Source organism: Ochotona curzoniae, unplaced genomic scaffold (genome assembly GCF_017591425.1).
Source record: "Ochotona curzoniae isolate NIBS_2020 unplaced genomic scaffold, NIBS_Ocur_1.0 contig_4558, whole genome shotgun sequence".
Taxonomy (NCBI): Eukaryota; Metazoa; Chordata; class Mammalia; order Lagomorpha; family Ochotonidae; genus Ochotona; species Ochotona curzoniae.
This window is the reverse complement of record NW_024466327.1, coordinates 1,087,236-1,231,414: the sequence shown is the minus strand read 5'-3', so window position 1 is coordinate 1,231,414 and position 144,179 is coordinate 1,087,236. Positions and strand designations below refer to the sequence as shown.

At 42.1% G+C, this 144,179-nt stretch overlaps 1 protein-coding gene across 2 annotated transcripts; it reads right to left on the bottom strand.

Annotated features, from left to right (window-relative positions):
• Positions 1-56,439: 56,439 nt before the first annotated feature.
• Positions 56,440-127,154, bottom strand: PRRX1 (paired related homeobox 1). 2 transcript variants are annotated; one of them, XM_040986786.1, is made up of 4 exons: positions 126,778-127,154; positions 71,518-71,693; positions 67,369-67,550; positions 56,440-56,696 (listed from the first exon to the last, which is right to left on the bottom strand). In XM_040986786.1, the coding sequence occupies exons 1-4, from the start codon at positions 127,016-127,018 to the stop codon at positions 56,558-56,560; spliced, it is 738 nt and encodes a 245-aa protein (XP_040842720.1). In that variant the 5' UTR covers positions 127,019-127,154; the 3' UTR covers positions 56,440-56,557. The 2 variants fall into 2 exon arrangements, with proteins under 2 accessions (XP_040842720.1, XP_040842721.1); XM_040986787.1 differs by lacking the exon at positions 56,440-56,696 and adding an exon at positions 63,236-63,301 and having other exon boundaries at positions 126,778-127,018.
• Positions 127,155-144,179: the final 17,025 nt, after the last annotated feature.

The window sequence follows — 144,179 nt, the reverse complement described above, 5'->3', positions numbered from 1 at the left end:
TGATCCGGAGCCAGGAACCTCTTCTGGGTCTCCCATGCAGGTGCAAGGTCCCAAGGCTTTGGGCAGTCCTCTACTGCTTTCCCAGGCCACAGGCAAGGAGCTGGATGGGAACTGGGGCTGCTGGGATTAGAACTAATGACCATATGGGATCCCAGCAGCGCGTGCAAGGCGAGGACTCTAACCACTCAGCCATCGCGCCGGGCCCATAATCATCTTCATAAGGCCCAACTTCATAGCAATGTTACAGTAATCATCAGAATTTGCCTGAATTTGAGAGGGGAGGATAACTCAACCCATAGCAAAAGGGTCGTATCAGCCGGCTTCTTGTAAGCTGAAGCGAATATTTTTTTAGATATCTTTGGAAGACAATAGGCATTGGGCATTTAATACTATTTACACTTTTAAAGAGTACTCTGATTTGTGCAATGTGACTTACATACCTGCAGAAGACAAGGTGAAATCGGTCAAAAAAAATGGAGCAATCGGGATAATTAATGCTTACTGAAAGGCAGATACTTAGAAGGAGAGATAAAAACCAAAAATAATTTAAGAATGTGGATCATGGTAAACAGACCTTATAGAGTCCGGGAAGGCTAGAGTCATGAAATTGGACAGAGTGAGTATTTTCAGGGTGATAAAAAAAATTAGTTGGGTCTTATTAACAAATTTGGTGATGAAATCTATATTCGCAGAAATCTGGATGACACAAGACAAAAACTAATAAAATCAAGGAAAGGTTCATTGTGACAGATAGGATGATAAAAATAGGGAAGTACAGCATATAAAGGGAAGAGAAAATGCGATGGCCTTAAGAACACCCTTACATCATTCAACAAAGAACATGAACTTAGACTTGGCATCAGTTTCCTGTCTTGCACAGATGAAGGCTGCCGACCTTGAGAATGCTACCCCTCATTAGTTAGTTGCCTACTCATTCTCTTATCTTTACCCGAAACAATAGGATCTTCTTCTTTTACATTTTAAAGTATTTTATTTTGTTTTATGATATAGATCCCTAGGCTTTGGGGTCGCCTGTGACCTTCCCCAAGTCCTTCCCTCCCCATCCCCATTGAGTTCCCCTCTAGTTTGACCATCAATGTCCTTCAGGAACAATCACAAGTCCATCATGCTGTTATTGAAGTGTGAAGCAATAGGCTCTTACAACTCCCCAGCTTACTCTAAGAATGTCATTTGCCCATCGTCCTTTCCCCGAGATGTTCAGTTTTTATTGTCCATAGTTTGGTTTCATTCATGTTCAGATGCTCTCTGCTGTTTTGACCAGAGCCTTACATTTAAGATCAAGCAAAATTAGCATAGCTGTTTGCTCCCGTTACCCTGTAAGAGCGAGTCTCCCATTTCCCACTTCCCCAAAGCATTTTGATTCATACCACTCATTCTCATGCTGGGTATTGTTGCAAACTTGGTTATTTTTTTTAAACAAGTTTTCATGGCTGTAACATTTGCATTAAAAATCCATTAACGAAGACTCAGGTGCAGAAATTCTGAATAGTGAGCTTGGATTAGACAGAAAATAAATGTAAATACCATGCCAAGATAGGTCATACCGGTAACCTATGTTTTTGTCACATAGGGCATAAAGCAAAAAACCAAAGATGCTGTAACAAAGGACACTCCAAGAGACTCTAAATGCAGATTTAGATTCTTTGTGACTTCTGTTAGGCTAAAAGAAATCCTAAGCAACGCTCAGAATTCTGTCTCCTGATATTTAGGAGTGCCACCTGGCAAAGGATGCAAACTAAGACATTAAAAAGAGACAAACACCACACCCATGAAAATGCAGAAGAAACCCAAGTTACTAATGGAAGTGGCCAACAGAAAACCTTCAAGTTAAAAACGACCAAAACTCCTCAGCCTCCAAGGAGGTTCTGCTTCGTCTGTAGATACCTTCAACTTCGATCTCTGTTGACTCCTAACTCAGGCTTCCCGTGATGAGGTAGGGAATGGTCCACTCGTGCCTCATGGCAGACATGATCTCAGCAGAAATGATACTGCATCTGACTCAACTTGTTAAACTAGATAATGCCCAAGGCTGCTTGGGAAAAGCAAACAATAAATCAGGTTTCCATAGCCATGTCTCTGCCATCAAATGGTGCATTAGACATCACACTCTTATCCTATTATAAAAATTATGTCCTTTACTGGGTATTTGCCTGCCTCTCGCTCTGACTCCCCTCCAGGAACAATTTGTCTTCATATAAAGCAGATAACATTGTCAAAAAATTTATCCTAATAATTAGCTTCAATTTATTGCCCTAAAAACATGAAATCTTTCTCCTTCACAAACATGGGAAATGTTAAAGCATGCGTATAGCATTACCTACATCCCTCCTGAATTGTGTCTTAACTGGGCAGAGTTGAATCTCTCATTATTCAAATCATTCTCATCTTTACTTGGATTCTCCATCAATCACAAGTATCTCTGATGCATTGGGAACTAAATCCCAACATTTAAATTTTACGATACAATGCTGCTTGGAAGTCTCCTGTTTGAAAAAAAAAAAAAACAGCAATCCTTTTACTGATATATGAAGTATTGACTTAATTTTCCAATTTCTATAATCCATGGATGATTTTCAGAACTCAATGACGAAAGGAAAGTCTGTGATTCAGGTTTACTTTCGAGAAGAAATGCCTTTGAACAAACCCACCTACAATACTTTTTCAACTCTTCTATGCTCATTTTTTTTTTCCCAGTGAAGTTCCTACCTAATTTTATGTGTGGCTTAGAAATATTCCTAACACTCTTAACTGAGCAATGACGTTGATGTGCTTTGGTTTTGTTCTAATTTCAGGCTGCAACATGAAATACAGCCAAGCTGAACTTCAAGTAAGACTAAGCTATGCCAATCGGGACCGACAAGTGATAGAGCTTATCAATTCACCATGATTTTTGTGATCCTGCTAATTTTTCCCACTCAGATCTCATCCCTTGCTGCTTGGCACTCCTTCAGCTGATTGGCCAACTCCCCGTTGAGACATTATCTCTGAGTTTTGCTTTGCTTGGCAGAAGCTCTGGCGCTCTTTGACACCATATGACCACTGAGTCAAAAATTACAGTCAGAAATGACGCAGGACTTGAATTCTGTGGTTATGACTGTGTTCATTAGTAAGATCTTTGGTTTGTTTATCTTGGAACTTCTCTATTTCTAAATATTCTGATCCAAAACTTAAAAATAAAAGTATTCTCTTCAGCCTTCTGTGATTACCAACCAGATAAATTTTTAAAAGTAAAAGTTGAATAATAGCTATCAAGCCAGCAGGGGAATGTAATCTAAACACTCCAAGGAAAGTAAACTCCACATAGGGCTAGCTTGTTATTAGACTGTGAGAACATAGATGGTGCTAAATGTGAGACTCTCATAACCCTTACCACATACCTGACATCAGAATAAGTCACTCAGAAAGAGTTTAGCCAACACCATGACTTTCTCTAAACATTTCCCCCAAGCGTCCTTTAGTGGAAGTTTAAATTTCACATCTTCAGGCTAAAATGAGATTCCTGAAGTCTTTCCTTGCATGACTTGTTTTGAAACCGAATAAGCTTTCTCCTGATTGACCAAAATAATTATGCCTGTGTGCAGTTTCCAAGGTTTAAATTGGGAATAAATCTTCACTGGATAAAAAGGCTGTCCCTGTTTTTCACTGGATATAAAGAAATACAGGGTGGGAAATGTATTCTTAGAAGTGCTTAACGAGAAGGCAGTGTCTTGGGCCAAGGCATGTGGCACCACCTCCTGAATACCCAGTTACCTCCACTTGCAAATTACAAAATCTTAGGCAATGCCTGAGCATTCCTCTGTCCTAACCATCAGGGACATTTCATTGCCTTTATGCATTACAAGATTTTTCCCATTGCCATTTATTTCCCCTCTTTTCTCCCAAGATCCTCTCTTCTGGCAGTTCCTACATTGAAAAGTATTTTTCAATGCATTTAAAATCTGTTTCACTTTTTGATTTAAAGTGAGAATCGAATTTTTTTATGAAAATCCTGTTCTATCCTTTAATAAAAATAGATTTTATAGATACCAGTATTAAAATATATTAGATGGGAGGTAGGCATCTCAGTACAGTATATTTTTTAAAGATTTATTTATTTTTATTGGAAATTTAGATATACACAGAGGAGGAGAGACAGACAGAAAGATCTGCCATCCAATGATTCATTCCCCAAGCGGCCTCAATGGCTGATGCTGAGCCAATCCAAAACCTGGAGTCAGGAGCCTCCTTCAGATCTCCCACGTGGTGCAGGGTCCCAAGATTCTGGGCTGTCTTTGATTGCTTTCCCAGGCCACAAGCAGGGAGCTGGATGGAAAGCAAGGCTGCAGGGATTAGAACTGGCGCCCATTTGGGATCCCAGCACGTGTGAGGCAAGGACTTCAGCCACTAAACTATCATGCCAGGCCCTGCAGTACAGTATTTTTATAAAGATTTATTTTGTTATTATTGGAAAAGCTGATCAAATGTATTGCGAGGAGAGACAGTAAGATCTTACATCTAATAGCTCACTTATCAAAATAGCCAGAGCTGAACAGATCCAAAACCAGGATCCCGGGGCTCCCTCCAGGTCTCCCACACTGGTGCAGGGTCCCAAGGCTTTGGGCCATCCTCGACTGCTTTCCCAGGCCATAAGCACAGACCTGGATTCGAAGTGGAGCAGCTGGGACACGAACTGGCGCCCATACGCAATCACAGCACTTACAAGATGAGGATTTAGACTTTGAGCCATCATGCCTGTTCCTTAAGCACCAGCATCCTGTGTGGAGTGCCAGTGAGTCCCAGCTGTTCCATGCTTCTGACCCAGCTTCCTTGTACCTGGGAGGTGACGCACGCTGTCTGAAGCCCTTGAACCTGTGACAAGCGTTCATGGCTTCTTGCTAGAGGTTCAGCCCAGGCTGTGATACACGTGACTCGGCAAATGGAAGTATATCCCTCTGTGTCTCTTCCTCTCTCTGTCACCGTGCCCTCCAAACAAAGTAAATAAGTCTTCAAAGCAATTAAACAGCTGAATAATCAGGTATCTAATTGACCTTCTAACTTACACAAATCAAAGCCTTTTATGATAAACTGATCAAGCCATCTACCTATTTACACAAAGATTTCACAATATTCATTGCCAATCAGCTTTTGGCACAAAGACGATTGAGGGGCCAGTCATCAGCGAATATAACGTTACTGGGAAATGGCTTTAGAAATAGGAATGTTTGATTCATTCTCATCTGTTAAACAGAAGACTCTCTCATTACCTACTCATATTTCTACAACTCTAAACTTTCCACCTCTGCCTTCCATGGCCTAAAACGCTCCTTCCGAGCTCTGTTTTCATGGCTGACATCTTTTATTCCTGTTAAAATTCTCCAAGGAGAGATTTAGATTATGTTTTTCCAACCCTCCAGTGACAGGAAAGGAAGAAAAAAAATTTCAGAGTCAGACAAACCGGGATTCATTCTTTGATGTGACTGATTGCTTTGGATAAAGCAAGCAGCTACTTCCATCTCATTTTTTGCATCACCCTGCTGGAGAATCTCTGGGCCATACGATCAGGAATAATGTGACTACACCGATTATAACAGAAGGCTATGGATTTCGTCATTGTGTGATCTCTCTTTACCCTGAGTTTTCGAACTCGTGAGACAAGTGGACAATGTTACTCAGAATCTCTAGACTTGGAGGTGGTCAGATTTTTTGATTACCCTTGTTTGGAGAGAAACACGAATATATTTACATTAGGCCAAAACATTATAGAAGTTTATGTGTAGAAATAAACATGGGGATATTTTGATAGCCAAATACTTCGGGCATATGCATATTCACCATTGTATCCTGTAATCACAAGCCTCTCTCCTTCCTCTAACAAGGCTCTCCCACCCAAATGCTGTGTTCCCCACCAGCTAAAAGACAAGCGAAGAAACCAAACTAGGCTTATGCAAATCAAAAGTGCCTGGAAAATATCCATCTTCAGTACAATGTGAAATCTTTTTCTCAAGCTAGCGATAGGCAGTTTCTATAACGTGTGATCAAAGAAGCCGGAGTAATGGTGATCACTTTCGAGTCGTGCAAAGTGAAGCTGCTGAAGCGAAGTAACTTGCACAAAGTTGCCCATCTACTATATAGAGGTGCCAGAGTAGAAGCAGGTAATTCAGTTTTAGAAACTTGACTCCTTTGTATTGCTGACTCTTGCCAACCATACTGCTGGCTTGCTTGTTTGTTCGATTTTAATCTCCCAAGATTATTGTTCTTCAAGGAAATATAGTGGTGCAAAAGTTCAGAAAAATAACAAGAATGTCAATGAGAAGCAAATAATATTAGAAAGCCCTCTCCTTAGATGTCTTTTACCTGCCTGTCGTATATTTTTTAATATTTTCACACTATTTTCAATGGCCTTTGGCCACAGTGGGTGGCTATTTTTTCCTGGCTTAAGAATGTTCTGAAGTCTGAAAGTAAATGTCTTTAGAGAAAGCCAAACGGATCCACCAATAGCTGTACCTCTTAACTTCACTTTCCCAACTGTCACTGAAAAAAACCTACCTTTTTCCTCAGCTGCTTTCTATACACTACATCTAAATGTCTTCTCTTTTATTAGTTAATTCATTCATTTAGTAACTCCTGGACATATTTTCTGTGCCAACCACCTTACTGTTTATCTAATTACCATCTGCTTTGGGGGAATACACATTTTTTTTCTCTGTTGCTCCATTTTTATCAGAGTTTTCCTGAAATTGTGTTTCTTTAACACTGAAAAAGAAAATCCCACAAATCTCCCAACTTAGTTTCTCTTCCAACTGTTAGATGTTTCTTTCATCCTTTCACAAAGTTGTTAGCATGTGGGTTCTGACCTACCTAGAATTGATTCTTGTAGAAGGTTGGAGAGTATGCTCCAAGTTGACTCTTTTGCCCTGTGAAGTATAACTGTTCTAGTTTCAACTATGAATGGTTTCCTTTTCCTCAGTAACTGCCAGATGCTCCATATCATGTATCAAAATCACATTTACATATACCTTGTTTGCAAGTTTTCTGTTGCTCTATATAAGTCAATTGTCTATCTATATACCACACTTTCTTAACTCAAAAATAGTCTTTATCATCTCTGCATTTAAAAAAAAGAAAACATATATTCCTTGTGATTGGCATTGTGGTACAGCAGCTAAACCACCTCCTGCAATGTCATATTTACCAGATTTAGTTCCAGCTGCTCTACTTTCTGGCCTGGAAAAAGAAGTGGAGGATGACACAAGTGCTTATTCTCCTTCCACCCATTGGGAGACCAGGATCAAGTTACTGGCTTCTAACTTCAACTTGACTCTTGCTGACTGTGGCATCCATCTAGGAAGTGAATCACCTGACTGAATACCTTTCTCTCTCTCTCATTCTCTTTCTCCTTTCTCTTTCTGTGGTCCTTTAGTTTGAAAGGCAGGGCTACAAAGGGAAGCAGAGACATAAAGAAATCATTCATCCACAGGTTCACTTCACAAATGACCACAATGGACAGGACTGGGCCAAGAAAAAGCCAGAAACCAACAGCTAAATCTTCATCTCCCGCTTGGATGGCATGGACCCAGGTACCAATGCCACCTCCTACTGCTTTTACCAAGCTCATTGCCACAGAGCTGGAAAGGGAATGGAGCATCTGGGATACCCATCAGCACCACAGGTGGCGGTTTAACCTGCTGTGATACAATGCTGGCCCTGGTTGCTGAATCTGAAATGACAAGTCTTTTACCTTGTCTTTCCTTTTCATAAATAAATTGTTTATTCTTTTTGCTGATGGTTCAAAATTTTGCCAGACTCATCAGTAATTCCTTGTTGCAAAATTTTCTAGGTAATAAAGTGTTAAAGTATTAGAGCAACATAAAAGATATTGTTCCTACCACCTAACGATGCATTAATGAAAAAAAAGGTTTTATGCACAGAAAAGATTGATATAATAATGAAATAATCCCAGATAACAAAGATCTGGATAGAATAAGTTAGCATTTTGCCATTTCAGGTAAGGTGTAGACATCACAACACTCCTAAAACTAAAGATATTTGTACATTTCTTAAGAATGAGAACATTTTCTTATGTCACTACAGTATTATTACTGTCCTGGGGGAAATTGAATATAAATCGCTAATATAACATAATGACAGGCTATATTTAAATGTCTCCCAATGGCCCACGTAATATCCAATCTTTTTTCTTGAATAAAAATCCAATTAAGATTTGCTCATTGTGTTTGATTTTGAAATCTTATTGGTTTCTCTTAATTGAGAACAGTCCTGTATCTTTTCCCTTTTTAACAATGTTGACATTTTGAAGATAAAGGACCAGTTATCTTGCAGAACTCCTACAATCTGATTTATTGGATGGGTTATATCCATCTGGATACCATTTATCTTATTTCTTTTATCTCCTACATTTCTATGCAGGGGGAGTTTGGTTTGAAGGAATAATTAGCTTCAAGTTAAATGTTCAATACCAAAACTTTACAGAGAATGCAGTGTACTTTGTAATGTATCAAACATGGTAGCAGATACAGTCTGTCATTTTATGGGTGATACCAAGTTTGAGCATGGATTAGAAGAATCAGTTCTTTCCATAGCAATACTTTTATTCTTAGAAAGTGAACTCTCTGGCTACATGTGAGTATGAGTGCTTCATTCCTCATTCACATTTCATCTAACAGTTTTAGTACATTTACTAGTCTTTATTACACTCAATAATTTCAGTACATAGTTGCAAAATACATGTCAGAAGCATTTATTGGGGTCTGGCATTGTAGCATAGCAAGTAAAATCACCAAGCGCAATACCAGCAGTGCCAGCATCCCATGTTGATACCACACCTGTGCCAGCTGATCCAGTTCTGATCCAATTTCCTGATGGTGGCCTGAGCGAAGCAGCAGAGGATGCCCCAAGTACCCGGGCTCCTATAATCCCTGTGAGAGACCCAGAAAATTCTCCTGGCTCCTGGCTTCACTCTGACCTATCCCTGGCCATCTGAGGAGTGGATTAGCCAACAGAAGATTCTTTTTGTCATTACACCTCTCTATACATAATTCTGACTTTCAAACAAATCAATCAGTAAAACAAGAAGAAGCAATTATAAGTTCTAGTCATTTTTTAGGCAAAAGATTTTTTTTAAATGGAAGAAATATGTTGAATGGCCTATATACAATCATTTTTAAGAGCCTGAATATAAGCAACAAAGACCAGTGTTCCTGAAGAGATAGAAAACAAACAAGGCAAAAACTGTGCCCATCTACATATATTCCCTAAGAGCATTTCCAGCTTCCTGTTCAGGAATTGGGAGCCCAAGCAGAGTCCAGCAGATTCCGTGAGTGAGGACAAGTTGAAAACCCAAGGATATCCTGACAACCTCTTAATAGGAGGTCATACACAGAGAGCGGGGGGGGGGGGGACCCCAGAGTGGAGCAGGGGGACAGGAGGAGGCTTGTATCCCAACCCTGGAGACTCCTGGATCCTCACCAAGGACTATCAGCATGGGCACCAAGGACTACATCCCAACTGCCAAGGAGACCACGGGGAATTGAAGTGCCTTTGGAGGCCAAGAACTCTGATGTCACCCACTCCCTTTTGGAGCTACTACATGGGATGGAAGAAGCTTAAATCCTTCCTCCCAGGGTCCAGTGTCATTGGAATAACAGCCAGGAACCCTGAGTGGTCCGCAGAAAGAGAAGAACAGGAAACTCCCTTCGGGACTAGGGAGAGGAGCTTTCTCTGGTCCTTACTTAGTTCCTACTTTGGATCCCCACCCTCTCCTGCAATGACCATCAAGGTCGCCCCAGAGACCCCCCCCCGAAAAAAAAGCACACAAAAAAAATTAGTATAGATAAAAAGAGGTCAACAAGGAAAGCTTAAAACCAGACAGGAAAAGGTCAGCTTGGTCTCACATATACTTTTCTAAGTAGGACACAAAAGTAAGTTACTCCTCAGTAGGGTATTGAAGATTTCTCTGCACACCCCTCCTAAAATTGTTCTGTACCTCAATTGTTGACATATGCCTTGTTAGAGTTAAAAGCCAGGTTAGACTATCCTAAAATCTGCCAAGTTCAGCAAAATTATGCTTCAACACTATAAACAGCTAAATACTAAAATGAAAATAGACATGAGACAGCTGAATAGTACCCTATAGCCATTGAAGGTGTATAGAAGCCAGTTGTATTTATAAAATTGAAATGTCAATGAAGTAGTCACAGGATGTGGTCAAGAACTTGCATTTTTAACATATCCATTACTCAATACTATGTCAATTAACCCCATAATGTTGTAAATTGTTATTGATGTCATGTTGGGGCTTTTAATTGATCAGGATGATATTCTGCCAGCTCTGCCTTCAGACCAGAGATGGTCTCCCCAAGAAACTGTTGAATTTACCTGGACAATAAGATGCTGGACTCTATGCTTGGTATATGTTTGCAATGAAAAAAATCTCAACTGAACTTGAACTGTGGTTATGCAACAAGGTGGAGGAATCCACCATGAGGGGAGGGTTGTGGGAGGGGTGGGAGGAATACCAGAACCTATAAAACAGCATCACATCATGCAATGTGTGTAAATAATAATAATAACAACAACAATAATAATAATAGCAATAAAAGAAAATCCAGGGAGGACACCTGGCACCTCTAGGTTAGAACACTGGAAAGAAAAAAAACGCATCCAAAAAAAATCCTTCCTTTAAGTATACAACAAGGACAAGGATACTAAGACAGCACCTGTGGGAACTCACCCAAAGGACAAAAGGCAGTAGCTAGCATCTGACTCTACACATAGAAGGCCAGAAGCAGTCTCTCTCCGATAGGTGACTGTGGAAACCTCATAATTCATGAGTCACAGAGCAAGCTACTCAGAGGGATGTGTGCCCATTCCAGAGAATTGTGAGTCCTAGACCAAGCCTGGTAACATTCTCATCTGACATGTCGAATAAACAATACCTTACTATCAGACTGCTTCCATGTCACTTAGAATAAGCTTCTAGGCTATCTCTAGGAATGTAAAAAATCTAGCATCCAGTAAGTTAAAAATCACAATATATGTAGTCTACCAATAATAACAGTCTAAAATTTTCCTAGAAAAGCAGAGTGAACAAAAAAATATGATTTGTAATGAGGATAGACATGAATCAACTGAAAAATGATCCAGAATAGACACACAAGAAGATGTTGAAAAGACATTAATGTGACTATGTAACAACATTCCATTAATCAAATATGCTAAATACATATTTGGGAGGTATGATATAGACAAGAATCAAACTCTCCGAAATTTAATTTATGTTATCTAAAATAAAAATGTGAGGAATCTTCAATAATTCATGAGAAACGCACATTCCCTTCCAATTTCACTTCTCGACCAATTTTAGAAAGTACCCTCATATATTATTAGAATGGGTCGATGCAAATCAGACACCACAGACAAATCAATTAGTGAACTTGAGGACATAATAATGAAATTAATCAAAATCAAATACAGATGAAAAATGATTTTCAGTGGTCAAGTGAGACAATTTTAAGTGGCCTCGTGTATGTACAGTGAAAATAACAAAAGGAGAAGGAGTCCCACCAAAAAAAAAAAAAATACTGGCCAATTGGTTTCAAATTTGATTTACTGCATAGAAATCTACAAATCTTAGGATCTCCAAAACTGAGTTCAATCCATAACTTACAAACCTAGTAAAGAACCTATAGTGAAAATTGTTACCAGTGAACATTATAATTCAAATGCTCAAAACCAATGGAGGAAAGAAACATATAAGGAAACATAGAACAAAACATATGGTGTTTGAGAACAAAGGTTAAAATTTTTGACAAGTTCTAGTCAGAAAACTTCAAGTGAAAAGGCAGTGGACCATCCTCAGAATATTGAAATAAAACAATTTTCGGGTCCAGAAGGATGGCTCAGTGGCTAAATCCTCACCTTGCAAGTGCCAGGCTCCATACAGGCATCAGTTTGTGCCCTAGCTGCTCCATCTCCTTGCAGCTCTCTGCTTACGGCATGAGAAAACAGTGGAGGATGCCCTAAAGCCTTGGAACCCTGCACCTGCATTGGAGACCCGGAAGAAGCTCCTGGCTCTCGGCTTTGGATTGGCTCAGCTCCTGTCACTGCAGCCATTTGGGGAATGAACCAACAGAGGACCATCTTCCTCTCTGTCTCTCCTTCTCTTTGAAAATCGCATCAACCTTCCCAATAAATACAAATAAATCTAAATTTTTCAGAAAACTCTGGAATTTTATACATAGAAATACTGAGCCTCAAAAATGAAAGACACTTGTTTTTAATGAAAGTGGATTCTCAGACATGCACCCCCACCACATTCACTTCCAACAAGGTTAAAGCAGTTCCTTCAGACAGAAAGAAAATGGTACCAATGGGAGAGGGGATGATCACCGGAAACTATCCCTCTGGGAGCGACTCTACTGGAGTCCAATAATCATTTTAACTTTAAGCCAAAGTAAAAATAAAAATAATACCAATGTAGGAGGGATTTTAAAAATCTATAAAAATAAAATGTATTATAATTGTGACAGGCAAGAAAAAACAGATGTGCATTACTGTATTGTTGCAGTGCAGATGAAGTGATATAATCATATCCTAAGATTTTTCATGATATGCTAAAGATATGAACCATAAACCCTACAGACACTGCTAAAATAAAAAAAAGATGCTGAGCCAGCAATGAAGCTCAAACCGTTTTAAATTAATCAGAAAGAAATCAGAGCAAAAAAAGTTTTGAAGATAATTAGCATGATACTTCCACAAAACCCCTTCAGTTTATAATCTTTTGATTTTCTTTTTATTTTATAATTTAGCCTCCAAACGAAGGTCCATCTCTGCAAAAGTCTTTCTTGCAAAGCCTGCTCTTGCACGAATTCCAAGTTCTTCCCATTCGACTCCCACGTACCGCCCCAGGCTCGGACTCAGCATGCCTTCTGCTTTGCTCTTGGTATCTCTCCCTCCAGCTGCCCTCTGCAGCGATGCTAGTTAATTAACCTCGTCCCACTATACGACCCCTGCCCTCCGCACCTTCGCTCAATCCCTGACTCAGTTCAAGTTCCATGGTTAGATACGCCACTGGTCCTGAGTGTTCATTTGCCCGCTCTTACGTTAACTGGAATTCTCCCCTCTCCATTTCCTTATTTTATGATAGCCATGAACTATGGGTAATTTTACTTTTCCTCTCATTTGATTTCCATTTCTGTTTGTTTGATGTATAGGTGGGTTTGAGTTTAGTCATCCAACATTGTAGGAGTGTTTGCTGTCTTCCTCTTTCCAAATGTGATTGTAATGCTATGTATATAGAGGTCTATCCCATCACGATTTCTTACCAAGCTCAATAGTGTGCATATTTCAGACTTCACTGGGCAATGTGTCTTGTCTCCATACTTGACCTACTTCATATGCCTGTATAGTTTGATAAACTTCTCTGTTCCCATTGCTTGAAACATTTTTCTTGGCTCACGTTCTTTGACATAATACTAACCTGATTTCCCTTGTACCTTCTTGCTGCTCCTTGGTCTTTATATTCTCTTTCTTCTGTATGTATACTCTGGGGTCCTATAAAAAATTCTTACCTCTTTTCCCTTTATTCAACCTCTGTTCCTTCCATAACTTCACCTTTCATCTTCCAACTTCTTTTGCCCAGACCTCAAACTATATACCTACCTGCCTACTAAACATGTTTTCATTTTATGTTCCAAAAGCATCTCAAATCAGTAATGCTCCAAACTTCACTCGTTCCTAGCTGCGTTTTCACCCATCCTAATCCTATCACGCCTCGCCAGTGCTGACATCGTTGTTTTACCATCAACCTGCTGCAAGCCTGAAACCCAGCACTTCTTTTCCGTTGTTCTGATGATTCTCTCTTCCTGGTGTCACACCTGTCCATCCGTGACAATTACTCCTGTCACTATCTTATTTCATCCTGGAATTTCACACACTTCTGTTTTCTTTCCTATCATCTTCCTTTTTAAATCAACTGTGTATTCCGAAGTCAGAGTAAATTTTTGAAACTCCATCTTAATCATGTCTTACAATTTCTTGAAACTACATGACTACATGACTGTGCCCTCCGAAGAAGGTCTAAACACCTTCAGATGGTTTACTAGGTCAATAATTTAGCTCGGCTCTAACTGATTCAGTCTTTCCTCTCACTACTCTTTTCCATCACATTCCACACTCCAGTCACACTGACCTTGAACAGCCTTTGTGAGTGGCCATAGAACTTGGTTCGTATTGCCCCTGCCTCTTCTCTTGGTGACGTCTGATGGTCGCTTGGATCGCATCTTACATCTTCTCCTACGATCCTGCTTCAAGAATCAGGACGTTACCCTCTGACCCCATTAAATTTTGTAATTAGTCCTCTCTTGCATCTTGCCATAATGTAATTGCAGTGTCTTGATTGGAAGTCTGTAACTTCCTCTATTATATGAAATATATATAAAACTACATATAACTATAACTATATACATAACTATATATATATAATACACACACACACATATATATATAATACACACACACACACACATAAAATGGAAGCATCTTCACAAAGTTAACACCGGCATCCAGCACAGAACCCATGTATAATGATGGGTCTGAATTGGTTGTTACATTACTTAATGTATACAAATGTAAATGAAAGATTCACATTTAAATAATTAAGCCAATAACTGAATTTAACCATTGATGATTCTCTTCATAGAATTTTTAAAAGTATTAACATGATTCTCATTTGGATATGTCAATACAATCATTATGTTTATTATTTAAGATTGAAAAGTTTCCAGATCCTCAAAAGTAGCCGGTGTATATCATTTCCAAGTGAAAGTGGAACTTTGCTGTCCTACTTCATAGAGGACAGTAGTAGACTTATCCTTATTGAGCATTCATTTTGTGTCAAACAGTGGTTTGAGTATTGCATGTGGTAGATGATTAAATTTTCATAGCAGCCTAATGAGATTGCTATTACCCCATTTTATAGGTGATAAATTGAGGCATAATTGAGTTTAGCAATTCCTCAGACAATTTAACTGCAGAATTTTGTTAACAATCAAGAATCACTGATTCTTAGTTGTTTTTGTTTTGTTTTACTGATAAAAGATAATGGGGAAAAGAGGTATCTTTAAATCTACTGGTTCATGTCCTACACACTTGCAATGACCTGGGTTAGCCCAGACCAAAGCAGGAAATTGTCCAACCTGCTTTGCTTTCCATTGTCTGACAAGGCAGTTGGTGTTCCCTGCTGACCTAGATGAGTTGGCCATCACGTTCTCCATGTGTATCAGGACAGGGTATCCACTGCACAAGCATCATAGAAGTTTTTAAAGTATTAACATTATTCTTGATTGGATATGCCAATAAAATTATTTTTATTATTTTAGACTGACAGATTTTCAAATCCTCAAAAGTAGCACTTACCAGTGGATATAGCTTCCTGATCCATACCCTAGTCCCATATATCACGGAGAACCAACAGCCGCAGCCTAGCCCAGCACAGACCACATGCCAACTGACTCTCATGCATACCCTAAGTTCAGGCCACCCAACCCTTGGCCTGGTCCTCACATTTGCCCACAGATGCCTCCACCTTGTCTAGCCTGCTCTGCCCTGAGCCCTGGTTTTTGTGTTCACCAACCATACATACTGCTTAGCAGGGAGCTGCCCACAATTCTTCTACCAGACATGTTCCCAACCCCAGATCTTGGACCTGCTAGGGTGTATTGCAGTCCAGCCAGGCATGGCTTGCATCCAAGTAGTATCTTATCCACTGCACAGAATACCTATCCATTAATTTGGTTTGAGGGTCTGTATGGGTATGCTGGGGCGATCCTTTGATTACCTCCCAATCTTCATTATTTAAATTTCTGTGTCAGCCAGTGGGTTCTGGAGAGATTTCATCATGTTCTTAATGGTGAGATTGGCAGCAATTCAGAACTGTTGAATTGCTGAAACCATGTGAGCAGTACCCCATGACCGGGACCCTGGGATGGGGTGGGATTCGGATGGGGCTTCTTCCTTTATCTCCCTCCTTACTCCAGATACACACACACACACACACACACACACACACACAAATGTAGAAACAATGGTCTTACCCACTTTCCTGTAACCCTTGTGCCCTAATCAACTATGTAAAGATTATCAAAATAAAAGAAAAAACAATATTCCATCCTAAAAAAAAAACACAGATTCCAATCTGAAGATCCAACTTAGAATTCATTTTATCTTTTGAAGCCAAAAGTACAAATGATAATACATTTTGGTATTGTAAGATAGAGTAATGCCTACACATGCGTGCATTTTTTTTTCACCATAAATTGGAGCAAACCAGCATAGAGCAAGAAATTTCCTTCCTAAAACGCAAGGTCCAGCTACATCATCTGCAGTGTTCAGTGCTAAATGAAAGCTCAGTTCAAAATTCCTAAGACTTTCAAGGTGTTGACAGCAGAGCACTAAACCAAACATCAAATTTTTCTAAACACAGGGCTGTTTGCGACTGCCTAGGAAGTACATGCCTGAGACTCACCCGGTTGGCTTTCACATCAAAGAAGCCCTGGAAAATGAATGCTTTGTCTGTAGCTGACACTCACTGGAGGACAACGCTGCTCAGCTTTTCCATGAGACTAAGGATTGTATCTCAATGTAAAGGTAGTAGCTTCAAATGATTTAAGGTACAGTCTTACCCAACGCAGATCCTCCATCACCAAAGGACAGACAGAGCTATGTGCTTAACTCACCATCTGTCTTTCAAATCTGTGGAATAAGAAATGTGTTTTTATTTTATAGATAAATAAACAAACATGAAGCTATCAAATGACTTCCGTAAAGCCACTTGACTGGCACATTGAGGAATGACTCATTAAGCCAGGAACCACCTGCCTCCAAGGCCCATGGTTTTTCCATTATGCCATGTGGCTTCTTTTATGGCAAAGGAAAAAAGTATAATCAGTCATGGACTAACAAGTTGATTTGTGACACTTTTTTTTTTTTTTTGCCTCAGCAAACAAAAGCTTACTCTGTGTTCTCTGTGTATCAGTTGTGCTCATCTCAGATTCTTCAGTCACAGGCACAAAGGTATAGATCAGGCAATGGATGGTTTTTTAAAAACGAAACAAGAAGAGAGCATCTACGTGTCTTGGTGAGATTCTTATTAGGAATGCTGTAGTGGTCATTCTCAAATATCAGGGGCAGATGCAGTCTATTAGGAATTACAAGGCCAGCTGTTGTTTTACATCAGTCGACTTTTGCAATCAACTGGGAAAAAACTACTTCTGCCAAGTCAAGTCTTCAGGCTCTGCAATGAATATCAATTCCAATTTGGTTGAGGCTATACAGGTTTTTTTTTCTTATGTTTCTCGTCGTTCCAGAAGTGATTCCCTGTACATTAGTTGGAGCTCAATCTGAGTGTGTCACATTTTCCATCTAGATTGAAGAAGATGTGCATTCAGCAATTCTCCTAACCCTGAGCAAGCGCGTAAAACTTGTCTGGACTTTCAGATAAGAACAGTACATGACTTACAGAACCAATCATATTGCCTTGGATAAAAAAGAGAGAGAGAAATTACAATTTGTTATTCCCTTGTGAGCAGTTGTATTGTCCAATCAAGGTTATTAGCCATCCAGCAATTTGCAAGTGAACTCTCCTTGGCAAAATTTGATTTTGAGTTTGACAGCAACTCTGATGACTTTAGAGCATTTTGAAATCATGAAATGTTAGCATTGGAAGAGACCCCCCAGGATCACACTCTAAATGCCTCATCTTCCCGACGAGGACACTGATGTTCAGAGAAATTTCAAGGTGGCTGAACTAAGAAAGCCAGTACACAAGTTGGTCTTGGAAATCAGAGTTCCTCTTTCCATTACTCCTCAGCTGCCTCATTTTGCTTAGCTGACATGCCAGATTCCATCCGCTGTTGCTCTGTCAGCAGTTTCCAGCTCAGCAAGAAAACTCTTTGAAATGGGGACACTTAAATAGATTAAGTTCTAACGAGCATGTACTTTGAAAAGAGAGAGAGAGAGGAAGAGAGAGAGAGAGATAGCACTTATTTATTTGAAAGACAGAATGACCAAGAGAGAAGGATAGGGAGAAGCAGAGAGATTCCACCTGTTGGTTCATTCCCCAAATATAGGTTGGTGCTGGGGCTTGGACAGGCTGCAGCCAGGAGCCCAGAAGTCCATCCAGGTCTCCAACTTACATAGCAGGAATCACAGCATTTGAGCCATCATCTGCTACTTCCAAAGTACAATAATGGGAAGCTGGATCAGAAACAGAGGAGCCAGAACTCAAATCAAACACTCTGATATGGCATGCAATCATCCCAAGCAGTGGCTAAGCAACCTCCAAACAAGTGAGGAGAATATGGAGGTGGAAGTTCCAAAAGCGATAGAACAACGTGCAAGCAATTGAACATTGGGGAGATTATCGTGTAAGCACTATTAGGCTAAGAGACAGCTCAAGCTGTGTGTTTGGGGGCAGTGTAAAAGTTGCACTGGAAAAGATCATCGGTGCCTGATGGCAGTTTGACCTCGGTGCCAGTGAGATCAGCGTTTGCTCAAGATGTTTACTCTTTCAGGATTCTCAGAATAGCACCTTGCTGCTGCCAGTCTTTTCACTTCTAAAACCCTCAGCCTTGGCATCCAAACTCAGCCTGTGCCAAACTGAACTCTGAAGTTGATGACCTACTCAAATTAGTCCCCCTCATAAACTACGTACCTCTGTTAGTGGCAACAATATCCTTCCATCCGCTCAGGTCAAAACTTTTGAATCGGTTTTAACTCCTCTCTTTTACTCATATTTTTTTCTTGTACTTTAAAATCGTTTTTGCCAAGTGGTTCTCACCTGTGGAAACTTTGCATTTCTCCCAAGACATAATTGGTAATATCTGGAAACATTTTTTTTATTGTAACTAATGGAAGCATCTGGTAGAAGATCAATGCTAAAATCAATCTGCAATGCTCAGGAAAGCCATCAAGAATTGCCTGATGATGGGTCTGGTGGCGTGGCCTAGTGGCTAAGGTCCTCGCTTTGAACACCCCGGGATCCCATATGGGCGCCGGTTCCAATCCCGGCAGCTCCACTTCCCATCCAGCTCCCTGCTTGTGGCCTGGGAAAGCAGTCGAGGATGGCCCAAAGCTTTGGGACCCTGCTCCCTTGTGGGATACCCAGAAGAAGTTCCTGGATCCTGGCTTCGGATCGGCATAGCATTGTCCGTTGCACTCACTTGGGGAGTGAATCATCGGATGGAAGATCTTCCTTTCTGTCTCTCCTTCTCTCTGTGTATCTGACTTTCCAATAAATAAATAAATAAACTAAGAATTATCTGATGCAAAATATCAACAATGCTGAGGTTTAGAAATTCTGATCTCCCTTCATCAGCAACTCTCCAGTTCTTCATGAAATACATATTACTGTGTGCTATAGCCCACCTAATGGTTATGTGGAATGCTACAACTTTTTCCATCTGTTGAAATGTGTTTTGATGTCTGTTATCCAACCTCCATCTGTTCTTCTTACCCCCACTTTGCCCAGCCACTAGTCAGTACTACGACCTGGGTGAATCAACTTCTTTCTGACTTCCACATAGGAGAACTAACATATCATTTAATATCATGTCCTCCAGTTCCATCCCTTTCCTAAAAATGTCACAATCCCACTGATTTTAATGGCTAAACACTATTCCATTGTGTATATATACATTTTGCTTATCTCTTCCTTCATCTATCTGTGAACATCTTGAATGACACCATGATTATTGTGAATAATTGGGGAAAACATGAAAGTGCATATATCTTTTTGATATATTTATTGCATTTATTTTTCTTTTATGTGCCCTGAAATGAGATAGCTTGGTCATACTGTGGCTATATTTTTTAGTTTTTTTTTTTTTTAGGAAGCACTATACTGCTTTTTGAATTAATTTACACTTCTATCCCCTGTGTGTAAGCCTTTGCTTTTATCTGCGTTTTCATCAACATTTTTTTTTGTTTTTACATCCATCTGATTGCTAATAGAAATTCTGACATGAGACAGAATCTCATTGTAATTTCGGTCTGTCCTTCCCTATGGTTAATGGTATTGAACATTTTTTTTTCTTGTGTTTTTGGCTATTTTTTCCTTTGGCAAAAATGCCTATTGATCTCCTTTTGTCATTTTCCACAGAAATGATTACTCTTGAGTATACTATAAAACTTTATTATGCACATTTTTAAAAATCTTTGTACATAGATGTCTCTGGAGCATAAGCCCTATTGTGGCAGGTATCTCTCTAGTCAGTGCATCTGCACACACACAACTGTGCTTGAGCTAAACATCTGTAAGATTTTTCCATCCAGTCTACCAGGCGGACAAGCTGAAATGATTTGCCTAAGGCCACATAATGAACAGGGAAGCCAGGATATAAACCTGAAAAGTTAAGTCTAAACCCTCTCTTCTTTAAGCAGTGAAACGATATCTCAGTGACTGCTATGAGATTCCTGTATGACTGGAAGAGGGTAGCCTTACATTGCTTTTCCCCAGGAAGTTAGATAAACATACTAAGGACACAAAAAGAGAACACATAAGAAAGGCTTTGAAAGAACAGACATAATGAGAATAAGAGGAATAACAAGAGAAGGAAAAATTTAGCCTTCTCAAGGAATCACGGAGCTGGCACCAACTCAGCAGTCACGCATTCCTCATTTAACAGAGAGGATGTGGAGGCCCAGGGGGTAGGACCACTTATTTCAAAAATAGCTCTTTTATGGCAGTGCCAGAATAGAAACCAGAACATCTAGCAGTAATCTAGTGCCACTTTTATCATATCTGCCTCATCTTTCTGTAGAAAATACGATCACTCTTACAAATGAAACTAGACAACAACGTGAGAAAACAGCAAAAACTCGAGTAACCCGATTGAACTTGAGGATGGGGGAATTGATCACTTAAAAATTTTGTATGTCAATACATTATTTTCAAACTTTTGTGTCAATGGAAAGTCAGTTTTCAAAAAATGCGGTCGTGGTCTAAGATGCTCACATCTTGTAACAGAGTACCTAGATTTGAGTCCTGACCACAGTTCTGTGTTGATGTGGACACTGCAGGGGACGGGCAGGGAGTAATATGGCAGCTGGATTCCTGTGATTCACATAGGAAACCTGGATTGAGCTCAGGGCTGCCTGGCTTTGGCATTGGTGTGGTCTGAGTCCTCTGCATCTTAGGCATTTGGGAAATGAACTAGTGGAGGGCCTTCTCTTGCTCTCTCTTGCTCTCAAACTCTCTCTTAGTGTCTCTATGCCTCTTAAATAAGTAAGTTTCAAAAAACAGGATAGCTATTCAAGTGTCAGTGCTCTGTCTTAACTAGCAGACCACTGTTTACGTATTATTTATAGATGAACAGATAAACTAATATATTGCTAACATATATTCTCTTCAAAGTAATTCCAACTTTTCTCACTTCAACTACTAAGCATTTCCAATAGTTGTGCTCCACAGACTGTAGCTAGCAGACAGCCATTACACATACACATGTATTTGTTTACCCCCTTGACTCTGAGCCTGCCAGAAGCACTCACTCACTTGTCAGATGTCTCCCTCCCCATGTGTACTTACAGACAGCAGAGCTGTGCGAAGCCACTTATAGCAGCAGCTCACTGCCTCTTCTCATGGATTAGCATATCTCAGGCATCAGGCAAACCATCACGCTAGCACACACAATGTAAGCAACAAAAGGTATGGGCTGGATTCTGAGGGACCTACCCAGGGTTTCAGGCTTTTGTACTGAATTACTGACAGACCTTTAAGGAACACAAATATTTCTTCCATTAATTCCGTGAGCCTCTAGGGGCAGAGTGTCTGGCTGGGCTTGGGTCACCTGGGCCAGGTCCCTGGACCCACCTGCACGATAGATGCTGGGGCCATGAGCCTCAGGGGCAAGGGGTCTGGCAGGTCCTTGGTCATCTGGTCTGGGTTCTTATGCACCACCCCCACCTGCAAGCACTGGTCCTCCTCTGTGGAAAAGATGGACCAGCAGACGTCAGATCCTGATGCACATGGAGGTTATGCCAGCACTTTGGGGTCTTGAAGAGGACATCTGGTACCATACTAGAGGAAATAGAACAGAGCAAATTGAACAACTACCCCAGGATAGTGATGACAGCAAAGATCTGGGCAAATAGAGACTCTAAAACTGAGTATGTCAGCCAATAGACATTGAAAGGCTTTCCCCATCTTTGGATCAGTGTTATTGACAGCTTTTCAGAATTATCAAAACCACCTAGGCAGAACCGTTGGAGCGTGTGCTACACTGGGACCCGGGGTTGATACTGGGTGGCTGTTTCCCATCCAAGGGAACTAGGGTGGTTAGGAGGCTGGGTATGGCTTCTCCCCTCAGATCCCCTCTCTCCCCAGAAACAGGAAGGCAAAACAGAACATTTTGAAATAATAATCACACCCACTTTTCCCTAACCCTCTATCCTTCCGGTTGTGCTCAACTATGTAAATATCATCTAAAATAAAAATTAAAAATAGACAACATTTTTAAAATAAAAATCTTTAAAGATTATTTTTATGTATTTGAAAGGTGTATTTACAGAGAGAAGAGGAGAGACAGAGAGACAATTTATCACCTACTGATTCATTCTGCAAATGGCTGTCACAGCAGGAGCTGGACCAAACCAAAGCTGGGAACCAAATCTTATTGCAGGTCTCCCACAAGGTGCAGAGACCCAAGCACTGGGGCCATCTTCTAACTGCTTTACTAGGTGCATTAGCACAGAGCTGGATTAGAAGTGGAACAGCCAGGACTCAACCCCAACCCTTAGATAGTATGCCAGTATTGCGGGTAGATGTTTAATGCACTATGCCACTACACATGTCTTTCACACACAGCTAGAACATTCTTGGGATCATTTGCAATATGATGTAAGTGATGCAATACAATGATAGAGTGATGTGCCACTACCCTTCATGTTGTATCTACCTGCTTAAGAGGACTTCTGACACTCACACTTTCAGCTATGTCTGAAACTCTCCAAAAGGTGAGAGACGTGTTCACAGAATAGTCTCCCTGGTGCGGCCATCATCACATATCAGCCTTGCTTTGGCCTTCATGGCTTTTATCTTCCGTGGTCCTTCATGCCCACCTGAGAGGAAGCCTTCTCACAAACCCAGGGCACGGTGCCCTCAGCTGGTGTCCTGCTGTCCATGGTACTGTCTGCCTATCATCAAGATTCCAGAGCTATCCACATTCTAAGAAAAGTAAAATGCCTTTCTCCTCCACCTAGGTCTCTACCTAGCTATAAAATTTACTGTGATAATTGCTGGCATCAGATTGCTCTCTAACTAACACGTTATTTTGTTTAGGAAAGTGTTCTGATGACTTGGGGTTGAGGCAAGAGTTTACAGGCATGGCTGTTGGCTGAATAACAGGTGGCTAAATTCCTCTGCATGAGCCTGTTTTATTCTAACAGGAGAAGGATTGAAAAGAGATAACATAAACAGAAAGTTGATGTTACGCTGTAGTTCAAATAAACCTTAGAATCAGAAAAAAGTTTCTCAGAGATGTCGACATTTTAAGAGTGAGAAAGCCCAACAAATAATTAAACACTGCTTCCATTAGTGCAATACAAAATCCTTCACTGTCTCCTGGTTATCTGAATACTAATCTATACATAGGCTGCATAAAAATGGAATCTTCGAGATGCTTTGTTTAATGTCTGGATCAGTGTGGTGTATAATTTGAACAAGAGCAGATGTTACCAGCAGAATATCAGTCCATCTATCCATTCCAAATTGGGCAAAAATTTTCAGAAATCTTAGATATCGTTGATTTCCACAAGCAGAATTGCGTCATGGTTAAATTACCTTTGAAACAAAACTATAACATTTGCACAGCTCCTATTCATTGTGAACATTTTTAATGTAGTGTCTCACTAAAGCTTCATACACAACGTACATTCAAACTCTGCCTCTAGCCCTGTCCTATTTGAAACAAAAACTCAGCCTCCCTTTTGGGACATCCAAAAATGTCTCCAGATATTTCCAAATGTTTCCTAGAACAAGCAAAGAGTAAAATTGCCCACAATGAAGGAAATGGGAAGAGAGATAAATTATAATTAAAATGTAATTTGAGAAAGACTATGAAAATGTCTAAGCACCAATGATCTTTGCAGCCATTCTAAAACTTCCCTTGTGAGAAATGAGAGCAATTGGTAATGTTTCAGATCACAGATCTTGTTATTATCCAGAATCTTCCTCTGCTGTATCATGTGTGCCTGGAACTACCTTCATGCTCTGGGATTAGGTACTGTTTGAATTCTTTGTAATGAACTAGTGTTTTTATCATTGTCATTCTTAATTCCCCTACAGAGAGTAATCAATGAATATCTCCTGCTCATTGCCCACACAAACCTGCTCACCCTATTCTAAGTTTTCCCAGAAAATGACTCATATTGAGTCTCTTGGCACTCATCTTTCTATTTGCATACTATCATGCATAAGGCCTTCCATGAACAGTGGACAGGAGGTTCGCAGAGCCTGTTCTGCTTTGCTGATTAATATTATGTCCCTGATAGAAGCAGTAATAACGTAATCTTTTTAAAGATTTATTTATTTTTATTGAAAAGGCAGATATACAGAGAGGAGGAGAGACAGAGAGGAAGAGCCTCCCTCCGATGATTCACTCCCCAAGCAGCCAAATGGTTGGAGCTGAGCCAATCCAAAACCAGGAGCCCAGAGCTTCTTTCGGGTCTCCCATGTGGGTGCGGGGTCCCAAGGCGTTGGGCCATCCTCGACTGCTTTCCCAGGCCACAAGCAAGCAGGGAGCTGGTTGGGAAGTGAGTCTGCCAGGATTAGAACCGGCGACCATATGGGATCCCAGTGCATTCAAGGCAAGGAGTTTAGCCTTGGTCCCCATATGGTAGCCTAGTGGCTAAAATCCTCACCTTGCAGATACCAGCTGTGTTTTCTGCTATACTAGCCTTTTTTTCAGAGATAAAAACCACAAGAAACGTTCCTGTCCTTCAGGAATTTACCACTTTCCTGAGGAGAAAGACAAGCCAAGTGGGCAATTGCCACAAACACTGAGTGCTGTGGGTCTAATACCTGCCCAGGGGACCATCGGAGAAGACTTCATAAAATACAGTGACTTAAAATTCTTTGTTATTTTTTAATTAACATATTCACACTGGTATTTGAAAGACAAAGTGACAGAAAGAAGAGCGATCATCCATCTGTTATTTCAATCTCAAAATACAATGGTCAAGGCAAGAGAGATCAAAACCAGGAGCAAAGACTCAGTCTGGGTCTCCTGCATGAGTTGCAGTTATCCAAATACTCAATGCACCTGTTGCCTCGTGGGTACCCATCAGCAAGAAGCCATTCTGTGTGATGACTTCACAGCTTCCCTGTACCGCTGCTCTCTAAAATGCTCCTTTGAAACACGTCAGAACTACTTCTTGTATTCAGCAAAATTTCCATCTTTCAACATGCCTGTTTTTAGGATATTCGCTCAGTCATTTAGATAAGGCCTTGAACTGGCTTTAGACACTTCAGACTCAGTGCAGTTCTTTCTGGAGCCACCATGTGGTATTGTTGTACAATTAAAATCATTTCCTCTGAGCAACCTGGCCTTCTACTTGACTAATCTTCATCTAAGTATCTTTTACTCTTATTTTGTTAATTCCGTAAATAGGTGCTCATATTGTCCCTTTAAGTGAAACTTTTTCTTTGCGTAGGTTGCAAATTTCTCCAGAAGCAAAGGGAAATGATAGGCCAAATATGCTTCGTTTAAGAAAAAAAAAAAGTCAAAAGTCCATCTCATGCCACCCCAGATTCAGGAAAGAGGAACAATTCTATAATTGTTGGCCATTCATCTTTTAGTACAGCACCACAGGGAATTGCAATGGTGAACCCATAGGCCCCTGTCCAGAGAGATCCCAAGCCTTAAACTTGGGATTGGCACCACTTGGACCCACCAACTTAACCAATTCTTTGTGATTTTCAGCCCTTTTATCCTAACAGTCACGGAAAAGTACATGGAAAACAGCCTCACGTTGTCACTCTGCAGCACAGAGCCTTCACTGGCAAGGGCAAGGCAGTTCTCAGGCGCATGCAAAGCTTTGGCATTTGCATCTGGTGTTCTGGAATCTGCCTGGACGCCTCTAAGAAGTTAAAAGCACACGACTATGTTCTCCTTCATCAAAATATCCATCTTTTGCACTTCTTAAACTTTTGCTAATTTTTCGACATCTTTCTGTTCTATCTGGACATCCTGAAAGATGGTTCCTAAAACGCTAACTGAGACTGGTAGAAGGAAGACAGTATTTCACACCACACCTACAGAAACACTTAAGGCAAACTGTAATAACCCCTTGTATATTTGTGTGACTTGGGGATTTGCAAAGTTCTTTCTTACGTGTTTCTTAATTCATCCTTAGAACAACTCTGCAGGGCAAATATCAATAGTTAAGAATCAAGAAACAGCTTCTGAGCTACTAAACGACTTTCCTTAAAACACCAGGTATCAGAGGCAAGGAGGAAGTCAGGTTGCAGATTCTCAAAGCGTGGTTTTGACTACTCAAGGCAAGTGGCAGAACACTATGACCCTACCAGTACAATACTAGATGAAAGGCAAGGACGAGGGAAATCAAAGAATGGGAAATTGTGGAAATACAAGACTTCCATTAAGTGAATGAGATTTTAATAATTAAAATGTAGTACATACTTTGTCTGAGGGCTGAATTCTTATAGGAGAGATTGGTAATGGGTGGAAAGGTTGATTCCAAAGTTTAAAAAAAAACCTCTCATCAGTTAACATTTGTCATGATGTCTTTCATTAAAAAATATGCTTTGCACATGTGAATGCCTAATAAATCTGGTTGATAATGACAATGAGGATTGATGAACTGAAATCACCTTTGGCACTGAATTTGTCAGCTTTCACATTTGTAGCACATCAAGAAGGAAGTGGCATCCATTAACAACTTGCTGAGCATTTTGGTCTGCAATGGTAACATTTTGAACCCGCTGTGGTAGGGATACGAGGGCAGATAACACAAGGCTGTATACATATGATGTCAATCACTCTGATGAAAACTGAAAAATTCAGTCAATCATCTGGAGGTTTATCCACATGATGCTAAACATCTGGATGATCGAGTGTTTCCAGTTTCCACTAGAACGGTGCCTTGCAGATGTTTACAACCACTCTTAGGGATCAGTAATACTCCAAGAGAAATAAACTTTAGCGTAGTGTGGCATGTTTGAGAACACATTCATTCATTCCCTAGGAAATATGTTTGCCAGAGGAAACACCATGTGTCACTAATTACCCTTTTGGTACAGGATGGGAGATAGAGCAATGCAAGGTAGGGGAGGTTATCACAGAGCAAGAAACATAATGCCAAAGAATGCAAAGCAAAAATGAACTCTACGCCCAAGAAAGTGCACAAATCTTTAAAAATAAGTAGGCATCTGAACAAGGTCTTGTGATACTTGAGCAAAGTGTGGGTAATCTATGTGAAAAGGCAATAGATGGAGTAATATACGCAAAGATAAATAGATACCCCAAACAATATTTTCAAGGAAAAGGAAAAACTTGGAGGAAGGCAAAATATAGGGTACACTGGCAATCTCAGTCCTAGGTTCTCTGTGTCAAAGGGCCAGATGCAAGCCTCCTAAAGTTGTATGGCATTATGGCATGCCAGATAAAGTTACTTCCCACAACACTGATACCCCATCTGGGCTCTGGCTCACAGCCTAGCTGTTTGTTCCATTTCCGATCCAGTTCTTTGCTTGTGCCCTAGGAAAAGCAGTAAAAGATAACCCAAATGTTTTAACCAGTGCCACCTATGTGGGGCACACAGAAGAGGCTTTTGGCTTCACCCTAGCCCTGTATCATTAGGGGAGCGAAGTCAATGGGTGGAAGATTCTCTCTCTCCTCTCTTTCATTTTCAAAATAAATAAATTAAACAAAAAATTAAAAAGAGGTCTGCGAGCAAGAATACTGGCTCAGTAGAGCCAGCCACTGCCTCCAGCATCACTTTTTGTTGACTACATTTGATGTCCCTGTGCACACCAACTTTACACCTACCAAAAGCCCTGCAAGGAACTTTTCTCAGTATCTGTGCTCCAGAAGGGGATGCTGCTGTGAGCATTCATACACTGGCTGGGCAGCATCCTGTGCATGGACCAACGTGCCTGGAAACCACCTAGAATGAATGAGCTTCATTATATGGAACATGGAGCCGACTATAGGAAGAGAAGGAGAGCAGGGTGCAAGGATGGAGGATAGTGGGCCGATCATTCCTGTCCCAACCTACGGACCTCAAAGGAGTCACTGCCATCCACTCTAAACTTGATCCCAGCCTCCCACATGCATCTAAAGGTGGGCCCATCCATATAGAATATGTAGGGGTTTTGTTCACACTTTTTTACCTTGCTTCCTAACTTTTAAATTTCTAAATATCTGGTCTATAAGTTTCCGCTGACACATTGTGTTAGTGTATCCTGAGTTTGGGGAGGCTGGTCTGAAAGAAGGCTGGAAGGAGAGCTTGGAACTACTCTATGTAAAAATATGTAGGTGCACTCTTACAGAGTTCAGTCTTCTACTTATTCTGCAACTGTTCCTGCCTCAGAGATTTTTCCTTTGTAAACTGTTATTACAATGACAGACAACATACAGCTTCACTCATCTCCAGAATACTTAATTGTTTGATGAATATCACTCAATCACATTTCCTCCCTAACTTAGCAATTTTCTAATACTTAATTTTTATCTTCATGGACGCCTTACAACAGTTTAAAAGTGCTGATTTTCCTTGGGGCCAGTGTTGTCCTCTGATGAGTAAAGCCATTGCCTGTGACACCAGCATCCCATCCGGGTGAGATTCGGGTCCAGCTTTTCCACTTTCGATCCAGCTGCAAACCAATGGCCTGAGATGAGTATTGCAAGATGGGCCAAGTGCTTGGGCTCCTGTCACCCGACTTGGAGATGTCAACGAAGCTCCTGTCACCTGACTTGGCATTGGCCTGGTGCTGTTTCTTGTGACTGTCTGGAAAGTCAACCAGTGAAAGAAATATACCTGCCTTTCTCTCTGTGGGTCTGACTTTCAAAATAAATAGATCTAAAAAAAAAAAAAGTAAAAGTGATAATTTTCCCAAGAGTTATTTAAAGATTCATTGCAAGGAAATTGTCAATGAAAAATAAATTTTAGCACCTTCACTGAGCCATGTTCAGATGGAGGAGTTTTTGCTTGCTCCTTTAGCATTGGTTTTCTAATTTGCAAGACCTGGTAAACAACTGAAATGTAGGGCTCTTAGTCAAAAACTTTTGAAACTTGAGCAAGGTGATAGCAGAATATTAAGCAATTGTAAGACCTTTCTGAGTGCAGGGCCCTGTTGGCTTCCCTTTGCCAATTTAGATTAAAAGACATTTCTTTCAGTCTCTGTTGGCAAATTCAATGAGAATGGCCTATTGAAAGCTCCTCAAACTGTAGACCGGCAGTAAATGAGATAATTTGAGATGGCACACAGATGGACATTTGTTTAGTGTTATGGTTATATGCCAATGTGTTATGATATATGTAATTGTTATGTAAATGTGCTTTAGGGAAATCTATTTTGCACATCAATCAATAACTCCATGTTTATTATTGTTCGGAACAAGGCCCAGTTTAAAAATGGGATAAATTAAATAAAAATATTAAGTAAATAAGAGTACAAGTGGTAAGCAGATGTTGCTATAAAGCGGTACTTACATGACTGAAGTTTGGAAACAGTGGATAAAGTCTATGGATAAGGAGTCCTAATGGCCCTAATTATTTTGTAGAATTCTTGGGCTATATTTTACCTTTGTTTTTCTGTGTTCAAATTGATTGCTTTTTTTTTGTAGTTTTCTTTTTAATGTAGACCAAAGAAGAGTCATTGAACTCAAAGCATGCTTGGAGGTAATCTTCAATAGCTCTGGGAAACTGAACTCCATCAACCACTTACCACACCCTTTCCTGATTCTATTTTGTAGACAAGCACAATTTTGTATTAGAAAGAGGATATCAGGGGGAGCTAGCCACAAAATCAATTCTATCAATTTTAGCAATTTATTTTCTTTATTAATTATTGCATGAAACTAAAAAGAGGAATATTTATTATTAACTCTAATTATTGTCTATCCCAAATTTTATACTACCACACAAAATATAGCAATGACCATTTGAGATAATTGGTCTGAATGTATGCCCAGTAATTTGCTTAAGTGCCTTAATGGGTACAAACAATAATTCTTAACCATTTTGACCTTATCCTACAAACTATTCTAGTAGGTATTAGTATTTCCATATGGTAATTTGGCTTCCAGAGGCCAACTGGCTGCCCCAAGGTCAAGTCTTGGAAGGAGGGCTTATTTTTAGTCCTTCAAATTGGCGAGTTTAAAGTATTCTTGCCATTCTTTGCTTTGGCCGTTAATACCAGAGTCCCAGGATTCCGTTCTACCTTCTTAAATTTGCCTAGGATAATCCTCCAAATTCTGAATGATGTTTATCTTAGGAATTTAGGAAATAAGACAACAGAATTTCTGGAAATGTTTTAGAATTCCAAAAGTAGTAAATTATTCTTACAGTGCTTCCAACATTCTTTATGTATTCCTGGTTAATTATTAGTTATTTTTAAAGTACTTGCTTAATGAATTATAATGATTATCAATATTTACTAGAAATAAATATGTATTATTTAGTAGTATTATAAAGAACCATAGCAATTGTTCTTTTCATCCTATCAATCATTCATTTTTCAAGCATTAAAAAAAAGGGGGGTAGCATATAAATAAATGTAACAGACCACTAAAAAAGTTTAACAGCAATACCCAGACGCCCATGAAAATATTATCAATTTATGGACTTACTTTACTTCCAAATCTTTTTATTTTTTAAATATTACACAAATATTCAACTTGTGCAAAATATTCCGTGTAAATGAGTTCTTTTAATTTATAAGAAAGACCTTTAGAAACACACATGGCTACCATAGTAGCAGCCACAGCCAAGATTGGCTGACTGGTCTGTTATTTCTCTGACATGCTTCTGAACTTTTATCTAAAATACCAACCTTAAACTTCCCCTCTAAAAGCCCCACTACCTGAGAACCCTTTGGCTCCCTTACTTTACTGAGATGTTTATAAACATTCCTCTTTTAAGAAGAGAAAGCTCTCATATTTTCCCTATTTGTCAGGTTATCTTCCTTGAAATTTGGGATTGAAAGCAACTTATTAATGTGAAAAATAAAAAAGCTACATTGTATAGGCAACATTTTTGTGGCACATTATGCATCCCACTGAGTTTACAGTTGGACTCCTTATTAATGCACCTGAAGGAAGGTTCAACTGTTCAGGTCTCCATCCCCGCAGGTGGAAGACTCAGGTGCAGTCCTAGGATGCTGGCATCAGCCTGGCCTAGCACTGGCTCAGCACTGGCAATTGTGAATACTTGAGGAGTGAACCAACAGATGTATCTTCTCTCTCTCTCTCTCTCTCTTTTTCTCTCTCTCTCTTTTTTTCTCTCTCTCTCTCCCTCCCTCCCTTACTGCCTTCCCCCTTTCCCTGTTCCCTTTCTCTGTAACTCTTCTTTTTAAATAATAAATTGATCTTTGAAAAAATATCTACCTGGCCGCAGTACCTAAGACAGGGAGCATTCGTGGACCTTGAGAATTTGAATGGAGTCATTAAGTGAAATGATTTGTATTCCTTAAAAAAAAGAAAGAAAGAAAAAGAAAAGGCCAAAGACTATGTAAGCTTTTTCATAGCACTTTCTCCTTTTTAAAATAAAGAGCCTTTTCAAGTTGGGTTAGATAGAGTGTCCACATGGCATAAAAAAAAATACACTATCTTCCCAGGAAGAACTCTTATTTAGAAGTTAATTGCTACTAGCTTGTTTAGTCTTTGTGTGGATGTCAGATTATTGTTGAGTGGGGGCCTCGTAAACAAGCAGCTTTCCAGCACGTCCTTCTCAGACCAAGTGGACATGTGTTTCCCATTTAAACATTTCATTGCCCCAACTGAAAACAAATCCGCTGTGTCTTTGGGATCTTACGGGGAGAAGGTTCGGACTTAACTCTTGGACGAGCCCGAGGAAAACATTACTCTAATAGATGAAATATGTTGGGTCCAAAGACTTTTTACAAGTGTTGAATTGATCTTTCCCAAGTTGATCTCCCCTTCCTCCAAAAGAGAGAAAATGCAGGAAAGTCCATTAGCAAGAGCCTAGCTCTGCTCTTAAGTAAGAAGTAATGGAGAAACCTTGCGTTGGTTTACTTAAGCATCAAAAAGGAATGGCCGGTGCCTCCAGAGGTTATCCATACACCTTTCACAATGTGCTCCGCAATTCTCATCCTCACTTGGCCTCATGCAGCAACAGAAACCCACTTCCTGTTTTCTCAAGCCAAATTCCACCACTGGTTCAATTTTTTCCAAGAAGGCTCCCACTGATTTCTCAACGCTCAATGTGGTCAGAAAGAAAATTGGTTCTGGAAAAAAATATTTAACTTTCTGCTTAGAAAATAACGGTCTCCCTGCGATTGCAAGCCCACTGTGGAGGAATTTTGGCTTATTTTATGTTTTGTACCCTGATGAAGCACAGGAAGTAGGAAAGGAAAAGGTTTTTCTTGGCAAACCTGAGCTATGTTTGGGTCAGCAATTGGACAATTTCTTCAGTTGAAGCTAGACAGCATGACCCAAGGCTATTCTCAAAAGTGTATGTCAGGTTCTCGAGCCGAAGAAGCAAGCACCATCAGCATTAATGGTTCTACTCTGAAATCTACTCTGAAATAGAACAGGCCAATAAGCAGAATATGTTGTGTTTTTCTTTTCATTGTCCTTTTTAATTTGGGTTTTGCTATAAAAAGAATTTAGAAGCTCAGAGAGAACTTAGAGTAAGTAATCCATTGTGTATCCAAAGAACAGCACTGAACTAAGCTGACCAGAAGCTGGCTGCCCACTGCTCTGATACTACTAAGACGTGGAAAGTGTATAAACACTGTTCTGTAGCCTAGCAGCTGAAGTCTTCGCCTTGCATGCGCAGGGATCCCATGTGGGAGTGGGTTCTAATCCAGGCAGCTTTGCTTCCCATCCAGCTCCCTGCTTGTGGCCTGGGAAAGTAGTTGCTGACAGCCCAAAGCCTTAGGACCCTGCACCCATGTGGGATACCCCAAGGAAGTTCCTGGCTCCTGGCTTTGGATCAGCGCAGCTTTGGCCATTGCGGCCGCTTAGAGAGTGAAATCAGCAGATGGAAGATCTTCCTCTCTGGCTCTACTCTTCTTGACTTTCCAATAAAAACAAAACATTTTTTCAAAAGAAAGTATATCAACACACCGTACAACTAGTGCTTAAAAATGATCTCCATATAGATATGCAATTCAAAATTAAATTAAATATATACATCACTTTTTCATATACTGAAACCAGGAAGATTCCAATATATAATTCTTACTTTGGGCTTAACAGAAAAAATTTTAACACAGTCAACACAGGTGATTCTGTGATTTTTATCTAAATTATATTCTGAATTTTATTTCCCATGATGACAATGACTTTTAAATATTAAAAGATTTGTGATAAAGAGTGAGACCTTATTTGGCAGAACAATTCGCATTCATGTGAAATATAAACATTATCTCATGTAAGCAAATCATACTATTTTTTTCTATTTGGTGTCACCACTGTTGTTTTCCATAAGAAACCATGTATATGAAATTTTAACGTGGACATATAAATGTATTGTTTGTCAAGAATCATCAAATATGATAACTTCAAAATAATTATTACTGTCATTCCTACTACAGGGGATATCCTTTATGCCTTAAGAGTAATGTTGAATATCTGATATTCTCTGAAGTGATGATGGAAATTTAGTTTTTGGTGTGAATATCCAATTCTTTACATTTTTCACATTAATTGACATAGATCAAGATTTTTCATTGCTCTTCAGCTCAGATCATTATTCAACAACTTGTTTCTAGACCTGCCAGCAACTGAAACTCTTCATCACAATAACATTGGTAGAGCTTCCATTTTAATCATTACATATTTTATTGGATTGTTTTTTACTTTTCCTAGAGGTCTACAATGACACATTTTAAACACTTTGAATTGTTTTCCACAATACAACTCTCCCCTCCTTTTCCTCTCTATCTCCCCTTCCACCATTTTCTCCATATTATCATGATAGTACATTCCCTTAATACAAGTGATGAGTTTAACTGTCTGACATTTAAATGTATCATGGCATGGTAAGTACAGGCAATGGTAGGAAATCTAGGATCAAATTTTAGAGATCTATTTAAAAGTTTCATTGGGAGTCTTAATTTTTTTTTTGGATGTCTTAATTTTATTCAAAGGTGCAGGATAGGATCATAGAATCGATTATATTAAGGGTTGAATCTATATACAATAGACCATGTATATTTCACAAGTATAGAATGTGAGCTTTGACAAACATATCCAGACTGTAATTTCTATCATAGTCAAAACAGAGAAAAATACTAAGAACTCACAAAGATCTCTTAAGACTTCAGCAGTCAGTCCCCCCAAGTCAGCTGCAAGCAACCCCTGAACTTCTCTCTTTCATGAATTAGTTTTGTCTTGCCTAGAGTCATATATAGTGGAACTGAACACATAAAATCCTGTGTCTCTCTCTTCCTGAACTCATCATGCTTTTGAAACTTTATCATGTCACATGAATCAATGTTTTTTTCTCTTTTTTGTTGCCAAGGAGTATTTCACTTTATGCACATAACAAAAGTAGATTTTTCATCAACTTGCTTTGACATTTAGGCATTTGGGAATGTGATGAATAAAACCACTATAAAATGTTTATATAAATATTATATAGAGAAATGTTTCATTTCTCTTGTAGAATACTTAGTGGAATCCTCTGTCCTGTAACAGTTATGACTACCAGTAGGTATGGATCTGAGAAGTGCTCAGTGATGTTACAGTTTCTCATTCTTACCAGCAATTTATAACTTTTTAAATTGTTACATATCCTCGCCGAGAATTGGTATGGACAGTATTTTTACGTTTAGGCATAGTCATGGATAAGACTGAAAATCTGAGTAGGAAAGTTTCAGCCAGTTTTTGTTTTTCTTGGAATTAATACTCTACTAACACTCACGTGCTTTGGAATAAGGGCCATTGAATGAATCCGATGCTCCAAGTACATTAGATATTTCTTTTCAAGTCTCACATCATCTGAAATTTTCATAAGCATAGGGTATTTTACCCTTATACAAATGATTGAAAATAGTTTAAGACATTGAGCAAATGTGGAGCTAAGAAAAAACCTGGTTACCCAACCAATCAAAATTCCTACCCAATTGTATTAAGTTCTATCTACTTCATATTTCTCTACTTTTCCAATTGAGAGATGAGAAAGTCACTCAAAGATTCTATTCAAAAATGTCAAGTTTCTAACTGCCAACCTGAGAAGAAAAATAAATTTCATCATTTTTTAAAAATTAATTACATTGCATTACGTGACACAGTTTCATAGGTTCTGGGATTCCTCCCACCCCTCCCCAAACCCTGCCCCGCATGGTGGATTGCTCCACCTTGTTGCATAACCACAGTTCAAGTTCAGTTGAGATTCTTTCATTGCAAGCATATACCAAGCATAGAGTCCAGCATCTTATTGTGCAGATAAGTTCAACGGTTTCTTGGGTAGACCATCTCTGGTGTCAAGGTAGAGCCCACAGAGTATCATCCCGATCAATTAAAAGCCCCGACATAATATCAGCAACAATTTATAATGTTATGGAATTAATTGATATAGTATTGAGTAACCAATATGTTTTTTTTTTTTTAAAGATTTATTTTCTTTATTGGAAAGGCGGATATACAGAGAGGAGAGACAGAGAGGAAGATCTTCCGTCCGATGAGTCACTCCCCAAGTGAGCGCAACGGCTGATGCTATGCCGATCCGAAGCCAGGAGCCTCTTCCGGGTCTCCCACGCGGGTGCAGGGTCCCAAAGCTTTGGGCCGTCCTCGACTGCTTTCCCGGGCCACAGGCAGGGAGCTGGAAGGGAAGCGGGGCTGCCGGGATTAGAACCGGCGCCCATATGGGATCCCAGGCGTGCAAGGCGAGGACTTAACCACTTGCGCCACCGCGCCGGGCCCGAGTAACCAATATGTTTTAAGAAAATGCAAGTTCTTAACCACATCCTGTGGCTACTTCATTGACATTTCAATTTTAGTTTATATACAACCGGGTTCTATACATCTCAGGATCGCTCCGGACACCCCTCAAAACAAACAAATAACCAAACAAACAAAAAATTCTGGAATAGATAGAGAACAACAAGGAGAGCTTAGAATCAGACAGGAAACGGTCAGTGTGGATTCACTTATACCTTGCTAGGTGGCACACAAAGATTAGTTACTCCTCACTTGGGTATTAAGGATTTCTCTGCACACCTCTCCTAAAACTGTTCTACACCTAAACTATTGACATATGTCTTGTTAGAGTTATAAGCCAGTCTAGACTACCCCCAAAAAAAGCCAGGTTCAACAAAATTATGCTTCAACGCTATAAAATGCTAAATATTATAGTGAAAATAAACATGAGACAGCTGAACAGTAATTTCATCATTTTTAAAGAACAATTTCTTTAGAATCTCAAAATGCAACCAGTCTAGTACGTCTATTGATTTACAACATTATACTGAAAGTACCCTATCCTTTTGTCCCATAGACTCAATTTATTTTGCCTCAAAAGACATCATCTCAATAGTCTTCTGGGAAACAAAATAAAACATGACAACACATTTTTGTGGGTATCTGGATGAAATAAAAGACTGAACACAAACTTTGCTTCAGTAAACTGAGCTAGACTCACAAGAGGAGTCTTAAAGAGTTAGTACTCTTAGAACCAGAACTAATGGATGAGCAAGATTCCACAGTCGAAGAATTGTGTGGTTGTAAATGATAATATCAGAGAGAATTGGTCACATCAGTCTTCAAGGAACCCAGATGCTACACCCTCATGCTGTCGTACATAATTCTTAATGGGTCCGGGAGTGGGCTGCCATGACAATGGGCAAAGATCATTCAACTTAATTAAAAAAAAAAAAATTCAAGTCACTAGCAGGAAAAGGAAATTAAAAGTACAATATTTAAAAATATAATGTTCATGTCTCAACATAAACTCCATCAATTCCAAGATAATTTTGTGAGTAATGTCAGAGCGAGTCTATTCCTAAAGACTCAAGCATCCCGGAAATGTAATGATGTATATGCGGTCTTAGATTATCAACTAAAGGAAAAAAATGTGTTGTATGTAAAGGTTTATTAAGCTTAGAATGAAAAAAGAAGTCAAAAGGAACCAAAGCAAGACTGCAATGATTTTTCACTGAAATTCTTACAACATTACCACTGTTTTATAAGAATCAGTAAGAGCACCATCACATGGAGAAGGACTCTGTGGCAGAGGTTTCTCAAACCTATCTCTGCTAAACCCTTGGGCCACGTTTTCTCACAACACTTTCCCAATAAGCAGAAGTTATCACCACTTCATCCTTCGACCTTTCAGAAAGTTAATAAGCAAAACCCCTGCATATTCCATGATACTTGGACATCAACCCCTGGTCTTGACAAGTTTGCCTTGGCTTTATCTGGACCATTTTCACCCCTTGGTAGTCATTGCTTCAGTTGTTTTGTCTTCAGAATCTTACTGGTGAAGTCATATTTTAACTCTTGTTCCATTTCTTTGAAGAAATGCTTTGGTATCTTCCCCCCCCACCTCTTCAATGTTTCCATTGAAAGTTCTGTTCTTGTCTACAACTGGTCTGTCAGCAACCATTGAAAAACAACAAAAAATTACTCCACTTTAATTTTCCTGTGGGAATTCAGCAAGCTGAATCAGCTAAGGTGTCTGTGGTGTTGACTATCATGATCCGCTTCAGTTAAGACTTGAGCAAGAGAATTTTTTCTCTTGATATCAATGATCTTCCACTGCAGGCTTAATTTTCAACATTACCTCATTCCGTTAAGATGAGTTATCCACCTGTGAACTGCTGATTCCTTTAGGGCATTGTCCTCATGCCTTTATCATAAAGCATCAATGACCTCACTGTTGCTTCATAAACTTGATGGGTGCTCCTGATCCAATTTCAGCCTAATTTGTAATGCTCTACATGTTACCTTCCTTAGTTATTGAAAGTAGATTATGTTATGATATAACAAGAATTAATTTATTTTGGTGTGAAAATGTATATATCTATACACAATATTTTCATAATAAACACTTTCCATTACCTTTCTGAACACCCCCCTAAATAATATTTGAATATTGGGTTATTGTCAGCCTACAAAATGTAGGCAGCCTTTGCAGATGCTGTATGCCAGCATGAGACCAATCCAATATCATGTTTGACTCAATACACTGGGACTAGTAAAGGGTTAACTGCTCTACTATCTTAAGAAACCATATGATCATCAAAAAATGCAGCAAAGGCATTTGGTAAATTCCAACACCACTTCATGCTAAAAAAAAAAAAAAACCTAAGCATGATAGGAACAGAAGGATCATTCTACAATACGATCCATACAATATACAAAATAATAATAATAGTAATAATAATAATAATACAGTGCCATCATCATACTGCAAGGGGAAAGACTGAACTTTTCCTCCTAAGATCTGGTACTAGACAAGGATGTCCACTTACACCTCTGCAATTCCACATAATATTGGAAGTCCTCACTAGAGCTATTATACAGGAAAAAGAAATTAAAGGAATTCAAATTGGAAATGATAAACATGATTTTATATATAGGAGAACCAAAAACAAGACAATTGGAACACATAAGAGAATTTGGCAGGGTAGCAGGGTACAAAATCAACACGAACAACTCAAGAACATGCAATGTAACGTAATGTAAGAACATGTAATGTTCTAAGAAAGAATATGTAAATACATTCTGCTTTAAAATAGCAGAGAAGGACCTTAAATACTCTGCAATACACTTAACCAAAGATGTAGAAGACCTCTATGATGAAAATTAAAAACATTAGAAAAAGTAGAAGACATTGAAAGATGGAGAAATTTACCCTGTTCCTAGATTGAAAAACACATAGGAAGCACTTTGTAGAATGTAGGAATTGGGAAAGACTTCCAAGAAAAGTCACCAAAAGCATAGGCAATCAATTCAAAATAAATGGGACTACATCAAACTAGGAGTCTTCTGTACAGCAAAGAAAATGATCAACAAAGTGAAAAAGCAGCCAACAGGATGGGAGAAAATTTTAGCACACTGCACAGCAGATAGGGGACTAATATCCAGAATTTACAAAGAGCTTCAGAAACTAAGCAACAGCAAAACAACACTGTGAAAAAAGAGGCCAAGGAAATGAGCAGGCAGTTTTTCAAAAGAACAAATTCAAAAAGCCAATAGACACATGAAAGATACTCAGTCTCCCTAAGTATTTGGGAACTGCAACAAAAAACCACATTGCTGTTCCAGCTAACTCCTTGATACTGGCCCACATTTAGAAACCTACTACCAACATCTCCTGGTGTTGACTGGGGAAAAAGGAATCCTACTCCACTGTTGGTGAAAGTGCAGGCTTGAGAGTCAGTATGGAGGGTACTAAGATGACTGAAAATGGATCTGTCATATGACTCAGCTATTGTACTTCTGGGAATATACCCAGATGAAGAGAGACATGGGTATGAGGAAGTGACCTGTAACCCTATATTTATAGCAGCACAATCCACAATAGGAAAGACATGCAAACAACCCAGACGTTTTTCAAAAGAAAAATGCATAAAAACACTGTGACATTTTCTCCGTTGAATGCTACTAAGTCATTAAAAAGAATGAATTCTACTATTCTGCAACAAAATGGTTTCATCTGTAGACCACTTTTACAAAGTGAAACACGGCAATCAGGCAATCACGAAAGAACAAAGGTATGTTCTTTCTTACATAAGGCAACATTAATGCAAAATACAAAGCAGATACATACATAAATATGCATATACTTATTTATACATATATTTTTATAAATGAATTGCATAATGGAGACTAGCATGCTGTGAAATGAAAATACATTGCAGTGTGCATCTCTACTCCCAAATAAAAGGACTCCCATTGAAACAGTTACCTTGACAATAGGATACTAGATTTTCTACCATCGCCCATACCTCTAAGGCCATGATATACTTAAACAGCAGAACTGTGGACATGTGATCATTGCTGAATCACTATACTACTGTATTAATATGGGAAAAAAATAGTGGAATGGAGAAGGGAGGATAGAAGGGTAGGTGGAGGGGCAAATAATTATACCTATCAAACCTTATCATGAAAAATATTATTAATAAAAATATTAAATATAAAAGATAAAGCAATAGTGCTTGCATCCATATGGTTCATGTCCTGGCAGCACTTACAATCCAGCTCCTGGCTAACGACCTGAAAGGGAAACAGAGGATGATCTACCATTCCTTGGGCCCTTGCACTGCTGTGGGAAACTGGGAGGAAGCTCCTGGATCCTGGCTTCAGACCAGTCCAGCTGCAACCATTGTGACCATTTAGGGAGTGAACTAAGAAATGAAACCTCTCCCTCCTCTCTCTCTCTCTCTCTCTCTCTCTGTCTCTCTCTCTTTCACTCTCACTTTCGCCCTTTTCTCCCTCCCTCCTCCTGTCTCTCCTTCTGTCTAAAACTCTTCCTTTTAAATAAGAATAAATAAGTGTTTTTTAAAAAAAAATGGAAATCAGGGCCCCGGCATGGTGGCCTAATGGCTAAAGTCCTCGCCTTGAACGTGCCGGGATCCCATATGGGTGCAGGTTTTAATCCCGGCTGCTCCAGTTCCAATCCTTGCTTATGGCCTGGGAAAGCAGTCAAGGATGGCCCAAAGCCTTGGGATCCTGCACCTGTGTGGGAGACCTGGAAGAAGTTCCTGGCTCCTGGCTTCAGATCAGCGCAGCATCGGTTGTTGCAGTCACTTGGAAAGTGAATCATTGGATGGAAGATCTTCCTCTCTGTCTCTCCTCCTCTCTATATATCTGACTTTACAATACAAATAAATAAATAAATCTTTTAAAAATGGAAATCAAGATAGAATTTCTATAGCTTCATGTCGAATTATTCTTTTTGCTGCTGTTGCACAGTGATTGTCCTCATCTTCAGTTTTTTTTTTTTTTTTTTTTTTTTTGGCCTTGAAGTCTGTATTATCTGTCAGTAATGTAAATGAGCCTGGCTTTATCTGCCTGTATTCTTGAAGGAATATTTTCCCACACTTTCATCTAAAAAATTCTGTCCTGATGCTTTATGCATCTCCTGTCAACAGCCTATTTTGCAAGAAATTTGTAATGCCACTGGATCATCATCAATCTCCTGGGTGTTGGCCTGAGGTTGGGAAGGCATTCTTTCCTTTAGAGCACAAGGACTGAGTTATATATTTTGCGACACAGAGAGTAGGAGTTTAGGGAAGTCAGCCCAGATATTGACATACTGACTTCCTGAGGTGTGGAGGAGGACAGTTCTACACTCACTCAATATGTCTATATTGTGACTGGCGCTTTTTTCTGTTTTTTTCTATTTTTTTTCCCCTCACTGACAGGCACATCATTCGTTTCCAGCAGACTCTTGACAACTCACCTGGATCCAGAAAGGAGGGGTTGAATCAAGAAGCGGTAAGGGCTACTCTCTCAGATAAGGAGAGTTCTCCAGAGCTTACCAACTCCGAACATTCCAGCCCTAACCACAAGCAGCTCTGCTCAGACGAGAAACAACAAGGAGAGGGGATTCGAACTGGAAACCGTCCAGGGATCTATCTTCGTTCAGAAATGATCTTTGAGTTCAGCTGTCTTGGGGGCAGATGGTTTTGCTACTAAAGTGAAAAAAAGAAGTTGTTTAGAAGTCTCCTGTGTAACTGTTCTGTAGGATTTCCATCAGCTTGGGAAAAGTGGCTTCTAAACTTTTTAACCTCTGATTTTGCACTGAAAGAGAAAAGAGGAAAAAGAAACTTCCATTTAAGAGTAGCTAAGCAACCAGGAAAACATCCTGTATGTGTTTCTGGGAAGAGTATAGCATCACACACATTGCATACACTCCTTCTGTTCCTCTGTCCATTTTTCTTCCTCTTCTTGTGGCTGTAGCTCCCTTACCTTTGATTTTCATCTGCTGTGAAGCTATACAGAGAACCTGGATCCTCATCAAAAGCCAAGGATGCTTGCTGATGGATCTGAGCCATGTTTGGTGTTACAGAAGAAGCACCCAGCGTGAGTGTGTGAACGCTTTTCGTATGTTGTCTCACTCAATACCCTACCAATTAATCTGATAGCTATCATCTTACAAAAGAATTCAAGGGTTCAGCAACTTGCTCAGGATGACTCTGAAAATCAGGAAATAAGTAAGGACTGGAACCAAGGATCACATTTTTCCCATTACATCATTATGTCCACTGAAATTCCCCTCTTCAGTTCCCGTTAATGTTTATTACTCTGCAACACAGCTTCACACTCTACATGCTTGCTTCTCTTGTGCAGCTTGCTTCTCCCTGCAGCAAATTGCCCCTATCCCTTTAAGATCTTCAAACTGTGAAATCCACTAATAATCTCTCAGTACATTGATTCAGTCCCTGCCTGTCTGGGAGCACAGGTCATGGGAGATACCTGAGAATTCCTGCTGCAGGGAACTTGGAAACTAGAAAACTATAGGAGATATCATTTTATTTAAAAATAAGAAAAGAGAAACTTTCAGAAACACTCTTCTCTGCCTGAATTCTCACAGGGTGAGAAGGAAAGACAGGTAGGATTTCTTTCAGTCTGTTTAAAAATGTATAATAATTGGTTATGTTATGGATTGTTCCTTTTATGTAACAAGTACTGCTGATGTAATTCATTAATTAGCCATCACAAGAGGTGGATTGTTTATAACCACCTGAGATGGTCAGCGTCCACTTATAACTGTTCTTGGTACAGCCCATAAACAATGAAGGCCTAATCCTAACTGTACCTACATTAGGGCCGCAGAATACAGGAATTAACCTACACAAAACGTTATTCTCCTACACGGCTGGGAGACACTCCAGAGGAAGCATGATGGATTTAGAAAAATCCATGATGGACACACATTATGAACCTAGATGGGAGAACAGAGGGACAGGGAGGGAACTTGGGGGAGGGGGAGGCGAGAACCCAGTGCCAACTGAATTGTATGCAAAAAACAATTAAAAATGTTATTTCAAAAAAAAATGTATGATGATATCCGTTGGCTAGAGAAAAGTTGGGCATTGCACAAATACACCCAGGCCGTCTTGCATCTCTTCCTATGGGGGCTGTAAGATATACTTATGTGTTCTTTTTCTTATACTTCACAAATTTTGAAATATAAAGAGCACAGAATAGTCTAATGATTAATACCACGAACACATTGTACTTACCCTAACTTTTGTCAAACGTCAAGTTTAGTCAGATTTGATTCTCATATTTCCCCCCTGGCCTCTTTGGTTAGATGTTGCTTTTCCCAAAACTCTTTTTGAAACAAATCCGAGTTTTTCTGAAATGATCTCTCATCCTTGTTTAGCTTTTATATTTTTACTATGTGATGATCCTGTATGATGATCGCGCATATGGGTCAGCCTTTTGCGTCATGTCACGCATCCTCCTTCCGCATGTTGTCTCCTGCAAAGTGCAATTTCGGAGAGGTGTCCTAGAGAACACAGGTAATCGTAGCTCATTTATTGCCTTATTTCTGAGTAGGATTCCATTGTAAAGTATCTCACAGCTTGTTTATGTTACCCACTGATGCACAGCCTGCTTTGATGTTTTGGTATTGTGAATCACGCTGCCGTGGACACCGTATCTCCCTGTGCCCAGTGAGCATTTCTCCGGCATTACAGTATCACAAGTCTTAGTATCTCACCTCTGTTGCACAGGCTGACACTATGCAAATAAAATGCAAATCTAAAATCCATTTTAAGATGCCTTCGATTTGCAGATGGCTTAACTGTCAGTCTCCTAGCAATGCTGTCTTTTTAATGACTAGAGTAATATTTGGAGGCGTTTACTCCATAGTTGTTGGGCATTAATTTCTTTTATTTTTGTAAGATTTGTTTATTTTTATTACAAAGTCAGATATACAGAGAGGAGGACAGACAGAGAGGAAGATCTTCCACCCGATGATTCACTCCCCAAGTGAGCACAAAGGGCCGGTGCTGCGCCAACCCAAAACCAGGAGCCAAGAGCTTCTTCCAGGTCTCCCATACAGGTGCAGGATCCCAAGGCTTTGGGCCGTCCTGGACTGCTTTCCCAGGCCACAAGCAGGGAGCTGGAGGGGAAGTAGAGCAGCCGGGATTAAAACCTGCACCCATATGGGATCCCAGCACATTCAAGCTGAGGACTTTAGCTGCTAGGCCACCATGTCGGACACAGGCATTAATTTCTTAAAAGTGTAATTTAGTGTTTTTGTTTAACACACACAGTGTATTCTCTTACCATTCATTTAATGTTAACAGTCATTTACTTTGTTAGGTTATAAACCAAAGTGGGAAATACAACATTATATCCATGTGTATTTGAATGTCAAATCTATGTGTAAGGGGAATTTTGAAATACTAGTACTATAGAAGGAAGAAAGGAAGGGATGAAATAGAAAGAAAAGAGAAGGAAAGATGGGAGGAAGGAAGAAAGGCAGTGATAAAGGAAGGTGTGGGGGAAATGAAAGAAGTGAGGGAGTTAAAAGGAAGGGAAGGAAGGAGTGAAAAGTGAGAGGAAGAGAGGTAGGCAGGAGAGAGAAAGGGAAGAAGCTGAAGCAGGTGTGCTATGTGGACTGAGATCCAATAACAAGCAGGTCCTGACATGCAATGACTCAGTAGAAATTGCACACCACTCCAGCATGGTTTCTGGATGATGGAGCCTGCAGCTTCTCTTGATGCAGTAACTGTTTGTGTCCCAAGCTGGTTACCACTTTGTCCTATCTCAGAAATGGATCCAAAGATGGTCAAGGCTGTCATCTCAGCCAGATACAAAAAGACCAAGCGAGAATGCAAATGGGAGGTAGGAGCTAGGATATGTATTTCAAAGACCACTTCTGCTCATTCCATTGGGTAGAAATTAGTCACAACACCACACCTAACTGCAAGAGACGCTAAGAAAAATCCACCAGTGTGGCCAGAAAGAGTAAACAGACTTTGTGAAAGTGCTAGTTTGATGTTTCACAAGAAGAAGACAAGTTGGCATGGCTTTGATAAAAAATACATGCTGCAAATATCTGCCAATATTAATTAAAATGAATTAATTCAAATTGAGCTGCTGAGTAGCAATTTACAGTCAAAAAATGTGCTGTTTTTTCTTTTTTCCTTGGTGAATCCAAGTTGTTTATGTTTACCTATATTCTCATTCCCTTCAGTGGAGTCCCACTCCTAAGTCCAGTCTTGGTGGGAACGGCCCTGGCAAAAAAGAACATGGTCTGTATCTTGGCCTGAATACCCAAAAAATGGAGTTAGAGGTAGTGGCTGAAATTGTGTGAAGACTCCCTGAAACAGAAACAAAGGGATGGAAGGGTACATACATAGAACCCTATTCTCTAGGAGTCAACACTGCTAGAGGGTGATGCACAACTGTGTGTCCACGCCCATACAAGAGAGTGGGAGCATTTACTTGTTGATTCGCCTGGGATTATGATTTCTAGGTTGATGAAATTAACCTGAGAACCAGGTGCTGCCAACTGGGCGGCAGGTAGAGGCAAGGGGACTTGGGTTGGCACTCAAGTTCTAGCTGATGATACAGACAGCCCTGGATCTGCCTACTTTAAACTCTTTCTTCTCTAGGGAGGCTATGCACAAAGCCAAGGCAACAAATCTTCTGAATTTTTCTTTTTTTTAACATTGGCTTGTTTCTAAAGAGCCTTCTTCCAAAGCTGGTTGGATGTAAGTCTGCAAGTTCCAGAAGCCACTTTCCCTACCACACATAGAAAATTTGCCTAAAGAAATGAGAGACAGAGTCCTAATGACATTGAGGCTCAGTTCTAGAACCGATACTCTTACAGCTACCATGATTCTTATAACCTGTCCTTAATTATGTGACCACTACTCCCCATCCATCTAAGGAAATCTTTTACTAAACAATTTAAGCATAATGTAAGTTGCAACTAAAGTATACCTGAACTGAAATGTAAAAACTGATGAATCAAAAGGAATATCACTAAGTGAACATTTTCAAATCTGGAGACAGGTGGTTTATGGCAGTTTGGAGGACCTGGAGAATTACAGTTGAGCACCGAATCTCTATAGCTCCTAGCCAAAGGTTAGAATATGGAACATTGGTTGAGGTACGCATAATCGGGGGCAGTCAATTATATTATTGTCCAGGCAGTGAGTGTATGAATAAACACCGTAGGTATTTTATTCTTCCCTTTCCTGTACATAGGAATGTTACTGTCCTTAGCCTTGCTTCTTCATAGCCATTAGGGATAGTTGAAATAATAATTTAGTTACAGACTATAGAATCTTCAGAAACCATCTGCGGGTCTTTTTGGAAAACATATTTGTTCAAAGTTTCCAGGTAGGTGCTCTATGGAGCTTTTGGCACTGTGGTAGCGTTGGCATCATGAATGAGAAGACAGTTTGTTGGATTTGTGATGTCATTTGTTATTGTTCTCCTCCGGAGATAACAGTTTCCTTTCTGAAGAGAGGCTGCTCCTACTCCACGGCCATTTTCATGTGCTGACAGTGTGTTTGTCTCTGAAAGCATCCTGTACAAGACAATGGACCGTAGCTAATCAGAGGACACTACTTACCTGATCATGGTGCTGCTCCAGAAAAGCCACATACCTGTCCAAGTGAGGCTGGTCATCAAACTCTTTCCCCTGGTTTGTTCTTCGTAGGACCAACACAGAGGAGCCATTGTCCTTTACAAGGCTATGAGTCTGAAGTTAAACATGTTTTTTAACCTGCTTAAAGACTAGGCAGTGGGAAAGAATGAAGATAAGGGATAAAAAACAAACAGCAAAGACATGTGGAAAAAGGGAAAGAGTGAAAATTGAAGGGCTTTGTGATTATGTCTGAATATTTATCTTATAAATCAAGATAACTGTCAAACAAAGTATGCTTCTACTCTACTACTTTAATACATTTTTTAAAGATTTATTATTTATTTATTTATGATTAGGAAGTCAGATTTAGGAGAGGAAAGACAGAGAGGAAGATCTTCTGGTTCAATCCTCAAGCAGATGCAAAAGCCAGAGGTGAGCCAATCTGAAGCCAGGAGCCAGGAGCTTCTTCCGTGTCTCCCATACAGGTCGCAGGGTCCCAAGACTTTGGGCCATCCTAGATTGCTTTCCCAGGCCACAAGCAGGGAGCTGGATGGGAAGTGGAGCAATAAGAGTAAGAACTAGCAACCATATAGGATCTCAGCACATGCAAAGTGAGGACTTCAGCCACTAGGCTACCATGCCGGGACCAGCAAATATTTTTATACTGTTCTGGATCGTAAGTTTTGCTGTCAGAATTCCCAGGCCATTTGCAGAACAGACTAACATAAAGAAGATTGGATTTCGCCTTCCAGCTTATGACCTCCCCTTTTTCCTTTCCACCTAGCACCACCCTGCTTAAAAATAGGCAAGTATATATAAATGCAACTGTAGCATACATATTCCAAATACATCTCCACATTCCCACCCTCATAAACATTGCCAACTTGGCTATCACTTAATATTATGAATGCTATGCTGGCTTTGAAATGCACTTGGGATTATTGGTCCGGTCATTTCAAATCCCAAGCCCTTGAACTTTTATCTTGAACTGGGGAGCAGGCTCCATGTGAGCACCTTCAGGTGGCCCGGCAAGATTCTTTGCTCAGAGAAGCATCAGTAGGGATTAGCAAATGTATACCATTTGCTTCAATCCATTCTAAGACTGGAACCCTGACTCCCAAAATATGGTTCTAAGAGGTGCTGAGGTATTAGTTGATGTAAGAGGTCCATTCCTTAGAGGTGTCAGCAGTGATCAGTTTTAGTTGGGGCCCAGCGGCGTGGCCTAACGGCTAAGGTCCTCACCTTGAACGGACCCGGGATCCCATATGGGCACCGGTTCTAATCCCGGCAGCTCCACTTCCCATCCAGCTCCCTGCTTGTGGCCTGGGAAAGCAGTCCAGGACGGCCCAAAGCTTTGGGACCCTGCACCGGTGTAGGAGACCCGGAAGAGGCTCCTGGCTTCGGATCAGCATAGCATCAGCCGTTGCGCTCACTTGGGTAGTGAATCATTGGACGGAAGATCTTCCTTTCTGTCTCTCCTCCTCTCTGTATATCTGATGTTCCAATAAATAAATAAATTTTTTAAAAATAATAATCAATTTTAATGACAGTTGCTCGAGGATTTACTTACAAGTAAAGGAGAGTAGGAAGGAACAGTTCCCTAAGGAAATTGACTACCTGAGAAAAGGTTTGCCAGATTTTCACAGAAAGGGTTAGGAGAGTGTACAGGTGTCACAAAGGAATGATGGGGATGACCCATCCTACTCAAGCAAGCTGCATCTTCATACACTGTATGTCTCATACATAATCTTACACTGGCTTCTTGCAGCTACCCTGCTTTGCAGTAGTCTGGACTCTCTGAGAAACATGCTGTAAAACACTTTTCTGGAATATGCTCTGAAACATAAACCCTAGTAGGCAATCCTTGATGTTCTCTGCCCTTGTTGCCATGTCCCCTACTTGTTTTTTTTTTATTATTATCATTTTTATTATTTTTTTTATTGGAAAGGTGGATATACAGAGAGGAGAGACAGAGAGGAAGATCTTCCATCTGATGATTCACTCCCCAAGTGAGCTCAACGGCCAGATGCTATGCCAATCCGAAGCCAGGAGCCTCTTCCGGGTCTCCCACGCGGGTGCAGGGTCCCAAAGTTTTGGGCCATCCTTGACTGCTTTCCCAGGCCACAGGCAGTGAGCTGGAAGGGAAGCGGGGCTGCCGGGACTAGAACCGGCGCCCATATGTGATCCCGGGCGGGCTAGGCAAGGACCTTTAACCACTGCGCCACCGCGCCGAGCCTGTGTCCCCTACTTGTCTAAAACCTACACTCTTGGTTCCGTGGCGAGGACCTTGGGGAGGTAAGCAGAGATGGGGTCATAAGAGCGGAGCCTCCAAGATGACATTATTTCCTTACAGGAAATGCAAAGAGACTGAAGCTTGCTCTCAAGAGAAAATGGTCACCACAGGGGAAAAACAGAATCTTCCCCAAACCCTAAATCTGTAGATTCTCCGATCTGCAACATCCAAGATTCTAAAACTGTGAGGAATATATGGCTGTTGTTCAAGCCACCCAGCCTACAGCACACTGTTACAACAGTCCAAGCTGAGACAAGGCATGGGCTTTGTGGCAGTGACGAGTGTAAGATTGGAGTTCATGGTCAGAACCGGGAATCCACACAGAATATAGTTCAACCTAAAACAAGCTCTATCGAGAGCGCTCCTAGGCAAGGTTCACTGGTCTGGTACAGACAGCAGACCAGAGAAACTGTGCCCAGGGAACATGAGGGGATGTTTTTTGTCAGGGGCTGTACAGGTGGGGTTGGGGACAAAGGAATGTGCCTGCTAGAGTGCTATAGGCTCCCTTTGGTCTTGGCAGATCCGTATATTACTGCTGGCCGAGGAGGAAGCTGCCTTCTCCTGATGTGGTCTTATCTCCTCAGCCTCCTCCTAGTCCACCCCTCACCCAACCTGAGTGGGCCTTGCAATAGGATCTCTGGCACTACTCCGAATGGGCAGCACTTCCCTGGACTGGGGGAGCTATTCCTTACACACAGCCTCTCTGGATGCCAGCATGGTGACATAGCCAGATAATACTATGCCCGCAGTGCCAGTAGCCGATATGGTTCATGTCCTGCTGCTCCACTTCTCACCCAGCATCCTGCTAATAACCTGTGAAAGCAGCAGAAGATTGTCCAAAGGCTTGCCCCACAGCCCTGACTCAAGACCCAGAAGAAACTCTTGGCTCCCAGCTTTGGACTGACTCAGCTCTGGATGTGGTAGCCCTTTGGCGGGGTGAACGAATGGATGGAAGATCTAACTCTGTGTAATTCTGGCTTTCAAGCAAAATATTTTTTTGATGGCTTCTCTTCAGTTTTAGCTGGTTTGTTAATTTTCTGCTATCTACAATGTAAAGAATCCTCATTAATAGATTACATTGTCAAGTAGGCAGTCTATGGACACTCTTTTCTTTTTTAAAACAGAGCTTATTCTTACGGAAACTTGCGGAATCAGTCCACTTTCTCCAACACTCTAGTAAAGAATACCCTGGGAAGTTATTAATCCCATGGTCTTTCTGGTATTCCCAAGTAGCCAAGCTACTCCAGCATTTAAGTCTCAGATATTCCTTCCTTTTTTGAACATCTTAACTCCAGGATAATAAGCAAATTTGATTCTCTATTTCTTATACAAATTTTAAAATTAAAAATTATTAGTGATGTAGTTAACTCATTAACTTATTTTTGACGGCAGGAGAGTGTGGGCTCCCATGTACTGGTTCACTCTACAGATGGCTGTGACAATCAGGCTGAGCCAAAGCTAAGCTGGAACGTCAACCCAGCCATCCCACACAGATGGCAGCAAGAGCCGCTTGCGCCATCACTGCAACCTTACAGGGTCCACATCACTAACAGCAATCAGTTGCTGAAGGCTGCTTTCAAGTCCAAACACTCTGATATGGAACATCAGAGTCTAATTGCTAGTCCAAATTCTGTCCTTGTCTTAAAAAAAATAAAGGAACCCAGCTCGGAGGCCTAGTAGCTAAAATCCTTGCCTTGCACACAACAGGATCCCATATGGGTGCCACATCCCATCCCATCCAGCTCCCTGCTTGTGGCCTGGGAAAGCAATCAAGGATGACCCAATGCCTTGGGATCCTGCACCCATGTGGGAGACCCAGAAGAGGTTCCTGGCTTTGGATTGGATTGACGCAGCTCCAGTCACTGTGGTCACTTGAAAAGTCAATCATCAGATGGAAGGTCTTCCTCTCTGTCTCTCCTCCTCTTGTATATCTGGCTTTCCAATAAAAATAAATATAAGTAATCTTTAAAATAATAATAATAACAATAATGATAATAAATGTTCATCTTCACCTACCTGTAAAAGAGAGAGAGAAGCTTCCATCTGCTGCTTCACTCTCTAAATGCCACAGCTGGAATATGCTGAAGCCTAGAACTCAAGCTCAGCCAGGTCTCCCACATGAGCAGCCAAGTACCCGAGAACCCACCTGCTCCCTTTCAAAGTGCAGTAGCAAGAAGCTAGGTTGGAAACAGTGCAGCTTGGCTGAAACTGACATGCTGATGGAGGCTGTGTCTCAGGAGCTAGGTTAAAGTGCTGTGAAACAAAAGCCACATCCTACAGCCTTGGAAATTCACTTGTGGAAATTAACTCAAGAGATTCTCTAGAGCCCCGTCTTCCTCCTTGGACGGAAACTACTGCACAAACCATTCATTAGAAATGATCGATTCACAAAGACAGTTTCTCATCTGCAAGAACCCATTCATTCTCTTCATATTGTCATCTCCTTAAAGACTCATCCTGGGCAAGCTTTAGAGCGTAATGAGTTGGGCCACTGCTTTGGAGCTGGTATCCTACATGGGTGCTTGCTCAAGTCCAAACTGCCCCCACTTCCTGTCCGGCATCCTGCTAATGTGCCCGGAGAAGCAGCATGAGACAGACAAGTCCCTGGGTCCCTGAACTCATGTGGAAAACCCTGATGAATGTCCCGGTTTCTGGATTCAGCTTGGTGTCTGCCCAGTTGTTGTGGTCATTTGAGGAGTGAATCCGCAGATGGAAGATTTTCTCTCTTTTTCTCTCTTTCTCTCTCTGCTTTTTGAATAAATAAAAACACTAAAGATTTATTTCAACCTTTTGTCTCCACTCTTACCATTTATAACAAATCCTACTTTCTTGTCTTCACCTAAGGGGTCTGATATTTTGGTTTTCAGAGTCAATAATACACCTTAAACTTTAACTATCCTCTGTAGCCTGGTCTCTCCTATTTCTGATTTGTCATTTTTAAGTGTTCCATTTGCTTAGTCACCAGGTTTCAAGCCAGTGTTTTCTTGAACCCCAGCCTCTCATTTCTTGCTATGAAGTCTTCTTAGGTTTTTGGCAAGCCCTTTCCCACTCCTTGGCTGCTCTGTACTTGCCCCAATGGCAATCTTGACTGATCTGCTTCCAATTCCTCTTTATCAAATACAGAACAGCCAATGAGTGGGAGGCCATTTTGATGACATTTTTGTCTCCTTTACAAATGCTCCGTGGCCTGAGGAAAAGGCTAAGCTCTGTTGGCATTCATCTGTTAGATTATTGGTCAGCTTCAGTCTCCAGTGTTCTCTTCCACTCTGCTTGAAGAGAAATTCTAGCAGGAATTTGCTGACAGTGGCTAAGATTCCACTTAGGGTGCTGAGCGCATACCATAGTCAGGTGCCTCAGAGTCCAGATCTGTTTCTGGATGCAGCTTGCAGTTGATGTGCACACTGGAGGCAGCCACTGATGGTTCAAGTACTTGGGTCCCTGTAACACACATGAGAGACCCTACCTGCATTCCAAGGTCCTGGTTACAGCCTGGCCCAACCTTAGCTCTTGCAGGTGTATGAGGAGTGAACCAGTAGGTCGTGAACCAGTCAAGTGAACCACTATATTTTTTAAATATAACCAACTCTCTGTCTTATCCAGGTCTATCCTGCCATTGTTCCCTGAACATAAATCCCTCATTCTTGTATCCCTACGTCTAAGCCTTTTGATTTCCTGCTTCATTCCCTCTTCTTCATTTGAACCAAACTTTGATGGTGGAATTGAAATTCTGATTACTGTGTAAAATCATCCTGCCACTCTAACTCATAGTGGCTTTCTGTTTATTTCTTCTTCTGGACTTCTGTTTGCTCTATTCATTAGATACATTTGCTGTGGCTAGAATTAGTTTTCAAACGGATGTTCATTGGTGTGAAAGGGAACCTGTGTCTCACCATTTGTTCTCTTCATTACCATACACCCCACTGTATAAACAACACATGCCTAAGAAATACAGTTAAATTATTTCAAAATCAAAGCCTGTGTCTTACAGGCAGTTTTTTTTTTTTTAATACGTTCTCTGATGCATACGAAAGATGAACAGAGAAAGTTGTTCAACTCTCTCAAAGTTCCACTGTACATTTACCCATTATGCCCAGAAGTGACCCCCTTTTATTTCCCACAATTGTCTTTATTTCTAAAGAACAATAGATTGTCGTCCTCTTTTACAGGAATTAGAATTGCAGTCGGATGTAAACAAACGCCCTGGTTTAACAGCCCTACTTACCTTCACTCCTCTGAATGTAATCCACTCAGAGAACAGCAGATGTTTCTGAAGCTCGAAGGTTGAAGAAGCTGCAGATCCAAATGTACATAACCACACACAGCAGTATCCTTCTTTCTTTTTATTGAAAGGAATTATTTCTATTCTAGCGCAATCAATGTATATTTTACATCATAAAGCAAGATATAATTTACATATTACATTTCTTACGAGATCTTTATACCCTACATGTCATTCCCTTTTTTTTTAGGTTACTTCTTCTGGCTTAATTTAACCTACACATGTGCATCTCAGGTGTGTTTCTCTGTACCTGGGTAGGAGGCTAAGGAACCGCAATATGCCGTGAAGTTGTGGCCCTGCCACCCTATCCGACAACTGACATGAGAACCACAAGGCTACTGCTCCATATCACATATCAAACTTACACTTCAAAAAAAATCATCAAAAGATGAATAAAACTGAAGAATGCTTTTACTACGTATGTGTTTCTTGATCAAACGCTTAGATGACAGATGCTTATAGAATTGGCTCACCAGCAAGGAACATCCATATGACTGATCAGCTCTAGTTACTCTATGAGATTCCCAGATGCCACTGGCCCAAGCATTAGATGACTCCATGTAGGTGACTCTCATTGGGGTATGGGTTCTGGCTTTCCTGTATGCCACAGTAAAGGGATACCCAGTTGAAGATATTCTACCTCATCACCTCTTTTTCTAGGAGTGGCCTCCTCTTGGCCAAATCTTTTCATTTATGACTTCTGTTTCCTGAAAATAACCCAAGTATCCAGCTGTTTTCCCCATACTCCAAACCCCCAAAATCCAATTTCTTGGATTGCACTCACTTCATACAGACACACACAAAGAACATTTCGGTTTGTTAGGATACTGTTCTTTGGAAACTTGGTGATCCACAGAAACTTATGGGACAAAACAATGAGTCAAGGGACTCTTCGGGAAGCAAGTAATGTGTTGTTCAGCCACCCTATGTGAACAAATCACTAAGAACTGTTTTAGTCGTGGACTAAAGAGGAGGAAATCAACTGGTGAATGCAACATGGTTGTGATGGTCTTCCTTATTATTTGAAAAAGCAACCAATCAATAGACATTTTCTGATTGGTGTCTCTTAGATTGAAGAAAACATCACCTTAGCTAATTTGGCATACCAAGGGAGATCCAAATGTGTGGCCAAAAGTGCATATTAAACACAAATTTCCTTGCTTGTCACTCACATTGCAAAAGTTGGCGTATTTCACCAAAATAAACCTACAAGCTTCTTCATCAGTGATGACTAAGGTTATCCTAGAACCAAGCTGGCCAAGATAAGACTCTAAGTTAAAAATATGTGTATTGTGCACATCTTAAACTATTCTTTGGTCAAGTGATGTGATTTTGAGAGATTTGAAAATATAGACCTCCTTCCAAATACAAGGGCATAAGTAGGTGCAGCAAGACAGCATTTCCTTGCCACAAAACGAGGCTTCCAGGAACCATATAATTCCATCAGCATTGTATACTGTTAGCATTTCTTTCCTCCCATGGCTACAAAGTGCTGGACATACAGAGAATACAGGAAAAAATGAAGGAGCCAATGAATAGAGCCTCACAACACCCCTGTGAGGTAGGTAAGTACTGTAAAAAAAAAAAAAGAACACTTTAAAAACAAGCAACTGAGGCAAAGCATAGTGATGTGGTTTGGTCAAACTCACATGGCAAGTTACAAAAGCATGACTGGAAACAAAGAGAAATAGATTCAAGAAGATCAGCCCTGGTTCCCAGCCCTAGATGCTATGCTATATTTCAAAATACTACAATGTTTGAAAATAGCCCATGATCACTTTTTTAATTGTTGGGACTTAGACAATTCTTACAGTTGCTGTACCTAAAATATCTTTCAGACTAATGTTAAATGAAGGAAGACCAGACGACTGAATGACTTTCACCCTCTCACTGTAATTCCCGAGAAAGAGCAGTACGTGCTAGCATTCCCACAGAGCTCAGGCTCCAAACTCAAAGAGAGCTTTTTGGTAGCTTCACCTCATTTCAAAATCATTTGACGTCCTAGTGTGAGAATAAGGTAGAGTCTCAACCAACTGCACTACCAAGTGCTCTGTGGTCTTCATCGGGAATTTTGTGTAGAAAAAGAAGAGAGATTCTTTAAACATGTCTCATCAAAGTAGAGATGATGGCAGTAGTGATGGTGTGAACTTGGCTCTTTGTATTCTTTGAGAAACTGAAAACTCAAGCTTGCAATATTTTATATATATATAAAATATATAAGTATATACAGTATATATATATAGAGAAGTGTGCATCTGACTATCCTTAAGGCACTGAAGACATGTGGGCCATGCCTTTCACTAATCAGTTTTTGGTTTTTGAAAGAAATTGCTCTCCATCTCTCAAGTGAAAAATATTTCTTCTCTCAGATAACCTATGACAGCAAATGATTCAACCTAGAAATAACCTAAGAAGGCTGCATATTTGGATGAAGATGAGGAGTGGCATTCGTGCTGATTACAATTGATAGCTTGGAGCTTAAATCTACAGTTTATATCTTAGATGATGTAGAGCTAACCAGACACAGCCAATCAAGTTTGATCAGACAGGCCTGTGTGACTAGACGTTGCACACAGTGTTATTTTCCCTAGTAACTGATGGAAAAAAAATCTTCCCATGACCAAAAGTTATAGAGACAACAAAAAAGGGAGTCATGTCTGGCAAAGCTTCTTTGGCAAAACTCAGGGTTTGCAAAACCTCTTAGAGCTTTCAAAGAGCCGGGAAGAAGAAAGAGTAAGGCATGGAGGTTGAAACAGGTTGAAGAAGAGACTGCAGGCAATCCTTCAGCAGTCACATGCATGTCATTTCTTTGGCTGCTGTAGAGTTTTGTGTGGTTTTTTTTTTTTTTTTGAACTTCATACAGTCATAGGGGTGGGTAGGCTGAAGCTAACTGAAGAAGCTCAGAATATATCAAGCAAAGCATGAATAGAAGGAAAAACAAAATGAACATACAGAAACAAGTGATGGTGTTATCCTGGAGCGAGGAGGAACATTTGTTAATTAATTTTCATTATGCTCCTCTCCTGCGTTTCTCTGCCATGGTCCCAATATTTAGTTCTGTGCTTTGTTGTTTTGTTTTGTTTTATTTTACTTTTTTTTTCCAGCAGATGAAGAAATGATAGAGCAGGATAGGTCTCTTATGGTTTTTGATTTCTTCTTAGACCTGTTTAATTAATTTTTATTCCTCAGTTGACTGTTGGCACCTGGTTCCTCTGTAAACTATATTCCTTGGCCTTCAGTCTCAGGTTGGCAATGCTGTTGGCCATGTTGATGCCCTGTGCAGGGCTATTGTTGGCACATGTGGCAGAATAAGTAGCCATGGCGCTGTAGGGACAAAGGAGAGAGCAGGGAGAATAACAGGCGTTAGTTTCATGAATCTGCAAGTCTGTGCCCCAGTTGGATGTAGTCTCATTTTGGGGGCAGGCAAGGCATGTGCATTGAACTAGATGACCTCTGTGGTCCCTTATAGTTCCGGCTTTCTGTTCATCTTCAGCATTTGAGAAGGGTGGCCATGTTGTAAAGGGTAGTGTAAAGCAGAGGAGATTGAAACTAGGGGGATAGAAACAGATTGACTATGTTGGAAACAATAAGTAATGATTTATTTCTGGCCAGGCTGAATAGCAAGTGTTTCATCAGCTAATGGAAGCATTGCTTATTCTCTCTTCCTGCTCATAAGGCCAATCTATAGGAGCAGTTAGGAAGAGAAGCCGGTATTTAACACAAACTAAAGGAAATGTTGTTCTTCATCCTGGGTAGCTGCTCTGAACGTTTCACATATTTTAACCAATAGATACCATTAAAAAAAAAACACATTGGGCTTGGAGATTCAGGTTAGTAGCTTCTCTGCCACTCTTGATTCCCTGGAGGATAGTACCAAGCCAACCAAGAGACCCTTGTTCCAACTGTTATGAGAAGGCTGTCCTGAGAAGTATTTGAGTAACACACAAGACTTTTGGGATGGGTTATTTTGAACGTTTTCAGCTTCAGATACGGAGGTCAAAGGCTAGAGTTGTGTCATTCCTGTTTTCACTGTCCTGAACGATTGAGGAAAACCTCAGTCGGTTCTTCCTGCCAGAGATTATATTAAGATCTAAGAGCACCACTGAGAAATGTGTCATTGATGAGTGTCTGTTTCTTTCATCTGTGTATCTCTCTTAAAGAAATAGCTTTGTAGGTATCAATGCAAATTTTCCTCAAACAGTTAGAAGAGATTCTTGTTAAAAGAAAGAGTTTCTAGACATTTTTAAGATTGGCAATACCCTTTGTAGCTGAAGGTTGGAACCAGATAGACTTATAAGTGGAATGACATGTGCACTTCTGTTGCCTGCATTCCACTGGGATTGTGTCAACCACATAGGCGTTTATGGTTCTTTGGATCAAGTAACAAGATCAGAAAGAGAGAAGTGAAGTTACTCTTCCAAAGGAGAGAACATATCATTGGTACGGAGTTAGGACATCATATAGTCAAGGCTCATAAAACCTATTTTAGTGCAATTACTAGCAATTAACCCTGGAAAAATAAGAAATAGTAACCCCAGATCACTCAGTCTGTCCAGAAATATACATCATTTAGTTCAAAATCTTAATAGTAATGGTGTGTGTGTGAGAGAGAGAGAGAGAAAAAAAAAGAGAAAAAAAAGAGAGAGAGAGAGAGAGTGTGTGTGTGGGGGGGGGTGGAAGAAGAAAAGCTCAGAAGAGTTAAAACTAAAAAGCTAGTGCATTTCTCCATTTCATTTATTACTACTATCCTTTCACTCATGACTTCTGGGTAAATGATCATATCCCTACAGATAAAACTCAGCACCCTACACATTTGTTTTTAGCACTTAATCCAAGTTTATTTGATGTTTTCTTCATTATACCTTGCCTGCTTACCTATTAGCTTCACATCTGCCTTATTTGCAACTGAAACTTACTTGCTAGATGTATTGGCACAACACTCGGCACAGATCTGTATCCATTAAGTATTAAATAGGGGCCACTGCTATAGCATAGTGGGTCAAGCTTCCCATATGGACACTTGCTTGGATCCCAGCTGCCTCCCCTTCCAATACAGCTTCCTGTTTCTCTGTGGGAAAGCAGCAGACTGGCTCAAATGCTTGGGCCCTTGCAACCAAATGGAAAACCCAAAGCCAGGAATCTGAAGCTCCTGGCTTCAGATCAGCCCAGCTCTTGCTGAGGCAGATGTTTGAAAAGTGAACCAGCAAATATAATCTCTCTCTCTCTCTCTTAGTCTTCCATTCAAATAAAATAAATGTATGTATGTATGTTAAAGGTATCAAACAAATAGTCAAGTAACTGAAGTATCTAGATACAGTGTGTTTAGTCTCATCCTTGCTTCGTGGTTAATTTCTTATCATGCAACTGTGAGTAATGATTTCTCTAAAAATTTGACAAATACACTTTGATTTTTTAAACTAATATTTCCATTAATTTTGCTATCTTAATAAAAATAGCAAAATCAGGAGGACATGACCAAAGATGGCTCGATGATTTCATATTCTTAGATCGATCAAAAATGTCTAGTCACAGGGCTGGAGTTGGAAGATTAAGTGGGCATCTACAACACCAGCATCCCCTGTGGACTCAGCTGCTCCACTTAAGATCCAGTTCCCTGCTACTATGCCTGGAAAAGCAGCAGCAAGCGACCCAAGTCCTGGGGCCCCTGCTAACCCTTGTAGGACGTCTGTCTGGAGTGATAGGCTCCTGATTTCTGCTGGCCTACTCCTGGCCCTTGGGTCCATTTTGGGTGCTTACCAGTAGACAGAAGATTTGTGTGTGTGTGTCTCTCTCACTCTTTTTCTCTCTGCAATTCTGCTTTTTTTTTAATAAACAAAATATGTATTTTAAAAAGATACCATTACAGTAGAAAATGGACAAATATCATCACATTTAAAATTTATGCAGCAGACTGTCACTTCTACCCTTGTCCACAACTAATGTACATTTCATTTAGGAGTCAGATGTATGATCAGAACAACTCACTAAAATGCAGAAAATACTCTTAGGATGTACAAATAAATGGCCTTTGTTTTCAAAACCCATGTAATATGCCACAATTTAGTTCCTAGAGGAAATACAGGCTTTCATTAATATCCTACCAGAAATACAAACCCATAAAGATTATACTTGGGAAATTTCTGATAAATCAAGCACCCACTGGCTGGCACAATGGTTCGATTAGTTAATCCTTTGTATGCAAGTGCTGGCATCCTATATAGGCACCAGTTCAAATCCCAGCTGTTCCACCTCCCGTCTAGTTCCCGGCTTGTTGTCTGGCAAAGCAGTGGAAGATGACCTAAAGTTTTGGGACCTTGCACCTGTGTGTGGCAGACCTGGAGGGGCTCTCCTGGTTCCTGGTTTCAGACTAGTTCAGCTCCAGCCTCTGTGGCCATTTGGGGAGTAAACCAGTGGAAGAAAAATTAGGAAAAAAATCAAGTGTTTAAACAAGAGACAGTTGGATTTGGAATAGGCACCTAAGATATAGATATAGATATAGATATAGATATAGATATAGATATAGATATAGATATAATTATGATATTAACTAAATCATTTTCTCAACCTAGTTGAGAAACCAGGTTTCCTGTGAGACAATTGGTAAAAGCGGTCTGTAGTTAAGTGCCAATTTGAACACATAGAAAAGAAGCTGCAATTCTGAGTTATCTGTATTCTGTGTCACATACTGAGAATGAAATTACTCCTGAAAACAGAAACCGAAACCTTTACAAACAAAACATTGAGAAAAAGTTACCTGATGGTAAATTTTAGGTTACCAGGCAGCAAAGACTTTTAGGTACTTGGCCTGATTTGCTGAGGAATGTATTTTCCAGTCTTTGAGATTTTGAAGAGTAAAATCCTATTAAATCGAAATTAACCACTTTGTTTTCCAATAATCAACATGTGTACCATCTCTTGGAGACAAAGGGAACTGGGATCTTGGAGGACTTTTTGTATTTACTGAAAATACTGTCCCCATTCTGAGAAATATTTGCCAGAGTAGTGGATGCAATGTGTTCAGTTTTGCTAAAATTATTTCATAAGATTCCTAACTTTAGCATCTGCTAGTCTAAGGATTTAGTTGGTAATGTATTTTCTTGAAAATGGTATTTTTCTCTCTGATACAGGTCTCAAAGAAGATGAATGCCGATCGAGTTTCTAAATCCAAAACAAATCCATGAGAATGAGAATCCTGCTCTGTAGGGAAAGTCAGGTATTCTACAGGTTTTTGATTTCTATGGCAGCCTGCGTTTCCAGGTAGGGAGCAGAGCTCTCATCCAGCTGCATGGTGGATGCTATCTTAGGAATACCGTTATAACCAGCGAGCCTGTAATGATGCCTTGTACTTTTCCCTTAACGTAGTGACATATAACACTATACAAGGCAGTTCACATTAATGAATAAAATTTTCAATTCCCCAGAAGCTGAGTAAGTGATAATATGTGATGAAATTTCTAAAATTAATCTTTTTCAAGCACTTCAAAGCCACAAGATGCAGGATAAAATAGCCATCATCTTAACTCACTGCCTCTTAAGAAACATTTAGAATATATAATAGTACCAAATGGTATTCCAGCAATAGTTGGGCATGAGCTAATGATTTCAGTCCCTTTTTTCCTTCAGTAGTTTTACCCGGGTCTAGTTTTTCAACTTCTCTTGAAAGTGTTACATAGACAACGTCAGAACAGTTGTCTGACGCGCGAGTGACAAGCAAGACTTGTTATAGATCAGAAAAGGTAGAGTGAATGAGTGAACACTCCGAGACTAGCTGGGTCATGCTTTAAAAATGGCATCAGCCGTAAGTTGCAGAGGACTTTCTTCTTCAAGTGCCAACAGATGCAAGAGATTCTTGAACAGCTGCCAATCTGAAAGACTATTCATGACCACCTGTTTTCCATGTCATGGAAACTTCTAAAGCTCTACTTTAGGAAAGGAAACAACAAAACCTTAAACTGTTTTCTCACAAGACAAAAAAACAATAAGGCTAATGAGCCGTTTTCAACCAGGTTATAGAGCTATTCAAATGATATAGAGTAATGACTCCTTCCTACACAGCATTAAGATCCCTAGGATTTAAAAAAAAAAACTATGGCTGAAACTATGTGATCCATATAAATGAAACACAATGACAACCAACAGCCTGCTAATCAACGAAAGAGTCCGGGTATGGGTCTTGCCTTCTGGGAAGAATTGCTCATTCCTGCAAGCAGGATGCTGGCCTGAGCTGACTTGTAGCATTGAGTTCACAGGAGTTGATTAAACCACCATTTGTATTTGGCTTTTTGGTAAAGCTTTTTTGTATCCGTGACCAAGAAACTACACTGCCAAACAAAATGCACTCAGAAATTAGAGATGAAAAAAAAAATATGTTTATATCCTGTCTATTGACTCAGCAAGTCTGCCTGAACCTCCACAGAGCTTGGAATTAAGCAAGCTTGAAATTTTTCCATCTCCTTATTTGGAGATTCCTAGCGGATGCCGCTCAGTCATCACCACCAGCAGGATTCCAGTCATTTCGCACTGGAGACAAACCGTGGTTGATCACGCCAGCCTATCTTGAAAGATTTGCATGAGGAACACGGTACTGCCCAGCACCAGGCAAGTATAGACAAATCTCACTCATGATCTGATCACTAAGTCAGGCCATCTACAGACAGCTATCCCCTGGCTCTGATCACCCACAGCGTAAGTGTTACAAATCATGAAAAGATGGAGGATAGCTTGGGGTGGGAGGGAACGCCACCTGACTCAATCTTCAGTTCTAACTTGGCATTTTCGAAGAAATGATGAAAGCCATGTAACATTTCTCCCCACTAGCAAATATGTTACTCCAAGAAATCTTGGTCTCCCCGCGACCCTAGGGCTTCACCGGCTTGGGAGGATTTCGAGGTTGTGGAGGGTCTTTGATGCCTGGAACTGGGAGACCATCTGTGAGGCTTGTCTATTAGAAAGGGAAGAACATGGAGGAATACTTTCTTCACGTACAAAAACTGAAAATCATTTTTGCTAGACAATTTACTTTTCAAAGTGAGTTTCTGTAAGTTCTTTGGAAGTGATCTTGTGTAATATAAATACTCATATAGAACTTCCGCGTTTGAAATTGAGAAGATGATTCTTAAGGTATTCTTGGGTTTCATGTGGACACGTTTGGGACCACATATTATCAATAAACCTTCAGCTTGCATTACCTGACCAATGACTCTTCTGTTATGTTTAACTTTTCTTTCTGGAAATATTCTTTTTTTAAAATTTATTTTTATTAATTGCATTGCATTATGTGACACAGTGTTATGGGAAATATTTTTAAATACAAAACCTCTTGTATCTTTTCTGGTGTTGATCTGTTTCAATACATATCACTTTCTTTCCAAATGTCCCTATGATATACCTGCAAACTATTCCCGGTGCAGTGTTCCCACTAGCCTGAAAAGCACGAGGAAGCCAGACAAAAAGAGCGTTCTTCTTGTATCTCCTAAAATGCAGTCATCTAAAACCTCGCTGCTCAACGTGTATGCCAAAATCAAACAGCAGCAGCGTCCCCATGATCAGGGAACAAGGCGAAGCCTCAGAGCCGCAGCCCACTTTAAGTACGCTTAGTGAATCAGAGTCTGCTTGGCGAACGTGACCCTGAGGAATCCGTGTGTGAAGCAATCAGAGGAATCCTACTCCTGCCTAACACACCGCTCTTCATTTTATGGATATCTTTTGTTGTAGCTCCGGTTTCCAACAGAATTCCCCACTCAAGGACCTCACTGCTTACATTTCTAGAACTGCAACCCCACTTTCTTAAACACACTTAAATTCCCACTTAAACCCTACCCCCAGCAGCCACCCTCTTCCCCCTCTGACAAGTTTACCTTTTCAGTGTCTTCCGTTAGAATCCGTTATGAAGCCCCTCGTGTAAACAACATCTTGGGAGGGACGAGGATCTATTTTTGAAAGTGTGAAAGGGAGAAATGAGCCAAATGCGTTCAGCAGATGTCAGGCAGCACCGTGTCCACGATCAAACGAAGTGGGGGGAAGGAGAAGAATGGGGGAGGGAAACTGTGCAAGGGAGGTTGGCCTCTCTGTCCCTTGTTACTGGTTTTCTTTGAAATCCAGCCCTCCCTCTGGAGGTGCCACTGCAGACCAACACTGCAGAGCCAGGCCATCCGTTATCTGCCTCTCATAGACAAGGAAGATTCTGGGAAGGATTTCTTGGCTGCCTCATGCCCAATAGAAAGCACACGTTAAGCATTTGATCACTGCTACCCAAGAGGCAAAGCATTACAAGATTAGCAAATCACTATTTGCCCAAGGAAAATGGGTCTGAGCTAACTAATGGGTTTATGTCCAAGGCCAACTTCTTTCAACTAGCCACAGGAAGATAAAGAAGACACCTCTAGAGGTGAGCATGCAGCACAACGGATTCAAATACGACTTAGGATGCTTGCATCCCATATTGGGGGCCCAGGGTCAAGTCCTTCCTCCGCTTCTGATTCAGATGTTTGCTAACGCTCCTGGGAGGCACCAGATGATGTCCAAAATACTTGGGCTTCTTCCAACCATGAAGGAGATTCAATGGACTTCCGGCTTCCTGGCTTTTCTCTGGCCTAACCTGAGCTGCTGTGAGCACTCAGGGAGCTCACCGGCAGATGGAAGACCCCTTTCTCTGTCTCCCACTGTCTCTCCTGTTTTCTCTATCATTCTGAATTTCAAGTAAAGAAGTCTGACTTTTAAAAAGAAGAAGAAGACACCTTCCAAGATAAGTGGTGTCCGTGTTAGGGAATGCTCTGCTCCCTGACGCCATCATCTCTGACATGTGCAAGGGATTAAAGTAGGCCAGAGTGTGCTGCCATTATAGTGGTCCACACGACTCAGACCAGAATGCGCTACCATTACAGTGGTCCACACGACTCAGGTTGCTAGAAGCAATCTTGGATTATACCTATTGTCCTCCAGTAATTAGAAATATCACTCTCTTTGCACTTTTAAAAATGTTCCAGTGTGGATATCAATAATATGGTTACCACTCTGGATGTAAAGACACTCAGAAAAAAAAGGTATTCACTCTTTCCCACCCACAATTTTGCCAAAACACGATTACTGCTTTTGAACCCAGCTTCCCCTCCCCTTCTTTCAAGACACAGCCATGATGTCAGCAGACCAGTTTTCTGCCAGAACTCTCTGCTCACTGTCCTTCAGCTGCATGGCCAAGTCACACGGATCATCCCATTGGGATGCCCGGATATCCTGGACTATGGACCTCCATCAAGGGACACATCACTGATCTGAAACAGACCTTAGTCACAAAGAGGCTCAGATAATTTTCAAATCTGATACATTTTACTACATTCATTACAATGCAAGTTTTGATTTTTCACAAAAATACACAATCATGTGTCCTGATAGGTTGGACAGAAACAGGGATCCCAAGTACAAGGTCTAACTCTGCTTCTCGGAGTCTGAAATAGGCAGATGATCAGTGTCCTCTTCGTGCGAACTGGAACGGGGACACAGCTAGCACACAGCAGCGATCCAAGCGTTAACCAGCAGAGATGACTTTTAATAAATGTCACATGTAAGATAAGCAAGTTGACACAATGATATAAAAGAAATGGTCAGTCAGTTTCCATAGTACAAAAGGTCTATTGTTTTCTTGCTTTGTGAGTTGTCATTCTTTTATACTTCCTTAATACGATGTAGATTTCCTATCAATATCATAATGTATTTTGTTCTTAAACAGATCAGAAGAGTCTACAAGTAACAGTATCACTTTCACCAGATTTAGAAATTAACCGAACTAGTAACACTTCAGTCACCATTGAGTCTAAAGAAATATCACTGGTTAAATTAGCATTTTAGACCGTATTTTTCTGATGATATTTGGAGTTTAATTTATTCTTCATGCAAAGTATTAACAGAGTCTATGATACTGTCTTAAGAAATTTTTACAAACTGTATCTAAGAGAGAGGTGATATTGAAGTATACCATGAAGTGAGTATAAGACACTAAGTTATATGAGTTTAAATGGAATGAATACAAAACAATATGTACATTAAAACTACACCTATATAAAATATTGAACTATAATCACAAAAGTGAACACATTAGTTATATAGAGATTGTGGAATTAAGGGTATTTTTAAAAATGCATCCAGCATTTTTATACAAGTCCCATTAAAATAGAATATTTCCCTCCAAAACAGGCACAGTCAAGTTGCCATGTGTATAATTGCAGTTAGATGCCCATGTGAATAATACACGATGGGGCACTGAGGCTTGAACCGAGGTTCAGGTAACTAACTTGGGAAGAAGCTCATCCCATTCACGCAGTGTGCTATGCTCAGTCTCTCACCGCTAAGGACCCCATGGCAGTCATTTGGACTCTAGACATGTAGGGTGAAAATCTCCTAATGAGGACTCATGCAGAAAAAAGGAGCAACAGTTCCTGGTTATAATAAAACTCAAAGCAGAGATCTTGAAGCATGAGGCATTGAGCTACACATCTGCTTTGTAAGCTATTTACTAACTGTAGAGATTACCAAGATACAGAAGAGAATTGAAGCAAACTTCCAGTTATTTAAGATACTAAAGAATACGCAATTTAGCAATGGTCTTCAAAATACTTATGTGAAAGGACTCTAATTTTTTTTAAAAAATACACAGATCTAACCGATCTTTCATAATCAGCAAGACATATCATGTTTGAGATGAATGGCTTTTCCCATTCATGGAGTCTCTGTGTACCAAGACCAATGTAATTCAGGCAAGTAAAAAATCCCCTGGGATAGAGTTGGAATAGGAAGAACAATCAGGTATACTATCCATATTTGAAAAACATTTGCCTATCACCAATCAGCAATTCAGGAATTCAGCTTTTGCTGTGACATGATCACCTGTAACTAAAATAAAAGCCTTTCCTTTAGCCAGTAATTTGTATTAACAGTAACAAGGTATACAAAGTGTAATAAATGCATTTTGTGAATATGAAATGAGCCAACAAAAATATATAGCCTTGGCTTTTTCTAAGCATACTCAAGTCCAAGTTAAAAAAAAAAATCACTCTAACTGGATCACAACACGTCAGGAACTTGTGTCTCAGCTCCCCTCTGGCCTTAACCTGTATTTACTGGATAGCATAATAAATGGAGGTGAAAAGCCTCTGTGTGAGGTTGAAATATTATTTTGTTAATTGTTCAAAGCTTTTCACCTTGTAACTATAAAAGGTTGTTGTGTTTTATACATTCATTTATTGAAAAGATACACACACACACACACACACACACACACACACAAATTGATCCCCCAAAGAAAATTTCAGTAAAGGAGAAAAGAATTGAAGAAGACAAGTTGTATCAGCAAAGAGCTGTGGTCATGAAGGCAATTAAAATGAATTTAAGTATTTCTTTTTTCCTCTCTTTTTCCAACCTTCCTTATTTCCCTGCCTACTCTCCTTCCTTTCTGCTTGCTTGCTTACTTACTTACTTTCTTTCCTTCCTTCCTTCCTTCCTTCCTTCCTTCCTTCCTTCCTTCCTTCCTTCCTTCCTTCCATGGCTCCATCCTTCTTTTATTTCAATCTGAAATCATTGCTACCATGAATCTGGTCTTTAGCTCTATACTTAGAGCCTTACAAGTATCCCTACATAAGCAAAATAAAACAAGTCTATCTCAAATTTGGAAATGGAATGAAATTTTGTTGCAGAAAGTTGCAAGAGGGACACTGGGTATAGTTTATTTTTTTAGATTCTTCCCCATCTTTGAAACCTTTGCAAAAGTTCCTGAGTCCGAGAAGGGATTGCTGATGGCCTGCCCCTCTCTCTCTTCTGCCCCAAACCCTGCTCCTGGGGCCACTAAGAATATGTTGTGGGCATTTGGGAATGTCAGAAAGTTGAATGTCTCTGAAGAGATCAACCCAGTAAGAAATGTCAGCCTGCCACAGAAGCAGCTTTGAACGTGACGGACCGCTGAGAAATGTGTGGAAGTGGAGCAAGGGAGAGTGGACCAGTCATTCACCTGTAAGGAGAGGCTGTCCCCCAGGAGAGATAGTCGGTGGGCCTTGGAGCAGGACGAGGTACAATGGGCTGCTCGACAGCAGTCACGTCTCCTGAGTAGGATTTAAGGAGGGAAGCATTTTTATTGGCCAGCATGGCTCTCTCATTCCTGCGGAACTTGGCTCTTCGGTTCTGAAACCACACCTGGAAGGTTGTTGAGAGGAGAAAAGAAAGAAAGAATAAACAAGAGGGGGGTTACATGAATGCTTGTTTTTACTCTATAAAACCTTTCTGAGGAAAACAGAATGGTGTGGAATCCTTCCGAAGAACCAAAAGACACCATACTGCTTCCTCTGTGGCCCTTGAGCCAGAGCTATAAGAGTTGATTTTTCGGGGCCCGGTGCCGTGGCCTAGTGACTAAAGTCCTCGCCCTGAACGCGCCAGGATCTGATACGAACACCGGTTCTAATCCCGGCTGCTCCACTTCCCATCCAGCTCCCTGCCTGTGGCCCGGGAAAGCAGTCGCAGACAGCCCAAAGCTTTGGGACCCTGCACCCATGTGGGAGACCCGGAAGAAGTTCCTGGGTCCTGGCTTCGGATTGGCATAGCATTGGCAGTTGCGCTGACTTGGGGAGTGAATCATCAGATGGAAGATCTTCCTCTCTGTCTCTCCTCCTCTCTGTATATCTGACTTTCCAATAAATAAATAAATCTTTTTTTTTTTTTTTAAAAAAAAAGGGTTGATTTTTTGGAAGGCATTACGAAGTACTTTGCAATCACAGCTCTGGGGTCAGATCTGTAACTTAATCACAGATGGCGGAATGCAGATTATAATCCCAGTTGTAGCTGTAACCAAAACAAAGGAAGAAGAAATCTCATCACTCTGGTACCACAAAGACTTTCCTACAAGTTTGTTTTCTTTAAAAGTTCTTCAAGATGTGAAAACTTCGTGAGCTTTCATAATGTAGGTATTTCAAGAAAATGTCCATTTCCCTAGAAGTAGACTTTCCAATAGAGATTTAAGAAGGAACTATTTTATTTGGGGAGTGCAAGAAATAATGTTAAGAGATTTAGGAAATAATTTTGAAGACAATGCAACCACCAAAGAGCATGCTAGCAACCCAGCTGCCTCCGCGGTGGCTCAGTCCCGCTGCACCTGCAAAAGCCAGGACCAATGGAGTGCAGGTGGTCGACTTGTCTCCCTGACAGATGAGAGACAGATGAGATGAATGTGTGTCATGGATACCTGGCAACAAATAAAACAAGTCTGTCTCAAAATGCTCCCGCACTTTTAGAAGGCAGGATGGTCTCTTGATGTTCTAGAAAGAAACTCTAGCAGAGTAATCCAAATTGGAAAGGCTGGACGTTGACTAAACTGCACGTTGTCCATTCCAGGGAAAATGGGCAACACTGACAGCAACTGCTGCTGCTAACAGCAATAATTCTGTCATGACTGAGTGCTGCAGTAATAGAAATTTGTACAGACACATCTCACACACATTACTTCCGGCAATCCTGAAAATGCTACGTGGAAGGCCTCACTCTTTCTATTTCAGAAAAGACAGGTTCCATGAGATTGAGTTATCTGCTGACATTCGCAAATAAAGCTAAGGTTCTGAACTCAAGGACAGTGTATCATATTCAACAACCCTCCCAGACCTTGGTGGAATTTTACCCATTCATGAACTCAAAGAATCTTTATGGAATGTCTGCTGGAGTCCAGGCTCAGATCTAAATGCTGGTAGGAAAGAGAGAGAGACTGAGAGAGAAATCCAATCTCTGCCTTTCAGTAGCACATGATATACTAATGGGAGACACCACATTTGACAAGATGCAAAATAAGTATTTTAGCTGCAACTATAAAAATGCATGATAGAATGTGCAAGATGGCCATTCTGTGGTGTAGAGTAATGCCTGCACAGACCTAGGGAGCCACATGAACCATCATATGATGAATATCCTGTGGGCTGGGGCATCAGGAAGGTGGAATTTGGGCAGGTTTTCCCTGGCTTCTCACACCACCAGCTCTTCGGTTTCCAATGTGCCCTTCACAACTTGGTTGGAGTCATTATTTGAAATGTGGATTCAGGGGCCCGGCAGCGTGGCCTAGCAGCTAAAGTCCTCACCTTGAACACACCGGGATCCCATATGGTTGTCAGTTCTAATCCCGGCAGCTCCACTTCCTATCCAGCTCCCCGCTTCTCCACTTCCCATCCAGCTCCCTGCTTCTCCACTTCCCATCCAGCTCCCTGCCTGTGGCCTGGGAAAGCAGTCGAGGATGACCCAAAGCTTTGGGACCCTGCACCCATGTGGGAGATCCAGAAGAAGTTTCTGGATCCTGGCTTCGGATTGGCATAGCACCAGCCGTTGCGCTCACTTGGGGAGTGAATCATTGGACGGAAGATCTTCCTCTCTGTCTCTCCTCCTCTCTGTGTATCTGACTTTCCAATAAATAAATAAATCTTTTTTTAAAAAAAAAAAAAGAAATGTGGATTCAGTTGCATCAGTGCCCTGACTTCACCTTTTGCTCACTCCCCATTCCTCCAAAAACAAATCCAAACTTCTTGTCACAGAGCAGATGTTGTTCAGGAATTATCTCTAACCCCAAGCCCTGGTCTTCTTGTTCCTCTTCCTAACCTGAGCAGCAGACTACCTGAAAATTCTGAATGTGTCAGATTATTTCCTGTATATACGAACACCAGAAGCTCCCTCTGCCTATGACCCCCTCCCACATCTCCGCAAGAATTACATCAAATTCCCCTCTGCCTATGACCCCCTCCCACATCTCTGCAAGAATTACATCAAATTCTAGATGCAACATTGATATCACCTGCTCTGCGAGTGTTGCAGTGGAAAGAATGTGACTTAAATGTGGAACAAAGTTGGATTAAAAAATACTGGCTACTCCACTTTAAGAATTTCAACAGAGATAACAAAGCACTCCTCGGAAAAGCATCTAGCTAAGAGATTCATCTATTCAAAGTCCACTGTAGAAATTAAAAGTATGCACTCTGGATATATATATATATTTGTTCAGATCCATTTCAGCCACTTTCTATCTGTATGCCACTGCACAAAAGGCTTTAATCTCTGTACTTCTGTCTCCTTATCTAAAAAATGAAGGATACTATCCAGGTCAATGGACTGGTGTGGGGATTCTAAAGAATATTACTGGGCCTGAGCAGTGGCCTAGTGGCTAAGGTCCTCGCATTGCGTGCACCAGGATCACACATGGTGGCCTGTTCTAATCCTGGCAGCCCTGCTTCCCATCCAGCTCCCTGTTTGCGGCCTGGGAAAGCAGTCGAGGACAGCCCAAAGCCTTGGGACCCTGCACCCGTGTGGGAGACCCAGAAGTGGCTCTTGGCTCCGGCTTTGGATGGGCTCAGCTGTGGCCGTTGCGGCCATCTGAGGGAGTGAACCATCAAATGGAAGGTCTCCCTCTGTGTCTCTCCAACTCTCTGTATATCTACCTTTCCAATAAAAATAAACAAATCTTTTTAAAATAGAATATTAGTTAGCACGTAGAGCTCAAGTTATATATACTTCTATTATAGTTGTTACTAATTAAGATTTATATTCGTTTTTAGAAGTGTAGCCTTTAGTTGCTGCATGGCATTCATGTTAGAATTGTTCTGGTTTGGTCCTGTCTTACACGTACCTTAGCTTTTGTTTACAGACATTGTGGGAATAAATAAAATCATCTACTCTTTGAACACGCTTAATCCCACCAGTGTTCATAACCACGTGTACTTATGACACGTTTCTTAAAGGCTGATGCCATGCCAGATTGCTGGAGAGGAAAGCCAAGGTGAGGGACAGAGTTATTCTCTCACCATGCCAGAGCCCAAGGAAAAGGAGCCAGTGTAGACTCAAATGCTCAGGTGACACTCTGTGTGATGTGAACCTCAAAGGGTCAAGAAACAATGGGAAGGAGATGGAACAACAGTCCAGAATATTCTGTCCTATCTAAAGACATTCATGTTGAATTTTAAAGATACTATGCTGCACCAAGAAACTCCTAGAAAATAGCTTCTGTCTTCAGGCTTCCTCTTTGTAACACTTCGTACTCGCAGCTCTGATCTAAAACCTACAACCAGTATATTTCAACAGTCGTCGGAGACATTCCTCGGAGGAGGAAGACTTCTTGCCAACTTCCCACAGCATGAGTTACCTGCACTCTGGCCTCTGTCAGGTTCACCCGGCGCGCAAGATCCTCTCGCACAAAAGCATCGGGGTAGTGTGTCCGCTCAAAGACACGCTCCAAAGCCTGCAGCTGGCTGCTGTTGAAAGTTGTCCTGTTCCTGCGCTGCTTTCTCTTTTTCTTTTCCTCTGAGTTCAGCTGATCATCTGGAATAAAAGAGACTGATAAGAAGCCAACATCACTTGAGAGGTTCCACTGAATATCTTTTACGGCACCTCTACAATGAGATATTGATTCAAATGCCCACACCCTTATAAAAGTACTGCAGGCAAATGCAACTTTGACACATTCTACATGAAAATGCGGGCATTGGTACTGAGGCATCCACATGCCGCAAATTCCCCATGTCCTCGCAGCATTTCTCAGGCTTGGCTGTTGCTTTAGCATCAGGGATCAGACCAGAACTGTCAGACAACACTACGTGCATGCTCCTTGAATTCTACTTTGTCGAACAGCGCAAAGGAAAATCTCACCTCTACCACTGTTCCCTGAATTCTTGCAGAGACGGAGGGAGAGTACCTGGGTTTTATATCTTATTTGTCTCAAAGCTTATTCATCTGTTTTCATAACCAAGCAGAAGCACTGGCTTATGATTCCTTCTTCCCAGCTCGTACACAAACATGAATACAAAGCAACAAAGAAGCATGTTTTCTCAATGCGAATTAGAGAAGACTTTGGTTTTATCATTCATTCTCATTGAAACAGCAAGCAGTTTGCTCACAGCACTCATCCAAGGCTCTGTGGTTTGGCTAGGGAGAATTTCATGGGTTTTAATCTAGACTGGGGATTATGTTATATCATGATCAACTCAAACTCAAATTAGCTCGGAGATCATTCTATGAAAACCAAAGAATGGGCACCAGCACAACATGATCCTTGAAATGCTGTCACCCAAACTTGAATCTAGGGCTCTGGGCTCTAAAGTCTTTAGGATGGCCAGAAGATCTGACTCCAAGGTTTCATCTCTCAGGAACTTTCCTTGACCTTCGTTGAGTTACCCCCAAAGACGTCATGGAAAGCTACTCATTCAGTTGCCAAAGCAGTCAAAGAATTGCACGTTACTGTCTTCCATGTCCACCCAGCCCCAACAATAATGATAGACATGTGAAACTGCACAGAATACCAGCTGTGCTAATATCACCTTTAAATCATCACAGCCTCACAGTCTGTACAGCTCTGAGCTTTGTAGCACCAACATTCCATGGCCCAAGTTTCAGGCTAAAATAAAGAACTGGACGTTATATTTCTTTTCTTTTAATATTTATTTATTTTGATTAGAAAGGCAGATTTACAGAGAAAAGGAGAAACAGAAAGAAAGACTTTCCATCGCTAATTCATTTCCCAAGTGGTCACAACAGCCAGAGCTGAGCTGAGCTGAGCTGAAACCAGGAACCAGGAGACTCTTCCTCCCACAACGGTGCAGGGTCCGATGACTTTGGGCCATCCTCTACTGATTTCCCAGGCCATAAACACAGAGTGGAGCAGCAAGGACATGAATTGGCATGCATATGGAATGCTACTAAGATGGCCACTAGGCTATTGGTCTTATATTTCCAATAGCTTCTTCCAAAGAGACTCAACCCAGAGAAAATAGTGAAGAACTGGAGTGAGGGTAGCCAACATGAGTCCTTTGTCCACATTCAAAGAAAGTAGCTCTCAGCTTTCTTTCTAACATGTGAGTCTCTCAGCCCTTCTTATTGTAAACAGAACACATGCAACAAAACCGCTTGCACAAATTTTGATATCCTAAGAATAATGACACTTAGCTTTGAAATAATACTATCCTTATTATAAATTAAGAAGATGTGTGGGGATTCAATGTGTACTTTGAATCTAAACGCTCCTATCCTGGATAGCTCTGTAATGAGGACTCTTATTTTTTATTATTAATTTTTTTGTGTGTATGTGCAGAGCTGCTTCTTTTTCTCAATACTGCTTCATCAAAAATGCTTTTGGAGCTGGGACTAGAGACTGTACATTTCCTCCTGAGCATTAAAACACCTGGATATAGTAAGGGCTTATTGCATTTGTTTTTAGAAGAACCGTGAAACTGTTCTTGTCCTTAGAAAACTTTCTGTGGGAAAAGAAAGCATAATGGCAGCGCTCAGCCAGATTCTCCAGCCGAGCAGGTGCATACCTCTAAGCTCTGCGATTCATGGTAGCTCGGTTACCTTTTCCGTTTATCAAGTTTGCACTGCCACAACTAGGAATCCTGCTTTCAAACGCATTGTGTGACACGCTGAGTAAGAGTGCTAGATTCGTTTCTTGCTGAGATAGAGGCCAGTTCAAATCTAATTCTTGCAATCTATCAATGCCACCGAGTACATTTCTCTTTAACTACTACAAAATTAATTGACAATAGCAGCAATAGGACGACTCACAACCCTAGTACAAATGCCTTGTAGCAACTGTCTTGCACTTTTTTTGTTCTTCCAGTCAAATATTTAGAATCCGTCTCCTTAATCCCCTATATATTTCCCCAAGATTGTCTGTGTGCAATTCTACAAAAGGCTTTAAAAAGCTCATGGAAAACATACAAACTCTTTTCATTCCCTTTTTGCACAAATTTTTGGAAGGCCCAGTGCATGCCTTGTCCTTCAGGTCCTTCTGGGTCATCCCGACCTGTGTGATGGCATCAGAACCTGAATGCCAGGTCCGTGGAAAATAGAAGTCAGCAAACCCACACTTCACCAAACTGAAACAAATTGGATATGCGCTAGGCTGGTACTTTTAACCATATAAGGAATTTCCCTGCTAAGCCAACCCCCTGATTTGTTGTTTCGCATCTAAGCTCTTTCTCAGGTATGACCACAAATCCTTTACGCAATTTTACAAGCCTAGTTCTTCTTGTACCGCCAAACTGATTAAAACCCAGAGTATTTTATGTTTTGCTCTTAGTACTACAACCTGCTCCATAAGCTCTCAGTAGCTCTTTGAACTCTTCCACTGTTCACTCAAATTCTGCTGCCTGTCCACCGTAAACCACTAACTCCCTTGACGTGGGAGGAAGGGAAATGGAGAATTATAGTTTATGATAGGAGATAAATAGCTATGATGACCTGAAAAGATTCCAGCAAAATTTTCCCAGTGAATGTTCTTGTTGTTTTTAACAAATGAAAACATCAGCCCAGATCATGCTGAAGGTGAGAAGAGACATACAAAATAACAGGGGTCCAGATAGCCTGCATCTGGCCAGTGTCTTTCAGACCAACAAGCCTAATACACAGAGACAATGGGTGGGCAACAGACACAGCTCGAGCGGCACCCGCATGGCTTGTCTGTCTTTGCTCACTAATCCCAAACTGTGAGTCCCCTGGTTTCTCCCAAGAATACAGAACAGCACCCAGCACATTATCTGAAATAGCAGGAGTTAAAAAGTAAACATGTGAGAGGTTTACAAATGCAGGGCAGCTGAAGGGCCTGAGATAAGTACAGTGATCAGATTCTGGGCTTTGGGTGAGTACTGGACAGAAAGCAGTGGGCTTTTATCAGGGAAGAAGATCACCTTTCTGGCCAAGAAGGAGCCACAGTGCAAGCTGATTTTGAAACACATGCTGTCCAAAGATATGAATGTCTAGGTGGAAGTTACAACGTGCCTTTATTCTTAGGAATTCTGAAGTGGCTATCATTCGCCAAGCTGTAGAAAGTATCCACAATAAACAGAATGGTGTTTGTATCAATCCAAAGTGCTCAGAGTTTTCATAACTGGGTTGCTGTTTGAGTCAACTCCAAATACATAATTATTGCCATTCTTGTAGTAAAACAAAATGGCCTACTGACAAGAGTAGTCTCAGTGAAAATCGTGAATCATAAAATATCAACAAAAACAAAAAGCCAAAAGATTTTTAATCCAGCCATCTTATTTTACAGATATGACAAGTGAGACATGAAAGAATGATGTGACTTTTTCAAAATTGCACCATAAGTCTGAGACTTGTAGCCTGAGCTAGAAACCAAAATGCCTAACTCCGTTCTACTCTTCATTCCCAATGACAAAATCTGCGCTATTTAGGAGAGAAAGAACAACATCTCAGAGACAAAAGCAGAACCACTACCCAGAGAAAGTGTTCATAGGAAAGACAAATTGTTTCCATATTATCTATTAGAAAGAAAGTCTAAGACAGGGGAGCGGGTGTGATGTGTGTGTCCCGTTTTCCTTCCTACCAAGCAGGTCATCAAAAAACACAACTTTCCTCATGTTGAATACCTGATTGAATTTTTTGTTCTTGCATTTTCTTTTTCCTGGAAATACCTAGTGTATTGGTACATACTTCTTCAAAGCACCTTCAAAAAATTCAGTTCTTTCTATGACGACATTTTGGCATCTGATGCATTCAGGTAGTCTTAAGAGGAGATAGAATCCTCTGATTAATTAAATGACAAAAAAAAAAAAAAACTTTCAAGGACTTAAGTTTTTGGTATAAAAGCAGTGCCCGGCCTGGTGCAATGGCGCAATGGTTAGGGTCCTCGCCTTGCAGCCGCCTGGGGGAGTGAATCATCAGAGGGAGGATCTTCCTCTTTGTCTCTCTTCTCTGTATATCCGCCTTTCCAATAAAAATAAAACATAAATCTTAAAAAAAAAAAAGCAGTGCCTGAATATTAGAATTTTGGAATTCAGGGTCCAGTATGATAGCTGGATTGGCTTAGCTTCCCCCACCCCCTGCAACCACTGAGATCTCATATGGACATCAGTTCATGTACTGGTTGTTCCACTTCCCATCCAGTTCCCTGCTTATGGCCTGGGAAAGCACCAGAGGATGGCCCAAAGCCTTGGGACCCTGTACCTGTGTGGGAGTCTCAGAAGCTCCTGACTCCTAGCTTTGGATTGACTCAATTCTGGTCATTGCACCCACTTAGGGGAGTAAACCAGTGGATGGGAGATCTTTCTCTCTGTTTCCCCTTCCCTCTGTAACATAGGCCTTTCCAACAAAAATAAATAAATGTCAAAAAAAAAATTTAGGAATTCATTGAAAGTTTACAACAGATGAGTGATTTCTGAATTCAATAATTCTTTTTAACAACACAAAACAATAATCCGACTAGGAATAGCTTCAGATAATTTTACCTACGGAGGACAAAAACCTTTTCCAGTGCTTCTTTCTTAGATAAGTTAGTCATTTAGAGGTAGGAAAAATGTTGCAGCTGGACTCTTTGGTAAAGGAAATAACTAGCTGTACATTCTCATCCCTTACTAGAAAAGTAGCTCCAGAATAAATTTTTAAAATGTAAAGCATGCGCAAGAGGAAGAACCAGCGTTGGCAATGAATCAACGTTAGCAATGGATTGGGATGTTCAATTGCTACAGTTCGTGACTCACAGCAGCAGTGTGAAACTGTGTGCATTCAAACACAAGCAAAGAAGAGCAAAGGCCTTGCTTTGGCTCCGGCATCAAATGGGCTCCCCCTTTTTCCCAGGACTGCTGAAGCTGCACAGGAGGCAGCCAGCTGAGAAGCAGGCAAGAGGTGCCATCTCCAAGCCTGAGCAGCAGGCCGCATGTGCAACCTCCAGCTCAGACAAGCCATGCGGTTTCCGTTAACTCCAAGAGTTCCTGACTCTCTGGGGCTCTACTTCTTGTGGGAGGAAATCTCGAAGATTCCAAAGCAATGGTCAGCCAGATGTAATTTAAAGGCTCAGTAAAAACATATTTTAGGAATAAAATCTGAATAAAAATGTGCTTCCTATGCCTTGAGTCACATCAATTTGGGAGAAATCTGATGCAAGAAGATAAAACGCCAGCTTCAGTAGCAGAAACCAACCACCACATCAAAGCTTGTCATTTGCCTTCTGGTTGAAAACATGGCAGGCGAGCAGATCCAAAGTACAGCCCGTTGATCATTTTATGGCCATTGAAGAATGTTTTCAAAGGAACTTCTATTGCACAACAGCTACTTACTTTAATGGGATTTGTGTGGTTCAGGCCCTGTAACCTTTAGAAAATTGAAAGGAAGTATAATTGCAAAAGCCACTAAAAACTGTTTAGCTTTTATTGTCAGGCCTATGAAAAGCAGTGAAAGACAGCCGTGGCATCCATTTGCGCTTCTCTGGTTACACTTAGATTTAACTGAAATTAGGACACCATACTTTTAATAAGTGCCTTGATCAATAGCACACAAGTCACTAAACTGGAAAGACCGCTGCGAAATAGACAGGACTTAGCACATCCAAGAACCACGCTTAGCAGCAGCACACCCACACATTCTTAATTCTATGGGACTTTCATGGTCCTTGACCATTGCAATGCAGCAATTGCGAAGAGTGACTGGGTCCCTGCCAGTACAAATACTCACCAGTCCAGCTATTGCTCACTTTAGAAGGCATTATCATATTAATGGCAGACCCTGGACTTGGTATGGTGGTCTTAGATTGTGTGCATGTGTGTGGGGGGGGAGCTTAGAGAGCCTGCAGCCCACACCCTAGACAGACGGGCGCCGAACTGCTGCTTCCTGCCGTGGTAGAAAAAACAAGTCTTAGGAAGCCTGCTGTGATTGGCCCAGGGGTGCGTGGATGGCGCGTGATCTGTGTGATGATTGGCCTGCCCGCTGCGTGCACAGGTGACCTTTACGCTGATTGGCCGGGTTACCCAATATATAAGCGAGCCAGAGAACCGGGGAGGGGAGAGAGAGGTGGCTGCCGTGCAGCCGCTGCGCACCGGTTTTGCTGTGTCATCTCTACAATAAAGTTTCCACAAAGACAACGAGTGTCTGGGTTTGACTTGCTGGCCAAGGGACCCCGACGTGTGTGTGCGCGCGCGCACGCTCGCCTATGTGTATTACCATGAGTTTGGCATAGAGTTGGCTTATTGTTAGTCAGATATCAGTCAAATCACTTATGTTCTTTGGAGAATAAGTGCTCTAAAAAGTGTGGCCGGAAGATGAGTCAATGGCAGTGTAAAGTTACAATGGTTCTGCGAAGGCACGGCTCTGACTTAGGCTCTCTCAGTTGAGTCAAACTCCTTGGAAAGAGAAAACACTAAAGAATAGAAGAATCTGTGAAGCATTTGTGCTGCTTCTCTATTTCCTTTCAGCTGACTAAGACAAATCCATTTCCACGGGGCCCAAAATGCTAACACATGCCACTTTATCTGCTTCACTCACAACATTCTTCTGTAAGAGTCCTTGATCAGAATCTCTGAAAAATCCAACAAAAAAGACTTCCCGTGCAGCCCCAACACTGGAATTTTCGTTTTCTTCTGAGTCATAAAACAAACCATGCTGGCATTTTCCATATGCCTATGAGTCTTTCGGATTCTAATTCAAGAATATGAAGTTCATGTTTGGATTTAATTGAAGCTCTTGTCAATACGCAGCACAATACACACTAAGAATCAGGCGTGAAATAGTCACACATTAGAATCCCAAGTGTAAGAGCTGAGTTATCGAGCGGAATACTTTCTCTTTGGCAAAAACATAAGTTTCTAGCTTCAAAAATGTAAGCCAACTTCGATTCCTCAATGGATAAATCGCTGATTTACTGTTGCATCAATGCGTTGAAGGACCCAAGGACCAAGGCAAAATGGAAAACGGTCTTTTTAATCAGATCCAACGAACTGGAACTGGAGAGGTAGCAAACTAAAGTGCAACAGAAAATCAACTAAGGACCGAGCAATCTGTGGTCCGCAGACCCTGCTTCTTACTAGCTGGACAAGGCTTAGAGAAGTGACTACAGTTCCCTCCGTTTCTGAATGGGAGTGTGACCACCTGCGTTTAGGGTCACTAGTGGGTAGTAAATACAGAATAGACACACTGCTTGGCAGCAGTAGGCATTTGCCAAGCAGTGGATTATACTGCTGTCACTGCTGGCGTATCTGGAACTGCCACACCAATTGTTGTGCTATCCCTCTTCCCTTTGGCTCACATTTAGCAGTATTTAGTGAGATTTCTCCCACAGGAAGTGAGAGAAGGTGAGAAAGTCCTTCAACTACGTTGACATACTTAGCCAGGAAAGGCAGCCTTACTGGCAATGAGGAGGCTATAAAGGCTGCAAAACCTTCCAACATTTTACAATCGCACACAGAACTGCACAGCTGTTTGTTCGCGAAGCTTCTTTGGGGGGTACCTTTCTCCTGTCGGTCAATTTCTGCCTTTTTAATAAACCAACCTGCCTTTTTCAAATTCCAATTTTGAAAAGAATCATTCAGAAGGGAAGCAGACTGCAGCACTCAGACAGGGAAGCCAGCGACACGTTCACCGAGTTAGTTTGACTACTGATCTGTTTGAGAAATAAAACGTGGGGAAAAGGATGAAAGCTTAGGACTAAAGCTAGGCTAGGGAAATCCAATTATCTTCGAGCCTATGTCATTTGGGTTAACTGGCTTGGGATCCACATGTTTAAAAAAAAAACATGAAAGTTTGCTTACATTATTCAATATTTATTCAGTGACTTTTACAAAAATGCCTTAGCATTTTGGGAAATTCCAGAATTAGACAAAAAAAAAAAAAAACAAGAAAGGCAATGTGTGGGTAGAAGTGTCCTGAGTGAGATGTAAACCTCTCTAACCTTGTGATTCTCCAGGTGTGCAACCTCTTTGGAACATCCATGACTCGAATCACTCACGGGGTGAACGCCCATGCCTTCTTCGGGGGATGCTTCCCTTTGTAGTCAAAGTGCTGTCGCCTTGTAAAAGACACAGCATCAATCACAACAGTGCTACTGGCCACTGGTATTTTCATGTGAGGCAACAACCACACACGTGTCCTTTTGCCTAATTTTTTTTTTATTCCTTTCTTGGTTTGTTTTAGTTTTGTTTTTATTGGAAGGGCAGATTTAGGGAGAGAGAAGATCTTTCTAGATCTTCCATCTGCTGGTTCACTCCCCAAGTGGTCACCATGGCTGGAGCTGAGTCAATCCAAAGCCAGCAACCCAGAGCCTCTTCCGGGTCTCCCACGCAGGTGTAGGATCCCAAGGCTTTGGGCCATCCTCAACTGCTTTCCCAAGCCACAAAGCAGGGAGCTGGATGGGAAGTGGAGCAGCCGGGATTAGAACCGGTGCTCGTATGGGATCCAGGCACGTACAAGATGAAGACTTTAGTTACTAGGCTATTACCCCGGAGCCCTTTGTTTTTACTTTCTCGGTTGTAATTGACAGAGTTGCAAAGGAAATATGTGGTAAAAAAAAAAAAAAAAAGAAAGAAAGCAAGCAACAAGCTTTAAAATCACTACTGGAAGTCAACAGCTGTGAAGGAGATGTGTATAATCACTGAATGAGCTCAGTTCTTGGAAGGGTCAGAGTAACAAGACATATATCCCCTGCCTGGATGATGAGGCATTTCAACTCTTCACAGCAGAAGCACGCCTGGTATTTCTAGTCATGTTTAGAGTTAAAAATCAAGATGCCTGGGGCCCTATACGGTGGCCTAGCAGCTAAAGTCCTCACCTTGAATGCCCCGGGATCCCATATGGGTGCCGGTTCTAATCCCGGCTGCTCCACTTCCCATCCAGCTCCCTGTTTGTGGCTTGGGAAAGCAGTTGAGGACGGCCCAAAGCCTTGGGACCCTGCACCTGTGTGGGATAGCCGGAACAAGTTCCTGGATCCTGGCTTTGGATAGGCACAGCACTGGCTGTTGTGCTCACTTGGGGACTGAATATTGGACGGAAGATCTTCCTCTCTGTCTCTCCTCCTCTCTGTCTATCTGACTTTCCAATAAATAAATAAATCTTAAAAAAAAAAAAAATCAAGGTGCCTGGAACAGAGACAGTCACCAGAACAGATAGTTCTTGTCACTCCAGTACGAGGTAGATCCCGGAGTGGTTACATAAGACTGTGTACAGTGTAAGGAGTCTGCAGGGGAAATTAAAGTCTCTCCGTGGTCATCCTGGCCTCAGACACCAAGGCCAATCTGAAGATAAGAGGCTTTGTGTAAGAAATCAGACTCTACCAAAAGTCATTTGAAGTGAAAGAAAGTTGAAATTCCTTTAAAGAGCTAGAAAAGCCAATACACGTAGCAGCTTAAAGCTCGGCATTCTCTGAGGAAACGACTCTTCTGCAACACCTCAATCTTTCATTTATCTTATCTGTGAATGAGGCTGTTGTCTTTGTCAACTGCAGGTTACCAAAGCAAAACATTGTCAAACTCAGAGGCTAAGAAGTCTCACCCTCTGGGTTCTGGTCTATCTTACTCCTAATGAGGCTTCATCTTGGCTTGCAGACCGCTACTTCCTGCTGTGTCCTCCCCTGGCGAAGAGGGGCATGCAATTCCTGACAATCCCTTCGCAGTACAAATGATATGCATGTTTTGGAAATAACACACATCATAATCACTTATAAACATTTCCTTATGTGTTGCTTTAAAACGTTCTTACTAGGTATTACAGAACAATTCTAGAGATGGCTTTGGACTAGGAGTCAGGAGGCACAGATTCTAATTTAGGGGAGTTCAGTCAAATCTACGATGCTAATCTCAGGGTCCTAACCGGCATAATTATAGGTTGAACAGTTCCCTGAAATCCAGCATTGCAGTGTTAGGAGGATTGCTTTTGCATTTTTCAATACCCAGCCAAATAGAAAACTTTCAATATTTGTTTTAAGTTGGTGGCTGAATTAGGCTCTTTTGGTGCAGTGAAGATAGTATTTTTGTTTTTTGTTTGTTTGTTCTGTTTTATTCTGTTTCGACGGCGCTTTGGTTGGATTATATTGGATGAGGACGCTACCGTGATTACCAGCTCTGAGCAAAGCTTAGGCAACTGACAGCTTCCTCCCTGCACAAAATACTCTGTAAGGAAAATTCTAGAGATTCAAACGCATGGTTTTTTTTTTTTTTAATCGTTCTCTCATAGCTACAGTCCAGAGAAAAGAACTTAAAAGATTTATAACAATGGTTACTCTCACCTCTCAAGTTCTTGAAAGGGAAAATGAAGGAATTAAGAAAGACCGTCACAGCTATTGCCTTTTTTCTCGCCATCCTTGACCTCCCAACATTGGGTGGCACTGCCTGTGTTGAAGACTTCAAGCTAATCCTGAGATGTGGACCCAGGAGAACGGCCACTGTCGGTCCTCACCGTCACACTGTTTCTCCTCATTAGAACAGGCCAGGAATGATGCTGTGCTCCGACGGGACTGGTTTGACTGATGCGGACAAAGATATCAAAGTGCTTGAGAAGTAAAGCAACAGAAGGAGAAAAGACAGTTCACTGAACAGGACGGCTAACAAGCCAGCAATGGGACAAGGACCGAGCCAGAAATTCCAAAGTGGGTACAGGCTAGCCTGAACCCTGGACCCGACTCTCTTGCTGTCTTGACACTCAGTTTATCTTTCACAGCTGCATCGTTACTCAACACTCCTTTACTCTACTTATGTTGCTGATTTTTTTTAAAGATTTATTTTATTTTTATTGGAAAGTCAGATATGCAGAGAGGAGGAGAGACAGAGAGGAAGATCTTCCATCCGATGGTTCAGTCCCCAAGTGGCCACAACAGCTGGAGCTGAGCCAATCCAAAGCCAGGAGTCAGGAGCTTTTTCCAGGTCTCCCCTGTGGGTACAGGGTCCCAAGGCTTTCGACTTTGGGCCATCCTCATCTGCTTTCCCACGTCACAAGCAGGGAGCTGGATGGAAAGTGGAACAGCCGGGATTAGAACCGGTGCTCGTATGGGATCCTGGTGCATTCAAGGCGAGGACTTTAACCACCACACTATTGCGCTGGGCCCACACTGTTGATTTTCACGGAACCCAGTTTCCTTGTCTTTCACTTATATTCTAAGAAGGTCTTTACCTAACAGTGTGTCCTATACCCTCGTCCCTGGCTCCTCATATTAAGGGCTTGTTCACCTCTTTCAAACTCCACTGAGCTGTCAGCTTTTTGCAGGGAACTTCTCTGATCAAAATCATATGTAGCCTTCTCATTACTCTCCATTCAGCATCTTAAGAGTCTGCCTTGTAGCGCTTATGACAGTTCTGACCTTTATATTGACAGTCTCCGCCTAGCATACACTTTGTGAACGTAGGACCTTGTCTGACTTGCTAACCGTGATAACAGCTAACTACTCTGCTGTGAGTTCCTGGTATGTGTTAGACATTTTTCTAGAATAACGAAATGAATACGCTAAACTGTACTTGGTGAAGACATTGGCCCTCGTCCAATTTGGTGAAAATGCATACATACCTTAATAAACCCATATTCATGTGCTAAATAAACAACTCTTTCAAAGATCAGTTTCTGTGTGAGGATCTTGGCACTCAAATTTCTCTGTGATGCAATTTTACTGCATTTTATACAAGGCACATAAACTCCCCCGGAACAGGAGCTACCCATGTCTCTTGTGGGTCTTTCGTTGGATAAGTTTCCAATGGGAATTACCCAGCTTTATCGGTTATTATCCTAAAACAGGATGTCATCCTTGAGGGGTGACAACAGGGGCCCCTATCTGTTTTAGCCTTCAATAAATATCCAACTTTAATCATGAGGGCACCTATAGAATTATTGAGCATCTTTATTACCACAAAGGAAGTCTCAGAAGACACTTCCTGCTCCTACGTTACCGCTGTGTTCCAAAACACAGCATATTTAGCTTTAGTTTGTATTTTCTTCTTGTTAGCCATTTCTAGCATCACGTCCCTTTCACTGACAAAGGAGTCTGTGTGAAAAAAAACTATTTGATCCAGTCTCCAACATACAGGAACAGTACTGCATGTCAACCAAACCTAAACCTGAATTATATGACGATTCCCCTCTCCGTGGATATGTGACGACTTCAACTAACACGGAAACAGACGTACTGAGGCCATATGGGAATGCTAAATTGGAGCAAAACACTCAGATTCCACATGAAATACTCATATTCCACTGAATCATGTCTCCAGTTGTGGAGCAGCCCTGAAGCAGTCCTTTTTAATGGGTGATCCTGTCTGGAGTGGAAATCGATGAGTGACGTATGTGTCACCATGACTCATGTCATGGCTGTTTGTTGGTCTCCACCGTCTGAAAGTTGGCAAGAATACATACTTCTCAACTCCTCCCTGGAAGAACGGAGGGTGCGAGGAAGACCTAATAACCGGAAGGAAAGGACCACAGCAAGGCAGGATAACTGAGAGTGAGGACAGTGATGCTTTAGTCACGGCTTCGTCTTCTTCCTTGCCTCCTTTACCGGCTGCGCCCACATTGCCCCATTATCTTTGGGTCTTTCTTCAGGTTTCCCTTATTTTAGATTTTTTTCCCCCAACATTTAGCCTGCTTTTAAAAAAGGACTTTGGGGCCAGGTGCGGTGGCGCAAGTGGTTAAGGTCCCCGCCTTGCATGCACAGGGATCCCATATGGGCACCGGTTCTATCCAGGCAGCCCCGCTTCCCTTCCAGCTCCCTGCCTGTGGCCCAGGAAAGCAGTCGAGGATGGCCCAAAGCTTTGGGAACCTGCACCCGCGTGGGAGACCCGGAAGAGGCTCCTGGCTTCGGACTGGCATAGTATCGACCGTTGCACTCACTTGGGGAGCGAATCATCGGATGGAAGATCTTCCTCTCTGTCTCTCCTCTCTGTATATCCGTCTTTCCAATAAAAATTTTAAAAAAAATAAATCTTAAAAAAAAGGACTTTGATAGTAATATGTTAGACCAATAATATCGACAAGTTGGGACAGGTTCATGCTTAATTCTTCTCCAAAATTATTGCCAACCACTAATAAAACTTTCATTTTCCCACTTCCTTAGTTCTTTTTTTTACAGATTTATTTATTTTTTATTGCAAAGTCAGATATATAGAGAGGAAGAAAGACAGAGAGGAAGATCTTCTGTCCAGTGGTTCACTCCCCAAGTTAGCACAACTGCTGGAGCTGAGCCAATCCAAAGCCAGAAGCCAGGAGCTTCTTCCAGATCTCCCACATGGGTCAAGGGTCCCAAGGTTTTGTGCTGTCATCTACTGCTTTCCCAGGCCACAAGCAGAGAGCTGGATGGCAAGTGGAGCTGCTGGGATTAGAACCAGTGCCCATATGGGATCCTGGCACATGTAAGGCGAGAACTTTAGCTGCTGGCCACAGCGCTGGACCCTCCTTATGTATTCTTCACCCTTCTACAATTCCAATGAAAAATGACATGGAGTTTTAATATTCAGGTTAATTTACTCAGAAGTCAGAAACTTTCATAATAGATTTTAGGAATAAATTATGATTTTTATGAACTCAGGAGACTTCCATAGATAACTTACTAATTAAGTCAGTAAAATTGACAGAGATTTTGGAATATCATATACACATTACAAACCTAGTGCTAGCCACACATTAAAGAAAACATGTGTATGGCAACAAATTTGGGCAAGAATCATATTGTAAGGTGCATTTTTTTAAAAAATCAGTCAAAGAAAAAGTTATTTAAAAGAAATTCTGAGCAGATGTTTAACCTATCAGGATGCCTTCCTTGTGTGTTGAAACGCCTGAGGTTGATTCTGGACTCAGTTTCCAGACTCCAGCTTCCTAACACACACACACACACACACACACACACACACACACACACACACAAAAGAAAAAGAAAACCCATTGAAGGCAGTGGTGATTGTTTAAGCAATTAGAACCTTGTATTTCATTTGGGAGACCTGGATTCTGTTCCCAGTTCCTATCTTTGGTCCCAGCCATTCTTGCTTGTTGCCGCCTGTGGGAGTGACCCGGGATGAAGTCTGTCTGTCTGTCTCTCCGTCTCTCTCTCTCCCTTTCAAATAAGAAAATAAATGAAGATCTCTTCTTTCTTATCATTCACCAGGATTGTGAGGAATCCTGCTGGTCTCCTTCAGTTTGTTGTGTTTGGTTATTTCTGCACTAGGATTTTCTCAGAGTGATGATCTTCATACTTCCCTTGATGACATCATCAAACTTGCTTTAATCCAAACTTGTTAGTTTAAGGGGAAAATCTCCTTGGCTCAAAGGATTATTTGATTTTCTCTTGCAGATACTTCCAATTTTAGCAGCAGTTCTGGATTCCTCGAGATTTCTCCGCGCCCTCCTTGTTACTAAGCCTTGGTTATTATGCATGCGGTCGTGCAGCTAGCTTCCTAGAGTAAGCGTCCATTTACTTAAATAACAAAGCTTGTAACACATGCTGTGTTCAATTGCTGGATTAAGCGCAGGCTGTTCTGCTTATTACTCAGCTTTCTGCTGTATCTTGGAATACAGTAGATTGAAATTTAGGTACTTGAGTCCCTGCCACCCTACTGAAAAATGTGCATGGAGTTTTTGGCTTCTGGCTTCAGCCTAACCCAGATCTGTATAGTGTGCTCATTTGGGGATTGAATCAGTGGATAGAAAGATCAATCTCTCTCCCTCTCTCTCTCTTTCTCTCTTTCACTTTCTCTTGTTCCGCCTCGCAGATAAATGAAAATATTCTTAAAATACAAATTCCTCTTTAAGTACTTGATTAATAGATAAAACTGTGCCCTCACTCAAAAATGTATAGAATAACATTGATTTATTAGTTATTTTCAACTTTAGGATCTAGATATTGAATTATTTCACGAATATACATCTCTAGTCAAATATGCAACATCTTGGATGTTTCAGAGAATATTTGGCAATGATTCTCACAGGCATCAGGATTATTTCAAACTAGTGTGGGTGTTCATTTTCTTTTAAGGTGACTATTAAGGAAATAGCCACCTTTGGTGGGTGTTCATATATTTAAGTGGAGAGCAAAGATAAAAACTATTTTTATAGATTTTTGGAGCTTTCAAATATAATCGTTAAAGGAATTTGATATGATTTCTTTTTAAGGAGAGCTAGAAACTGAAGGTTTTCCATCCTTTGGCTGTCTCCCAGGATGGTCGCAACAGCCAAAGCTGAGCTGATCCACAGCTAGAAGCCAGGAGTCTCCCAAGTGAGTGCAAGTTCCCAAGGACTTGGGCAAATTTCTGCTGCTTTTCCAAGCCACAGGCAGGGAACTGGACAGGAAGTGGAGCAGCCCGGATACAAACCGGAACCTGTATGGGATGCTGACACCATGCAATAGAGGATTAACCTGTTGAGCTATGGCACCAAACCCTATATAATTTCTTACAAGGTATCTGTGATGAAGCAGAAAGAAAGAAATAACAAAAACAAGAGCAAGAGAGAATGAGTGAGCTCATTCCCAGCTCAATAGGAAACATCAGCATTATAAACATAAGAGCTAGAAGCAGATCCAATTACTCACAGTGGAAAGGACCAACCCGTTGTAGTGAAAGATTTACATGTTTGGGTTCTCTGCACAGCCCACTAAAGCTGCTCAGATCAGTCACCATTACCTGCTCCTGCATTAAGTATGTCTGGTAACTCACTTTGACATATTAGTTTCTGGTAGGCGCTCCCAGACAATGTCTCAAGTGATAGCACTGCCAACTGGACCAAGTTTGAAATGAAAAAAAAAAAGGTGTGTTTTTAGTAGTTATTTCAGATGTTTGAAATTGAAATAAACCAAGGCACAGCATGCACTGTTCCAAATGAAAATGGCCAAGTTGTGGCGGTTGGCCTTGCTGAGTATGATATCAATGGTCTCTAGAATTGCTGCATAATGCAAACATGGAAAAGCAGGGGAAGGGGCGATGCAGAGCAACAACAGAAGGAACAGAGCACACTGATACTGAATTCCTAAGAAGCAGTTTTCCTTTAAACTCTGAAATCGATACATTGAGAGCATCCTATTACATCTAAAGTAACATGCACCCAGTTGGAGCTTTGATTCAAAGGGTATGTTTCAAAATCACGACCAAAGCAGTAAGTAAATTTTATGAGTCCTTCTAGAAAACTAGTTTCTTGACAAGGCTGGAAAAATAATGGCAGAAAACATCCAGTAACAACAAAATCTAGGCCTGTTATTTAGATTCCAAGTGAAGGTCTCTTCCAACCCAGGAAAATAAGTTATTCCCCAGACTGTGTTGTGAAAGGCTGGTATTGAAGATGGGGAAAAATTTGATACATAATCTATTGCATATAATGTACAACTCTTTGGGGGGAAAAAAATCTGTTGGCCATCTTATTCATTCTACCAAAGACTATCATGACGGTGGGTTACTCCAAAGCCATCATCTGTGAGAACTAAGAAAGCAGGAAGTCGTGCATCACCTCCTTTCCAAAGGATAGCTCACTTCCCAATATTCCTTTCAGAATATAGTACCTCCAAGAAAGGAGATTTGAATGTAGGCCTGCAGACTACGGTAACCAATGGCTTCTAAATCAATCGCATCACGTGCACGGTACTTCACCTGTGAATATGATGAACAGTCGCACTGTGTTTTTTGTGGTCTCAAGCCAAAAGTAAACCAAAGCTAGAGATGTGTGAAATTCAGAAAAATGAACTGTGTATTTCCCACTTTAAAGGAACCAATTTTCATGACAATGTAATTGTGTCCATAATTTCTGAGCCAAAGCTCGCATTTATATCATGACTTTTGCCCAGAGAAAAGAAGTGACTTCATTTATTTCCAAATATCTTTAGGACATAATCGACTGACTGAAAGAGTTAATAAAATGTATTGTAATTGAATGCATTTTACCAAAAACGAAACGAACTTATATTTATCCAACTTTTTTTTAAAAAAAAAAAAGCAGAAGAAACTATGTTTTAGTAATATTTCAGAATTAAAAAGTAAGAATCAGCATTATGCCTCAATCTTTCACAGCAGAATACTTGGTATATGTCCGAGAAAGCGGTGGGAGATGGTCCAAGGGCTTGGGTCCATGCCATCCACGTGAGCAATCCAGGTCAAGTTCCTGGTCCCTGGCATTGGCATGGCACAGACCTGGCCAGTATGGCCACGCGTGGAGTGAAACAGCAAACAGAGGCTCTCTCTTTCTTTCTTTCTCCGTATCTGTAACTCTCTTTTTCAAACAAAAAAAATGAACAAATCAATATTTTTTTAAAGTCACGGTGAACATTTTGATAGTTAATCTTTTATTAAAATTTTATTTCTTTCCTCAGTTTTGCTCAGTCACATGATTCGCTTTTCTTACATCTGAGTTAGTGACCGATGCACAGCATTTTGCACAACTTTGCGTATTTTCGTATGATTTTTCTATGTAAAATTGTCCCAACTAGGAATCTAGAAGGAAAAGTTGGTGTGGATTGGAAATGACCTCAGCTGGAAGACAGAACCCTGAAAGCCACAAGTGGCCCTGGGAATCAATGCCTTTAAGAGAACACTCTGTCTTCTTGGGTTCCAGTTCCTCAACTAATCATTTAGGGGTAGGAAATTGCAATGTCTTTAATGGTTGGTTGCCAAAGAAGATGATTTTTCTAAAAACTATATACCCTATTTTAACTCTGCGAAGTCAGAGACAATGATTCTTATTTTTCTTATATATCATCAGGATCTATTATTATATTGGATCAATACCATATCCAAGGAAGTATTACATTAACATTTCTTAATGATAAATAAGTAGTAAGTACTTCTTATTTTAGGGACCAATATTAAAATATTTGCATGGATAACTTAATATATCACTACCCTACTAAGTCATATTATTACTCCTATGTTGCAGACGAATAAATCAAGGTTTATAAAATTGAACAGCCTGGCCAAGGGTTGTTGCTGTTTCTGAAGCTTTATTGGACATTCATAGAATGAGTGATCCAGGATAAACACAGAGGCTATAAAACTGTCTTCCTAAAAACGAGTGAGTTTGAAGAAGTGAAAACAGAAAGTTCAGAAATTACTTTAGGCACAATTTTAACCAATAAGTTTGAATACATAGATGGACTTTTGAAAGTGATGTTGTCATTACAGAATCTGCCTAATTTTTCTTCATGGACACGCGTTTGAGCACCTGATTTGCTCTTCAGAATTCCAGTCACTGCTTGCAAGACATTTCTATTCTTCTCAATCTGCTAAATACAAATCCCTCTCAGAATCATGGGAGGGGAAGCCTCATTGTGCACAAGGCCAGTGGGAACAAGACAATCCCAGAGACGCACTACCCATCCGGTACGCACAACATCATAAATCATTGGACCATCACAATCTCAGCTTTCTGGAATCCTCGTTGTTTTACATATTCTGGTATTTCCATTTATGGGAGAGATATAAACTGCGCAGTCTCTGCCTAAGGACATTAAAAATACAACTGTGAATTAGACTGTTGATTCTTCAAAGGCTATTCTTGCAGTAAACGCAAGGACACAAGTCAGAAGACTAGTTCTTCTTACCTGACAATGAACAAAGGCCTGAACCCAAAGAACTCCTTAGAATACACCCCAGGCACTAGGCTGGCTGCTTACTTTTTCACACGTTCGTGATGGAAATCATGGTTGGTAGCAGACATCAGGGTCTGCCCTTCACACACACACACACACACACACACACACACATCCAACTGCACTGCCAGCTTCATGGGGGAGAGTGGCAAATCCACTTCTGAAATACTTTTCTAAATGTTCTTTCTGTTCTTTTTGATGCAATACCTATTAATTGAACAATGACTGGCAAACAAAAAGCCAATGGTTCCCACCTCCCACGAGGAGCTCACAGATTAATGACAAAACAGAACGGAAGCAAGCACACCTCAAAAAATGAGTTAAGTGAAACAATGGAGGATGTATGAAAAAGAGGTCTAACAAGATGGAGACATCCGCTACACCTTGACTAATGAAACAAGAGATGAGACGAGAATTTTAGAAACGGAAGAATTAGCTGTACCAGATTTTGAAGCAAAAATACACATTTTAACCAGTGGAAAAGAACTATGTGTAATGGACAGATCAGGGTGATAAAAAGCAGTATTACTCATTCCTAATAGTGGATTTTTACCTCATTTATTTCTCACAGCCAACTTAGAAAAGTGCCACCCTAATTTTAGAAGTTCAAACAGAAGACTTGTCACGACTGCAGTGCTGGGAAGTGTGAGGATCACAATTCTCTCGTGGTATTTCAGCCAAGCACGTGGGAGCTTTGAAAAGTCTCCACGGAGATGCTGTAGAGAAGGCAGCACCAGATAGGGTGCCTCCAGTAACACACGGAAGACCTTTAGACCTCACCAAGGTGGGTGGGTAATGGGCTTTCAGCTGGGGACGAGGTAACAGGTGTAGTGCTGCCTCCCGAGCAGTACCTGGTGAGTACCTGCAGCTTGGTTTTCTCGGGGCATTAACGAAGCACTGTTGGCCCATGTTGGTCAGTAACGCACATAGCTCTGGTCTGTCAACGGTCAAGCTGCTCACCTCCTCTCTGATCCCCCAATCTCTACCGTATCTCTGCCAATCATTTGCCTTCTCCTGGCGGGGAGGGGATGTTCTGAAAGACTTCCCAAAGAGTCTGAAGATGCTCCTCGCATAGGCACCTGCAGGAGCTCAGTTCTTTCAAGGTTCTATCCTAGCCAGAAGAACCTCTTCTTCCAACATAGCCCCCAAGACACACTGAACCTCCTGCGTTCTTAGGAGACTCATTTTTAAGCAAACTGACTCTTTTTTTTTTAAGATTTATTTTTTTTTTAATTGAAAAATCAGATATACAGACAGGAGAAGATACAAGGAGGAAGATCTTGCATCCGCTGATTCGCTCCCCAAGTGGCCGCAATGGCTGGAGTTGAGCTGCTCTGAAGCCAGGAGCCAGGAGCCCTTTCAGGTCTCCCATGCTGGTGCAGGGTCCCAAGGCTTTGGGCTGTACTCAACTGCTTTCCCAGGCCACAAGCAGGGAGCTGGATGGGAGCCAGAATATGAACTGGTGCCCAGATAAGATCCCGGCACGTGCAAGGTGAGAACTGTAGCTGTTAGGCTATGGTGGGGGACCGCAAACTAATTCATTTTTAAACATCACTTCCAAAATCATGAAATCAGATATGAAACTCCTTTGTTTTAAAATGTTGGCCAGAGGGATTTTTAAGTTGTTCACCCCATAGTTCTTCAAAATACGATCACATACATATGCATAAAAACCCTAACAACCAGGTCCGGCACAGTAGTCTAGCAGCTAAAGTCCTCACCTTGCATGTGCCAGGATCCCAGATGAGCACAGATCCATACCCCAGCATCCCCACTTCCCATCCAGCTCTCTGCTTGTGGCGTGGGAAAGCAGTGGAGAACTGCCCAAAGCCTTGGGACCCTGCACCCACGTGGGAGACCGGGAAGGGGCTCTGGGCTCCTGGCTTTGGATTGGCTGAGCTCCAGCCATTGCAGCCATCACACTGAAGATCTTCCTCTCTGTATATCTGCCTTTCCGTAGAGATAAACTGAATCTGCAAAACAAAACAAACAAAAAACTAAGAACCCATCCAATTCGTACTCTGAGCCATGCTGCTACTTGTCAACATATGTCTGTGTGGCTTTGCTACTTTTTTGAAGCAAGTCATCTCAATTTAGCATCAGGCACATCTGTGTCCTTTTAGCCAACAGCTATGTTTCCCTTCTCTTTGCCATTCTGCAGCCCTCTGAGCTGTGACTTCTCCCTCAGGCAGACTCTTAGGGGACTGTCAAGAGCATCACCTTGCCATTTATCTGATGGAGTCACATACAAACCCAGGTTCCTGGAATGAAACTGAGAAAGAGAGAGAGACATTCAAAAACCCAAAGAATCCTGAACATTTACCCCCTCTGAAAGCGTTTTGCAACAGAATGAAAAGAAGCGAAAAATAAAAACCTTCATGTTTGCTGGAGAAACAGAAACGCCTTTTCCAAAAGAAAAGTCCTTTTTGTTCTGAAATTGGCAGTCCCCACGGCCTGAGCATTTATCTCCCGCATAGAAAGTGCTCTGTCAGGCAGGCTGTGACTAACAATAAGTTGAAAAACACACCACAGACGTCCACTGTATTTTATTTGGCAGAGAGAAATTATTCCTCAGCGCAAAGTATTCGCAACTGGCATCGGTTAAGCAAGAAATTACAACCTTTAAAAGCCCTATTTATCATTAGCTGCAAAAGTGCAGACTTCACCGTCAATTACTCTGAAAAAGGATTACAAACCATCAGCGCGGCACACAGGATAACAAGAGTGTTGGCAGCCAACTGGACTCGTTGATGGGAGGACTGGAAAGTTCATAGCCAGGGGCCCCTTCTCCAGAGACCGCTCGCCCACACCTTCCCTGCACAGGCTGAGTTTCTGTCCCCCCTGGCACTCTGTCTCCCATCACCTCCTCCAGTAGAGGCTGGTGGGGTAGCAAGCTCTCAGCAGAAAAATGCGATCATTGCGCCACCGCTGTGTCTTAAGACACTTGGGCCAAACCAAATGAGCAGTGGCTTTGCTCTGAGTGTGCTCTCTTGATGAAAACAGAAAATATACGTTTGATTTCTGCAGGCTACAGAAATAATATGGTGTTAGTCTCAGCTACTAGAAGAGGCCAAATGTGCAGGGGAAAAAGTAGTGAATTTTAATAAGCAGAAGGCCTCTACTGCAATTCTAAAACAAAATCTCCAACCCTGAATGGTGCCTATGTATTCTCTGGAAAATCCTTGTGCATTACACAGGGGCCTCAACCCATCTTTAGATGTTTTTATTCCATAGGAACAGGAAAAAAATGAGATACCTGTTCTCCATTATTTAAAGCAAAATATATAAATATTTATTTGTAAGTGGCTCTATGACGTTATAGAATGATTTCTCAGGAAATGCATATTTATATGCATCTTTATTTAGCTTCAACTAAAAGAGATGAAGATATTATTAGCATTAATGTCATCTCAATGCCAGTACACACTCTTTGAATTGCTCTCAGAAGCACAAGACCTACAGACTTATATTCTCATCAATAGCTTTTGCTTTTATTGGCTACAGTTTCCTCTGTGTACATTAATAATTCATGAGAATTAAATAACGTATATAACCCTCTTCCGTATGATTTTGCATATACTATTCAATAAGTGATGACAATGATGACCTTGGTGATGACACCAAAGAAGGTGAAGATGGCTATGGGAAGGGCACACGGGTGATGGGGACAGAGGCTCTCAATGACATGAAAGCAATACTGGCATTGGTCTAGCAGGTCACAAGCTCGGACACCGCGTTGGAGTCCCTGGGTTCCGTTCCCACCTCCAGCTCCGGACTCTAGCTCCTTAAGCATGGGGAGCCTGGGAGGCAGCAGTGAGCCCTCCCTTTAGTGCGGGCCTGACCCAGTGTAGGCTAGCATGGGGCACTGGCGAAGCGAGCTAGTGGGTGAAAATTATCTCCTCTCTCTCTGGTCTCCGTCTCTTTGCACTTGTCTCTCACCTGAAGTTAAAGAAATTTTTAGTTAATAAAGGAAGAATGCTGAAGGCACAGGCTTACAGATGAATTGTCATTTCTACATTGTGTTTGTATTGTCTATTTCTCCCTGTGTAAATATTAGTAATTCATGAGTGAAGTAAAATGCTATGATATATATAAGCCCCTTACATACTATTTGGCATATATTATTTTATAAATGGCGATGATGTCCTTGGAGATGATGTTAATAAAGATGAAGATGGTTATGGAGAGGGGTGTGTGTAGTATTTAAAAGTTACAGAAATCTAATCATCCCAGTTATTGGAATAATTAAGAATCCCAATCACAGATATGGTGCACTCTTAACTTCATAAAAAGTTGGAAAGAAATAATCCCCTCATTAAGAGTGTTTTCCTGTAAGGGATGCGATGAAAGCTATTGCCCCTTTATCTCCCTTGCTCTACTCTTGACTAGATTTCTACCCAAGTTTTCCTTACAGTGACCATCATCAAAAGTAGAAAAGGGTTATACAAATGAGGGAAACTACCAAGACTAAAACATTACACTTCTAAGATGATCAAAAAATGCATACATTTTTAGACACAACAGTAAAACCTCTCCATGGAGGCAAGGGTATCCCCTTTTACTGCAAACTAGCTGAGGTCGAGCAAGAGAAATCAGTTGTGTCTCATGGCCCAAATCCAGACACGTAAGGCAATTGCCATCTTGCCCCTGTGTTTTCCTTCTAAATCAAAGTGCATTCACAGGCATGGGCGCCCTCTCGCACACTGGTGCCTTTATAGCCCACAGCTTTTCTAACTGACGTGTGTATCAGAAGCGAATCTGTTCACGTCGGAGGCCCCTCCTCTCTCTCTACATCGAGAACGTTCTTTCCCATTTGGCCTGCTAAGTTCAAAAAAAAAAAAAAAAAAGCAATCACGGGGCTATCGCTTGTGGATGACCTCTTCCAAAATTCACAGGCATTTGGCTAGCTTTATTTAGACCTATTAAGTTCAAAGAATGTGCCAGGCAGATTCGCAGTCCAAAAATAATCTTCCTTTATTGGAGCTCTAAATTAACTCATGGAGGAGCTAGCAGGGCTAAATTAAAGGTTTCATACAGCGAGGCGCAAGACTTTTTACTGAGTGGTAAAGGTTTTCTCTGTGTGAGAACTTTACTGCTTCCTTCCTGTAAGAGAGGCTGAGCTTAGAGGCAAAGAAGGTAGCTCAAGGCAGATCCAAGCGAGTTCATTTTATTTGACAAAGACTCTTAGTGCAAGCCCCTAGAGGGGAACACTTAAAATTTTATAGGTCTTCCTAGCTTTAAAGGTAATTTGCATGTAAATAGAGGGATACTCATCTCGAGCAAAAATGACAAAATGTGTTCTTAGCTTCTTTCTAACTGACAAATGTGATTTATGAGAGACATTGAGTAAGGTCTTTTTGCTTAAGGACTTCAAATGGCCTGACCACTCTCCATCCTCTCTGGACCACCTGCTGCCACTAATGGGATCTTCTCGTAACTGTTGGACTACATGGCCCATTGCTCTCTGAGAACTTTCGTCAAGGAATAGACAGGACATAAACTAGGACAGTCTGATTCAGGGTTACCTCTTGTCTGTCGATGCAGACATGGCTCTCTGCTGGTCATCCCTCAGGATACATTTCCTGCTGTCCTTGCCCTGTGGCAATGACACTCTGAATTCTCAGTCACAGAGAAGCAGGTCTCACTGCCCAGGGACTTTAATGGGTTGCTCTCTTTGGCCCCTGCCCATCTTGCACCCTGAATGAGGTATGGATCCTCCATCTCCTTTTGGGTGGGTGTTGGGACAAGCTCCCAACTACAGACAGAGACCGTAACGTCAATGTTTTTGAGCTGAAGTCTAGGGAAGGGCAACGTCCTATTGTATCCCTCCACACAGACTTCTAGAAGAGTCCAGAACTGCCATGGTAGTTAGTTCTGGACATGTGCTATGACTCCAAATGACGAGCAAACAGACTCCGGGAACAAAGCAAAAGACACAAAAAGAAGGAAAAGAGGCAGGCTCGTATTTATCACACGAGGAATGTGCGAGAAGGCTGTGCACCAAGACTTCTCACACATTGCTTACTGACTGGAGGAATGAAATTGAACCAGTAGGAAATATAATTGACCGGGACTTCACTTTTCACAGAGGAGAAGAAATGTGAAGTTTTTGATCCCGCTTCAGAAGAGAGAAGTTCCACTGTGTGGTTAAAGAGTTCTCATGACTCCTATTAAAAATAATAATAATAAATATATGTATATGTACCTTCCCAAAAGAAAAAGAAGGAAGGCCAGCAGGAAGCAGGGAGTGTTTGGCAGATTGAATATGTAGATATACAGAACTTGTACTTGTGTAGCACCTTCTCTTGCTGGCTGGCTGATCTTAAGGAAATGAGTTCAGTTTCCTCATTCTGTAAAAAAAAGAGGGTTTGAAGATACCTTCTTTCATTCTTTCTGGTGCTAACAGTCGAGGGAGTGTGATGATTAGTGCTAGTCTGCTCTCGGATGCTTTGCAAAACAGCAAGCATCCCTTCCCACCAACACCAGAGAGACTAAGTCTACCATCACAGGGTTAGTTCACCATGGCGTCTCTCCCATTTCCCTAGCGCTGCCACTCTCCTAACTTATTTCATGAAGAGGCTGAAAAACAAACTGGACTAGTCCACGCCTTTAGCCCCTTCTTAATTCCTAAGTTGACTGTTATTCTAAGGACAGAAAAATCCTTAGATGTTATCACGCTTTTGATTTTTATCTATAAGACCACTTCAAGTACAGCTGTCGCTTATTAGACTCCAGTGGCTGAAAGCATTTTCGTTTCTACGGAAAAAGGGACAAACGAAGTCGGTAATTCTTTATTTACAATCGTCTTTCATTATAAAATAGTAGAATCAATAAAAAGATGTGCTTGGTACTAAACACATAAATATGTCTTCTTAAAACAGTGTAAATACTGCGGGCACATTTCCCAGATTTTAAGGACCATCTCAGTTCATCTTCTTCTCCTTATCATATGCTCACACTTCTCTGCCTTTGAATTTTCCAAAAGGCAGTTATATGGACTGGGTTTTTCTTAAATGAAGTAGATAGATTATGCATGGATACACACAAAGACACACATACACTCATACATAAACATACACATTTTTAAACCGTCATTTCTACCCTACAAAGGAAGCAGCTGCTCCATGAGGGAGCATACTCCTTAGCTGTAAAACTCAGTAAGCAAGGGTGGATTCTGTCTGCTGGGAATACCAGAGAAGGAATTCGAGCTTGCAGAATAGATTGAGTTGGTTCACTTACAAGCTTCCTTTCAGCTCTGAATTCAAAGACTTGGGAGTGACTGTTTTGTCCTAAAATTGATTTTAAAAAGTGACCCGGACCTTTCTGCAATGTTTCCTGTGTTGGGTAAGTACTATAACCAGCAAAGGTGAGAAACCAAAACCTTACGGTGTTGAAATTTGGATATATTTGCACCTGGAGTAGAGACACACTTGACCTGGAAACCAAACTATATGGTGATGCAGTCCTTGGCTGTAGCCACCCTCCTGCAAAAGCTACAAGGGACTGTGCAAAATGAAGTCCCTGTCTTCTTCATGGGGTCTCTGTGTGGTGGAAAACAGTGCCCCTAATTCTTACATGTAGAAAGCATGGATTATGAAAGACCAACTTTTAGTTGGAGTGAAACTACCACACACAGCACTTGGTGCAAGGCACAAACGACCTGACCACCTTGCTCTGTAGACTCATCACCTTGCCACTCCCTGTCACCTTTCCCCTGCTCAGTTCAGACTTCCCAGTGAATCAACCTCCTTTGTTTCTCTGTGTCACTTTGTAAATTCAGTGCCATGCAAATTCTGATCTTTTCATCTTTTTGATTCAATTTCTCAAGGGATAAATCACTACATCCATCCCAGGATGCACTTCCCATTGTACTATTCACACTATGAAACTTGTCACTTTTGAGACCTCTCGCCTTTGGAGAGCCTGGCTGAGTAAATCTTACCTAAGAAACACATATCTTCATTTGTTTACCATGGTGATTGCTGAGTTTAAGAAGGGTCTGGGCTATGGAGAGAGGGAATTGGCCCAGCTACACGGTGACCTGGGACTGTTTGCTGGGTGCCTTCAGGAGCGAGGCAGGACCGCCACATCAAATGTCCTGCTCCCTGCCAGCCTGCATCTGAGATTAACATGTGCAAGAAATTACATCACAGCGGAATTCATCAGACTGACCTTACAGCATTTGCCCTTGGACCCCACCTCCCTGATCACATTTGCATGCTGTCTCCACTTAGAACCTTTCCACAGCCCGTATTATTTTGCAAGTCATTTATCAACGTTAATTCACCTTTTCTCACCCTCGTTCCTCCAAGGTAGAACCCTGTGCTTAGTAATAAAAACAAAGCGATGGTATTTGTCTTGTCTAAAACTTCTGTCCCCTGAGAAATCTACAAATATTCACAACACACATAGGAACCACCACAAATGGTGTAGGTCACAGAAAGTGGGGCGAGAATGTTAGGATAAGCCTAAGTGAATAAACTCAGAGTTTGTTGGAACTGAGTCAAGATGTTGTTTTTAACATGCTGGGCTATTTGGAAAACGTCTCAGGATCATTTAATAATGAAAAGCAGTACCAATGTCAAAATTGCTGATAATATATAGAGGATTAGCCATCTCCAAAGATTTTCCTTATGTACCTCTGGATCAAGGGCTCTCTGCAAAAGGCAGACTTTCTGCAAAAGGCAAGCTTTCTTTTCTTTTTGTTAAATATTTATTTGTTTATTTATTTGAAACAATTAGAGAGAGAGGAAAGAGAGAGAGAGAGAATATTCCATCTGCTGCTTCTCTCCCCAGATGGCCACAACAGCTGGGAGTGGGCTAGGCTGAACTCAGCAACGCCGTGCTATTTCTGAGTCACCTTCATGGGTACAAGGGTTCCAGGGACTACAGCCTTATTTTGCTGCTTTCCTGGGCACATTTGTAGGGGGCCAGATTGGAAGTGGAGCACCTAGAACTCAAACCAATGCTCACTGGAGTGCTGGCAGCTGAACCCATCATGTCACAGCACCAGCCCCAGATGATATTTTTATGATATATAAATTTGGAAGTCTCAGTTGAAGAGAAATGAAAGAGATGTGTGTGTTTGTGTATATTTTGTGTGTGAGAGAGAGAGATAGACAAAGACGGAATCAATGGATTAATTAGTTAGGGTTTCTTTCTCTTGTTTTCATAAATGTTTTCTATTGGACCCATTTCAAGAGCTAGTTATCATCTCTTATCTTTAAAAATGATTCAACAACTAGGAGAGGCCTAATTCTTAAATACTAAGAAAACACTAACGATCTGAAATCGTTTTAAAAAAAGCTTTAATTTTTCAAAAAAATACTCTGATCAATTTGATGATAATGTAATGAGGGACTTTAACTGTAAAGGGAAATCAACTCAAATCAAAAAGTTAATTCCACAAGAAAACCAGCAAGAATATCCCATGACGGTTGTCAATCAGCTGGGAATCTTTAAGGCTCCTCCCAAGAACTGAATTCTTCAAGTTCAGAATTTAATCAAAAGTGTTGAAACTAGAAAAGAAATGGGACTCAAAGCCCATAAGTATTTATGTCAGTTACGGGAAAGACTTTCTGATCCTGGATGATTGTTAATATAAATGCACATTCTTTCCTGTAAATGTAAACTTCTATAAATCCTACTCTAACACTGGACTTCCAAGATAAAAACATTGTTATTTGTAATGTGTTCCTCTTTCATGGCAACAGTTTCCATTGATATAATATTTATTTATGTGTTTATGTAGATTCTAGATTCTAGGCTCCGGACCCATTCATCAACTCTTAGTTTCATAAAATATTATCTCAGAGTGCTTAGCACAGTACCAACTGAACGATAATTGTGCCTTACAGGAAATATTTGTTGAATAAGTAATATTATAAGGCAGGCTTTAATAAGCACTGCTTCTACCCACCTCCACATAGATGCCTTAGTTCCCTAAATCCTGCCACTTATATGTGTTAGCCCGCCCAGAACACAGGGTTAATAGTCTCAAATTTCATATCAAAACCTCAGAAATACATTCCTATGTTATCTACTTTCATTGCTATCTTTGTCAAAACTCACAAGAGTAAAGGAGGAACAGAGGACAGAGAAAAGAGGGGAGAAGGTGGGGAAGGAAGGAAGACAGCAAATGGGAAAAAGAACATGAAATATTTTCAAATAAAAGCAAAAAATAAAAGAGAGCGGGTAGAAGACTGAGAGAGGAGATGGAGGAAAGAAGGAGGGAATGAGAAAAAGAAGGGAGGAGGGAAGGGTAGAAGGAAGGAGTGAAGAAAGAAAAGAGGAAAGGAGAGAGGGAGGGAATGAGAGAGGGAGGGAGGGACAGAGAGGAAGACAGGAAGTTTCTTCTCTGTAATTCCAGAATCTTTTTGAGTGGCAAGTATATAAAACCAAGGTGGTTCTTGTTATTTTTCATTTGTTTGATTTTAAAAGGTTGGTTTTATTTATTTGAAAGGCAGAATAACAGAGACAGAATATCTCACAGAAAGAGAGAGAGATCTTCCATCCCATAGTTGGCCATGAATGTCAACTGAAGTTGGGCCAAGTAAAAACCAGGAAGCAGGAACTCCACCCAGGTCTACCACATGGAAACAGGGGCCCAAGCGCTTAAGTCATCATGTGCTGTGTTTTAGGCACACTGGAAGGCAGCTGGGTAGAAAGGAAAGCGACAGGCATGTGATTGGGTGCTCAGGTATGGAATGCTAGCGTCACAGACGGGAACAGCCTGCTACCCCACAATGCCAACCCTTCGTTCTTATTGTCTATAGAATCTGATAGGATTAAATTGTTCGCATTCTTATCGCTTTATATTTCACTCCTGCGTTGACTAATAAAACATATTTTAATTCCAATTTTTGCTGACTTGTTCTCTCCTAACCCATTTGTTTTATTGCATTTATTCATTTCACACACCCTTTTTGAGCCACAACTTTCCAGATTTATGACTGGTGCTGGATAAACAGTGATGAATGAATTACAACATTCATTTGAAAAACTTAACCTGTTCTCTCCCCAGTAATTTAAAACTCAAATTAGTGCCATCACCAATCTCCTAGATTTGTCAAGCACCTCCTCACCGCTTTATCCTCCCCAGTTCTTTAATTTAGTGTGCATACACAAAACCAAGAGTACATTCTGCTTGCAACCTCTCCTGCGCAGCAGTTTCTGACCACTTTAGGCACTCATTCCCTTGTTCTTCTCGGACACATGCACCTGTCTGAATAGCTTCTAAATTGCATTTGTTCATAATCTTCTCAGAGTCACACTTCTGGGACCTCTCTTGTGCATACTACCAGTGGCTCATCTGTAATCCATCCTGACCCAATCAACACATTTGGCTGCTTAACACTCAGCTTAGAACTTGATTAATCCTGTCATACAAATTTTCATACATGCAGGGGAAGAAGAGAGCTGAGATTTAACCAACGTGCATTGTCTTGCATTTTCAAACTCAAAAACTCACGAATGGTAACCGCTGCTGAGCTTACCACAGTCAACAAACGCTAACACCCAACCTTGCCTCAGATGAGCCACACACATGTGAACTCTTCATGGTGGCAATGAACATGGCAGTGGTTCCCCTCTGCCTGTCTCTTCTGCACATCTGCTCACCTTTCACAATACAGCTAAGTGGTCACATTTCCTGTGATGTTCTCCTTTACTTGCTGATAACTTCAACCTTTGTGATCCTTCTATAACCTGCTTGATATTGATTCCACCCTAGAACCCATAATGTGTGGTTGCTTTAGGATTTATAAATTCGTCTACCACACTGTGAACTCCTAGGGGAAGGGGCCAGACCTCGTCTGATATAATATTCCTAGTACTTCTTGCAACAAATACACCATTGCAGGTACACGGTAAATTCTTAGCAGATGGAAATGAGATGAATGCAAGGAAATGTTAGCCAAAGGGGCTAAAAAGAGCTAGATGACTGATAGTTCTTGAATGTTCCAAGTGACACACTGGATCAGTGAGAAAAGTCTATTGTTAATTTGAGAAATGACAACCTAATTGTTCTGTGAAAAAAAAATATATATATATAGTGCCCGGCGCGGTGGCGCAGTGGTTAAGGTCCTTGCCTTGCACGCCCGGGATCCCATATGGGCGCCGGTTCTATCCCGGCAGCCCCGCTTCCCTTCCAGCTCCCTGTCTGTGGCCTGGGAAAGCAGCAGAGGACGGCCCAGGGCTTTGGGACCCTGCACCCGCGTGGGAGACCCAGAAAAGGCTCCTGGCTTCGGATCAGCATAGAATCGGCCTGTTGCGCTCACTTGGGGAGTGAATCATCGGACGGAAGATCTTCCTCTCTGTCTCTCCTCTCTGTATATCCGCCTTTCCAATAAAAATAAAATAAATCTTTAAAAATATATATATAGTTATACATAAGTGAATAAAGTTTATATATATATATATATATAAAACTGAATCGTCACATCGCTTCTTGGTCTTTTGGCTAAGATAAAGTGCAAATCTTCACAAAGATTTCCTTTAATTCATTTGTCTGTCACACACACACACACACACACACTTAAATCTGCCCTCTATAGTCTCAGATTTGCACACATCTCCCTTTAATCTATGATGTGTTCCAACTGTGCGTCCACTGTGCCCTGCAACTCACCCCATATCGCCACCTGGTGCAAGGAAGCTAGAAAATTACCCAGGAGAGGAGTTAGTTTTCCCATGAGAAATGTCAGGACTATATACTAAAAGACAAAAAGTAAAAACAAACAACAACAAAATCTTGTTCTTCTTGTTAAGGACATAGTCACAAACAACAACAACAACAACAAAAGAAACCCAAATCTGTCTCAAATCAGAGCCTTGCTTCCGCTAACATCTTCACAAAATCACATGCTGCCAATCACTTCAGCGCCACGAAGTGCTCACCTCCACAGATGTGGGTTTAAAGCCTCTCCTACTAAATGAACACTACCGTGTCATTTACAGCGAGTGAACTCGGGGTTGTCAGTCAGAGAGTCCATCACGTGACATTTCTGTGATGCCCACTGGCCACTCATTTATTCAGTCAGCTCTTCAGTCCCTACATTCTAAAGACTGCACAAGGCTCCACAGAGTCATGCTAACTTAATCCCATCCACACAAAACACTCCGAAGCTTTATGCAGAAGCATCCACACATGTAACATAACTTTTCGAAACTACGGCCCCCAAAAGATCCCCTAGTAGCATTCCTAAGAAGTTGAGAAAATCTGAAATGAGGAACCAGAGGAAAGGGTTAGAGAAAAAGATGAGACAATGGATTAAAATTTCTGAGCATTCTTGACTCTGTAGTTTAGCCTGGATTGTCTCTGATCCGGTTATAAATACACACAGTGACAGTGGGCCTGTCACAGACCTGCAAGCCAAAAGACGCTCAGACACAGCAGGATCTGAGTCACTAGAAGAAACATCAAATGAATTTCAATCGTTAAATTAGCCACAGCAAGCAAAATAAAAAAATATGAAATATATACCAGATATTTCAGAAAACAAACGTTGCAATTCCCCCATATGAGTGGGGAAAATTAAATATGTCATAGTCAATCTTTCCTAAATTAAATGCACTCATTTATTTGCAGAGTCTGATATCTTTATGGCTTTGTTGCAATCGTTTCCTTTCTTTTATGAAATGATGTAGCCAGCGGATAACAGGTTTATTTAAATTGCTACTTCACTGAATAAGATTTGCCACTTTTTAAAAATAAAATGTTACTGATATATATACACTTATAAAGGGTGCATAATCCTGAGTTATCAATGAGCGATTAAATTCAAGGAAAATTAAAAGTTAAAAAATTAAAAATCAAAAGTTTGGGAGTTTGTGACGTAACTAACTTAATGCTGTATGTGGAAGGAAACAGCTTTAAACCTCAGATATAAAGTGCCCAATTGATTTTTTGAAGTGGGATGATTAAATAAAAGTCATTTTTAAGAAACATAAAAAATTCAAATAACAATTTTATGCTGCCAGAATGTTCCAGAAATCATTGTTGCTTTTTTTTTTGTTTTTTTTTTTTTTTTTGGTTTTGGTTTTGTTTTGTTTTGTTTGTTTTTAGTATTAGTGGCTTCCTCAAGGTCTTATTTTACACCTTCGAATTTTTGGAATTCTAAATCGATGTTCAGGATTTATTTTATTTCTTAAGATATTTCAGTTACCAAAAAAGCAAGAACTTCTTATCAAGAAGTATGACAATAAATTTAGAGGTCAGATAGCAAAGAACCATGAAGTGCGCAGCGCATTGCTTCCTGGTCTAAATGTTTCTGGTGCTCAGCTTTAAACAAAGTCAATTTCTCCCAGCGCTCTGTCTCTCCTTCCCGCTCCCCCTTTCTCTCACCACAAGGCTGTGTGGGACTGAGAGGAGGTATTTGGTCACTTGCTCTTTGACCTCAGTCTTCGGAGACTCTATATTCATTTTAAGAATGAGTCCCTTTGGTTACCTAAAGTGTCCTCGGACTAAATTGCTTCCAGATGTTGACAAATATTTCAAGGAAATCTTCACACAGCTTTTTATGGCTGAGTGATAAAGGACTCCACGGTGTCTGTCCAATTGTAAAATAATGACCCAGCACTTATTAGAAAGCAACTTCCATTTGTCAAAAATCTGCTCCAAGCCAGGCACAATGTTAACCATTCTGATGCATTATCTCATTGAATACTCACAATAAATAATACGTTCTATTCTTCAGTTTAAGAAAAAAAAGGCAAGAGAGGTTCTGAAGGTAAACCTTACAGAACAAGAAAGTGATGCGACTGACAGACAGACCCGGGACCTGTGTCCTCACAGCAAAGCTCTTCAACTACCGAGTTAATCCTGAAATGAAAACAACAACAGCAAAATTACGGCAGTTGGGAGCATCTTTAAGAATCCAGAGAAAATGACTTTTAAGAAAGAAAGAAAAGCACTTGCATTAAGCTAAGAGTCTTTGTCAGTTTCAACAAGTCCCTCTAATTGGCTGTATCCCAAATGTATTTACGGCGGGCTATAAATGTGTAACGTCAAATTTTTCTCATTGCTTAACAAGCAGCTTTCACATATGGAATCTTTTATTCATTTTCTTAAGACACGTTTATATATTTATTTCTGTATGTATTTACTTAAAATGCTGAGTGACAGAAAGAGAAAGACAGTGAGAAAGAGAGAGAATTTCATCCGCTTAATTTCCTAATGGCCCCAGTGGCTCAAGGCTGGACCAGACCAAAACCTGGAAACATACAGATCTCCCACAGGGTCCGCAGGGGCTCCGGAACTTGGGCCATCATCCACTGCTTTCCCAGGCACATTAGCAGAGAACGAAATTGGAAGCGAAACAGCAGACATTTAAACAAGCCCTTCAAGATGGGACGCCAGCACCACAGGCCAAGTCTGCACTCTGACCAACACGGAGGCCCCCATAGGAGGAATTTTGAAATTGGACTGTTTTGTGACTTACATTGGTCTTCACTTAACAATACTCCAACTTGTGTAAAGAAACAAAAATAAATTGTTCAATGGTCAAGATGATCTTTTCTAAAAGAAATCTCAATGTTGGTTTTTGTTGAATCTTGGAGCAGTCTGAAAAAAAAGATAACTTTTTGTAAGAAAATTTGAATGACTAGCACTGGGGGAGGTGAGGGAGAGAAATGTCCAGTCAATTCTTGATGACTCTTAGTACCAGTCATCAACACACACATCTGCTAAGGACCCTTTCTGCTCATGCTTGGAAAATACAGTTCCGTTTATAGAGGAAGCGTACATTTCTAACCAATCTTACCTAGGTTCAGATTGCCAACAGCAGTGGGCTCCCAAAGGCTCCGACAATGAAATGAGGAAAATCTGAAGAGTGCGAGTGAGAGACAGGTGTCAATTGCAGGTTAGTGAAGAAGCCTTGGAGAGGAAAATCCCTGTGCAGACAATTAAGAGGTGGCTCTGTTTGTTCTGAAAATGTGGCTCGCGGAGTTGACCACAAGCTGCCACGGCTGCCTGTCTCCTACTGATGTGAAATGTCACCTCCTCCCGCCATCTCCTCCTCTGTGCTCATCAAATAGCTACCCCCTCCACGCCAAGGCTAGAAATTGAATCCGGGTCAAAAGTTGCTGACCTTGGCAAGTCACATTTCACTTAACCCTGCTCCCCAAGACACTACAGACCTCTCAGACTTTTGACCTTGCTGAAAACCATGCAATTATTTGAACAAGAAATTCTCTTTCCCTGGTCTTCCTCCCCTACTGCTCCTGGTCCCCCACTTTCCTGGGCCATCATAGCTCCTTGTAAACTCAGAGCTGCTCACTTTTGCTCTTTTTAAGCTGTTGGTTGTCCAGGTCAGAATCTTGCCAAGCTGTCACATTGTCCACTCACCAGACGATATATTTATATATAGTAAAGGAATCTGGAACATAACAGAAAATTGTTTCTTTGTACCCTAAACTAGAAATCCAGCCAGATTTTTTTAATGCAACAATTTTTTTTAAATCACTTTTAAGTGAGTTCCATATTAGTGAAAGGTGTTAGATGGACAGTCTCAGATCCAGAGGGTCTGTATTTGTAACTCCAACTGCAAAGCAATGTCAACTACTGCACAGACCTCACCCTTTAGTCCTGGAATGGTTCAAGTGGGATTGAACAGGCAAATGCCCTACTGAATTAACTTGGTGCTCTTTATAAGCCTCTTTGTTGTTTGTTTCTTGAGCTTTTCTCTTTCTTTACGATTTATTTATTTATTTGAAAGTTAGAGTTGCACTGACAGAAGGGAGATCTATGCTTGGGTCCACTCCCCAGATGGCCACAATGGCCAAATCTGGGACAGGCTGTAGACAAAATTCAGGAGCTTCTTCAAAGTCTCCCACATAGGTGCCAGGGGCCCCAATATTTGGCCCATCTGTTGCTGCTTTCACAGGACATTATCAAGGAACCGGATTGCAAGTGCAGCAATTAGTACTGTGGCTTAGCCAGGTAGGCCAGCCCCAGTCCCAATCAAACAGTTCTTCCTTTCAAAGCATTTCTTAACTCAGCCCTATTAGATATGAAAAATCCACTCTGTAAATCCTTACAATTTGATCTTCTCACATTATATGGAACTTAATAGAGACCAGGGACAGCACACACAAGCAGACACAGAGGCAGGGGGGAAAGTGAGATTTTTCTAACTCCAAATTACAAATTCTTTGAGTCTCAAGCTTTCAAAACAAATACTTGTTAAAATTTCAAGCTTGGATGAAAGCATTTTTATTTCCAAACCATCTTCCCTCTAAATACATCTTGCAGATTGTCTAACAAATCCCCTGGCTTTGAGTCAGCCTTCTGAGGGCTGTAGAGTTATTCCCTAGTCAGTGGGATTTCAGAGTCGACCCTTCCTTGATGGGACTTCCCAAGCTGAGCTAGCGCTCAGCAGAGGTTCCCGTGTGCAGGTCTGAGTCCCCTCGCACTGTCATTTGTGTCTCCCTGCAACAGGAGGTGTCATACGGGTCTTTGTTCTCCCTAACGTGCGGCATGGTGCAGAAGGCAAGAATTGTTCACCACAGAACGGGGAAGGAAAACTTCCCAACTGCAGCTCATCTGAATCACCTTTTACGATGTCACTGCTGGAAAAAAGAAAAAGGACCAACTGATTTCTGACCGTGGCATTCTTCAGAAACACATCCATCAAAGAAGAGGGACTCTGAAACTTCAGGAAACTAAAGCGAACTCCTTAGAATACTTCAGTAACGCACATCTTTACATATCTCAATTGTAGTCTTTAGCAACGCTACCTTCTGATGTTTTGCTAAATTACAAAGAAGCTTAATTACAAAGAATTGAAAACAGAACCTTCCTTTCTGGGAAAATTACAGGCAATACCTGAATTACAGGCGCTAGCATTTCAAACAGTACACTCAAAAAAAAAAAAAAAAACCTGCTCTCATTTCACACCCCACTGCACATAGCCACTCCCTCTCCTTCCTCAACTGCTCAGAGGGAGCCCACCATGAAAAAAAAAAAAAAAAAAAAAAAAAAAAAACCTTGGTGCAAATTGAAAAGCAAAACACGGGCCTTGGGTCAGTCCTCCAAGCCAGGCTGCAGAGACACACTCATGTCCCCTTTTCCTCGTATCTCTGCTCCATGGCTGGCCCCCCCACAGCTCCCTATACCCCTCACCACCATTCTTGCCATGCGCTCCCATCACATTTTCCCTTCTCTGGTCTGCTGCCACAACCTACTAACTTTTCTTTATCCCTGCTTTCCCATACAGCAGTCAAGGTGTTCTTTCAAAGACAAAAATTACAACACAAGGCTCCTGAGTTTTAATCTTTCATGCGGTTTGCCATCACCATCACAGCTGGATTGTAAGCCTCTGTGTCCGTATCACCTGGTCCCCACGGCCTTCTCTGACTTCTTCTCTCAATTTCCCATCAGTATCTCCCATTTACTTGGCCTTGGTCATACTAAGCATATTCTGACCTTTGCACCTGCTACTCATTCCTCTGCCTGGGTCATGTTTCACTTCCCTCTCTATGTAGTTAACTCATTCTTTTCATTTATATCTCTGCTCACATAAGCCTCCTTCATTTTATGCATACCATTTTTGACAGTCATAAATGAATTATTTATCTCAATGTTTGTCCACTTGTTGGTTGCCTCTTTCCAAGGAGCATGCAGGATTTATGAGACAAAAAGCAATTCATCTGCTTGGTCCACTGCTGTATATCCAGCACCCGGGAGAGTGACTGGCATACACTTGGCACTCAAGATATATTTGCCAAACATATGGAAAACCAAGCAGTGGAAAGGGGGAAAGGGTGGAACGGGATTCTGTCCTACACACCTAACAGATGGAAATCTAGACCACCAACCTTGCTGTAACAGTCACTCAGAAAATGGGGACATAGAATACCTAGGGGCTATTGATTGCCTGTAGAGATGATGATCATTTGGTTCAATCCCCATTCAGCTACTGTTCTAGGTGCTTCTTTGCCCCACAATGATCCCTAGACAAGATGTAGGAGCAACCCATGCACCAAAACCTCACTGGTGTTCTTAAGGAAACCACGTAACTTGGCCATCCAGTAGAAGGCGAGGGAAGAGAGGCCAGGATGAGTGCCTCATTCACACCGTGGAATTGGAGGGAGATGGGGTGTTGGAAAAGGCTGCCCAGAGACTGGTCCATCCAGTTCTAAACTGTCTCCAGCCCTGGTCCTGTAGCAGTAGAGAGAACCACAGAGCCACTTCATCTCAGGATGCAGCACTCCAGCTGTTCCCACAGACACTCCCCATTTTGCTGCATCCTACACGTGGGGGAGTCTCTGGTGGCTTGCTGGGACCCTAATCAACACTTCAAGATTGACTGAGTTACACTAAGGAATTTCCAATTCCAAACAGCCACATTGGAAGTGACTGTGCTCGCTTCGGCAGCACATATATCAAAATTGGCAGTGACTGTCTGAATCTTGCAAATAAGACCATATATTTGACTTGGAAGAAAAACAAATCTATTCTCATAGTAAGAAAACCACCAGCCATTTTGGACCCATCCTTTATTTTGCGGTGTTTTACAGTCTGATGTCAGACCCGGTACAAATGTGCAGTCTGGTTCCATCAGGGAGGTAAGGTTGATGCCAACAGATCAATGAAACTTTATTGAACTTCTCAAGAGATATTTCTAGTATTCTCCTTTTATAGGGTTAAAATTTACAGGGGGTGGGTGACCTGTTCAAGATCAAACTGCTGGAAAGACCCATCTCAAAACTAACTTTTCACACATAAGAAAACTCTGTGGCTCACCCCGGTTACTTGTCTGGGAACATCTTCCAACTGACCCTTCACTGAAGCATACCTAGCCAGGTCAGGGGGGTTTTCTTTGAAAATAGGTCACTGTCCAAAGGATTATTTGCATTTTTTTATTTGCCACCCCAGTGCCTCCTCTGATACCACACTTCTAATAGTCAATATTCCACAGAATCAAAGCCACTCAACCTAACCACTTACTTTCAGTTTGCTACAATTGCAGGTGAACTGAGAGGATAATGAAATACCCTGTACCAGAAAGTTCCGGTTTGATGGATGACTAACTTTTAGAGCTTAGCCCAAGTTGCTAAGCTAGGTTTGAGTCTCAGTGCCCTACGTGTGAATTGGGGTGACAACATCTACCATTCAGCATTCTTGCGGAAATGTTAAGCGGTATCACTAGCAAAAAGCGGCCACAAGTGTTACTTAAGTCCAGATGGAGTGCTATCTATATATATATATGTTTTAATTTCTTTCCTTAAACTCCTTTCTACCACTTAAAAAAAGGCACTCGTTACATGGAATCACCCCTGAGCTGCAAGGCCAAACACAAAATACGGACAGAGGCACAAACTCCCCTTGTTTATGTTTTGTGTAACCATGTGTTCATAGAAATACAACTATGTTTTACAGGCACACTGTAGGAGTCAGACTCACAGAGGAAATGATCTTTCTATGAAAACATGATACTCAAAACACTGTATTTAAACCAGGAAGCCCGATTGTCCCGGGTAACTGTCTTTTCCAGGGGAAAACTCATTGAGTAGGTGAGTCAGCTACAAGTTTTCTGGACAGGAACCACCAAGACCAGCATCTGCAAGGTCTGAAATATGGGATGTTATGACACTTCGTGAATTACTTCTGACGTACTTAATTATGCAACAACAAGATTTGCAGGAGCATAACCACATGGTTCCCCTGGGTAGGCTGCCAGTGCGCTCCACAAATGATTAAATATAAAACAAACAAGAGCTAACTGTGAATTATGAAGTTGTAATTCCACCAAGGGGGTTCCAGTGATGTCATAAACCACCAGAGCAAAGTTCATGTCACCAAAGGATCCCAGATGGGCTGACATGCCTGTAGCTCCGCAGTGGTCTCTGCTCCAAACGTGGCTCCAGGAAGGCCCTTCACCTTTGCTGTTTGCCTCTTCGCGTCTCTGCCAGAGCCCTGTTTGCTTATGTTTTTTTTTTTTTCCCCCTTTGAGATTTCTAGAATCACATCCGTACCGATTTTTTGGATATATTTCTTCTCAGTTCAATCGTCTGTCACTGAAGACAGACCGACAAATACAGCCTTTGGACAACAACCTATGATTACGCATACTTCATTAAGAAACAAAGCCTGAATATTTCATGGAAAAGCCATTAGGGGCAAAAGACATGGAAAGACCTTGAAAGAGGGATTTTTACAAATACAACTTTAGAATGGGCCAAACACAGTTATCATATTAGTAGATTTGCTTTGAATATGGTATATATGAAAAAAATGACATGGTAATTTCAACTACAGCCTTCTTAAAAATCAGTTTCTGGTAAAAGGGGTCCATTAAAACATGGTTTTATAATACCATACATACATACAGAAGGCAAGTAAACAAAAAGTGTAAAATATCGGGGGAAATTTTCTTTATAAACCATCTAAAAATAAGGAAGTATCTTGAAAGAAAAGAAAATACTGGGTCCATTGTGGTGGCATAGCCAGCCAGTCCTCTGCCTGTGGCACTGGCATTTCAATCTAGGCACTAGTTCATGTCCCAGCTGTTCTACTTTCAATCAGGCTCCCTACCTGTGTTCACTGAAGGCAGCAGAGGATGGCCCAAGACCCTAGGCCCTGCACCCATGTGAGGGACCTGGAAGAAACTCCTGACTCCCAGCTTCAAATCAGCCCAGCTCTGGACATTGCAACCATTTGGGGGGAGTGGACCAAAGAATGGAGAATCTCTCTATCTCACCTTCTCTGTCTCTAACTTTGACTTTCAAGTAAAATTGGCAAACCCTAAAAGAGAGAGAGAAAAGATATGAAGTCAGTTAATGAAATTTCCAATCTATGCACATGATCATCTGAAACTGTACCCATTCTTAAGCCTACATTGCGATGATTTGTATCCTCGTAGTACGTAGGTTATACCTAGAAAATCTGCCGAGATAGGATCATTCATGTAGAAGTTGTGAGAAAGGGGTCACCTGAAGTTGCTCTTAGAATTTTACACACATCGCCCCCCCCCACACACACACGTACATGCACAGTTCTATCCTTTTGTTTGCCTTGGTTTCATGCAGAGTTCAACACAGAGCCTTGGGTGTGATGGATGTGTTTCTGTTCCTCCCCCGTTTCTTCAAAAATCGTTTATTCAGTAAATTTTGCTAAGCTCCCTAGGATATGAAAAGCACACTGTCAAGTGCTCCAAAGCATAAAACTGAGCCTGACGCAGTAGCCTAGTGGCTAAAACCTCGCCTTGCATCTGCCTGGATCCCCTATGGGTGCCAGTTCATGTCTTGGCAAGCCCCACTTCCCATCCAGCTCCCTACTTGTGGCCTGGGAAAGCAGTCGAGGACGGCCCCAAAGCCTTGGGACCCTGCACCTGTGTGGGAGACCCGGAGGAGGCTCCTGGATCCTGGTTTGGGATTGGCTCAGCTCTGGCAATTGCAGCTACTTGGGGAGTGAAACCAGTGGATGGAAGACCTTTCTTTCTGTAAATCTACCTTTCCAATAAAAACAAATAAATCTTAAAAAAAAAAAAAGAAAAGAAAAGAAGCACAAGACTTCTGCATCTGCATATGGATTTTCTGAGCTGTCTGTTTGATGGAAGAGAGAAGAGTGATTCCTAAGAAGAGTTAAATGCCAACGGGACACTCAAACTGCGGTGAGGGTCGTAAGGCAATGCAGTCAGTGCCTGTATTCCATACAAGTTACATATCAAGGTTCACTGCACATGAAAGTCATGTGCAGTATTGGAATGCGGTGTTTGGGAGATTCTGATTCACAGGGTATGAGTGGGGTCCTGGAATCCACATTTTTAGACACTTCCGTTCATTTTGACAAAAATGATCCTGGCAACACGGGGAAGGCAGAGAAGATCAGAGTACGCGCATGTTACCGAGCGAACCGATGACCTGTTGTTCCTCGTTCCGCCTTTCCTTGAAATCCCTCCCAAGGAACTGCGAATGGGAGGGATAGCAAAGAGAGCAACCAAGAAAGCGACGATCAGAAGAAGGTTTTCAGGGACCAGGCAGGGCTCTACTCTCCTAAGGACAATCCCCCAGCTATCTAAGTCTCCAACTCCACATAGTAGGCTAAAGCCTAAACAGCAGCTTTAGCAAACACACATACGCACTTCTCCCCAAGTCATCCCACTTATTCCCAACGGAGCTCAACTCCTAATCTTTGCCTAGCATCTCTTAGCGCTTTGAAGAGGTGATCTGTGTCTCTCTTATCTAAGGCACGTGATAAGCAGCTTCTTTCCTTAAACCACTAGCATGGTAGCTTCATGATTTAAGTGTTGTCGGAATATCTCACCCGTGGCAACCGGGTTTTATTCTCATAGCTGTTAGTCATGCTGACCTGTCACCCAAGCGTGCCAGGGAAACTTAATTGCTAATTGCTTCTCAACACAGAAACAGTCCTAGGTGCTGTATGCAGTCTGTATGTCTCCCAGGCTTTTCAGATTTCACTTGGATGTCTAGGAAAAGATGTCACACGTGAAACCAAGACCGGAATGTTTGCTTTGCTAAACTGACTAGGAGATCTAAGTGGCAAAAGAGTGGTAACTACCTATGATAGGTAACATGGTATTATTTAAGTGCCAAAAAAAAAGAAGTAAGTAAGCCAAAGGGCAATCTCATGGAGTACTAAGATATTGCTAGGTTAGAACTAAAATATTAAAGAGGGAAATGAGCACGACTGGTCTCACAGAAGCTGGCTGTGTAAAGTTGGGGATAGATAACCGTGTTCTAAGCATGTATCACATGAGCGTGATGATGTTTAGAAGGGAAGTTGAAGGAAAAGAACTGTCTTCTACACCCCGTGAAGTCCACAGTTACGGATGAAGTGAGCGGAAATGGGAATGAAGGATGTACAAGATCAAGGCATGCTACATGAAAGGGTATCCCAAAGGGCACGGCCGTGATCAGGAAGTCCTCAGCCCAACCCCTAGCTCTGGTACACATTCATGCTTGGGGCTCTTGAGGACCATTCAAAGTCAGGTGGCATGAGTTTCTAACGGTAGGTAAAAAAGAATGGATACCTGCTTAGTCCCTCAACAGATAACATGACACAATGAATGAGGCTGTTGCAGTATAAGAATAGTCCTACACATAGGAGCATCGAATGGATGAGGGCGTTAATTAATGAGCCACCTGCAATACACATTCAAGCCTGGAATAAATGATGCTTGTGGTGAAGTTGCAGAATGGGAAAAGAGAAAGTATTTGTTTGTGGCAGGTTCTGGGCATTTTGCTAATAGTATTTCATTATTCCAAACAATAAACCCGTGTGCTAGACATCCATGCACAATTCCACACAGGAGAAGATTGAGATCCAGGAACTTGTCTGAATTCAATAAGCGAGTAAATGGTGGACCCATAACTTCATACAGGATTCTCTGAATCCAGAGTGAAAAACAAGGAAACGCCCAATCCCCTTAAATCTGAATTAAAGCTGCCTCATGCTTTGAGAATTCGATATAAGCTTATGGAAATGCATTCTTACTTTTTTTAACCTTTTTTTTTTACCTTTATTTGATATAACCTATCAAGTATCAATTAGAAACTTTTTCATTTGATTGCTTATGATAGTGTCTGTACTTACAACTCTAAATTTCTGAAACATTTCTTTACAGATCCAATTTTCTGTTGGCCACCAGCATAGCCACAGAAAAGGACTGTACAGAAGCCAACATAAACTTTATAATAAAGACTACAGATGAGAGGAACTTAAAGGTTGGTACGACAGCGATGTGTTAGGAAGTAGCCCATTAGACTGCTCATGGCTGACTCAGTATGGTTTCATCCAACAAGAATGCATCCCAAAAACATGTGGTCGACACCAAAACATGGAGGAAGATGATTGAAAAAATAGCATCAGAGCAAGATTTGACTCATTTCATAATATCCTACTAAAAATGAAGATAATAATGCCAGACCTACCTGGTTCCTAGAATTGGCTCTGTCAAACACAATGCAATATAAATATAGTTCTAAGTGTTTGGGAAGTAATCTTAGAATTTATCTTTTGCATAGTAATGACTTTGTCACTTCATGACAAAGTAAGTTATCTATTTATGCGAATTACCTGGGGAAAATGCTCAAAGAGCTAACAATTTGGGTATATTCATACAGCTAAAATCATGATGGTTTCAAGCGTAACAGAATATGGATTGGATTCTCCAGCTATTCAGTATAGCTGGGACTCACTAAATGAGAAAATCCGAAAGAGTTCAGAAACCAGTCCTCAGCACCCTAAGAAAAGGGAATGTATGGACAGGGAGGAAACGGGAACAGAGAACTATGGATTCCGAGAGCGAGTCATCCACGCTGGTGAAGCCATCACACCGGGCCAGGCTCCCTTTCCTGCCCCCAGGGAAGTTAAGAACAGGTTCTTCTAGGCAAACGTGCAGCTACATTACTTTCTGTTTCTGTCGTCAGGAGGGATCCAGTCTTTGAAATACGTCTAGTGAAACTGCAGATTTCAGTCCTATGATTAATGAAGTAAATTACGTTTTATTTCTTAAATGTGTTGAGGATTCATCCTGTGGTCTTCCACCAATCCCGAGGATTAGAGCTGCTGAGCAGCACATCTGGTTAGAGGCAACGAGCTCTCTGGGTGGTTCTCCCGCTGCTCCCCGAGCCACAGCCAAAGCGCGCAAACTCGAGAAACTCTTCTTGAGCAAGAATGATGTTTGATTCCCAAAAAAACAGTGATTAAACTTCCTGTTATTTCCTTTCTCATGAGGAAAATTAAGATACCATTAATTCACCATTTTCAAATACTTTCCCTGAATAAAATACTATATTTGTCGGGCAGGTTTTTGATATCAGCTTGCCAACGGATGATATTTAGATAGATATCATCGTAATGTACTTTTTCTGTAATTATCACTTCAAGTAAAAGCTTGATGGATAAACGCATACTCTTTCATTTTTTTTAGATGAGTGCTTCTTCTGGCAAAACACACTATAGTATTCTGTATTCTGACATCCTTAGCCTATTTGTTCATTATTCTTTAATTATAGAGGAATAAATGTTTCCTTTTTTCTATAAAAATAATTTTGAGTATTAAGACTTCTAACAAAGAAAATCCAAGGATTAACAATAATAGAGAATTTTCAGTTTCCTTCAAGATTTTCTCCCCCAATTGTCTTGTGAGTTCTCCAAGCAGTAGTTTTCTTAATGTGATCTGGGAATGTCCCTTAGGTATCGTGCAGGGTTTTCCAATTCCAGGAGGCATGCGCTCCTGGCTAGGGAAGAGTCCCAGCTAGAACAAGCAAAAGGGAAAAAGAAAGTGTTTACTCTGAAGGACTTGTCTGCTAGAAATGTATTCCATTGGAATTGGAACTTGAGCAAGTTGAGAAGCGACCATCTTGCCGCAGCTCTCATACCCCTCTGGGAGCTTTTGTTGTTTGCATGTTTGTTTGTTTAAATTTTTTGATGAGAGCAAGTGGGTTCATGTTTACGTTATTTCTCCACCAAGGGGAAACATGATCTTTGAAAAATGAAATGAAAAATTCTTCCGTTGATTAAAGAGAGCTCAGCAATCAAGAAGGTTAATAAAATGCAACCCAAAGTTGTGCAAAATAAATAAAAAGAAAGTATTTTAACACCAAAATAGTAACTATATGTGTCCCGCAGTGGTGATCTGTGGTGAATTTACTTGCTTATCTGAATTAACATAAAATAATGTGTTTTTTAAAATTAAGTGTGTATCCCATTTTTGTATCACTCTTAAAATTTAAAACCGACTTGCAGCTAGAGATTGCAAAACCTCTAGGATCACAACTGCACAGAAACAAATCAATCTCTTTAGCTGCTAACCACAGCTACACTGTAGAACACAATCCCCTGAAGTTTTTATCTTTAAAACAGCTCAAATTAAAGTAGCCATCATAAACTATTAGAAAGCAAGTAACCAGTATTGCGGAGGCATGGCTATTTCTAGAGGAAGCAGAGGGCAGGATTTTTTTGTGTCATGGGATTAAGCATCAGAAAGATTTGACATAGAGGTGTGATAGAATCAGAATACTAGAAGTTAGCATAGGTGGGTTGGCAAAACAGACAGGAAGCAAGGACATTCAGGTAAGGGTAGGAAGTCACGGAAACAGAAATAAGCCCAAAGTACCTACAGCAACAAGGCAGTCTAACTACCTCAGGAAAGAAAAGGAGAAAAACAACTGCCACCTGCACTTGCAGGTGAGATCAGCCAGCCTGCTGGAGCAGGAAAGAAACTATTTTTTTAAAGGATGAATATTTCCATCTTAATGCATAAAATGAAAAAAATAATTAAAACATCTAGGAAGGAGAAAGGGGAAGAGCTTTGATTTCTAAGTACATTTGTAGAAAGGACTAGCATCCTTATTCAGTCATTCAACAAGTGTACTCTGAGGCTTTACAGTCTCTACTCATATTTATTACCTGCATATAAAGCAGGAAAAGCACAGATGCACGAGCGACTCGCAGATTACTCGAGTGGCCTCGCAATGCAACTGACAGGCTGACATAGACAGAGGCAAGCGAGTTTAGAAGATTAACTTGTAGAGAGAAAGACAAAGACGATTCTGATATTAGTTTGCACACCCACCTGTTGTCATACCAAAGACCAAGGAACGCTACAGGACAATCACCTGGAGAGAACCAAACTCACTAGTTCCCTCCATATGGTTGCTGCAGTTGAAGTACTTTTGTGGCATTCAAATGGAAATGCCCAAGAGATGTCTGTCAATATGGGTCTGTGGTGCCAAGAGAGGGCCTTGGAGCTACAAGCCGAGAGTCATGCATCTAGAGAGGATTACCGAAGGCATACCTCCTAGGCAAAGAATATAAAACTGGAAAGAAAGGCTCAAGTGTCCACTGCTATGCTAGATAAGAAAGGCACTCAACTAAACACAGGGAGCTCATCCTATCTGGTAATAAGCAGTGACCACACACAGGCAACAGTTGGGCAGCTGGCCTAGTAAATAGATGATTGCTGTAATCCAAAGCAGCACCTAGGAATGGAGCCCTTGTAAAACACAGAAAGTAACAACACGCAGAATGATTTAATGGTCCTCGCCATCTAAATTCACAGTGATCTATGAACATCTCCATGAAAAAGCCTTGGATTTAATACATATTTCCACTGGAACTTATCATTCCATAGACGTATGAGTTACTTGAGAAATTCTAACTGGAATATTAAACATGAATTATCAGACAGGAAAAGATATAGGTAGATCCCTGGCATATTGCAAATGCTGAGCTTAGCAGCCTTCTCATTTTTGGGGTTGTTCTGAAAACAGCATTGAAAGTGCTCGTGTGACCTATGGGCACTCAGATTTGGAGCAGACTGCATCAGCAAAAAGGGGTGCAGAGAAAACCTGGATGTGACACAAAGACTGGAGGCTGGAACGCTGATCCCTCATCACCCCCCAGCCCAAGCTGATTGTACTAAGCCCTTGCACATGAGCACTGAATCCATGTAAAAATGACTTGGAAATTAGAATAATTCTCTGTATTTTTCTGAAGTGCTGGCTAGGTCTGATACTTTGCCCACAGTCAAACTGATTGAACTTCGCACACCCTGGCTCAAATTGTGATTGAGTTGGGGCCCTAGGCCTTCAAACTGTGTATCTGAAGACTCTTTGAAGAGGTTCGGCCTCCTGATCTATATTTGGAACTCTGGAAGGGCACCATTTGTTTTGCTAGTTATTTATAACCACAGCACCTTCCAGCACCATGAGGTCCTTTAAAATATGACATGACATGACAGATGATGAGAAATTACTTGCACGAAGTGAATGTTCTTATTCTCAAACGCTTGTGGGAAAGCGATTTCGCTCACAGTTCTGGTTTCAGGCTAGTGAAGCGCCCCAGCTCAGGATATCTTGGAAGGTATACATTCATTGCCCTCTATGCTGAGAGGATTTACTCATTCAGCCATTTCTTTCTCCTAATGTTGCCAATGTCTTGTCCAACATCAGATAGGAAGAGAAGCAGAAAAAAACCCGAAATGTACAGGGAAGGTTAAAAAGTTATTCTCCCGTGGCCTGTTAGCCTTGTGAATCTCAATGGATAAACGGAACATCAGTGAAGCCCAGGAGTCCAATGTGGAGACCGCATGTGATATGCAGTGCCCACTTTGCAGGCACACACACAAACCTTGGGGCAGTTATGGTTCTTGTAGAGCAACAAGATTATCCCAATCCTGGGCCAACCTCCTGCAGCCAGCTTTTACGGTCTATGAGAAGGCTGCAGGTACCGTGGGGATTTCTGTTTTAGTTTCATAGCATTTCACTAAAACAAGCCAGGTCTCCCTCTCTCAAAACCATTCCTCTCTTTTGAAATATCTCCAGTTCCTTTGCAGAAAACGCACAATCACCTCCACAACACAAATTCTCTCCTACCTTGTGGAAATCCAGGCATTCATTCCAGCACCCTCAACCCCACCACCACCAAAGGACTTCAGATCTCTCCTACCTGGTGGAAATCCAGGCATTCATTCCAACACCCTCAACCCCACCACCACCAAACAACTTCAGATCTATAATCACACTCCCTCCTGACTCTCCCCCGTCACCCTGGAATCTTGACCACCCTCATTTCAAAGGGAGAGACAAGACAGTGCTCACCAGACACCTCCCTTCAACTGCATCTGCGTAATGTATATTCACATGGTCCCCAGAAGGGCTTCACACTATTGATATTCCCCATGTTTTGCTACTTGTCCAAATCATCCTTCCACCTGTCTATCTTTTACCTGCTCGAGTCCAAGAATGTTTAAAGGCAGGGCAGACCTGGACCCCAGACTGAAGGAACGCACCCCCTCTTTTGTTGAGAGAAGACACAGAGGAGCGGGTGTGGCTCAGCTCATTGGCACAATCCATCCCACAGGAAGCTGCGCCGCAGCGTCCTGCCCACTCTGGGAAAGGTCAAACAAGAGTGGAGGTAAGGTGGGGTGTTGGTTGGTATCTTCCTCCAGGTGCACACAAACACCAGGAAAGCCAACAGCACAGTGGGCTCTGTGTTGAGGATAAAATTCCTAAGTGAATTAATAGTTCCTCAATCTACAGCGTCACAGGCTCCCATCTCTTTCCATTACAAAGGTGATATTTGAAAAACAAAAAGAAAAAAAAAAAAAGCTCCATTTCTTTATTACAGTTCATTCATTTGCAAATACCAACCTGAAAACAAACAGGCTAGAAAAGCAGGATCCCTCCTTGTCTGTTTCTTAACTCGGACGTCGGGGCTTCAAATTAATAGGTGAGTTTCAAATTTGTTCTTCACTTGGGCTGAGCGTGATGGAATCAATAGTGGTTAAAACAAGCCCCCAAATTCTTAGGCATTAGGGTTTTCTCATTACTTGATAGCGCAAAAGGGCTGAGGCATGGTACTCCACGATTAAAATCCGATCACGGCTCATATCTATTTGAGAACCCCAGGACGGCAGAATCCTGAAGACTCTGGTTGTCCTTAACGCTGTCTGAGAGATCAGTTCTTCCTGTGATTGATTTCCTCTCACACTGACTCGACTGTCGACTGTCGTGCATAAAATGTCCTTAACCAATCAGCCTCTATTTGTATCTTTATTACACCTAGAGCGCCTCTCGCCGCTGTAATCAGCTTCCCAGATTTTTTTTTTTTTCCAATTAGGCAAAGTGGTTCCAGGACAAGTGACATGCAGTGTTGTTAAAGTCTGAAATTTAAACTGGATCGCTCAGAGTTGCCTTTAAGTGCTTTCTTAGGGATGCCACGCTACATCAGACAGGTGATGCTAAGAGGACTTAGGCCCCGTAGGAGATGTCTTACTCAAGCATGCCCGCAGGTCAAAACACACTTGCTGAGCCCCGAAACACCGTCCTCCTTTACTTTTCCCACAATGCAGCTCCGAGGTCACTGATTTAAAAGGAAACGGTACTGAGAGAGAAGGGTGATGTGCCAGTCTGATATTATTACAGTGTGCAATTGTCGGCTTTTTAATGAAGTGCTGCTAGTCAGTTCACAGGGCGGTTGAGAACATGCACATCCTTTCCATCTTGTTGGGGGAAATGCTCCTGGGTGCCAGCGGACTGGTGATTCAGCCCACACCAAAGTAGCCCAACAATGCAACACCAAATTGGATTCACTGCTCTGCAGTCACAGGTACTTCTGTAAATGTTTGGGTGCTAAATAAGGGAGCTGATCTCTTAGCCAAATATTTTTTGTAAATGCCTGCTTCTAGCTCCAAGGAAGACGCTGGGGAAGGGGGCTGTTGATTGAATTTATTAGGAGTTGGATAGAGGGTGCTGTGGACCTGCAGTTAAAATCTTCTAGAAAATGAGAGATACATTATGCTTTAAAAAAAAAAAAAAAAGGAAAAAAATCTTTTCTACCCTGCAAGAAGATGCAAGCACGAGACAAGCCTTAAGATCTCCACGCTCACCTAATCTTTTTTAAAAAAAAAATCATTCTCCATCATTGAAGAAAACATTTTTTAAAAATTCCCGGAGCAGTTGAAAATGGGCACCTTTCTCAACTGGAGGCATGCAGAAACAATTGCAAAAGCTGGCTATCCGAGGCCCAGCCCAACTGACAAAGGGACCGTTCTTCAGGAGCTAGGGCATCCAGAGGTGGCAAGCATGCCCTGCCACGGGGAAGCAGCTAAAACAAGGTGCAGGAGAACAGTAAAAGAACCACGCCTTTTAAAATAAACAATCAACTAAGGCCTCTCTCTTGAAAAAGCCCTGCTGGGGGCTGTGGCATCCACAGCTCAAACTCGGCAAACGGAAAGCCATTGCTACTTTCAATGGGGCATTTCCCTCCCCACCCCCGCACAGAATCAGAGCAGAGTGACATCTTGCTGGAGACGTTTTTTTTTTTTTTCACTTGCATGGTAAAATATCAAATGATGCCTCCGGCAAGCGAAGGGAACTAAAGGTACCAGTATGAGCGCCGCGGTCCCGGGCACCCGGGTGCTGCTGATCCCAGCGCTTCGGGCTGAGGTCGTGGATCCAATCGCAGAGCCGCGCCGCCTCTGAGACGCGTAAGGGTCTTGGAAAGAGTTTGATCTGTGAAATGCAGGGTTCCTTTGGAGTCTCTGGAAGCACAGGCAGCCTAGATCCTCTAAAGGGTCCGCCTCCCTAACTCTTCAAATTCTAGGTCGTGCTTTTCACCGCACAGCCAACAAAAGTCACAGGATTGTCAAGTTTCCTCCATGCATTTAAGAGGAGGCCACCCACGCGTGGAAAATACACAGGAATCAGCGGTTCTTCTCTGGCGGGGACCTTCAGCTTTGAAGACTCAGCGACAACCCTTGATACTGGATTTCAAACTCCCACCTCCTCGTAGAGAGGAAATGTTTCAGGCTGCCATTTAAACGAATATTATTGTTTGCCTCCCCTTCCAGAATCTAGATCATTGAGGCCCAAATTCCAATCTGAGTCCCAGGATGGTGCCGCTAAGACAATCTCTGAGTCAACACTGAGACTTTAGGGGGACTAACACCCTGTTGCGGATTCCGATCGGGAGCGCCCTAGTAAAAGTTCTCCCTCCCTTGGGGCGTCTTTGGCGAAGAGGATTTGGTAGAACCGGGCCCGCAATACCGTGGCTCTCGGAAAGAGGTGGTGAATCGGAATCCCTCGCAACCGGTTTACACCTCTAGCTTACGTGACAAATCGATCTCCCCGCCGCTGTTGAGTTTATGCATCCCGCCGAAGCCCGGGCCCAGCTGCACCCGGTGCGCACTTAGCGCGGACTTGTGACTCTGCGTGTGCGCGCGCGTGTCTAATTGACGTTCCGTCTACCTTTTTATGACTACATGTGTTTCCAACAAAAGGTCTAATAAGGACAATCTGGTTCCACTAATTTAGAGGTTGGGAATGTGCATGGCAGACTATTTTTTTTTTAAAAAGAGTTTTCAGAAGTTCAGATTAAGAAATGACAGCCGATCTGCCTGTTTTTATGACTTGCCGCTCTATCCCCACCCTGACTCTCTCCAGCCAGCACCACACTCTTCACACTCCGCACTCCTTCAGTAGCTGCTGGGTGCCTTACAGTGTTAGTGAATCATTTCTTTAAACTCTGTTGAGTTTGAGAACTTCACCGATGTGCGACAATGAATACAAGTGGGAAACAAACACACTAGGCAGATCAAAGTGGAGTGACCATGCAACAAGGGAGCAGGCAGGATGGCGGAGCAGGGGAGGCCAGCGGGCTGCCCTCATTTGGGACCTACCTAGTTCGTCTCTACTACACTCAGCCTGCGTTGCAATGGAGTGTTTTTGCAAAATTAAAACGCTCTTCTAGAAGCTGTAGTATTCTAACTTTGCTGCCTTCTGCTAAAGCTAGAAAGGATAAGGTGATTGAAGTCCTCCACGAGTATCAGGATCAAAGGCATCTTCGTGACATTTTAACTCTCGGAAAAGAGAGCTCCCATCAGTGGATTCCCAGGAGCTTGGGCGCCTGTGGTGACCTCCTTATGTCCTTCTAGCCAGGATCCCTGCTTCCCCGACTCCCCACCTGTCTACCACAGGCTGCAGGTTCTGCAGTCTCCAGCGATTTTCACAGCTTCCTCCATAACTCCCTGAGAACCCAAGAATTTAGGTGGAGGGTCCCTTAGAGACTTGCTCTCACAGGGCTCTCTCAGACCACGGTGTTGCTCTTGCTGGAAAGGGATGGAGCAGGTTGAGAAAATGCTGCTCCCAAAAGCAACACATTATTTGAATGGGCCTCCTGGACCATTCTGGGAAGCAAGGCCTAAAAAGTGTGTTTGTGCCAGTGGGTGAATAGGTCCGGGGATGCTGGTCAGCGTTCCCCAGCCTCAGGTGCTGCTGTGTCCATCCCTCTGTACGGAGCAGTCTCCTCCGGAACCTGTCAAATGACATCCTTTTACCGGTCTCTGCTCCCTGCCTGGCCCCTGAGCCTGTTTTGGGCACGGTGCTCTCCGCACAAGTACTGCTCCACCGAATGCAAACGTGGGCTGGCGCATCACCGGCACATTTTCTCGGAATCCCAGTATGTTGTCTTGGGACGCAGGGTCCCCAGCGCTGATGGCATTGCTGACCTTATTCTCAAGCGCCCCAGTGGACACATGTGCAAGGCCCGGCCTCTGAGGCAACAGGCCCAAAGCTCATAGGCTAGTCCCTGCTGGTCTCCCAGCCTCCGCAGTTCATCTCCTGTCTGCACGGAGAAGCTCCGAGGTCAGTTCCCTCAGCCTTGCCTAGTTGTGTACCTATAACAAAGCCACGACAAATCACAAAACCTGAGCTCTCTGTGTCTTCACATGGGACCGAAAAACGAGTCCTGTCCTCACGGCTCCAGGGTCTGCCGCCTCACAAGAGGTTGCTGAAGCCACGGGCCTTACCCCTGATTTTTCTGGCCTCCTGCTGGACCAAGGCCTGGGAACAAAGCAATATGGAATCAGTTCTACCCTGTCTTCCACGCAGCAATGTCTTCCGTGGCACTGAATTCTGCTGTGGCCCAAGCCTCCACGTCTCCAAATAATGATAAACACTATGATATAGGAATTAGTCGTGGCAAAACGAGAAAGGCAAAATGTATAAGACCTCAGGTCGCGGAGGCTTTTAATACTGTTTTCTCCGTGATTCGAATGTTTTGTATTTTCTTTAACAAGACATAAAAAAGCATAATTATGTCACCCTGCCATCAGACCTAAAATGCGTAGCAAACCCCAAATGCACGATGCTGCCTAGTAGCAGAAGCTAACACATACAGCCTCTGGCTGTATGTGCCTTACCTAACAGCTGGGGATATGGAATTCCTGTTTGCCTGCTCACTCTAGGGAAAGATCAGATCTTCCCAGAAAGTCCTGTTCGCCCTCTGCACTTGTAAGTAAATTGGTCCCCCAGTCACTCTTGGCTAAAAGCACCCAAGTGTGTACAGCCTGGACTTGCGGAAAAAGAGGCAAGGGGCATCCGCAGCCCCCCAGACTCCTCTCATTTCGCTGCTTTTCCAGCTGTTCCTGAGTCCCACTGGCTTTGTGAGCCTTTTTTTTTTTCCTTTCTTTCTTTTAAGAGTCTGTGGTAGCCAGGTTCTCTGTGTCCACATGTTCCAAATTGGAAGACAAAACACTAACTGAGAAATAAGGAGGTGGAAAACATTTAAGTTCCGATTGCTGCAAACTGGAGAAGAGGAAGGAGTACCTGTGTGTGTCGGGTGCCTTGTCACCGGGGATAAGCACAGTGACAGGTCTACGAAGAACGCGAAGAAGCAGGGATACACCTGCGTAGTCGCGTTTTCCAGGCAGGGTTAACAAGGCTCGATCGTCACGGGGTAGATAAAGTTAGAGAAAGAAGCCCGTGGTGAGGAACTTTTCTGGAGATTAGCAATCAACAGGATCAGCTCTGAGTAAGTGAAACTGTCCCCAGAAATGCAAACAGCGAGTCCCTGCTAGCTACTTTTCCCGGCGCGGTATTGGTGCGGGGCTGGATCTCCCGTTTCAGCACTTACAGGAACAGTCCCTTTGCTTCTTCCTAAATCAGCAGACTTTTGACTCTGCCCTAAAACCCAGTCGCAGGTGGTAGCCACAGCAGGGTGCAGACAGCCGGTCTGGCAGCTGGGACAGGACGTTCCTTGCGATCTGAGGAGCGAGCCGGCCTTCTGGGAGCGCTGCTGGATGCGCAGCCCCAGCAGCAGCGCGGGTCCCGCTAGCCTCGCGCGGCGCCCTCCCACAAGTCCGCGTGTGTAAGCTATCCGAGTGAGCTAAGCCCCTCCGCACCGACTGAAGACCTCGAACCCGCTCGCTACGTTCCCGAGCTCAGCTGGCTTCCCAGATCGCGGCGCCGCAGAACCCTCTTTGCCAACCCCGCCTGCGTGATGCCCGAGAACGGGGCACCGCCTGGGCAGTTTTTGGCGAGAGTGCGCGGAGCGCGGCGTTTGGGTCTCCGAGCGCAGAACTCAGAAGAGTCCTCTGGTCTCCGTGCCTGTCCGTCTCCAACATCCACCTCCTCCGTACCCTCAGCAGAGCCCTCCTTTACTCAACTCTTCCCCTTTATCTGCGACCGGCCCTTTCCTCTAGGGTTGCCAGCACCTCTCCTGGTCCGTCCACCGACCCATCATCCCTGTTTCTCCCTGGGCTCCGGAGGGCTCTTGCCGCCCTGCTCGGACCTCCTCCCACTGTCCCCGGGCACACACCCCGCGGGCATGCGCCCCTCACTCACTGTCCTGCTGTGGTGTGTCGCTGCCGCTGGTGAGTCCCGGCGATTCCAGCAGGCTCCGGCCCGCTTCGCCCACGCTTTCGTCCGCCTGTGCCGCCACCATGTCCCCGGCTTCCTCCAGGTCGAGCAGGTGACTGACGGAGAAGTTCTTTTTCGCCTGCAGACTGTCGAGGTGGCCGGGGCTGTCCAAGCGGCCGCCCAGCGCCGGTTGTCGCTCCAGAACGTGCCCGTAGCTGGAGGTCATGGTCTCCCCCTCCAATCCCACCCACCCCCCTCTTCCCCTTCGAATCAACACCAAACGCAGTGGGCGCGAGGGGGGAGAGGAGCTGAGTAGGGATGAAAGAGGGGGAGTGGAGAGAGAGAGGAGAGAGAGAGAGAGAGAGAGAGAGAGAGAGAGAAAGGAAAAGGGAGGGAAGGGAGGAAGGCCAAAAAAAAAAAAAAAGTGGAAAAGAGGGCGGGGAGGGGGTCCTCTTCACAGCAGAGCGGTCTACACCGGCAGCCTTGGGCGGCCTCCGTTGCCTTCCCGGGGCCAAGTCCGGCACGGTCCAAAGAGATAATCCACACCAAAAAATAAAAGAAGTCACCCTGTGTTCAAGTCAGGAGGGGGAAAATTCCCTTCCAACTCTCCAAAAGCGTCCACACGCACGCTCTAAAAATAATGAGAGAGAGAGAGAGAGAGAGAGAGAGAGAGAGAGAGAGAGAGAAGAAAGGGGAGGCCAGCCGGGCGGGGGAGTTAGGCAAACAGAAGAAGAGAGAAGACGGGGTGGGAGAGAAAAATCAAAGTGATTTTTTTTTCTTTAAAAAAAAAAAAGGTTAAAAAAGTTATTCCCAGGCAAGAGTTCAAGCACCAACAGAAGAAGGCTTGTTCCAGCTTTAAAACATCTTCAAGAAAACGTGTTCCCCTCTCTGCACTCCTGTGGATTCTCAGGAGTGACTAAAGTTTCAGGAGGAGACGGTGATGTCTTGCAGATGTATTGGAGAGCAGAATTCTCACTGTACTTTTCATAAGGAGCAAAAGAAAAAAAAATTGAAAAATAAAAAAAAAACAACCCGAGGGCTTCAGGAGTCCGAAGGAGGGTGGTGGCGGCTCCCCCCTTTCCCTTCTCGTCTCCCCCTCTTCTTGCAGAGCTCCTTTCCCCCCTCTCAGTTGGATCAAGAAGCTCTCTGGCACTTCAAAAGGCACAAACTGGCATGCAGAGGAGGCTTTGTAGGGAATACAAGAAAATTGGAGACCCCTGGGAGGGCAGATCTCCACTTAATAGGAGCCTGTAATTACGTGGTAAAGCCTTTGTGCCCAGCCTGACGTTTTACAGACCCGCTTTCTCCATCACAGTCTCCTTTTTCCTTCTTTCCCTCCGACCAAAAAGCAGTCTGATTAAGAAAGCCCCCTCTGCCAACATCAGAGCCTGAGAGAAAGAGAGAGGGAGGGAGCAAGAGAAGGGAGTGAGGGAGGAGGGAAGGCCATGGGAGGGAGGGAGGGAAAAAAGGAGGAAGGAGGAGGGAGGGAGGGAGGGAGGAGAGGAGAGAACCCCTTTGGATGTTAAAGTCAAGGTCTAATGATCATTTCCCTGCAAAAAAGTATCACCCGGCAGAGAATGCTAACTGGAAACCTACGGTCACTTCAAGATGGGCTGATTATTTTGTTTCAGCATCAACTCCTCCAGATTTGTTTAAGATCCTGTTGGAAAATCTCATTTGCATGTTTTGATAACAGCCAGGGGAAAACTTGTTGGAAAAAATCCACAGCTATCCCAATCAAAGTTTCTCTCCCCCTGCCCCCCCCCCTTCCAAGTTTCTTGCTGTTCTGGCAGTTTTGGAGACGGGTGGGGGCAGTGCTGCGAGCGTCCAGAGAGAGAATGAGCCAGAGAGCCGACGGACGAAAGCTACGTTTGGCTCCGGAGAACCAGCCTATTAAATAATGTGATAAAAGAACGAGGGCTAGGCTAATGGCAGCCTCTCCCACGGTTCTGCCGCGTTGGGGAGATCTGGAAGGCACCGAATCGATCGAGGTTTCCCAGACTCGAGGAATCCCCGAGCAGCAGCAGACGAAAATTTACATAGTATTAAGCGGGTGCAAAGGAACACCGGGAGTGTATCGTAGTGGTCCCCTGATTACCTCTGCCAACTTTCTTTGGTACGGCCCAGGTCGCTGTCCCAGGCGAGGACACTACGCCCGGAGGGTCTGCAGCCCAGACACGGGGCGGCGGCGGGGAGCTCGCGGATCCAGCGGGGTGTGGTCAGTCGTTCGGAGGCGTGCAGGGGCAGAAGAACTGCACCCCCCAACACACACACACACACACCATTTAAATCTATAGATGGTGTGCTCGTGCGTCGCAGAGCACTGGCCTGATAGAGGACAGAGAGGTGCTGAGCGGTGTTTTCATGACCTGTTGGAATTTGGGACCGGCTTTAATCGTCTCGTTAGGAATGAGTATATTAAGTGCTTAGTTGTGACGCTGTGTGTGTGTGTGTGTGTGTGTGCGCGCGCGCTTTAAACTCGCACACACATACATGCATGCTCTCTCCAGCCCCTTGATTGCCAGACTTTATTAGTATTATTATTATTCCCCTCCCATAGCCGAGAGGCTCCACTGGAGAGAAAGAAGGGTCCGAGTGTGCTTAAATGGTTTCTGGGCTCCAAACGGCCATAGTTAGCCCAGAACTTCCAGCCCTGATCTGGGAAAAGAACATTTGATGCCATCAAAGGGCTGCAGATTGAAACCAGATGTGTTCGCCTCGGTTCTTTCCATGCATTTAATTAAGGAGCCGGGATGGAGGAGACTTTTTCATCATTAGTCCACCCACTCCCCCCTCCTCTTTCCACCCGCTCGCCCCCTGTACCCCCCCTGCCCGCCCCCGGACCCGCCCGCACCCCCTACCGGGAGCCCGGAGCCCCGCCAGCACTGCTCCGCTGGCCGAGCTGGTTACTCCTTCTCCCCAGCGGTCCCGGCTCTAAGCCGTAAACATCTGTCCGCGTCTCAGCCGGGGCGAGCGCTAGGCGCGTGGGGGCGGCGCGCACGCGGGTGGGCCCGTGCGCCGTGGGAGCGCGTGGCGGCGGTGCCTTCCGCGCGGGCTTGCTTGGCGCTGCCCCCAGCACGCGCCGGTGTCCACTAGACTGGGCCCGATTTTGTCGCTAGGACAAGTTTCCCTCTCGCTTCAGGCTTGATGTACTTGGTTGCAAGACCCTGTTGAGCCCGAGGAGGGAGGACCGTCTGGCGGATCAGCTTCCCCAAAACCTTCACAATTGCGCGTCCTTCACTCGGCTGGCACTGTTTTTACCCAACTCCGCGTTAGAAGTCCCCAGCTGCGACCAAACTGTCTCCTGACAAAGGTGTAAGAAGACGTCCGAGGTTTAGGGCATCCTCTGGACAGGCTGTGTCTCCTGAAGACCCCGAGACCTCGGTCACTTGGTGGAGGCAGAGATGTCCCACGGTGCGGGACAAGGAACCGAAGTCACCACGAGCACCTGACAGCAGGGGCCTGTGTCCCCACTTGGGTCCAGTCGGTCATGTTCCCGGGGTGATTTGGCTCTGCTTGTTAACAGCAACGGCTGTAGCAACACCTATGGGGAAGCTCACCCGACCCCCTTGCCAGACGTTTGCGGGTCGAATCTGTCCGATATGTAACACATACATCTCTACTTGTAATATTTTCCCAGAACTTCTCTCGGATAGAGTTCGAATATGGGCCCACAGCTTCGGGGTCCGTCCCCCAGGAGAAGCGCTGGGAGAACTGGGGACCACCGAGGGCCCGGGAGCCTTGCGCTGAGATGGTGAGGACCTAGGGAGCGCACCGGGTCCTCTGATTCTTCGGAGCTGAAGCTCCAGGGACAGGGTCTGCGTTGCAGCTCCTGGGCCCAGCGAGCAGGCAATCGGGCCCTGTATTCCCCTGAATCCTGCGGGGCGGCTGGCAAGTTTGAGAGAGGCCGGAGGACTCTTGCCTAAACGGGGAAAGGGTGCTCCTTTCCCGGGCATGCCACAGACCTCCGCTGCGGGGGGGGCCACGGGCATCCTGCCAAGTCGTCAGGAGAGTCCAGAGGGGCCCCTGGCATTTCCGGATGGGCTGCAAGGGCAGGGCCATTGTGGAAAGTGCCCCAGGACGCATAGTCCTTGGAGAGAAACATCGCAGCAGTCCTGAATCCTGGTACTTGTGTGTGTTGGTTTGTTTGAGTGGGCGATTGAGGAGCCTCATTAAGGTTTTTCTGTACCTCCCCATTTTTTTTTTCCTATTAACAATTACAGTGGGATTAGATACATGTTTGATTATGTTTCACACGGCGTTTGCAATTTGTTAAAATCCCAGACTCTAATGAAAACGACAGGATAACACTACAGGGAAATTCGAGACAGGGCAAAGAGCACTGTTTACTGTTCCATGACAGCCAGCCAGCCCTGTGTATGCCACTCTCAGAACCAGAGCACCAGGGGCCAGGAGAACCCAGAAACACCTTCCCCAGTGCCTCTTCCAGGTCCAGGCTCCATCCCGTTCCAGCAGGAGAGGACAGCAAGAGGGGAATTGGTGGACCTGTGTTCTGCCCCTCAGGTTGCAGGAATCAGGATGACCAAGTGCTTCCAGAATTTCAGGACGACCATCTGGCAGAAAGATGTCTGGGAGGAGGTTAGGCGAGGCTGTGGCTGCGGGTCGGGTCGGCTCATCTCCCAGGCAGGCGGCAGGCCTGGCCTGGGAACTTAGAAGGCCCCAGAGGAGAAGGCTTGCTGCTGTCCCTGCAAGCTCCTTAATCTCTTATTTTGCTTTCCCCATGTGACTTCCTTTTGAGGAGAATTGGAAGGAGAGCATTTCTAACTCCAAATCTTCTGAACATGTGTAGGCCCTCTCTGGGATTTAGCCTGACTTCCATCTATCAATCAGTATTTGTTGACGGTTGAAGCTCTGGATGATGCAATTAATCAGAATGCTCTTTCCTCACCACCTTTGCCCCATCAGGGCACGAGTTTCTAAGCGTTCTTTCTGCCCCATCCCCTTTAGAAGAGCTCCTGTGTTTGGATCCCTCCCCGAGTAAGTGGGAGCGAAACTGGAACTAGCCAGGAAAGTTGCCAAGAGATCAGACCAAGGTAAGATTGGGTTTGGTTCCTCGCCATGTACCCTTGGGTGGTCCTATTCCTAGTTTGGGTTTGGTCTTGATTATGGCCCAGGATTTCCCTGGCATGGGAAGCTGGCAGGATTCTGCCTCATCTGGCTGACAGAATGTCCCCCATCCTAAGCAGTTTCCTTTTGCAACTAGAAGCCAGGGGTTGCACTCCCCGGCATGTTAGTAAGCAGACATGAGAATTACATGTGACAGGTCACATGCCCCATGATACATCAAGAAGACAATATCTCCCCCACGTGAACATCAGGCTGTGGCAATGGGAAATGGAATTGCTTTCCTATTCGTGCTTGACAATCTTATTCATTTTCATAGCAACACAGTAGAGGAAAAGAGTAAAATGAAAGAGAGATTCTGCAGGCTTCCCAAATTGTAATGTTTTGGGGAAGGAGACATTGTGCCAGACCTAGAAGAAACGTTTCTTTGCTCTTTCAACTCTGGTTCTTTTCATCATAAGTGGCATTTCGGGTGCATTCCTTCTTTGCATGGGTCAATGCTTTCTACCCACCCCTAACTCCATTTTTTTTTTTTTTTTTGCAATAATCAAAGGAAATAGGACTAAGAACCACATTGCCAAGGAGTGAGATGCTAATGTGTCCACTCCGTTACCGGCTGGGAGGCCCAGCACATCCAGAAGGAATCTAGCATAGGTGACTTGAGCAGCGTGCAGGCAGCTTTAACTATGGGCTCCAGTAACCTGCACATCAGCAATGCAGTACCTAACTCTGGGCTTCACTTTGTCATCTCTGTTCTGTTGGAAAATGTTGGTCATTTTCATCTAGAAATGTCTTCCGGTTCTCTGTTTTGCTGACCACCTCTGTGTTGTCTTCAGAGTAGGTCCCTTTGCTTACTCCTTAGATGCTAATGTTTGCAAGAGTTACATTATGTACTTACTTCTCATCTCCTTCACAATAAATAGGTTGCTCTTAGATCTCATCCATTTCCATGGATTAATGATATCTGCCAATTAGTAAATATAAAATCGAAATCTTAAGCATATCTACCTCCTCTTCTTGGCTTGAACAAACTGGGCCATTGCTTTATGTCTCTTCCAATTAAGACTAATTGTGCCTTATACCACATGTAAGTGAGATTTAAATGAGAAAATGAGAATATATGTGATCTGCTTAGCACAGTTCCTACTGTATAGTAAATTCTAAACAAAATGATAGCATATCTATTGAACATGCGTATTTAAGAAGCTTGACATGTCTCAAACTGGACTCATCCTTTTCTCCTTCTGTTACTCCTCCTTCTGCAGTAGGAAATGTAGTTCTTCTTTCTTTGACATCACCCGCAACTTCCTCAGCATATGGTTCAGGTCAGCCCGCTTGACCTAGCTAGCACCGATCCGACAGCATCAACAGGCACTTGTAGGATTGGAAGGGAAGATAAAGCAATACTAGAGAAGATGACCGGGCAACACTACATATGCTTGTGTAGATTACGATGTTACACTGTCTTCGCATCAATACACAGAATAACCTGCCTGCCAAATGGCCACCAAGAAAATAACACTCTGCAGTTGCCATGGCTTGAAGAACATAGGCCTTACTCACCGGGAAGTTTCATGTGAATACTCTCACAGCTGTGAAAGGGTTAAGAAGTAAAAGTAAGGCAAATATTCAGCAACCGTTAAATATTCAGCAAATGTTAATTCTCTTGCTCTGTTCTTGCTTCTAGAATCACAGACTCACTGATTCTTTTTATCTCTCTATCTGACTCTTCTCCCTGTCCTTTATGGATGGACATCTGATTGTGACTAGCCTGATTTAAAGTGGGATTGGCTTTAGGTAAGCAGCGCTACCTGGTTGCTCTAAGGGAAATCACTACTGATTCTTAAACCTTTCGCACAAAATCTCAACATTTTTTTCCCTCTCACTGTGAGAATTTGAGAACCTGCATGCTTGTTTGATTCTTGGCTTTGCATAAAACTTTGTGAACTGATGTCCCAGCCTGGCTCGGTGCCTCTGTAACCTTTCCAGCTTTTGGACCCTGGAGCTCTGTTTCTAGGTTAGATAGAAGTGGGGTGGAATTTTACAAGATAGGCACAAAATGCTTAGTGAGTTGAGTTGATTGAAAACCCTTAAGATCTGTCAGCTGACTATAGTACTTATTTATAGCACGCACTGTGGGCATGCCACTTTGGATAACTTTCCTTGGCTTGCTACACTCGTAAATCTAAAATGAAGCGCAACTCACGTCTCCACCTGCTTTCCTCTCTTGAATCCTTCCATAAATCTTGAATTTTCTAAACAGGCCTCACTCCTCCCTTCTCCCAGTTTTCCACTTTTCCTACAAATGCTAGTTCATAGATACACAACCAAACTGGGTAGGGCTTTGGCTGTCGAGTTACACTTCTTGGTTTAGCTTTCTAGTTTCACCTTTCTTTTCCAGTTCTTATCTTGTAAAGCACAATCAGACCTGCCTTAGTTCAAACTTTGCTCTACAGAAAATATGAATTAGGAATAACAGAATTTCAGAGGCATTTTTTCCTTTCCTGCCTCAAAAGAATGCTGTGAGAGAGTGTACGGAGGTGGGGAGGGACTCCATGTCAAAGGGGATTGTGCCGAAGACCTGTGTGGTTAGCTCCAGTTAGCAATGGTTCCTGCCATTCTTGTCCAGCTTTTCAACACCACAAACAAGAAGAAAGGATTGACACGGTGAAATTGGGAAACCTGACTTCTGAACGTCTGAAGTAATGTATTATTTCAACACTTTTCACACCACAACCTTAATACTTCTACACTTTGCCAGGATTCAGTTTTTCATATAATACACACCTCTGTCTTTAGTCAACTGGCATCCGAATCTGCATGGAACATACAGAAACATCTCCCATCAACACACACACACACACACACACACACACACACACAGTGGAAAACAGAAATAAAATAAAGCCTTCCTTTTCACAATCACCCTTCAAGCTTTCTGTTTGTCTTGATTTGCTTTTGAGCATGTTGTACTCTTTGCAGCCAGAAATCTGAATTATCACCTTCAAACTTTGAAAGATAGGATTTAGTCATCTGCTACTTAAGAATGTTGGATGTCTTGGTATCCATTAAAAATTATTATATAAAATCTCAGACATAAAAATTCGTGTTCCACTGTGGACCAAGTGACACACATCAGGAGTTCACCCTTAATCTTTAGCCATTACCAGAAAGTCTAAGATGTCACAATGTGAGTCTAGAGTGAAAGAATGACAGTGGCTTTAGAGGCTGTGGAAGCTGACTGACAATGTCTCCTGGGAATAGCTTTGAGCATTAGACTGCAAAGACTTCTTAAAAAAAAAAAAAAAAGAAAGAAAGAAAAAGATAAGGAGGGTCTCTCCTCTGCTGTTTCACATCCCCAATGGTAGGAGCCAGAGCTGGACCAGGTCCGCATCTCCCACGAGTCACACGTGCCTGAAGATTTGAGTCATCACCATGCAGCTTCCCAGGGTCTGCACTGGTAGAAAGTACAAATAGGCTTAGAGTCAAGGTTTGACCCCTGGCATTCCAAGTTGGTGTACGAGCATCCGAAGCAGTGGCTTGGCCGTTCCTAGCAGCTATGACTTCTGCTGGTAGCTTTGCCTTCTCCTAATAACTATATCTGAATGATTGGAATCTAATAACTGTATAACTCACCCATTTGTATATCTAGCATGTTCCCCACAAATTTTATTTTTGTTAGTTCCTCCCTCTTTAAGCATTGTTAACTAAAGAAACATTTTCTGACCATAAACAATGTGATTGATAGAGTTCAAAAAGGAAAAACTACTCATGATGTTAAAATTTTTGACGGAAGCAAAACTTTTTAAATTATCTTTTTTTTTACTTATTTTAAAATTATATTTTCCGTGAGTATTTTGAAGTAATTCTTCATAACAAATCCTCAATGAAGGCTGACTTAGACTTTTCACTTTGGCCTATGATATAGCTTGAAGCAGAATAGTCATCTTCCCTCTATGTGTAACTAGAAAACCTGACATATTTATAGCCTTTCTAGGTGAAATTCCGGTATCCTACGAAAGCAGCAGAACTTGGACAATCATATCCCAGAGAAGGACATTCTGAGTAAATCAGAGTTTCTTCATTCATTCCCTTTATCTCTCCATTATATATGATATTTTGGCCTACTATAAGAAATTTCAAAAGGTGACTATAACTACTTTTTAAAAATTTGTTTCGGGCCCGGCGGCATGGCCTAGCACCTAAAGTCCTCGCCTTGAATGCGCCTGGATCCCATATGGGTGCCGGTTCTAATCCTGGCAGCCCCACTTCCCATCCAGCTCCCTGCTTGTGACCTGGGAAAGCAGTTGAGGACAGCCCAATGCCTTGATTTCCTGCACCCATGTGGGAGACGCAGAAGAAGTTCCTGGATCCTGGCTTTGGATTGGCATAGCATCGGCTGTTGCGCTCTCTTGGGGAGTGAATCATCGGATGGAAGATCTTCCTCTCTGTCTCTCCTCCTCTCTGTATATCTGACTTTCCAATAAATAAATAAATCTTTAAAAAATTTTTTTTATTTGTTTCTCTCTTTTTTCTCTCTCTCTTTTTCTTACTGGAAAATCAGATTTATAGAGAGAAGCAGAGACAGAGAGAAAGATCTTCTATCTACTGAATTACTCCCCAAATAGCTGCAATAGCCAGAGCTGAGCTGATCCAAAGCCAGGAGCTTCTTTGGTCTCTCCCATGTGGGTGCAGGGTTCCAAAGCTTTGGACCATCCTCTACTGTTTTCCCAGGCCCCAAGCAGGGTGCTGAATGGGAAGTGGAGCAGCTGAGACATCAACTCGTGCCCACATTGGTTCCTGGCATGTACAAAGTGAGGACTTTAGCCACTTAGCCACTGTGCTGGGCCCAAAAATAATTGTTTAAAAACTCTAGAAGAGATTTGAGAAATTACTTCACATTAGTGGAAGAGAAATTAGAGCTTGGGCTTGCTGAAATGTCATAGAGAAGGCACGCGGAGACACTTGAAATCAACATTTACACCAGTTTTCACTTCTGCGTACTGACAAATTAAGCTGCACATGGTAGAAGACGAAGAAGCAAAACACAGTATGAACATAAAGTAAACCAGAGGGATGTTTTTTCAGTTTTGCTAAGGAGACCAAAGTTGAAGTTTATGCTCTACCTAGGAGGAAAACCCAACAGACACACTGCAGGATGTGAAAACTACACTATTAACAACGCAAACAACTGCTACCTGGTCTTAGCTTCACACATACTGACTTCAGTCCCGGAATGGATCAAGCTGATTGGCCTCTGAGTTTATCCTTTAAGATAAGTGGAATCCCCTTTGGGGGAATTTAGCATCCAGAATCACTATGATTTTAATAAAAATGTCTAGCATTTGATGAAATCATATTAAGAACGAAGGCCCAGGGAAACAGTTGTTAACAGAATAGGTGGTTCAGATTGTTGACATGCATGCAGGCCCAGGAACAATTATCATCAAAAATAATAAATGGTAACATTCCAATTTCACCAGAAAACTTGAAACTATAAAGATAAAATGGAATTCCTACAACTGAAAAAAAAACCCAATAGATGGTACCAACTGGCTCTTTGCCACAACTTTTTTTTTTAAGGCTTTGTTTATTTATTTAAAAGTCCAAGTTACAGAGAGAGAGGGAGAGAAGAAAGTGTATCCACTGGTTCACTCCCTGGATAGCCAAAATAGCCAGGGCTGGGGAGTCTGAAATTAGGAGCCAAGGACTTCCTCCAGGTCTTCCATCTTAGTGGCAGCGCCATTTTTCGCTGCTTTTTCCCAGAGCAGTGAACATCTGGAAATGGAGCAGCCGGGATCCGAACGGTGTCTCTGTGAGATGCTAGCATCACGGGTGGTGGCTTTTCTTACTAGGCCACATGCCAGTCCAGTGGCACAACTCAGAAGAGAACAAATTAAAAGGTAGGTCAGGGGAAAACACTCAGATTGAAAGAGAATGGAAAGAGAAGAAATGAATGATAAAACATAAACATGTAGCTAAGATCCAACACTGATGCAATTTGAATGACAAGGATGGAAGGGGACAATAACAAACTTAAGTAACGTAGATTGGATTGAAATTTATCCAAAGCTGATGAAAGGCACCAGTCGTTGGTTCCAGAAACTCTGTAACAAAGCAGCCTTGATACACACAAAGAAAATGCTACCTATGCATGCAGTAAGAATGCTGAGCAGAAACACCAAAACTTGAAAAGAAACGTATTAAACCAACTAAAAATAGCCATGAAAATGTGCCTTTAATGCAGCAAGGACAAGGCTTACGGCTGAGCGTGTTAACAAAAACAATAAAGGTCAGACACAATAGTGGCTTTCAAATACTGAGAAGGAACAACCGTCTTCCTGAAGTTTCACATCACTGAACAGACCTCTTTGAAAGCAAATTCAGATAGCTCCAAAGACAAATAATTTGCTGCCGGCAAATCTGCATTATAGGAAGTTTCTAAGTGGTCTTATACAGAAACGTTCAAGTACAGGAACGGATAAACAGCAAATAAGCTAGTCGATGTGAAAGAACATTGACTATGAGATAATTTCTTTCGGATGAGATTAAAATATAGGTGCAATAAAAATGTCACACAAACAAGTACCAGTATCTTGTGCGGGAGGATGGGTAAATGGAGTCAAAGTGTCATGGGACCCTTGCGTCACCAAAGCATGAATTTATGTTGAATTCTGATCTGTGACATAGGCACATTGCAGTTCATAGGACAACTATGCAATGCAAAGTAAATCTGCACATAATTAACTGTAATGGAAGGAAAATGCAATGATGTTCAGAAGCCCACTTCTTGAGAAAAAGTAATGTGGAAGACACAAGATTAGTGAAAGTAGAAAGAGAGACACTTAAGTATAGAACTATGATTATTTTTAAGATTTCCGTGTTCAAACGAGGACTGTCAATGAGAGTGTTACACATATATTAACTACAGGATACTAGACTCTCTGCCATTGTCTGTCCCTGCAATACCATGATACTCTTAAATAGCAGAATGTTGGACTTGTAAATGCTGCTGAAGGATTGTACTATTGTAATAACATAAGGGAAAATCAGTAAGGGAGAGTAGAAAAGAGAATCCCTGTGCCTATGGAACTATATTGTAAAGAAAAAGAGAAATAAATGAAAAGAAAAATATGTATTTATTTGTTAATTAATTAATTTAAATGATCTTACTTAGTTGATTAGGGTACAAAGGGTCAAGGGCTACAGGAAAGGGGGCAACACTATTGCTTCCACACTAATATTTTTTTTCCCTGTATCTGGGATCAAGGGAGAAACAAAGGGAAAATCCCCACCCAGCCTCCCACCCATCCCAGGTCCCCGATGTGAGGCAAGCTCCGAGGGTCCTATTCAAGCAGTTTTGATAGTTCAACAGGTCTGACTTGCTGCCAATCTCACCATTCCAATCACAGTGAAACCTATTTGGAATCCACTGGCTGACATAGTCGCTTCATAGTTGGGGTTCTGAGATCAGCAGTTCCGTTGGAGGGATCTCCCAAGAAACTTCATCTGAGATGATCCCAAACCTGGTTCTTGTGTGAATTTGCCAGTACAGGGTCTGGCACAGTCCGTTGCCCCAATCAGCTTATGCACATGCTGGTCATTGGAATTGGTTACTCAAGAGGAAGGTGCCCACTATCTCCCTACTAGGCCACTCCAACTTCTGAATTATGCACTTTCTAGGTAGTTCTGGCATTCAACTCAACAGAATTGGCTTCCAGTGTCAGCCTCTGCCATCTGATGATGTGACAAAGCTCAATCAACCCTCACCCACTCTAATTTCCCACTCTAATTTTGCTTGTACCAGTTGGAATAGTCAGCCCAATCTGGTCATTCTCAAATCTAGCTCACATGAGAGCCACTGATGTAGCCCTTCCTGGTCTGGTCTGCCCCCATCCCAACTCATGCTCTCCAGTGGGAGTGGTTGTCCAGCAGGGGAGCCCACATTCCCCTGATGGCTTTGCCTCCTCCCTGTCCCCGGATTCTCACGTGTCCTGTTTGGGTGCTGCAAACACATCTGGTATGGCTCACCTCACCTTGGCATTCCTTAATGTGCACTGGTATGTAAGGACTTTGTCCCAACAGAGGAGTTTCCCAAGCTCCTCCTTCAGAACCTCTCCCTGTGCCAGGCCTTGCACGTACTGGTGGTTCCATGGGCCAGCCCTTATTACTGGCCTTCAATCCATTCCGGTTCTTACTGTTGGCTGATTCACCCCAACCAAGGCTTGTTCATACTCAGACATTGCTCACACATGGCTCAGTAGGGGCAGAGACCCAGCCTAGTCCGTCCTGCATCCACCCAGGTTCTCCAGAGCGCCAGATGATGCTGGTGTCTAGCCAGGCTCAGTGCACCCAGCCCCAGTCCACATTTGTGCCTAGGGAGATTGCAGCCATATCCAGACCAGAACGCAGGCCCCACTCCAGCCCCCGCACCCTCCTGTGGGAATCCCAACCCAGCAAGGGTATTGACTCACAGCTCCCCAATCGAGTCTGTTCCCAGTCCTAGATTAAGCACGTGCCAGTGGGTGCTCTGACCCAGTTGGCTTAGCCTCTCACTTGTCTCAGCCTTTGCCTTCGATGCTGTAGCATAGTAACCCTGCCTCATGCAGACCAGTTGGTGTAAGAGCCTACGTTGGAATGACATGTGCTCTATCCTTATTTCTATTCTTTTTTGTGAGTTGGAGTTTGCTTGGCCCTGCCCAGTCTGACCCCTTTAATTGTGACAAAGGGCCCAGTACAGTAGCCGAGTGGCTAAAGTCCTCACTTGGGAACTGCTGGGATTCCATATGGGCACCAGTTATATCCCAGCTGCTCCACTTTTCTTCCAAATCCTTACATATGGCCTGGGAAAGCAGTTGATGATGGCCCAATGCCTAGAGAACCTGTATTCACATGGGAGAACTGGGAGAAGATCCTGGCTCTTGGCTTTGGATTTCCTCAGGCAACAGCGCTTGCGGCCACTTGGGGAATGAACCAAAGGATTGAAGATCTTTTGGCTTGCCTCTTTTTCTTTCTCTGACTTCCCAATGAAAATAAATAAATCTTAAAAATAAATTAATTACAAAGTCAACACTGGAAGAACACACAACAATCTAAATTTGTAAGCTTCTATCAATATGCCTTCTAAAAATAAGTACCAGAGGTTGAATGAACCAGCAGGAGAAATGAATAAAGCAATTGTCACAGATGGGATTGAGTATGCCTCTCTCCGTAACATACAGAAAAAGATGAAACAAATCAGCCCAAGAGAGGAGATCTCAAATAACATTTGACTTAATGACACACTGAGAACACTGGAGTCAATAATGACAGACAATTTTTTTCCAAGAGCATCTGTAACATTAAACAAAATGGTTGTGTACGTGCGCTTACCTATTAAAAAGTTTCAAAATTATTGAAACCTTTGAAACTAGTCAATTAAATGATAAAGCTTAGAATTCAGGTGGAATCAAGCTATGAATCAAAAAAGGAGACAACCAGAAGATGACTGAATATTTGGGAATTAAATTTCTCAATTGAACAAACCATTGGACCAAAAAAAAAAAAGGGAAATTAAAATGGAAATTAGAAACATTTTGGACTTAACAGTAATGAAAATCTTACATATGTAACATTAAAAACGCAGTTAGAGGAATGTCTAATGGGAATTTTATTGCCTTAGATTTATTGGGAACAGAGGAAATAAAATCTTTAATCCAAATATGTATCCCATAAACTCATTACAGTTACAGATTGAACATTGAGGAAATAAACAAAAGAAAAAAATGAGAATCAAAATTAGCAAAACAGAAAACAAGTATTACAATGCAGAAAATTCACAAAGATAAAGTACTTTTGAGAAATCTTTTTACAAAAAGATTTATTTTATCCATTTGAAAGGCAAAGTTGCAGAGAGACAGGAAACAGATCTTCCCCCTGCTGGATGCAATGGCTGGAGCTGGGATCTGGGCCTGGTTGAAGCCAAGAGCCGGGAGTTTCTGGGTCTCTCATGTTGGTGCAGCAGCCCAAAGACTTGTTCTTTTTCTTTTCCAGGGACTTTAGAAGGGAGTTGAATTGGAAATGGGTTAATTAGAACTTGAGCCAGCACCCGTATAGGATGTCATTCAGTAGCTTTTACCCACCATCTCAAAGCATCCAGTCCCCAAAGTCAATACCTTTAAAAGTTAATACCCAGGGCACTGCAGGGTAGCCTAGCAACTAAAGTCCTCACCGTGGGAGCAGGGATCCCATACAGTCACTGGTTCTAATTCCAACAACCCCGCTTCCCATCCAGCTCCCTGATTGCGGCCTGGGAAAGCAGTAGAGGATGGCCCAAAGCCTTGGGACCCTGCATCCATGTGGGAGACCTGGAAGAGACTCCTGGCTCCTGGCTTCGGATTGGCTCAGCTCTGGCAGTTGTGGCTGCTTGGGGAATGAATCATCAGACAGAAGATCTTCCTCTCTATCTCTCCTCCTCTCTATATATCTGACTTTGCAATAAAAAGAAATACTTCTTCAGGAAAAAAACAAAGATGAAATCAATAGATCCTTAGATATTTTTGGAGAAAATAAAAGAATACCATTATCAGGATTTTAAACGCATATCAATATAAACTAAGAACGAAAAATCTTAAAAGAGTATTATAAACATTTTATGCAAATCACTTTGAATTCAAAAGTAAAAGAGCTTTCCAGCACAAACGCAACTTGGGAAAATTAACAAAGAGTAATTAAACAATATGAAAATAGCCTTCTATCTTTTAATCAAGTTTGATGTGTTATCCTTCCCATGAAGGGATTTTGAGGCTCAAATGGCAGAAAGATCAATTCTGCAAAAAGAAATGTGAGGTAGAAATAACAGTAGCAATATAAAATCCTTTGTGAATCAAGAGGGAGGTTGCGTTTCTGTGATCATAAGGTCAGCATAACCCTCACAACCAAACCAACTTGGACTATTGCAAGCAACAGAACCCACCAAAATGGAAAAGTACAGCTGAATCTTGGAATTTTTTCAGATTCATTTTATTTATTTATTTATTTATTTATTTATTTATTTATTTATTTGGAAGTCAGAGATATACAGAGAGGAAGAGAGAAGGAGAGGAAGATCAAGGCAAGGACTTTAGCCACTAGGCTACCGTGCTGGGACCTACCGTTAAACCTTAATACACGAATATGAGATGTCAACAAAAACACTGGAAAAGAAGTACTGAGATAAATGCAAAGCTAAGTATTTCATCGTTGCATTGAATTGATTCTAGGGATGCGAGGTTGGTTTAATACTAAAAGACCATTTTTTTCCCTTTCTTTTCAAATTAAAAAAAAAAAACATTTTAACTTTCTGTTACATTCAAAGGCTTAGTTTTCCACTAAATAAAACAATTCAGCAAGTAAAAGTAAAAGAAGAAAAGAAGGAAGGATGGGAAGGAGAAAAAGTATCAATATTGTATCACAATTGTATCTATCTTCTTTATATTAAAATTAAAATGTAAATGTGACTCATCATTCTAATAGTCTAAAAGAAAACAATTATATTTATCTGAAATGATATTAAATTTTAAAAATTCCATATTTATAGCAAATCTACAACAAAGTGAATATAGAAAGTAATTTTCTCAGTCTGTTACACAGCAGCTGTAGAAAACCTACTGAAACATAATACTTGCTGGTGAAATAGCCCACGTTTTCCTCCTAACACAAACATGCCCTCTAGTATCTTGAAGCACCATCGTTTGGAGGCCCTAGGCAGTGCGTCATGAAACAAAACAAGCATAAGATTTAAAATATTGGAAAAGAAGAAACAGAAGCTGTTTTTTTTTTTAAGATCTATGTATTTATTGGAAAGTCAGATATACAGAGAGGAGGAGAGACAGAGAGGAAGATCTTCCGTCCGATGATTCGCTCCCCACGTGAGCACAATGGCCCATGCTATGCCGATCCGAAGCCAAGAGCCAGGAACCTCTTTCAGGGTCTCCCACGCGGGTGCAGGGTCTTTAGGCTTTGGGCTGTCCTTGACTGTTTTCCCAGGCCACAGGCAGGGAGCTGGATGGGAAGTGGAGCTGCTGGGATTAGAACCGGTGCCCATATGGGATCCCGGCATGTTCAAGGCGAGAACTTTAGTTGCTAGGCCATGCCTCCGGGCCCAAAAGCTGTTTTTTAATTTAAGACGTAATGACCTCTGCCATTTTAAACCATGTTAAAATAGTGCTGTAAGGGCCTAACATGATGGCATAGCAGGTAAATACTGTAGCTTAAGATACCAGTGCCCCAGGTGCGTGCCAGTTCATTTCCCTGTGGTCCAGCTTCCGGCTCACAGCTTGGGC

Coding starts and splice junctions, on each gene's coding strand:
- PRRX1 (XM_040986786.1), bottom strand. CDS start 127,018: ATGACCTCCAGCTACGGGCACGTTCTGGAGCGACAACCGGCGCTGGGC. Junction 71,694..126,777: donor CGACACACCACAGCAGGACA/GTGAGTGAGGGG, acceptor CTTTTATTCCAG/ATGATCAGCTGAACTCAGAG. Junction 67,551..71,517: donor TGACAGAGGCCAGAGTGCAG/GTAACTCATGCT, acceptor ACAACCTTCCAG/GTGTGGTTTCAGAACCGAAG.